This window comes from Castor canadensis, chromosome 11 (genome assembly GCF_047511655.1).
Source record: "Castor canadensis chromosome 11, mCasCan1.hap1v2, whole genome shotgun sequence".
NCBI classification, from domain to species: Eukaryota; Metazoa; Chordata; class Mammalia; order Rodentia; family Castoridae; genus Castor; species Castor canadensis.
In genome coordinates, this window is record NC_133396.1 from 114,429,385 (window position 1) to 114,573,563 (window position 144,179).

The 144,179-nt window shown below is 38.4% G+C and overlaps 3 protein-coding genes and 1 non-coding gene across 10 annotated transcripts in view; all 4 read left to right on the forward strand.

Annotated features, from left to right (window-relative positions):
* Positions 1-1,007: 1,007 nt before the first annotated feature.
* Positions 1,008-30,087, forward strand: Bpnt1 (3'(2'), 5'-bisphosphate nucleotidase 1). 4 transcript variants are annotated; one of them, XM_020157733.2, is made up of 10 exons: positions 1,008-1,150; positions 8,377-8,504; positions 11,757-11,861; positions 13,376-13,483; positions 14,774-14,822; positions 16,989-17,080; positions 18,063-18,107; positions 21,148-21,345; positions 24,647-24,752; positions 26,194-30,087. In XM_020157733.2, exons 2-10 carry the CDS (start codon positions 8,385-8,387, stop codon positions 26,340-26,342), a joined length of 972 nt encoding a protein of 323 aa, XP_020013322.1. In that variant the 5' UTR covers positions 1,008-1,150; positions 8,377-8,384; the 3' UTR covers positions 26,343-30,087. The 4 variants fall into 4 exon arrangements, with proteins under 4 accessions (XP_020013322.1, XP_020013324.1, XP_020013325.1 ...); XM_074048289.1 differs by lacking the exon at positions 1,008-1,150 and adding an exon at positions 3,478-4,158; XM_020157735.2 differs by lacking the exon at positions 18,063-18,107.
* Positions 24,217-24,323, forward strand: LOC141414291 (U6 spliceosomal RNA). The gene has a single exon (XR_012439352.1). It is a non-coding gene; the product is annotated as a U6 spliceosomal RNA (small nuclear RNA).
* Positions 30,088-35,928: 5,841 nt separating the features above from the next.
* Positions 35,929-103,349, forward strand: Eprs1 (glutamyl-prolyl-tRNA synthetase 1). Of its 3 annotated transcripts, XM_074048290.1 has the most exons (33): positions 35,929-36,101; positions 40,035-40,119; positions 43,397-43,496; positions 44,682-44,838; positions 45,052-45,191; positions 47,348-47,442; positions 51,387-51,513; positions 52,232-52,424; positions 54,634-54,805; positions 56,880-57,113; positions 58,309-58,393; positions 58,857-58,916; positions 59,199-59,219; positions 65,250-65,360; positions 67,758-67,894; positions 68,872-69,079; positions 70,299-70,411; positions 73,636-73,753; positions 78,064-78,420; positions 82,253-82,480; positions 83,700-83,962; positions 85,959-86,010; positions 87,214-87,423; positions 87,727-87,799; positions 89,029-89,108; positions 89,257-89,358; positions 90,280-90,435; positions 91,529-91,726; positions 92,180-92,353; positions 96,472-96,632; positions 98,232-98,310; positions 102,832-102,896; positions 102,997-103,349. In XM_074048290.1, exons 1-33 carry the CDS (start codon positions 36,056-36,058, stop codon positions 103,145-103,147), a joined length of 4,551 nt encoding a protein of 1,516 aa, XP_073904391.1. In that variant the 5' UTR covers positions 35,929-36,055; the 3' UTR covers positions 103,148-103,349. The 3 variants fall into 3 exon arrangements, with proteins under 3 accessions (XP_073904391.1, XP_073904393.1, XP_073904392.1); XM_074048292.1 differs by lacking the exon at positions 82,253-82,480; XM_074048291.1 differs by lacking the exon at positions 59,199-59,219 and having other exon boundaries at positions 35,930-36,101.
* A 30,258-nt stretch (positions 103,350-133,607) lies between these two features.
* Slc30a10 (solute carrier family 30 member 10) overlaps positions 133,608-144,179 on the forward strand; it is a 12,839-nt gene continuing 2,267 nt past the window's right edge. Inside the window, exons 1-3 of one of the 2 annotated variants that reach the window (XM_020157729.2) lie at positions 133,608-134,474; positions 135,110-135,187; positions 142,352-142,591. In XM_020157729.2, the coding sequence (XP_020013318.2) occupies positions 133,835-134,474; positions 135,110-135,187; positions 142,352-142,591 (958 nt within the window). In that variant the 5' untranslated portion in view covers positions 133,608-133,834. Of the gene's footprint in view, positions 134,475-135,071; positions 135,188-142,351; positions 142,592-144,179 lie in introns of both variants that reach the window. The other variant, XM_074048293.1, reaches the window with a different exon arrangement.

Here is a 144,179-nt window from a genome sequence, read left to right on the forward strand (position 1 = left end):
AGAGCTTGCTTATCAACCCCCAGAACGGAAACAAAACAACAAAAAAACAATAAACGTGAAAAGAGCTGGCGGAGTGATTCAAGTGGCGAGCGCCTGCCTAAGCATGAGGCCTTGAGTTCAAACACTTGTGCAGCCCCAAAAAATTAAAAGTAAAAAAGGTAAAAAGGTGTTCACCTTTCAACTTTAGGAGTCCCGAGGTCACAAGGACAGTCATCGAACAGATTGGAATAAAATGAAGTTTTATAACAGATGTTGGCAGTCTCTGACAGTGGACTCTGGTGGAAGTGTAAAATGCAACGTCCATCACCACTTAGAACTCCATCAGGGCACGCGGTTCCCCATCTGGGAAACTGTCTCACGACCAAAATCTCACAGGGCTCAAAAACATGTGCACATAAAATAACAATTTACTTTCTTTTTTTTTTTTTTTTTGCGGTACTGGTGCTTGAACTCAGGACCTTCACCTTGAGCCACTCCAGCAGCTCTTTTTTATGAAGGTTTTTTTTGAGTTGTGTAAAAGCTTCTTCAAGCTAGAGTTCTATGCATTGCTAACCATTTGTTGACACTGCTCCCTGATGAGTTTTTTTAAAAACTGCAATTATAGGTTGTTTCTAATTTCAAAAGTTTGGGAGTTGCAGAAGAGCACACAGAAACAAAAACTGCTCATTACCACCTCGCAAAATAACCAAAGAATTTTCAGGTTAAAGAAGTGTTGTTTTCAGAAAAACTAAGTTGGAAATGTCTAGTAAGGGCACTCATTAAAAACAAAAAACAAAACAAAACAAAACCTGCTGTTATTTTGTTATTTTGGATGGCACTAAACTACCCAAAGTAGGCTGCAAAACACCTGAAACGAGAACCACTGACAAAGCAGACACGCATTGGTTCTTACGTCCGGCAGCGAGCGCCTAGGGAAACGCGAATTAAAACACGGAGAAGCGGATTTTTCTGGCGGACCCGGAGTCTGCCGGGGAGCGGGAAGTGTCTTTGTGCGCTTGCGCAGAATCCCCCGCATGCTCAGTAGGTGGCATGCGCGCCCTCCGCCTGTAGATGACCTCTTGACTACGCGAAAACGCGGTACTGGACGCGGCGAGGGACCCAGGACTTCGTAACGCCGTTTTCCGTCTCCCGAAGTGTCTTTACAGTCACCGTAAGTTTCTTCCCCCACGACAGGACTTGGCCTTCTTCAGAGCTCCTAGTGTCTGGGTCCCTTAATTGCACCCCTTTGCACAGATAAGAGGAGATTCAAGGGATTTATGTTAAAAAAATTTTTTTAGATGAATTAGAATGACTCTCCAAATATTTGAATCTCGGACCTATAGTCTTTTTTAGTATTTTATTGGCGTATATTAATTATACAAAATATTTTCCTTTGACATATTATACATGAGTATAATACTGTGCTCCTAACACATTCATCCCCCTCTATCACCCTCTCCTGTCCCCCTCCTATTGGTCCCCTTCCTCCTCCCAGAAAGTCCCCTTCTACTTTCATGTCTTTTTTTTTTTTTTAAGTCTAAATCCCGCATATGAGAGAAAACTTGCCATTTGTCAGATCTAGAATCTTGACAACCTAAATCTTGAGGGTCAACATTTTGCTGGTGTACCTGGCGTTTTGTTTTCATGGCTTTTTGCTATACATCGTAGAAGCAACAGAACATAGTGCATGCAAATTTAGCCTAGTGCTAACTTTCATTATAATAGCAAATACACTTTTACTTGCTATTTCTATATATTTGCAGGCCTGTGTGATTTGCATTTCCCTGGAAAAACAATTGCTGGTTCAAAAGATGTATACAGTTTATTTTTATTAAGGTTCTCCAAACTCTGAAGAGGTTTCACCTTTGCATCCTTAGGAAGGGTGCTCAGGCATGTGTTCTCACATTCTGAAAACTGGGCAACTTTTTTCTTTATCTATGCCAACCTTAATCCTTTCTCGTTGTTTTAGTTTGCATTTCTTTCATAATCTGTAAGGCAGAGCATGTCACATATTTATTTAATGGCAGTGCTTTTCTTTTTCTAGGTATTGCCTGTGACTGTCTTCTTGGTTCATTTTCCTATTGGATTTTTTATCTTTTACATATTGACATATAAGAGCTCTTTATAAATGAGCTCATTTGTTTAGTATGTTATATTATGCTTTGGGGTTTTTTTTTTCCTCTCCCTTTTTATCAACCATTTACTTAGTTGTGTCATTTTGACTATTGCAGAAGTTTTAATTTCTGAGTAAATTTATCAGTACGTTGTTTATGAATTCTTTGCTTCAGCTTTAAAGGCTTTTATAAATTTATGAAACATCCCCATATTTTTATGGTTTCATGCTTTACTTTTAATTAAAAAACAATCATTGAACTGTAGGTGTGGCTCAAGAGGTAGTGTCTGCTTTGCAATCATAAAGCCCTGAGTTCAAATGCCAGTCCCACCAAATAAATAAATAAAAAACATTCATTGACCTGATGAAAATAATTCAAAAAGGATCATATATTTTGTTTGGTACTGGGGTTTGAATTCAGACTTGAGTTCCTACCTCTGAGTGCCCTACCACTTGAGCCATGCCCCCAGTCCAAGGATCCAATTTTTTTAAAGATTTTTGGTTTTTTTGGGGTTTTGTTTCCTGTTTTTTTTTTTTTTAAGATAAGCAGTTGCCCTGCCAGTTATGTAGAAGTAAAAAAAGTAAAAAGGTGTTCACCTTTCAACTTTAGGAGTCCCGTGGTCACAAGGACAGTCATCGAACAGATTGGAATAAAATGAAGTTTGATAACAGATGTTGGCAGTCTCTGACAGTGGACTCTGGTGGAAGTGTAAAATGCAACATCCATCACCACTTAGAACTCCATCAGGGCACGCGGTTCCCCATCTGGGAAACTGTCTCACGACCAAAATCTCACAGGGCTCAAAAACATGTGCACATAAAATAACAATTTACTTTTTTTTTTTTGCGGTACTGGTGCTTGAACTCAGGACCTTCACCTTGAGCCACTCCAGCAGCTCTTTTTTATGAAGGTTTTATTTTTTGGGGGCTGCACAAGTGTTTGAACTCAAGGCCTCATGCTTAGGCAGGCGCTCGCCACTTGAATCACTCCGCCAGCTCTTTTCACGTTTTTTTTTTTTGAGATGGGGGTCTCATGAACTATTTGCCCGGCTGGCTTGGAACTGCGATCCGCCTGATCTCTGCCTCCTAAGTAGCTAGGATTACAGGCTTAAACCACTGGCGCCCGGTTTAACAATTTACTGAGGTCAGCCATGCTGTGTTTTCTGTAAAACCTGTGAGAAGGCAGAATGAGCTGGGATGAAGGCTGCCCCAGCCGGCCTCCAGACTCCTCGCCGCATTTGCGGAGCTGTGTGCTAGTCTTTATTCATGGCAGCTGCACTTGCTATGCAAATACACAACGTAATAATAAAAACCAATGGGAGATTTTTAAAAACATATTTTATGTATACTTTGACACACAACACACAAAGGTATGAGAACTCAAAGTTGTGAAGCAAATGAAGTTGTGTAAAAGCTTCTTCAAGCTAGAGTTCTACGCATTGCTAACCATTTGTTGATTGCATTGAATATTAATACAACTTTTTTTCATATTTACTCTAAGCCCAGAATGTTATGAAAAAGAACTTGTCCTGTGATTTAGAATCATATTGGTTGTCATATTATAACCTGATGGTCAAAATAGTGTTCCAGAAGATACAGGAAATTTTTGTCCATAACTCTCTCCCATGTCCCTACTAGATGACTATAAATAAGAACAATTATTTTTATAGTATTATTTGATGCTTGTCCTCGGGGTCTAGTGCTTTACGTATGTTACTCATTTAATAATTGAAACAATCCTAAACTAATGGGTGCCCTTGTTGTCTCCATTCACAAGTTCCAACACAGAATTTAAGTGTCTTTCCCAAGGTCATGCAGTTAATGTGTGCCAGAGCCAGGACTTGAGCACAGGCAGTTGACACAAGAGTGGCTGCCCATAACCACTGTGCTGTTTTTGATTAAGCTCTTAGAAAGTCGTCCTCACAAAGGGTATTGTTTTAGGACCCAGGAGGTGTAAAACTGACAGAGAAGGAAGTAAGGGGTGTGTAATTTGAACTGTTCTAAGGAAGTTAACTTGCCTGTAGCTAGTTTGGGCCCAGCTCCTCATCAACCTGTAACATCAAAAGGTAATTGTCATTTGGGACCCTGGGGAAGGGGGAACACATTTAAAAAGGCTGAGAAGAATCTCTTCTACAGATTTTGTATTTGGATAATATGATTAACTACATTTTCTTTATACCAAGAACCAAACTTGTATACATTTGTTGAAAAAATATATAAGAAAACTATTTGAGGGGTGGGTAGAGGGTTGAAGGGGAGAGGTGATGGGGGTGATCTAACCAATGTACAATATAAGCCTAATCAGAATTGTCACTATGAATACCCCCATCATGAATATATCCTAATAAAAAATTATAATTAAAAAAGAAAGAATTATTCAGGATGGGGATAGGAATATTTTATAACTAATTTAGTTTGTATCAGAAAACTATATGCTTCAGAGAAAAATGGTAGAGATATTTCCTTATTTGTCAACTAATGTGATTTGTGGAATCTTTATAAATCATTGTCCTTTATGTCAAATATCATTTTTTCTGTTCTTATCTCTTATAAACTGATATTCTCTTCATAGTTGTAAGTGTAGTGTACATTTTTGTGAAGAAAATAGTACACAAAATCTGAAAATTTTTCCTTAGAAGAAAAAAGCACCATGTACTTGGCAAACATATGAGGAAGTATCTTATTCATACATGAAGCCCGACAAGGCTGAAATGATTCATTGGCTCAAAGGTAAATGATACCTGTGGAAAAATTATAACACCATGTAGTAAGGGAAGTTGATCTTCCTATCACAAAAGAAGTGAGCATACCAACACATTAAAATATCCTCAGTGGTTAAGACAACCACAAGGGATGGGGGTGTAGTCAGTGGTAGAGCACTTGCCTGTCATGCATGAGGCCCTAGAGGGAAAAAAAAGATCTGCAAATTTGTTTCCTGAAACTACTTTTCCAGTGCAAAATAAATCAGATATGTGGCTGGTCACGAATATAAAGGAGTAGAGGTAAGGCCACTGAAGTGTTTATTAAATTAATACTCCTGCTTTCTCTTTGTGGTGTTCCCGTCTTGGTAATGATCATAACTAGTTTATTCCATTTGTAACACCTAGTATGTCAAGACAATTAATCTAACCTTGGGTGCATAGCTCAAGTATTTGATGCATGCCTAACATGTGCAAGGCTCTGGGTTCAAGCCCCAATATCAAAGGAAAAAAGAAAGGAAATGAGTCTGATTATGACATAATAAGATAAACAGAATTCAAACACTACTTAGAATCCCATTTTAATTTCGTCTTAACTCCAGACAGCTGTTGATTCCAATATGGTATTCATTACCATACATCAGTTCAGTTCTATATTTTGAAGGGTTTCAAACACAGTTTTATTGTCTCAATTATGTTCTTAATTCCTATAAATAGAATATGAATGATATAGCAAGTGCAAGGCCCTGAGTTGAAACCCCAATACCACAAAAAGAAAAAATATGGATGATAGAAAAAGAGGTAAAGACGTATCAAATCGAATATTGAGTCAGAAATTGGTAGTAGAACAATGATATTGCTGAACTGAAGTTTATAATGTCCTTTATGTATAGGTAATAGTAATGTGATACCTTACTTGCAATGAAATAATGTTGACTTGATATAATTTAGCAAGTACTCAGCTACATTGTCAACCAGAGAGGGGTTCTTTCTTTTTTCTTTTCTCCTCCTCCTGCTTTGTTTTGGGACAGGGTTTCAGGCTGGCTTTCAGATACTCCTGGTTCAGCTTCCTATGTGTTGGGATTACGGGAATATGCTGCCACACCCACCTGGGGTTTTTGTTTTAGTTTGATTCCCCATAAGTACTCTAAGGCAGAGACATAGTACAAGAGGTTTATCAAGGGGTGTTCTTGAGATCAGTTGTAGGATGGAAGAGAAGGAAATAGGAGGGAGGATGCTGGGCAGACACACATTATTAGCTAAGACCTCATTTGATCCCACTGGACACTCACAAACTGATATGGCCCTTCAGTGTAGTGAGGATGGAGAATACCTTTAAACCTTCCTGTTGAAGCTAGGTATGGTTGTGCATGCTTGTAATCCGGCACTCAGGAGGCTGAGGCAGGAGCATTGTCAGTTCCAGACCAGCCTGAGCCACATAGCAAGTTTGATGCTAGCCAGGGCAATGTAATAAGATGATCTCAAACAAACAACAAAAACCTTCTTGTTGACAAGGTTCGGGTAAAGTGACTTCTCAGCAGATAAATTCCCAAAGATGACAGCTTGGGCCATCTTTTGGCAGCAGTCTTAGTAACTGGAAATCAGCCCTTCATCCCTAAAGGGAATCTGGTGTTACATTCTGGAGTGAGCTTTTTTTTCTCGCTCCTTTGTTGGAGGGAGCTTTCTGTCACTCCTGGTTATTATTGAACCTAACTGGGGCAACTGGAACTGCAGAAAGGACACAAAATAAACAGATGGACAGTGGGATCAGGTGTGTTGGGCACTGGGTGGAGATGTTCAACCCTCATTGATTTTTTTCTCTATCTTTATTCTTTAAGGCCTTACTCTTTTACAGTTCTTTAGAACCTTGCTTCTAAAGTTTTCTTTAAAACATTGCTTAGAACCTCTTTCCTTAGACTCACTGTGTCCCATGTTTCGTCTTAGCTTTTCTTTAACATAATCTCTTTTAAAGTCTTTGCCCCCAGACTTTCACTGTCTCTTTAGCTTTCTTAAAGTCTCAGCCCCCAGGTTTGCTAGCAACTCCCCTTTAGCCAATTCTTTTCAACAATATTTTCCCTTCAGAAGTTCTTTCCCTTCCAAAAGCCTCCCACATCAAAAAGCCCAAAGCAAAAAGCCCTAAAGCAAAAACTAAAAGCCTTAAACCAAAAGCCTGGTGTCCTCCTTCAGTGAATCTTTTATACCCAGTGGTAAACAGGGTAGAGCAGCGGTTCTTGGGGTGTGACATTATAACAGGAGAAACCTGCATTCCCGCTTCTCTAAACCTAAACAACTTACAAGCAGCTGTTCTACATTTCCCTCTTCTGTGGCCTGGGATGTGCCAATCTTGGTTTATAGATAATCTTAGGGAAAACAGCTGCATCTCACCTTGCTTATGTCCAGTTCTCATAGGCTTCTCATAATCCACTCTCCACAGCATTCCAACATCCAAAACAGCCCCTAAAATTGCAGGATTTGAAGCTATATGTGCAAGGAAGAAAATACTTGATCATATCAGGAGTGTTTTCATTTGTGAGAGCTGGCGCTCATTAACTTCAGATGATTGCTGCTCACTCTGGCTAGTTGTGATGTCCTCTTTGTTGAAGATTGGGGTAAACAAAACTAATGAAATTTTATTTAGTCTCTAAAAAAAATTCATTTTTTTTTTCAGGAAATAATTGTGATCGTATTCAGCCCCTCTTTTTGTTGTCATTTTAATTTTTTCAGTGCTCAGAATCAAACACAGAGTATTGTACATTTTAGGCAAGTGCTCCACCACTGAACAACACTCCCCGACCCCCTTCTCCTTTTTAGCTACCCCATGCTACATTTAAATCCCTCCTGCCATTTATTCCTCACTTGGTACTTAACAGTTTTGTTTTGAGACATTTCTTCCTGGTAGCCCTCGCTATCCTAAAACACACTCTGTAGCCTCAAACTCTCAATCCTCCTACCTCATCCTCGTATGTACTGGGATTACAGATTATGTACTTCTGCACCCAGCTGGCACTGACCAGTTTTATGTTACACCATTTTGCCTAGAACTTAGCAAAATATCAGTTCCTCAAAGGCAGATAATACAACTTATATTTTTAGCCCCTGAAGCGTCTTTCACAGCCTTTGCAAACTGCATACCTTACATCAGCCTGGACTGGTTCCCCCATACCTTAAAATTTCCTATCTGCAGAGAGAAAGAAGACTATAGGATATATTAAGAGTCAATCCTGAAATGGAGTTTTTCCAAGTCTCTTTTACTACATAAAAGTAAGTAACTCAATAATTATGTGTTGAATTGAATTCAAGTAAATAAAACTAATAATTTGCTTTTAAAGTAACAAAACAGCCTGGTTCATGCTTGTAATTCTCAATGCTTGGGAGGCTGAGATCAGGAGGATCAAAGTTCAAGGCCAGCCAGACAAATAGTTCTTGAGACCCTATCTCCAGATTAACCAGTGCAAAATGGACCTGGAGGTGTGGCCCAAGCGGTAGAGTGCCAACTTTGCAAGCACAAAGCCCTGAGTTCAAACCCCAATCCCACCAGGAAAAAAAAAAAAAAGTAACATAACATCTTTCTTGATTTCCTTTCAGGACTTATCATGGCTTCTAGTCATACCGTATTGATGCGGTTGGTAGCCTCAGCGTATTCTGTTGCTCAAAAGGCAGGAGTGATAGTCAGACACATTATTGCTGAAGGAGACCTGGGCATTGTGGAGAAGGTACTGCAAGTCTCATCTCATTTCATTGCAGGCTTGTTTTTGTTCTCTGGAGTTTAGTTGAAGGATGTCATAATTTGAACAAACTTGAACTGGTAGACTAATCGATGGTTCCCTTTTGGAGCTTGCAAGATCCTTAGTTCATATGGGCTCCACATCTGCTTTGAAAATGACTCCAGGACTGGAGGTGTGGCTCAAATGGTAGAGCACTCGCCCAGGAAGCTTGAGGCCCCTGAGTTCAAACCTCAATACCACCACAAGAAGGAAGAGAGGGAGGGAAGGGAGGAAGGAAGGGAGGGAGGAAGAAAAGAAAATTACTCTTTTATCTTTATGTGATGGGGTCCACTGACCAATGTCCAGTCCTAGGACAAATCCAAAAGTAATCCATTGCATGTAAAACCAGGCAATCCTTTGGGTACTTGAAGTTTGGTAAAAATCTGACATTTAAGTAAATATTCCTAATTCAAAACAATTAGAGCCAGACATGGTGGTTCATACCTGTGATCCTAGCTCTCAGGGAGCTGAGACAGGAGGATCTTAAATTCTAGGCTAGCCTGGGCTACATAGTGAAACCCTGCCTAAAAATAAAAAACATTCAAGATATTCATAATTGTGTGTATATGTATATACACAAATATATATATATATATATATATATATATGTACACACACGTATGTGTATACATTGATATAAATTCTCCCATTCTCCTCCTAAGCCACTGTTAGGTGTACTCACAATGACATGGATGATATTACCCAAAAATTTAATTCATATATCATTTTCAATTTGGAAAAAGATTCTTGCTGGCAAGAATCTGCTCCTGATTCTGTCCTGTCTCTTTAATCATTTCATTACCATCAGTTTAAAATTTTCATTGAATGTATCTTCTCCAAACTTTTGTGGAAGAGGATGATGTAGAAAACACACTGAACAAATTTGTCAATCAAGTGAACCTGGGAAGGCTGGTTAACATATTGGTTCCAATGTAAGTATTAAAGTAGTTGCAATATGTGAAAAAAGCTGGCCAAATCCAACCAGATTCTATAACAATAATAATGAAAAAGTCCTGTGTTCACATTCACATAATATGGGGTAAATCTGATTCAAATTTGTTTGAAAAAGAGCTTCCTGTTGACTATATACAATGTAATACAGTTGCTTTCACAAGGCTGCTAATCTTACTGCCTTGTTTTATTTGCAGTACTGGAGGTGGAACCCAGGCCTCATATATGCTAGGCAAGCTCTCCACCATTGAGCTACACCTCCAGCATTGTCTTTTCTTCTCATGTTTTCCTATTATGAAAAACAGGAAAAGGGGAAAAATATCAAGCAATAAATAGAAGTCATCCATCATATTACCATTGCTGCTACTTTGAATTATTTCCTTCCAGATATTTTTCCTTATCACTTATTTTGTGTAAATTGATTTTATATTCTACAACTTTGTAGCCAATAGTTACAGGTTAATAGAAATATATTGTCCAAATTAAACAAAAAAGTAATGTTTTCATTGTTCTTTGTATTGGTTAAAATAAATAATTGGTTAAAATAAATTACTACATTTATAGTAATTTATGTTCAGCATTGATACCTTATTTTAAAAAACAAAAAAACAGGGCAAGCTGGGCACTAGTGGCTCATGCCTGTAATCCTAGTTACACAAGAGAGAGAGATCAGGAGGATCATGGTTCAAGACTAACCCAGGCCAAAAAAAAAAAATGCAACACGGTCTCTCAAAAATACCCAACACACAGAAAAATAAGACTGCAGAGTGGCTCAAGTGGGACAGCACCTGCCTAGCAGGAGTGAGGCCCTGAGTTCAAACTCCGGTACCGCCAAAAATAATCAAATAAATAAATAAAAGAAACAGCAATATCAGATTTTCACAGAAGGTATCCAGAAAGAGGTCTAGCACTAGAGTTGGGATAGCTTTCCCTATATAAGTAATTGAATGAATTACTGTCAATGTGTGTTTTTTTATTAAGTTTGTGGTCTTCAAACTTAATAATTAACCTTCAACCTCAACATACTGTTTTAGTAGTTTTGTTCAACAGTTATTTGTGAAGTACCTACTGTGTGAGAGGCACAGTTCTTTCAAGAATAAAGCCCCTTTGTGAAATTTACTTTCTAGCAAAATAATGCTTTTCATTGAGATAACCAGCAAACTTTGATGTGGCATAAAAGAGTGGCTTTCAGCTCAATCCTTTTTTTTTTTTCCCTGTTTCATTTCTTATCTCATTCTAAGAATTTTATTTAAAATCTTGTAATCTGTAAATCCATCTAACCAGTCTTATATATTGCAGCATGTCATAATACTCTGAAAACAAGCAAAGGAGATTGTGGTATCATTTGCAAAATTTTCCTCTGTCCTTCACTAGCATGACTTTTGTTTGTTTGTTTTTGGCAGTACTGGGGTTTGAACTCAGGGCCTCAGGGTTGTTAGGCAGGCACTGTACCACTTGAACCATACCCCCAGCCCCTGTGACTTTCTGATACCTGGATTAAGTAGGGTGTGTTAGGTGGGTGGTATATTAAATATTACTGCAAGCCATTTGTATAGTTTTTTCCATTTTCCTAGTCCTACTTTAGGAATAGAAGTTGTATAAACTGATGAATTTTCCTGAGGACCTCTGAAATTATTAGGATAGTGAGAGGAAGCTATAAAAGGAACCAAATTAGAAATAACTTTCAAATACTAGTTATACAGTACTTAACTTGACTTTGAAAATTTATAAATTTCCTATCTCTTAACTCACTTAAGCCAAAGGTTGATATTTAGGATCTTATAAAAGATGTTTCTGAACTGAGAAAGAAATCTTCTAAATAATTTAGAAGCTCCTTTCCAATCTTTAACCATGATTGCCCTGGATTGAAGCCCTGTGTTAGAGCCCTTGTCTAGCATGTAAAAGGCTTTGGGTTTAATCTCCAGCAACACACACATAAACACACACACACTTTTTTTTTGGCAACAGTGGGGTTTGAACTCAGGGCCTCACACTTGCTAGGCAGGTGCTCTTATCACTTGACCCACTCCACCAGCCCACAAACATACTTTTTACTTCTAAATTTTAACCACTATTAATCCTATGAAAAAAAGAAACAGAACAGGAAACTAATTGGTTCATTTGATGTTAAGTTCTGTGAGTCTAAAAACTAACAGTGTAATGTAAATGACATAGACCCTTGGTCATTTAGGAATCAGAGGATTGCTTATTTCACATTAATTCTGCTAAAATGTACATTCTTACTTACAGACCTCTTCAATAGACCTGCAGACCAAAGCTGACCGATTGGTACAAATGAGCATATGCTCTTCACTGGCACGGAAATTCCCCAAACTGACAATTATAGGGGAAGAGGTAAGAGTCATCAGGACATTTTTTTTTTTAATTCCTGTTTACCGTATGGATTTATAACTGTCATTGGTTTATAAACCACTATTAACATTTAAGCAGTACATTTAGTATTTTAGCACCAAGTTAATCATTCTGTTCCCTGGAGGAAATGTATGATTTTGAAATATTTTGGTCCATTTTTAGATCAAAAGTTTGAATTTCTTAGCTATAGAAGATATGGATACTATTATAATTAATACTGAGCCTACAAACTATTAGATGAACAGATGGACTGGGGGTGAAGCTCAGTGGAAGAGATTTGCCTAGGATAGTTGAGGTCCTGTATTTGATCCCTAGCACTTCAAAAAAAAAAAAAAAGGCAGAATTTGGGGATAGGAGTGTAGTTTAGGAGTAAGAGCATGTAGTTCACGTTTATGAGGCCCCGGGTTCAAGTCCTAGTACCAGAAAATAAAGTGAAAAACATGGGGAGAGTTCTAGAATGTTGGACTAGAATAGAATGGGTTTTATTTGTTTCAAAATTAGACTTGCATACTTATAACAGAGAGCAGAATAAAGCCTTGTTGCTTTTTTTTTTTTTTATTTTATTTTTTAATGAGATTGGGTTTGAACTTGGCTTAGTTCTTGTCAAGCAGGAGCTCTGCCACTGGTGCCACACTCCCAATCCATTTTTCTCTGGTTATTTTGGAGATGGTGTCTGGCCTGAAACCTCAATCATTTCAATCTCATCCTCCCAAGTACCTAGGATTATAGGCATGAGCTACTGGTACCTGGCTGTAGATGTTTCTTTGTTTTAAGACAGGGTTTCCCTATATAGCCCAGGCTGCATGAGAACTGCAATCTTCCTGCCTCAGTCTTCTGAGTCGTAGAATTATAAGCGTGTGCTACCATGCTGGCTCTAGAAGTAGTCTGGGAGTTTTTGCTTTGTTTTGTTTTGAGTGCTGAGGATTGAACCCAGGGCTTCATGCATGCTAGGTAAGCACTCTACTACTGAGCTACATCTCCAGGCCTAGAATATGTTGTTCTGGTTTTCTTTAATCTTTTATTTATTTGTATTTAAAAAAAAATTTTTTTTTGGTGGTAGTGGGGTGTGAACTCAGGGCCTCACACTTGCTAAGCAGGTGCTCTACCACTTGAGCCATTCGCCAGCCCTTTTTTGTGTTGGATATTTTTAAGGCAGGGTTTCATGAACTCTTTGCCCAGGATTGTCTTCAAACCATGATCCTCCTAGTCTCTACCCCCAAGTAGCTAGGATTACAGACATGAGCCATAGGTATATGGCTTTTTCTTTTTTTTTAATCTGATAAACTTGAGGAATTTTTTAAACTCAAGTTGGGACCAGTTAGTCAACTCTAATGAGTCATATGTGGATGCTTTTGCGATTTTACTAGGTTTGCTCTGAAAGCTTTAAACGAGATTGATAAATAGGAAGGAGGAGTAAACATTGTGGTGCTGATTTCCTCTCCTACTGAGACTTAGCACTAACAGCTCAGTAACTGGTAGTGTTGTCTCTGCTTCAGGATCTGCCCTCAGAGGAAGTGGATCAAGAACTGATTGAAGATGGCCAGTGGGAGGAAATACTGAGGCAACCATGCCCGTCACAGTACAGTGCTATTAAAGAGGAAGACGTAAGGCCCATCTTTGTACTTTATGCTCTCTTTTCATCTCTGTTTCCTGCAATAGTAAAGGAAATAATATTTGAAACTACAATTGAACTTAGCCAAAAGGCTGAGAAGCAATAGGGAAATAAAATTTGAAAGATAAAAAGTTGGGTAGCTATAAAAATGGGCAGCCAAGAACTTGAAATCTTTCAGAGCCAGGCTACCACTTGGAATATTTGGTCTGTTAACTTAGAGTTCAACTTTCTCCTCCTATCGATTTCCTTTCCACTCTGAAACCATTATCAAAAATACTTTTAGAAAGTCTTATTTGTTGTTTAGTAGATCTGGTAGTAAAACATTTCATTCCTTACATTTTTAGAAGGTCATAATAAAAATCTCACTTAGTTTTTATGGTTGCTTAAGTTAGTCTGTGACTTCAGATTTAACCACACTTCTATATTTTTCTAATTTTAAATCTTTTAACATGCATTTATTGAATACTTACTGTGAGTAAAACACTTTGCTCTGTGGTATGGAGGATACAAAGAAAATGAGACATGGTATCATACATCAGAAATGCGCTCTCGGGGCTGAGTATGTAGCTTGATGGTTGCGTGTTTGCTTAGCTTGCAGGAGGCCCTCTGTTCAATCCCCAGTACCACACACACAAAAAAAGAAAACCAAAAATACTCTCTTGCTCACAAATTCACATTGTGTTATAATTTTAGTAGTATACTCTGAAGCATGTTAAAAGTCTTAGACAGAAGGGGTTTATTTTTAGTCAATTGCCAGTTTTGTAAACCATTCTTTCTTTATTTTTATATGAGCTGTATCCTTAAGATAATCAGACTTCTTTTAAAGTCACTTATTTATAAAAATGAGTGGCAACTACAAATTGTTCAAAACACTTTGCATGCCTCTTTGAAAGTTTTCAGTGTAGCACCAAAGTTTTCAGTGTGTTCATGGCACTGTGCTTAGTGTTCAAGTGACAGCAAAAATCTGGCAGTTAAATATTTCATACTACATTTTTTCTTTTGAGACAGGGTCTCACTATGTAGCCCAGGCTGTCCTGGAACTTGCTGTTCTCCTGCCTTGGCCTCCTTTTGAAAAATTTCAATGGACTTACACCATTATTATGAAACCGTAAGGTTTTTTTTTTTTTTCAGTTGTCATAAAACTGATAGCGTTGGCTTAACACATCCATAATATATTTTTTAAAATGAAAAAGCAAATAATCTTAATCTATTTAGATCTGCTTTTATAATTTTGTGTTCTTGATTTGGGCATTTCCTCCATTTTTTCATTTTTATTTTATAGCTTGTGGTTTGGGTTGATCCTCTGGATGGCACTAAGGAATACACTGAAGGTCAGTATCTCTTGTACTCAATTGCAGCAGTAAAACTAGGGTCTGGTGTTTAGTTGTAAACACTTGACATATCATATGTTGGATGAAAAGATGGTGTCATATTTTATATTTTCTCCTGAAGCTGTGTGCTCATGGTAAGTAACTGTTATCATACATCAGTAATAATTAATGCAGAAGGAAGCTGGGTATGGTGGTGCGTGTCTATAATATCAGCATGTGGAGCTGGGCACCAGTGGCTCATTCCTGTAATCCTAGCTACTCAGGAGACAGACATCAGGAGGATTGTGGTTTGAAGCCAGCCCAGGCAAATAGATCGAAAGACCCTATCTCAATAAACCCCTCACAAAAAATAGGGCTAGTGGAGTGGCTCAAGGTAAAGGCCCTGAATTCAAGCCCCAGTACCACAAAGAAGAAAAAAAAAAAATACCAGCACATGGGAAGCATGGCAGGAAAATCAAGAGTTTGAGGCTAGCCTGGGCTACATAGTGAAACCCTGTCTCAAAAAAAGCGGAGAGGGATAAGAAAGAGTAATAGGGGGATGAATTTGATCAAAGTACATGATATGCATGTGTGAACTATTAGAAGGAAATACCATTATACAATTAATATACACTAATTTAAAAAATAACCACTGGAGGGGGTGAGGGCAGGGGAGAGAAATGACCCAAGCATTGTATGCACATATGAATAATAAAAAAAAATTAAATAAATAAATAAAAATAACCACTGGGGGGAAAAAGACAGAAGGAGAAAGAAATCATCTCCTTCAAATGCCAGCTCCACAATTCTAAATGTCCCCCACATGAGAATACCAGGCATATTAAACCACTGTTACCAAAGGAGCTATGCTATACCCGCAGTTTTATTGGATAGAAAAACAATGACCAGCACAGCTGTGCTACCAGCCTATGCCCATCACTTACTCTCCTTTCATCTACAGTTATCAAAGATGAAAAAACTAGAAAGCAGCAAATTAAACTAAAATTGGGAACATAAAAGTAAAAAGGAACGTGCTTAGAACCGGAGTTTTAGGTTATAGAAGCTTAGACTTTATTTATTTATTTACTTATTTGGTGGTGCTGGGGGTTTGAACTCAGGGCCTCACACTTGCTAGGTAGGTGCTCTACCACTTGAGGCACTCCATCAGCCCTGTTGAGTATTTGCAAGATTGGGTCTTGTAAACTATTTGCCTGGGTTGGCTTCAAACTGCCATCCTTTTGATCTCTGCTTCCTGAGTAGCTAAGATTGCAGGCGTGAGCCACCAGTACCCAGCAAGCTTAGACTTACTTTTGAAATAAAGTTCTATGTAGGTTTTCTTTTATGAGTTCTCAGTTCCATGGCTTATGAAAAAAATTTTTTAAAAAAGGAAAATTTCTCATAATTACTAGAATAAACTTTCTCTGTTCTTGGATGAGACATATCTATAATGAATGACTCATAGAGTATGTGTGTGTATATGTGCATATGTACTGTGTGTATACTGAAAACATCTGTATAATCCATGGGGAAATAGGGACGCTGTAGATGGCTATAATGTGTATATTAGGGCTGGGGAGTGGCTCAAGTGTTGTTGCCCAGCAAACATAAGGCCCTGTGTTCAAACCTCAGTACTGCCAAAATAAATAAGTAAAGTTAAAAACTTGCATGGAACACAGAAAGTTTATTTAGGTCCTGACTCACGCCCCAAAGAGTTTGATTACTAACTCTGGGAAGTAGCCTGAGGTCTGTATTGTAACCTTTTCACTAGTCATTCTAACATTGCTTCATAGTCCCTTTTGAAAAACTGCTTTAGATGCTTGAAGTGCAAGTCTAGAGAGTAATTCAGGGGTCTAGAGTGATTCAGCAGGTAAGAGTAAATTGGATGGTAGCCAAAGGAACATAGAGATATCTAATAATAATGACTACAGGGTTATGTCTGCTTTGTTGATTGGTTTACAAATTGTATTAATGAGGCCATGGTTATCAATACAGCTAAGTGGCCATGAACCCTTTTTCTGTCTCTGGCCAGCTTTCTTACAATTTGTACATTTTGTCATAAGTAGAATTGGTCATGGATAAATCATTGCAAATTCAATATCTTTATCGCAAAAATAACTTGGAGCAAATTGATGCATTGATAGTGAGCCATAAAATGAGGGTTATATAATTGATGTTTCTTCTTTTTAGGTCTTCTTGACAATGTAACTGTTCTCATTGGAATTGCTTATGAAGGAAAAGCCATAGCAGGCATTATTAACCAGCCATATTACAATTACCAGGTATTACTATCAGTGATACAAAATTTTTAGATAAGTAGTTGTGGTGTGATATGATTCCAGATGTCATCTCATTCACTGGTTTATAGCTTGGTTGCACATACAGTCATCTAGGGATTTTCAGGTTATACTCTAGACTTATTGAATTAGAACTCCTGGGAGGTGCTGGTACCAGGAATGTGTAAATATGTATGTGTGTACATAAACACACTGTATGCAGTTTTTGTACTTATGATTCAAGTGCAAAAGTTTGGGAATTACTGATGTGATTCTTGGTTAGCTTGGTCATCAACACTTGAAGCACATTGAAGAAATGAATCATATCAACCAAGAAAAGATGCTAGCCATGTTGCTTTCCAGGTAATACCGAATAGTGCCTAAATTATACTCAGTATTAGTAACAAACTAAATATACCCTTGCACTCGTCTCTCTTACTTTGTCTCTTCTAACCTGCTTTGACATCTTATTATACTTCAAAGAAATTATCTTCCTTAGAAGCAAAAGACTAGTGTAATTTCAAAACAAGAATATACTATTAAATCACATTAAATTCTAAAGGAAACTATTGAAATCAAATACTTAAGGTATTTACATTAAGGTAACTTTGATAAAAGAATTATTACTTCTAAATTTCTGATTTAAGAACAGACTTAGTGTTCACTTCTAATATAAATTTGCTTTTTCCTGCAACTTATTGTTAATCATGTATTTCTTTGGACTTACCAAAATAGTTACACATTATTAGGAAAGTCTTTCTTATTGAATTGCTTAAGTCTACATTAATTCTTATGACTTTAATTATTTCTACAGCATTATATGCAGACATAAGTTTGTGATTTTTTTTTTATGTAAACTTTAAGTTAATACAATTTCATAGAGACATTGTGTTGCATGGCAACATTCCTCAAAGATCTAAGTGCTTAGGAATTTTTAATAATTTTCATCCCTTTCTGAGATCAGAAAAATTGTATTCATTTTCCACAGAACAATGAAAAGCAGAAGTTAAGGGAACACAGGAATGAAGCAAAGGTGAGAAAAGTAGCTAGGGCATGGCTCTGCCTCTCGGTAGAAAAGAGGCGGGTCCTCAGGGCACCCCAGGTAGTCATCATCCATCCCTGTCCCAGCTTGTTTCCTCACGTTCTGCTCCTTATTACTGCTCTTCTTGCCACATTCCCTTCTGTACACTCTTTAGCCTCTATTTTCCTTCTCTATTTTTATATTTGCTTATGCCTTAAATTTTGTTGCAGCAAATTGAAATAGAAAAGTTGCTTATTTGTGTTGGTATTCTAGTTTGAAGATTCCATTCCATAATCATCTTCATAATAATAACTAAAATTTGTCAGGAATTTAAGAGCTTACAATGTGTCGCCAAGCTCAAGGGGTACATGTGTTATCTCTTTAATACCCACTACAGCCCAGTAAGGAAACCATTACCCCCATTTTAAAGAAGAGGAAACTGAGGCAATTAATTTGCTAATGGCAGAGTTCAAAGTAGATCTAAGCCTCACTATTACTCTGTGATGAAAGACTGAAACAACAGACACATTTATTTTTGTTTCCAGTAGATACTAAAGCTTGTAGGTACTTAAAGGAAATAGCGTGGCATAGTGCAAAAACCTAAAATTTATGTCAGAACTAACTTTTCTTTTTTGGTGGTGCTGTGTTTGAACTCAGAGCCTCACATTTGCTAGGCAGGCTTTCCTAGTGCTTGAGCTACTCCACTACCCCTACCTTCTTTTTTTCTTTTTTTTTTTTTTAATTTAATTTTTATTTTTTATTTTTTGAGATAGGGCCAAGGCTGACCTTGAACTCATGATCCTCCTTCCTCAGCCTCCTGAGGCTTGAGATTATAAGTGTGAACCACCAAACCCCACTGTAGCTAGTCTCTGAACCATTATGAATCTTAATTAACTCATCCCTAAAATAAAATATCAACCTTAGTGAAAAGCCTTTGAAAGAAAGAGATAGTGAGAGAGACTGTGAGATCAGGAGCCCAGAGGAAGGTCAGCTGGCTGCATCATGGGTTGCATTTACCTACTAGAATGCCAGTTTCCTTGGAGGCATTCTCTTTGTCTTCATATTCATTCACAGTGGTAGTATGATTTCTTTTTTTTTTTTAATTGAGACAGGAGCTCACTTTGCAGCCCAGGCTGACTTCAAACTTGAGCTCTTCGTGCCTTGTGTCTGGTCTCCTCAGTGCTAGGATTACACTCGTGTACCACCACCACTCCCAGCAGTATGACTTTTTAGAGACCAGAATACTTGTATCCCCTGTTTAGTATACTTTCCTCTGTTTTTCACAATAACCCAGAGTTGAGTAGATTTCTTTGGAGCATGGAATCAGTCTCAGGAACCAAGCTTAAGCCTGATGAGCACCTAGAGCTGGTGCTGTAGACCATGTGTGCTTTCCAGACTGCAAGCCTCTCTTATAGTGTATAATCAAAAGGAAACTGAGGGAGGATGCTGACACACTGGTACTTGTGTTTGATCTCTTTGTTGCTCCACTGTAGAAAGCACTTGACGGTCAGCCCCTTCAACAGTCGCTTCACCAAGGTCACAGCCCTTCCCAGTGCAGTCCGTTTCCAATGCCAGTAATCACCCGAGTATAAAAGCCTGCTGTTTCATCCCAGGTTGGGCCGTTCTAGCTCTAGAGCTCTCCACATGGTCAGCTGCAGCTCTTGGGGACTGCATCCGGGCTCATTTTCCCCCTCTGCCCACACCTGCTTTTTTCTACAGACAGGTGTTGATTTCACAGCATTCTCCTTACCAGCCAATCTCCTGTCTCAGAGTCTGCTTCCCAGAGAGCCCAATCTGTAACAGGAGCTTATTTCACTCTCACAGAACCCAGTATGTTAAGAAAAATAAGATGATGTTTAAAAACATTTGACAAGTAAACTCAGGGAGCCTAATTTAGTGATGAAGAATAGCAGCTTTGATGGGCATGGTGGTACACACCTGTACTTACAGCTACTTGGGAGGCCAGCCTGGGCATCATAGTGAGACTTCTCTCTTTTTTTTTTTTTTTTTTTTTTTAGTGGTACTGGGGTTTGAACTCAGGACTTTGTGCTTGCTAGGCAGGCACTCTATCACTTGAGCCCCAAGACTCCATCCCCCCAAGACCTCATTTAAAAAAAAAGAATGACAGCTTTGAACGTAGATGAGCTGGGTTTGGTTATGAATTTCCGAGAGTCCTTGGTCAGTTTATTTAATAATTCCAAATCTCATTTTTCCCAGCTTTAAAATGAGGGTAATAATACCTACTTCCTGGGGTTGCTTTGAGGATTGAATGAGATAATACATGTAAAAAGCATTTAGTATGATGCCTGGTGCATGTTTGGGTGTTGAGTAAAATATATGCCTGACTTATAATGTCTATGTGTGCTACGTTAATATCATATTTTGAATACTTTGAGCTAATCGCTTTATTCATCAGTTTTACTTTACTTGAAATACAGGTTCTGTTGTTCTACATGGAATGTATAGCTTGATAGTATGGTTAAAAATTCTTTGAGCTCTGCAAAGGAAAATACAGATTCTAAGTTTGCATTAACCTGGCACTGGTGGCTCACACCTGGCTACTTGGAAGGCTAAGCTCAGAGGATTGCGATTCCAGGCCAGCCCAGGCAAAAAGTTCTTGAGATCCTATCTCCCATATAACCAGAGCAACAGAAAGTAGTAATCAGTACGTAGTGTTTCATATCCTAGACACTTCAGTGTCATTTGAAAATGGCTGTTTTTAAAATAACAAACAGATCATTGCATGATTCAGAACAAAACAGTAATCAGCATATGCTGTTTCCTTTGCTGAGGACTCAAGAGTTTTTTCACGCACCTTTGAAACTATTAACCAAAGCAATAATGAGAATAATCAGCTGATTCTATTAGGAAAAGTTCTTTGTCAATGATACTATTTTTATATTTTATCACATTATCATGCTTTTATTTTTATAAGTAAATATATTCAAAATACTCTGACTCAATATGACTGTTACTAAATATTCCATTTATGGCTCACATCTTTTTCACAGTGATTATAAGCTTTGTTATTTTGTCACTTGTTTTTACCTAGGCAGGACCAGAAGCCGTATTGGGAAGAACAATCTGGGGAGTTTTGGGTTTAGGTGCCTTTGGGTTTCAGCTGAAAGAAGCCCCTGCTGGGAAGCACATTATCACAACTACGAGATCCCATAGCAACAAGTTGGTCACAGACTGTATTTCTGCTATGAGCCCTGATGATGTGCTACGAGTGGGAGGAGCAGGAAATAAGGTATGAAGGTGGCCTGTCATCTGCTCTGAAATGTGACTGAGTCATTGAAGGAAATTCTGAACTTTTTAAAAACGCAAAATACGGCTGGGGGCATGGCTCAAGTGGTAGAGCACTAAAAAATGTGAATAAATATGAGAAGGAATTGAAGATTATAATTTATCACTAAAAGCACATTTCAGCAACATTTAAATTTTAAACAGAAATTTAAGGTCCAAGAGGTTGGGGGTGTAGCTTAGTTATAGAGGTGTGCTTAGCATGCCTGAGGCCCTGGATTTGAGCCCCAGCATGGCAAAAAGACAGTTTAAGATTCAAGTCTTTTCTAGCTGAGGTAACAGCCCCTGCTTCTTGCCAGTGACCGTAGTTCCCAAGAGCCCTCCTGGGTTATTTTCTAGACCCTTCTACAGATTCTCAGCATGGCCAGCCTGCACTCTTCTAGGCTGCTTCTCTCATTCTTTCATCCAGGCTTCCAGTCTCATGAGAGAATTGCGAAGTAGGACACATTTTGAACTACCCCCCTTCCCCTGACCTCTTCTCATCTGATTGTCCCCTGGGTGTCATCATGATGACATCCCTCAGGTATCTCAGATGCAGCATGTTTGATGTCAGCTCGTCCTCTCTCTACCCACCCCCAGATGTGTTCATCTCCCTGTTTGCTGAGTGGTTGATGTCACCACCATTTTCCTGATTGCTCCAGCCACACACCTGAAAGTCATCCCAGACTCCTTCCTTTCTCACACCCTATCAATGATCTGACCCTTATTCGTCTCTAATGTCTCCTGTTGTCCATCTTAACTCTGCCAGAACTGTAGTTGAGACTTGTCCTCATCCCCCACTTAGACTTCTACCTTAGCTTCCAAAGTTTCTCTATTCATTCCAGTCTTCACAAATGCCCCTAGATCAATTAAAAATGCAAAACTTCAGCCAGACATGGTGGCTCATGCCTATAATACTAGCTACTTGAGAGCCAGAGATGGGGAGGATCAAGGACTGAGGCCAGGCAGGGCAAATAGTTATCAAGACTTCATCTCTTCTTATAAGCTGCATAGGGTGACAAGCACCTGTCATCCCAGCTACATGGAAAGTGTAAATAGGAGGATCGTAGTCCAGGCCAGCCTGGGCATAAAAGTGAGACCCTATTCAAAAAATAACAAAGCAAAAAAGGCTGGCAGTGTGGCTAAAGTGGTAGAGTGCCTGCCTAGTAAGCTCAAGGCTCTGAGTTCAAACTCTAGCACTGAGTAGGGGCGGGGGGAAGAAAAAGAAGAAAAACTTCTCTGTCCCAAATCCTTGGATGACTCTCCATCCCAACAATTTAAAATCCAAGCCTGTTAGTGTAGAACATGAAGCTTCCTATAGCCTGGGCCCAAGCCTCATCTTCTACACCTCAACTCATTCTTCAGCTATGAACTGTGTGTAGTTTCTGGTACATGCTCACTTCACATTTGTGTGCCTAGCACAGGCAAGACAAATGATATTTATAGAACTGGATAAAATTCATTTCTTTCCATCCATGCTTTACAAGTGATACTAACATTTTTAGGTTGTTTTTTCTAAAGGCCTTTACTGGTAAAAATGAAAAATTGGTATAATTCTTCTGAAAAAAATCTAGAACAGATACTGGACATAGTGGTACATGCTTATATTTTCAGCAGTTGGGGGGCTTAGGTGGAAGAATTGCAAGTTTGAACCCAGCCTGAGCTACATACCAAATTCCAGGCCAGCCTGAACTACATTCCTATCTCAAAAAAAAATAGGACTGGGAACATACCCCAGTGGAAGAGTACTTTCCTAGCATGTACAAGGCTCTAGGTTCCATCGTTAGCACCACAAAAAAAAAAAAAAAAAAAAAGATAAAGTGAAAGGTAAAACTTTATTTCGCATCATTGTGTTTTTGTTTTGGTGGTTGAACTCAGGGCCTCGAGCCTGCTAGGCAGGTGCTTTGCCACTTGAGTCATTTTGACAGCCCCAGCAATACTGGAGTCTGAATTCAAGGCCTATGCAAGCACTCTACCACTTGAGCCACCACCATCACCCCCAACCAAAAAAAAGACATTTAAAAGTGAAATTATATTCCTGGCGTTCACTAAAATATAAATTGTGACAGGTGTGATTTCTCTTTGCCCCTACCTTTTGTAATCAGAAAAACCATCTCTTATTTCCAAGGGCACCATTCTCCTAAGAAATAGTAATTCCTTGTTTTGCAAACCTCCACTTTTCTCCTCTGAAATAAACCTGGCTGGGAAGTTCTTAACTTTTTACATTAAGACCCCCTTTGAGAACTTAATGGGATCTACAGCCCCTTTCCCATAAAAAAAAAATACCTGGCATTCTTCTTAATACTCAATATAAGACTGCCACATTTGTTTGATGAGAGAAAAACCTTTTACTCAAAAGCAAGCTTGAAATTCTGAAGGTATTCATTTAGTAGTACTGAAAGACATAATGGTTATTTTATGTTCACTGAGGTTTTCCTTATTCTCTTAGTCTGGACTCTTAATATTTGAAGTCTGAAGTTTTTAGTAATAATTATTTTACAGTATAACCTAAAAAAGGTCAATTGAGTAATGAAACTTGATAGCAACGTGCTATTTAGTCATTTAGGTTTTGTCAGTGACCTCAGTTGCATGTGCGTATTACAGGAAATACTAGGATGTCTACCTAAAAGTTCATATTTTGGCAGTGGAACCAGCAATAGATATGATTCTAAAGACTGATGAAAGAAAATGCTAGATTAGTCAGCATGGCACATCTGTTAGGAACTTGTATATTACTGTGCTGCTTGATATTTCTCTATCCTTTATTTAATAATGGTCGATGTTTTAGAAGTTTAAAAATCTGCATTGTTCTATATTAGTAAGAAATAAAAAAATACCCATGCTCTCTTCGGCAGCACCTACCCTAAAATTCAAACAATACAGAGAAGATTGGCATGGCTCCTACACAAGGATGACATGAAAATTTATGAAGCATTCCCTATTTTTATATTATACTTATTAAGTAGGGAATGTCCGTTTCGAAAACATAACTTTGAAAAAAGCTTTATTTTCTCTAACTCAGAATGTGAGGATGTTCAGATATCCTCATTGTTGATTATTTGATTTCTCTTTCCCCCTTCTGGTCACCATATGTTATTACGCATCTATTGTATTTCTTCATAATACTGGTCTCGTTTAACCTGCTAAAGGCTTTAAACTAAATCTGACAGAGAAATTTGTGAAATATCCTTGCTAGGAGCAATCAGTTTTTCTTATTTGTACTACATTCATTTCATGTTGAAGGATAATTATTATTTTTAATCTTACAGATTATTCAGCTGATTGAAGGCAAAGCCTCTGCTTATATATTTGCAAGTCCTGGATGTAAAAAATGGGATACTTGTGCCCCAGAAGTTATCTTACATGCTGTGGGAGGTTAGTTCATTTATTTTGGAGAATTGTAGCTTTTATATTATGCTAATACATCATATTTCAATACTCATTACCGAGATTCTTAGGACATAAAAGCTACAGGGATACTTAGAGTCCAGTCCAAACCCTTCATTTCACAGATGAGTAAGTAGATTTTCAGCTTATTTGTTTTTCTTTAGTTTATAGTCTCTTTTTGGAACTTTGGTCTGCATATGGTTAATTTAACCCTTTTAATTCTTTAAGAGTTTTGTTTCCTTGAAAGGTAAAATGTTTGCTATCACTGGTATCACCTTACTTACTCTCTTTTAAGCCATTACTGGTGAATCTCTCAGTACCAGTGCTGTAGATCATAGAATTATAAATGTTCGTAAAATCTGGCTGAAAATGTATTACAGATATGTACATAGTAAGGATTTTTTTCAGATTCAAATAGACACCACTATATACCCACTCTTAGTAAGAAGTGCCTTTTAAAAATCCCTGTTGGAGACTGGAGGTGTAGCTCAGTGTAGCACTTGCCTAACACATGCAAGCATTCAGTATCTAACATGGAAGGAAGGAAGAGTGGGAGGAAGGGAGGAAGGAGCGGGGAACCCTATCAAATGTTTTTAAATCCCATACTGGGGTTTGAATTCAGGACCTTGTGCTTGCTAGGCAAGTGCTATATCACTTGAGCCATGCCCCAGCCAGACTTTTTTAAATGGCAATAAATAAGATTTTTCCCTATCATTTGTCCTTCAGTAGCTTATTAACCTGCTACATGATAAGGAGGTTGAACTGTACTTCATCATGATTGATCCTTATTAGGACATGAAATAAAACTACAGTTGAATACTTTCATAAACATCCTTTACTTAAACACATATAAAACTGTTACTATTAAATAGTAAGCTGAGGAAAACATTGAAAATGTGAATAGGGTGATGGAGTGTAATAATAAGAAAAATAATCACCTTAGTAGAAAAATTAATTGATACTAAGAAATACAACTTGAGCTCCATGGTAGGACTTGTGCTTAGCATGCATGAGGCCCTGGGCTCGATCCTCAACACCAAGATAAAAGAAAGAAGTGCACATTGAAAATGCAAATGAAATTAATTTTAATCAGAAAAAAATAATTTTTGTCCTTTGAGTTAAAATTGCTCTTTTTTTCATGATACTGGGGTAAAATTGCTCTTATAGTCTTAAATTTCAAGTGAATTAAAACTTTACTTTCATGGTCACTTACTATTTTATCCAGGATTTATTGGCTACTATTAGGGAAGCAAAAGTCATTTTAAAATAACTGAATGGACTTGGGGTGGTAACTTGGAGCTAGAACATGTGCTTAGAATTTGCCAGGTCCTAGGTTCAATCCCCGTACCCTCACTCCCAAAAAAATGTCCAATAAAAATATGATGATCCAATGATCCGCTAACCTTTTTTTTGGCTATTTTTCCTGTAGGCAAGTTAACAGATATCCATGGGAATGCCCTTAGGTACAATAAGGAAGTGAAGCATATGAACTCTGCGGGCGTCCTGGCTACACTGAGGAATTACGACTACTATGCAAGCCGAGTTCCGGAGTCTGTTAAAAATGCACTTGTTCCTTAAAGGAAAGCCAGCAGGACCTGGTTCTCAAAATAATACATTTAAAAACTGATTGGGTGGAATTAGAGCACTACGTTCATTCATTGTTGATCAGGATTTGTATTAATTACTGAAAAATAGAGAGTAGCATAAAGAATTTAGCTTACTCATGCCTTGGGCATGTAATAAATTTTGTGTTCTTTTTCCTGTTTTAAAAAAAAAAAAAAGGGAGGGGGTTGCTGGGCCTGGTGGCACACACCTGTGATCCCAGCTACGAGAGAGGTAGGAGGATCATGAGTTCCAACCAGCCGGGGCTGTTCAGGGCGATTCTGTCTCAGGAAAAAGAATTTAATCTTAGACCAGTTTTGACATCTGGAGAATTTATAAACTCAGTTTTTTTTATATTTCTTTTCTTATTTTATGTGAAGAAATGGAAAAAAGAAAAAAGGTTTGGTTCTGTCTACAAAATTTATGTAATCAACATTCCCATCTTTAAACCAGATTTTTTTAGGGCACAGAATCTTAAGTTGTTCCAGAATTTCACTCTTGTTTTTCACAGAAATTTTTAAAGTGCTCCGACTCCAATTATGAAGGCATATAATGTTATTGTGTGTGTTGATACATTTATGGGAAAAGTTTCTTTAAATTACTTAATCTTAGCTCTTTGGGTTATTTACTAGGTTTTTTTAAAGTATGGGAGTTAACTTATTCTAATGGTGTTATCATAAGGCTCACCTGGAAAGTTGGATAACCACCTTTAATTCCTTCTAGGGAGAGAGTATAGCATGTCCTTCCACACTCTGGGATTAGGCCTAGATTTTTACTTTTTGGGGTCTCTATCCATTCCTTTAGTTAAATTTCTGGTTTTAGGATCAACCAAATGGTTTATGTTCATCGTTCCCAAGCCCACTGAGGGAAAAGGTCAGTGATAGAACATGTGCTTAACATGTATGAGGGCCTGGATTTAATCCTCCCCTGACACAAACGTCAAAAGGAAAAAGTAGTTCCCAAATCCAACTGCACAGCACAATCACCTGGGAAGAGTTTTCTAAATGTAGACTCACAGGATCTGTCCTAGCAAGTCTGATTCTGTAGGTTTTAAGATTACTCTAGCTGGGTGTGGTGGAACACATGTGTTATCCCAGCTACTCTGGAGACTAAGGCAAGAGAAGCCAGAGATTGAAGCAAGCCTGAGCTACACAGCAAAATAAATAAATAAATAAAAATAGTGTAGGGCTTACTTGATAGGGTAACATGGTTTTATTTTACAGGGTTGTGATAGTTAGCAAGAACAGGTATCTGTCTTTGACATTGTTGACCGCTCCCTCTTGTAACTCTCCTCTGTCCTGATTTTCTTTTTCTCCTTTCTAGCTGCTCCTCCTCAGTCCTTTTTCTTGTTTTCTCTTTGTTTTATTTTCCTCAAATTGTCACTCTTCACCAAGATTCTGTTCTAAGCCCCCTGTTTTTCACCAGATTATCTAATCTATCCCTATGGCTTCATGTAAAGCCTTTTGGCCAGAATTCCAAAATGCATGTCTATGTTAGGACTCTCAAACTCTAGATCTCTATACCCCAAAGCCTAGCTTTGTTTGTTTGTAGGACTGGGTTTGAATTTAGGCAGGGCTACACATTTGCAAAGCAGGCTCTACTGCTTGAGCCACAGCTCTAGTTCATTTTACTCTGATTATTTTTGGGGATATGGTCTTGAGAAGTAATTGCCTGAGCTAGCCTTTATATGAGATCTTCCTGATCTCATCCTCCCATGTAGCTAGGTTTGCAGGCATGAGCCACTGGCACATGGCACAAAAGTCTATTCTGATGCCTTACAGATATTTTTGTATTATTATTATTCCTACTACTACTACTATTTTGCAATAGTAGGGCTTCATGCTTGTTAGGCAGGCACTCTACCACTCAAACCATGCCTCCAGACCTGAATTATTTCTAAACAGTCCTTCAATATCACCCACACTGCCTGAAATTATTTTACATAACTGGGAATTGGTGAAGTTTGGAAATCACTACTTCCTTCCTTCCAGAAATGGGGTTCTCTATGAACAGTGGAATAAATCTAATTTTTAAAACATCTATCCACACAGGGCATCATGGTGCATGCCTATTATCCCAGCTATTCGAAGCAGAAAAAGGAGGATCAAGAATTTGAGGCCATCCCAGGCAAAAGTCACAGTGTGGCTTAAAAACAAAAGGGCTGAGGGCATAGCTCAAGTGGTAGAATGCTTGTCTAGCATGCACAAGGCCCCGGGCTCAATATCCAGTACTGAAAAAAGTTAGGTGTGGTGGCATATGCCTGTGATCCCAGCCCTCAGGAGGCTGAGGCAGGAGAATTGTGAATTTGAGACTAGCCTAAACTACATACTAAGACCTTGTCTTTTAAAAAGCAAAAAACAAAATTTTCCTCTAATGGGATTTGAACTCAGTCTTGTGCACCAAAAAACTTTAAAATAACTTAAAAGATATTTTTACCAGGTGCTGGTGGCTCACGCCTATAATTCTAGCTAATCAGAAAGCAGAGCTAGAGATCAGAAGGATCATAGTTCAAAGCTAGCCCGGGAAGATAGTTCACAAGACCCTATCTCGAAAACACCCATCACAAGAAAAGGTCTGGCAGCACAGCTCAAGGTGTAGGCTGAGTTCAAACCTCAGTACCGCCAAAAAAAGATCTTTTCTGCAAGCTTCTTTATGAAAACCAGACTTATTCAAGTGAGATATCTGGGAGTCTATATCCTCTCTCCATTCCTCTTGCCTCTATGTTCATTTACACCTTCATGCTCCATTATTGCTTCCTTAGGTCACTGCAGGGTCTCCCTCACTAATCTCTACCTGCACTGTAATTCCTCTGCACATCTTCACATTGTGTCCAGAGATTTTTTTAAATCATATCTCCCTTACTGAAGATCTTTTGTAGCTTGCTTTCACCTTCACAAAAGTTCCATATGATGGTATATGAGGCTGTTAATGTCATAGCTTCTTCTTCAGCACTGACTTCGATTACTGTCTGCAGCTGTGCTCAGCCATTTGCAGTTCCCCTAGAACATTATGTCTTTTCTCACCTTGGCCTCCATTCATTCGTTCACAAATGTTTATTGAGCACCTGCTATATGTTAGGCACTGAATACAGATGTTGACCATTCAACAGTGGATGTAACACTGACCATAAGTCTGTTCTTTTATTGACTTCATGTTCTTGTGAAGCAAGACAGACAATAAATTAGTAACTTATTTCAGATTGCAGTAAGTCCTCCAAAGAAAATCAATTAAGAAGATGAGCTAGAAAGCTACTGGGGTGGAGTTGGATTGCCGAAGAGGATTTCCTTTGGATAAACTAGGAATGTCTTCTCTGCAGAGGTGATGTCTGAGCTAAAAACAGAAAGAAAAGAGTTGGGCTAACCTCATGCTAGAGCTGTTTCCAGTAAAACAGTGAGCATATCTCTGAGAAAAGAAAAAACAGAAAGGAAGCCATAGTGGCTGAAGTCAAATGAACAAGAAAAAGTATTGCAAAGTTGGGGTGAGCTAACTCTTCTTTAAAAAAATCTCTATAATTAAAAAAATAATAACAATAAAATGATATTGGGGAGGAAGGGAACACCCAGTTCTCTATAGCCTTAAACTATTGTAAGGGTTGGGATGGTTAAGTCAGTGGTAAAGTACTTGCCTAGTATGGGAAAAGCCCTAGGTTTGAACCCTAGCACCACAAAATAAATGAATGAATGAATGAATAAATGAATAAATAAATAAACGTTAAAGTTAATGGAAATTGGTGCAGAGTTTCTTTTGGAGGTAATAAAATGTCCTAAAATTGATTGTGATGATTGAACAACTCTGAATTGTATACATTAAATAGGTATATTGTATGGTGTATGGATTATATCTCAATGAAGCTGTTAGGAAAAAAATTTAAATGAGGTAGGTGTGGTGGCACAAGCCTGTAGTGCCAGCTACTTAGGAGGATGAGGCAGGAGGATCACTTGAGCCCAGGAGTTTGTGTCTAGCCTAAGAAACATAGCTTGATCTCTGTCTCAAAAAAATTTTTTAACTCCCACATGTAATTAGTATCTACTGTATTGTACAGCACAGCCCTATATCCTCTCTTGGTTTTTGTTACCAGTTTTAACAACCACTCACACCTTCAGCAAGCCATCTCACCTGACTTTGTGCATCCAGTACAGGAGATTTTCACCTAGATATAAGCATCTCAAAAAGTCAGTCTGGCATCAAACCTGTTTTCCTTCTTGTCTTTCCCTTGTAGATAATGGCATAAGCATCCTCCCACTCACTCAACCTGAAATCGAACAAGCCTTGGCGTGCTTGTTCTCACTGTTTCCTCCCCAGCATCTATTGTCACTACTGATTTCACCTTCCAAGTGTGTCCTGAAACCATTCTCTTTTCTCAATGCTTATTCCACTGCCTTGGCTTTTATCTTCTCTCAGTTTGACCTACCAGCAGTTTTGCCCACTCCAAGCCATCCTCTATACTACTGCCAAAGTGATTTTTGTAAGATTCAGTTGTAAGCATACTCCTCACTGCTTAAAACCCTTCACTGACTTGATAGCAGTGCAGGCAGAAAGCATGCTTATACTTTCAATGTGAGAGTATAGCAAAGTGTAAACAACAGACTCACTAAGTTATTTTGGACAAGGAAAACTAGGATGTGCAGTGATGAATTGGGGATTACTTTGTCTCCCAGTCTTTCTCTTACTCTTTTATGTACTTTTGCCTACCTTTTCCTAGTCCTTTCCCAAATCTTTTCTAAAGAGAAAGACCCCTCCTAGCCTGGGGACTCACACACACACATACCAAATTGTTTCACTCTAACCTTATGTCACATAAACTATCTTCTTAGCACTCTCTGAGCCCTCCAGGATGGAGATTTGAGGCAGACAGCTCACCTGCATTTTCCTCGGGCTGGCCTTGAATAACCCTGTTTCTTCAACTAACCCCTGTCTTTGGGATTTTGGTAGAGCAGTGAGAAGTACCAAATCTTGAGCAGTACAAATGTTAAATTTTTATCCCAGAATAAAATCTAGCTCCTTACATCTCTGCCTTCCTTCCATCCTTTTTTGCTCAGTCTTTTTTTTTTTAAAGCGAACAATTCAGTGGCAGTTTCCAGCCTTTTAATCTCTCATTTCCAAAATGCTTTATATTCTAGCAATAATGATTGATCAGTTTCCTAAATGCATCTTCATGACTCCGGAAATTAGCTCACATTCTTCTTTGGCCACTTTTTTCCAGCCCCTAAAACTGCCACCTCTTATCAGAAGCTCTCCTGCTACCACTTTCTTCTCCCATCTCCCACTCACCACGGATGCATCTGCTGAGTTACCTTTGTGCTTTCTACACACTTCCGTTATTTTTACTCTCACTTTCAAAATGGCCTTAAGATGAGTTGATTTCTGTTGCTGCATCATATATCTCACTACAGATCAATTTTTTTCAGGGTTGGAGATTAAACCTAGAGCTTTGTGTATGCTAAGCAAGTGTTGTACCACTGAGCTATATCCCCAGTCTTCAGAGCAACTGTAACTTATCTGTCTCTTTTACCTACAAGATTGTAGGCTCTTAAGGGCAGAGACTTTGTCTTTCACCCCTGTATCTCCTGTTTATGTATGTAATAATAAGGATTAAATATGTTGTCTGAATCTCAAAAGAAATTCTAACACCCATTCTTGATTGTTTTTCATTCTTGTCTTTTAATAAAATTCTGTTTTAAAAAAATCCTATAAACTTAAGAATAGAACAATTTTCCTGAAATGTGTAGTGATTATCTCTAAGAAACCAGCAGCAAACATTATTTTTTTCTTTTTTAGTTTCATGCCCGTATTTGAATATTGTTGATTATAGAATAGTCATTGAAGATAAATAGGTTCTTGGTCTTGTCAAAGAAGTCAGGGGTAGACATACAGAGAGATTTTAATAGAGCAAGATTTATTATAGAGAAAGCAAGAGTACAAAGCAAATTATACCCTCAAAGGAAACTCAGGGTGAGCTGCTCGACCAAGCAGTCAAGTACCAATGCACAAGCAAAAGTACATCCTGCAGACAGGATGAGGGCAGGCAACTGAGCCTAACAACAGAGTATATGGTGGCCTCAAAGCAGCTTCCTTTGTAAGATGGAACCGGAAGACAGAACAAGAGGAAAATAACTGATTATCATCAGGTTATTTCAAGTTACTTTCTTTGTGTGAAAATTAAACTGAAGAACACTGGGCATGGTGGCACATACCTGAAATCCTAGCACTGAAGCAGGAGGATTGTAAATTGGAGGTCAGCCTGAACTACTATCAAGATCATGTCTGAAAAAAAAAAAGGAATTAAAACAGGGAACTTTACTAGCATATCAATTGAAAAGTGACCTGTTTGGGAAACTTGGCTACTAAATAATTCTGATTTCTCAGATGGTCAGATAAACTGCTTAATTTCACCTTGTAATATGCAGCTTCTGCATAAGTGACTCCATTTTGATTTTTAGCCTTATCTATTTTGGGCTCCTGTAATTTTTATTTAGTAAGTCCCTCCTTTGGTCAGATTTTCATCTAAACTTAGGGTATCAGTGTGTTGGGCCCCAACTAGGAAAAAAATAACAGATGTGGGGCCCCGTTTAAAAAATAACAGGGACATCGTCATTTCAGGCTCAGGCTCCTTTGTTCCTTAGCACTGACCTGAGCACAACCACTCTCCTGGAATGCACCATAACCCAGGCATGAACCCTCCTCTGGAATGCACCACCTCAGCCCTGATCCAATCATAATTGAGCAAAGCAGGCCTTTGCCCAAGGTGACCAAAAAAAGGAATAACTCTGGCCACACTCCTGATGACCAAGACACAATGGAGTAAAAACCAATTCCAATATGCCAAGACCCCCTTACTTGAATAACATCCAATCTGTTTACCCCTAGAATGAGAAGTCCTGCCTCCTGCCCTTCCCCAATAAAAACCCTGCCGGGGTGAGGCTCGGGGCTCTCTGTGCATATCCGCTGTGTCGGTGATGTCGGAGAGCCCGAGCTTAAGCCGGAATAAAGGCTCTTTGTTTTTGCATGCGACTTCGGACTCCTGAGCGGTCTTTTGGGGTCTCGCCATCTGGGTACAAGTGCTACTCTCAGTTACCATTTCTTTGAGTTTTTATCTTTATAGCCAAAGGAGACCATATAATGCTCAATAGATAGCTGTATGCAAACATTTAAAGCTGTTTTAGAGAAGATAGCACACCAAGAAGACTACTCTTATAACCATGAGCCAGTTAATACCAAGAGTTTGGAGTATGCCCTCAGTCAGGCTCTCCCCACCCCATAAACCAAATCAGCTACAATCAAGATCAAAGAGCCAGATGAGGAGCCATCTTAACCAAAAAGTCAGTACTCATTTTTGCAACTGAATTTCTATACCCAATATATTTTTCTGTGTGCAACAAGAAGTGTCAGCAACTGCACGTTTCCTCCCTGTTAGATAGTAGGTAGCAATTCTGTAATCTACCATCCTAGTTCAGAAGCTCAGTCGGAAACAATGTCTTCCAATAAATTTTATTTAATAGTATAGTCCCCTCTCCTAAAAATGAGAGGGCCCTGTGACTCACTGGTAACCAGTGGAGTTGATGAAGTAATGCTGTATGACTTCCAGTACCAGCTCAGGAGATACCTTGAAGTTTCCATTCACAGAGAAGCCAGCCAGCAGGTAAGTCTACCTTACTGGAGAGAACAAAGGGAAAGGCCCCAAGAAAACATGAAGGGGGAGGGGCCCAGCTGAGCCCAGGCTTCCATTAGCCCCACCCGAGGCACCAGCTGAGTGAAGTCTTTTTGTACCTTAAACAACCTTGGCCTTCAGTTAAAAAGCACCAAGATATTGTTGGTGTTATTAGTTTGATGCCACATGGGGCATATATTGGTTACCCAGCCAAGGATCACACAAATACCTAGCCCACAAAAACATGAGATATAAAAAATAGTTGTTGCATTTAGGCTACTAAATTTAGGGTGGTTTGTTAACAGCAATAGACATGAAACGACTTAATTTGAATTTCTATTTTCCTACTGAAAACAAATCACCTATTGAAATAAGGAGACCAATAATAATAATAATATATAAACTTAATCGCAAAGAACCAATTGTGTGTGTGGTGCTTGGGTGATTGAACCCAGAGCCTTGCACATGCTAGGCATCATGCACTACCACTGAGCTACATCACTAGCCCTGAAGATTTTTTTTTTCAGACAGGCTCTCGCTATGGAGTATGGCTCAAGTGTTTGCAACTTGCTCAGCAAGCGTGAGGTCCTGAGTTCAAATTCCCCCAGAAGAAAAAAAAATGAAAGAAAAAAGACAAAAAACACAGGCTGGAAGAGTTGCTCAAGAGGTAGAGTGCCTACTTTGCAAGTGTGAAGCCCTGAGTTCAAACCCCAGTCCCACCAGAAAACACATACACACTTGCAAACACAAGACAGCTTTCCTGTCTCTACAACTGTATGCATGTGTTGCATGTTACCATGTAACCATATTCATACCTAATGTCACCTAATACTGACACGGTGTATTAAAAGCTGGCTAATTGTTGCCATGCATGTAAAAACTACATAAAAACACAAAACTGGTAGTGTGCTCCTGATTTTAAATATTTGTTACAGTTCAGGTGTTGTGTGAATTTCCTGGGGAGGCCTGAAGAGTCATGTGCCTTAAACTGGGATGATTGTAGACAGCCAAAAATTGACTCAAGTCCAGCTTGAATGAGTACAGACAAGTTTCAGTAAGGGTTATTTACAGAGAAGTGGGTGACTGAATACTGGGACTCTACCTTGCCTGGTTCCTAACTCACGAAGAGCTGTCACCTGAACTCTCCCAAACCCCTAGAAGTCACCAATCCCTGTCTACCAAGCTCTTCTTTTATATGGCTCTAAGTCTATAGCAGAAATCTGGACTAGAGCATCACACAAGGTCAAAAGTAGCAAAAGTAACTACAGGCTCAAAAAGACACAGATCCTGGCAAAGTTACACGTTTATGTGTTCTCCATCCATGCTCTTACTAGGGATCCTGCTGACCTCAGTAGATGCTATGTAACCATAAGAAGGAGGACCAGTTGTATACTTTGAGTCTACGGAGAATCAAGATGGGCAATGCCACAGGCAGGACCGCCTGCAGCGTCCCCTGCTGTCCACGGCCGTCCGACTCTGGTGAGGACAACTGAGTGTAGAAACAAATGTTCATGACGTCCTCACTCACACCCCAGCTTCTGTATCGTGGCAACTGCCACTCTTATGCTAACAGCCCTCATGGCCAGCTTATAAATGGGCATTTCAACATTTGATCACCACTTCACTTTTGTCACCCAAATAGGAGCACCATTCTATTCAGAGCATAGACTGCGTGGATTATTTCCGTGTAATTTGTATGCTTCTAGTTCATGCTGCTGGCATGTGAGGTATGTCTATAAAAAATAGTATTTTTTTTAACTGAGCAAAAAAACCACACAAGACTCTTTCCGACAGCAGCGGTGGAACGTCACCTAAGTCCACATCCCAGAGGGCTAAGGGGCGTGTCCGAGGCCCGACGGAGACGGCGCGCCGTGATGACGCATTACATCGTGCGCGGCGACGCCAGTGGTCGCGGTACGGGAGGCGGGGCGGAGGCTGCGGTGGCGTCGGGCACGCGCACACGTTGCATTTTCTTTCGTCGGTCACCGTGGTTAGTGTGCGGGGCAGGAGGCACGACAGGTAGCTCTGCAGAGCAGTGGACATGGCGGCGCTCTGTCTCACCGTGAATTCAGGAGACCCTCCGCTGGGTAAGGGGGCGCCGAGGCCGCCGACCTGTGTGGGTTGCATCAGCCGGTGGGGTGGAGTGGGGAGGGGGGGTGCGGGGTAGGGAATGTCGCTGAGCCGGTGCTTGCCGCATTGGCGGTCGCGGTCTGGTGGATCGGGTCTGGCCTTTCGGGGGATCGTTCCCGAGGTCGGTTTTCCCGGGCGCGGAGGAGGCGCGGGGCGAGCCCGGCTGGAAGACACGAGGCTTAGCCGACCTGCTTGGCTCGGCGGGATGACTCTCCGCCAGTTTTCCTCGGCGTTTTTGAAGTGGTTTCCTCCGGAGACGGAGAGCTACCTTTAGAAATAATATTTAAAAACTTAAAATACCATTATTGTCGCTCCCCACCCCCCACCATTTTACCATTTTTTTCCTACCAGCTCTCTTTATCTTATCTCCCTTCCCGTTCCTATCTCTCAGAAGAGATCCTGAATTCACTTGACCCTACTTTTCCTTAACGTTTCGTCGAGTTCGTAGGGAGAAAGGTAGATGGTCATATTAACATTACAAATTTTAACTGAGGTTGCACTGATTTTTAATTAAAGGTGGTGGAGTAATTGCGGGAACCTTGATGGGGTTGATTTACTACACACGCTGTGGATGTAGCAAGTGGCAGAGTCAGCGTCACATCTGCCACCTTCCTGATACGTCTTATTCCTTTTGGAATCGCTTTTGCAAAGTGGATAGATAGCTTAGAATTTTTACTTTTTTATTACTTTGGGAAATTGCACAAAAAAATTTAAGTACTTTATTGATCGCGTATTTGCTAATACATATGTGCTTTGTAATGTTCAAGAAGCCCAGACCCTAAAATACAAGTGGCCTTGTGGGATTGATAAAATTACTCATTATGTTCTCAACTTTGGTGGTCAGAATCTGTTTTAAACAAACAGCACTTTGGTTTGTGGTTTTTTTGGTGATGCTGATACAGAACCCACGTCCTTGTGCGTGCTGGACAGGCACCCTGCCACTGAGCTACACCCTCAGCGCTGAAAACACAATAGCCATTTGAAATGTTCAAAAGTGATAACATTTTAGCATATTGGTTCCAGTAATAATGGGTTAAACTCACAATGAATCAGTGAACTTTAAAAGAAATGGATTTGATTCTTGGGCCGGAAAGGCGCTAAATGATGTGGCCTCATGGTTGAGAGCAATGACATTTGGTTCTAGGAAGCCTGAGCTCAGTTTGGCTGCTAATTATTAGTTGTGGAACTTTGACAAGTTCCTTGTTGTTTCACAGTTTCCTTGCTCAGGAAAGGTGGAATTTGGGGGGGGTGGGGTGTGACTCTGGTACAACACTTGCCTAGCATGCACTACGCCCTGCCTGCATTTGAGTCCTAGCACCATACACACAGGGAAAGGTGGAATAATATCTTCCATATAGTGTTGTTGTTTGTTTTTTATTTTTGTGGTACTGGGGTTTGAACTCAGGGCTTCACCTTTGCTAGGCAGGTACTCTACCACTTGAGCGATTCTGCTAGCAATATCTTTCATATAGTGTTGATTACTAGAATAAGACATGTTCCTGACACATGTTAGATGTTCAACAAATTGCTGTAGTTTTCACTTAAGTTACTTAGAAAATCACTCTGAAGGTAATAGATCTGTTTCCATAATAAATTATAGCCTACAGAACCACATTTTACCAGTATCCTGGAAGAGTCTTAAAGAAATTTGTCATTTTGAACTATAGGCCATTTTAGAGTATGTTACTTTTCTGGCTGCTCCTCCCCCTCCTTTTGGATTTTTAATTTTTTTCAGTTTCTCAAATCAGGTACATTTTAAATAATAAAATTAGATAAAATATTTAGAAAAAATGGGTTGCATTTCTGCAACTTCCCTACATTATGTACATGAGTATGTAATTTTTAAATGTTAAAAGTAATTTTAGACTCAAAAAATGATGCAAGAATGGAGAACTCCCCCCACTACCTGAGAGCATACTGCAGATATGATGCTTCAGCACCCCAGAATACGTCCATGTAACCTTTCCCACGAGCAAGCAGTCTCTGTACCTGATCTCACACAACCATCAAAATAGGATGCACATTTTTAACACCTAATACACAGACCCAGTTATTCTTCTGTTTGTCCCCACCATAGGCAGGGACCAGAGTCTACGACCATTTTTTGCATGTCATTGTCACATTTCCTTAGTTTCTTTCAATCTGAAATGGTTTATTAGTCTTCCCTTGACTTTCATTGCTTTGACCTCTGAGGATTATGAGCCTCTTACTTGAAGAATCTCCTTTAATCAGGTTGTCTGATATTTCCGTGTGGCTAAATACAGGCTATTGTGTCTTTGGCAGGAATAACATGGAGAGTCTATATATTTCAGATGTGGTTCCTCATTCTTCATTGTGGCCTATCAATTGATGCATGAGTTTAGCTTTCCCGTTGCTAATGATTCTGATCTTGATTGCTCAGGGTGGTATCTGCTAGCTTTTTCTGTCTGCTGAAGAGTTTTTCCTTTCAATTAACAGGTAGTTTAATAGAACGTTGGGACCATGCAAACATTCTCTTTTCATCAACCCTTTACCCATTGGTTTCAGTATCCATTGGTGCTTCCTGCTTAACTCCATTATAATAATGGTTGTCAAATGGTGACCTTCCAAATCTACAATTTCTTTGACGTGTGTCATTTTGCCTTTTACCGTGAGAAGAGCTTTCTCTTTTTCCCACTTAAAAATTCATAGCAAACTATATTCAATATGTTGTATCATTTTCCATTTAAAATTTTGTTTTTTTAAAGTAGTTTTGACTTAAAACTTGCATGTAATCTGAGTTCACCAATTTTAAGTGTACAAACTGAATGACAAATATAAAGAGAGTTATATATGTATATATAGTGTGTAAACCACCACAATAAAAGTCAGAATATCTGAATTACTTCAGAAAAATTCCTTTATGTCCCTTTGTAGTCATTCCTCTGCCTGTCGTGGCACCTGGTAGCCCCTGGTCTGTTTCTTATCACCTTGTTTTGCTCTTTCTAGGATTTCATATACAGTGAATCATCTTATAAATATCCTTTTCTACCTAGCATAGTGCTTTGGAGAGTCATCCATCTTGAGTATCTATTCCTTTTATTTGCTGGATGGAATTCTGCTCTGTGGCTATGCTGAATTTTATCTCATTTACCTTGATAGCCAAATTTGCAATTTCTTGGATTATTTTGTACTTTACCTGACAGGGCCTGTTTTTAATGGAGCGTAGTGCATAGAAATGAATATCAGAGTCCTGATTGTCCTTACCCAAATTATGGGACAAAGGATTAGTGAATCAATTTAGTAAACTTTATTATATATTGAGAAGTACATATTATGTATTTACATGGTGTTTTAGAATCCAAGGTCTAGACCACCTTAAACCTTCACTCAAATACTGACTGCCCTGTATTTTAGCCAAGGATATTAGGCTGACTATTTTACCTCTCCAGGCCTGAGTTTCTTCTTTGTAAATGGAAATAAAGGAATCTACCTCTTAAGGTTACTACTACAGAGATTAAAACTTGTAGTAACTGTAAAGCATTTACCATAGTACCTACCACATAGTATTCAGTCAGATACTGTTGGCTTTTATACAAGACACTATTCTAATTTCTTCCTGTCTTCTGAGGTAGGAAAGAATTTTATGTCACTAACTGGAAGCTGAGTATGTTCAGAAACAGTTGGACTGGCTCCTCCACACCACAAAAGCAGTTGGACTATGCTAATGATGGATTCTGATTTGGTATTTCTGTATGACAAAACACTAGACTTTCTGTAGAATTATAGGCTACAGACTATTGGGAAAAAAGTTCAATCCTTGCAGTACTTATTACTTGTTTGTTGACTCATCCTTACTGCTTTATGATTCAAGTTATAAATGCTACATTGTTTTTAAAGAGAAATCAATCTTTTCATCCTTTCATTTTTAGAAGCTTTGCTGGCAGTAGAACATGTGAAAGGTGATGTCAGCATTTCTGTTGAAGAAGGGAAGGAGAATCTTCTTCGTGTTTCTGAGTAAGTGTTTTTATATCTGTTTTCAGTACTGAGCAACATTTAAAAAATATTCATCATTAAATATTGTGTACTTACTTTACTTGCTAATTTGGTAGATTGTTCCTAGAATGAAAAATGCTGCATCATCATTCTAAAAGAACAGAACCCAGAGATTTATGTTTATTTCCTAGCTATCTGGTTCTATTCATGATTCTTAGAATGCAGTTGGAAATGTACAGAAAGATTTATTTATGTATTTATTTTTGAGAAAAGGTCTTATTATGTCACCCAAGCAGGTCTAAAACTCAGGATCCTCCTGCCTCAGCCTCCTGAGTGCTGGTATTACAGGATACATCACCACACCCAGCTCTTAAGTAAGGCTTTTACGATTTTAACAGTTACAGAATGATTATACAATAATTCTGCAGTGATTATTCTGATGGAAAATTAGAAATATTTAAATGAACAATAATGGAAATAAATATGTCCATATCATAGAATGTTGGCATTATGAAAAAAAGAGACTTAATGAAGAATTTCTGATAATATATTTAAGAATATAAATATAATTTAAAAACAGAAGTAATCTTTCCTTAGGATTCAGTACTCTGAAAATCCACAATGATATACTTTAGTCTGATTTTACTTTTAATATGTTCTATTGGGCATTTGATTGTTTCTTTCAAGGTAGATTATTGGAAATCCTTCTGGTTTGGAAAATCATTTTTTCCTTGATTTGAAAAAACTTTTCTTGCAGTGCTGGGGATAGAACCAAGGGTCTACCACTGAGCTACCTCCCACAACCTTAATTTGAAAATTTTTACTTGTCCATTCTCTGTGTTTTATGAGGATGTTCACATAAGTCCTTTTATTTTCTTAAATTGTTACCTCCATTTTCTTTATCTTCTAGAGATTTTTCTCAACTGTATCATCTTATTTTTCTAATTAAAATTTTCATTTCTGCTGTTATGTATTTAGTATTTGAGACTTTATTTTTTTAGACGGGGTATCATTATACAGCCCAGGATAGCCTTGAACTAATCATTCTCATGCCTTTGAGAGTTTTGTTTTAAATTCTGAGTACTCTTACGATACCCTGTTCTTTTCTTTTTTGGTGGGACTAGAGTTTGAACTCTGGGCTTCATGATTGCAAAGCAGTTGCTTTACTCCTTGAGCCATGCCTCTAGTCTGTTTTCCTCTGGTTATTTTGGGAGATGGAGTATTGCAAACTGTTTGCCCAGACTGACCTTGAACTGTGATCCTCCTGCTTTCAGCCTCCCAAATAGTGTGCACCACTGATGCCCAGCTGAAAAAATTTTTAATGATGCTAGAGATTGAACCCAGGGCCTCAGGTTTGCATATGCCACTACTGAGCTATACTTCTAGCCCTGTTTGCAATTTTGGCCACTGTCTTTACCTTTTTTTTGGTGATGCTGGTGTCAGAATTCAGAGCTTCACATTTGCTAGGCAGGCATTCTACTACTTGAGCCATGCCCCCAGACCCTGGTCTCTGTGTTTAAAGTTAAAGGCTTTCTTCAAATACCAGGTGGCCCTTGAAGTTTTTTTTGGATTTGGATTTAAAGGAGGAGACTAAAGTTAATGACAATTTCTGAACTCAGGGTTTCTGACCAACTCTGAATTTTCTAGCCAAGCTGTTCATTTGGGGATACTGAAGTATCCCCAAATGCTTCAGTATTCTTAGTGTTTTCCTCTATGGGCTAATGAGATTATCCAGAGAAGACCCTGTATTTTACTCTTTAGAGAATAAACTTCCAGTTTTTGCCAGGGTTGGATAAGAGGGATTGACTAGTAGAATAGGGTTTGAGAGTATTTGTATTTGTTAATGGTTCTGAAACCTACTTTAAACCAATCCCCAGTTTCTTCTGGCATTCAGAGATACCTGGTTCCATTTCTAAAATTTAAATTGGATCAGTTTACAACTTGTCCATTTAAGATTCCATGTTTTTCAGGTCTGCTGACTTCCAGTTGTTTTAAAGCTTCTGAGATCTTATTGTTACTATCTTTCTTTTTTGGGGGGGAGGGAGATGGTACTTGGGTTTGAGCTCAGGACTTTATACTTTTTGGCAGGCATTCTACCTCTTGAGCCATGTCTCCAGCCATATTATCTCTTTTTTTAAATCCTCTTTTTCTTTATGGTTTTGTGTTTTTCAAAAAGTTACCTATTTATTTATTTATTTAGAGACAGGGTGCCCCTCTGTTGTAGCTCAGGCTGACCTTGAACTTAAGATCCTCCTGTCTCAGCCTCCCAAGTACTAGAATTATAAGCAGGCACCACCATGCCTGGCTATAACAAACAATAATTTTTACCAAACAAATGTGATGGGGTTTTTTTGTTTGTTTTCTTTTTCTTTTTTTTCGAGACGAGATTTGGCTGTGTTGCCCAAGTTGGCCTTGAACTCCTGAACACAAGCATTCCTCTTGCCTCAGCCTGCAGAGTAGCTGAGCATGCCACTGCACCTGGCTGAGAAGGGGTTTTGGTCTACCTTGTTTACTGGAAAATTGGTAAAACCAGCTTCCTTATGACAGCATATCCTTGGCTTCTTTGCCTTTATTTTAAATCACTGCTTTTCTCCATATCCCAATTATATTTTCAATACTGAACAGACATATTAAAGGCTAAAGTTAAAAAGGTGAAGCTGTTGCCAGTGGCTCACACCTGTAATCCTAGCTGTTAGTGAAGCAGAGATCAGAAGGATTGCAGTTTGAAGCCAACCCCCCCAAAATTGTTCCAAAGAACCTATCTCAAAAATACCCAACCCAAAAATGGGCTGTCGGAGTGGCTCACTGGTGGAGCACCTGCCCAGCAAGCTTGATGCCCTGAGTGCAGGCATAGTACTGCCAAAAAAAACAGTGACGAAAAGGGTGAGGCATCATACAGAACGACTGCTCTGAAGTGTAGTGGATTGGATTTAACTGGATATTTCTAAACAAATTAGCAGATCTGTTTTGAACTGTAGTAGAAAAGAACATGGCAAATACATTAGGTTTTCCATTTCGCATTTCTTTTGCTGTACAGAGACTTGAACTCATGGCCTTCACTTTGAGCCACTCCACCATCCCTATTTTTTTGTGAAGGGTTTTTTTGAGACAGGGTCTCTTGAACTATTTGCCCAGGCTGGCTTCAAACATCGATCCTCCTGATCTCTGCCTCCTGAGTAGCTAGGATTACAAGCATGAGCCACTGATGCCTGGCTCCATTTTCCATTTCTTTATGAGTCTTGTGTCTTACAGATTTGCTAGAGCAAATGTAATATTTTACCTCATGCTTGTATTCTAGAAATGTGGTATTTGCAGATATAAATTCCATACTTCGCTACTTGGCTAGAGTTGCAACTACAGCTGAGCTGTATGGCGCTAACCTGATGGAACATACTGAGGTAAACAATGACCATTTATTCCCTTGTGCATGTTTTGTTTGGTGTTTTGGTTTGGTTTATGCTTCTCGTCTTTTGGGAACCATAGTAAGAGAGTGTTAATTATAGACTAAGTTAAGGAATGTTTGTTGTGTTTTTATTTTCAGAAAAAAATTCTCAGAGCTGAGAGTTTTGCTCAGTGGTAGAACACTTTTCTAGCATGTTCAAGACCTGGGTTCAATCCCCAGCAGTGCCAGAAAACCAAAAAATTCTTCTTTTTCTTTAATAGCAGTTAAATTTAGGTGTTTATTTTCAAACCAGCTGTACTTTTGGGGCATCTTAGTGCTATCTTCATTTTCCTAAATTCCTAGAATTTCATAGTTGGATGGGACTGTATAGATCATTTCATCCAACTTTTATACTTTATAGACAAGGCAGCAGACCTAGAAACATTAAGAAATTTGCCTAGGATAGCATGGTTTACATTTTTTTTTTTGGTACTGGGGTTTGAACTCAGGGTCTCACACTTGCTAGGCAGGCGCTCTACCACTAGAGCCATTCCACCAGCCCCAGGGTAGGCTATAGTTTGGATCTCATTTTCTTTTCAGTATAAATACTTGATTTAATTAATCACAACAATAATAGATAGACTGGCCTTGAATTCTTGATTCTTCTGCAGTAAGCCGCCTAAATGCTGGGATTACAGGTCCACAACATCATTTCCAGTTTAGTAGATAAACTTTATATAGGTGCTGTTTTTTCTCCTGTTTGTATTCTGCTTCAGTTTTTGCAAGTCTCATAAAATTGAAAATACATTGAATGTTTTTAAACGAATTACTTTTAAATTTTCTTCAAGTGGGTTAATCTTTTTGACTTGGTTCTACCTTTTTGGTTAGTTGAGGTTGGTTATGTCTGCTATCTATCAATTCTCAAGTATTTATTTTTCTATTCTTTCCTAAGTGCCCCTTCATGTACTTACAAAAAAGAGAGAAAAAGCTTAGGAAAATAACAACCAAGTATGGCATGTGTTTAAGTGCCATTTTAGACAGGCAACCAGAATCGAATCCACATGTGATACATTCTGTGACTTGAGATAGAAGAATGAGCCTAGCTGAGGAAACCAAGAGTGTGTTGTTTCTAGTTAACTAGCATTTTTCTAACTGTCTAAATACTGGAATTCATTTCTTTCCTATCTGTGTGTGTTCACAGGTTGATCACTGGTTGGAGTTCAGTGCCACAAAATTGTCTTCATGTAATTTGTTTACTTCTGCAATCAACGAGCTTAATCATTGCCTGTCTCTGAGAACATATTTAGTTGGAAATTCCTTGACCATAGCTGATTTATGTGTTTGGGCCGCCCTAAAAGGTATCAACAACTCCTCTTAAAATATATTGAGTTTTTAGCTGCTTTTCTTTTTTCTTTTCTTTTTTTTTATTGTGATGGGATCTTACGTGAGATATGTTAATGTATTAGCAACAACTTTAAGCTAATCTTGTTTATTCAAATTAGCCATTACTGGAACTTTGATTTTTGATATGCAGATTTGTTGAATGGCTTTAAAATTATGTTTGCTAATAGGAAATGCTGCATGGCAGGAACAATTGAAACAGAATAAAATTCCAGTTCATGTAAAACGCTGGTTTGGCTTTCTTGAAGCCCAGCAGGCCTTGCAATCAGTAGTTACCAAGTGGGATGTTTCAATAAACAAAACTAAAGTGGTAAGTCTTTCTTCTTTTTTTAAAAAAAGATTTGTTTAGTAACGTTTTATAGTTGTTGAGTGGGATCCTTGTGACATTTACATATGTGCTTACAATATATCTTAATTAGATTCATACCCTCTACCTTTCACCTTCATCGCTCTCTTCTTCATAGAACAGATTGAACAGGTTTCATATGTGAATACAAATACACCCACCATGTTCACCGTCTTTCATTTTTTTTAAAATGTTGACATTTCAGTGTATCTGTGAACTCTAGGTCAGAAAAGAAAATTGTTATTACTCATAAAGTTTATTTTTTGGAGCTGGGAGTATAGCTCAGTGGCAGAGTGCTTGCCTAGCTTGGCATGAGCAAGGCCCTGGGTTTGATCCCCAGCATGACACACACACACACACACACACACACACACACACACACACACACACACACACACACACACACACACACGGTCCTGGCTTTGATCCCCAGCATGACAGACACACACACACACACACACACACACACACACACACGGTCCTGGGTTTGATCCCCAGCATGACAGACACACACATACACACACACACACACACACGGTCCTGGGTTTGATCCCCAGCATGACAGACATACACACACACACACACACACACACACACACACACACACACACACACACGGTCCTGGGTTTGATCCCCAGCATGACACACACACACACACACACACACACACACAGAGTCCTGGCTTTGATCCCCAGCATGACACACACACACACGGTCCTGGGTTTGATCCCCAGTCCTGGGTTTGATCCCCAGCATGACACACACACACATGGACACACACACACATGGACACACGGTCCTGGGTTTGATCCCCAACACTACACACATACACACACACACATACACACACACACACACAGCTTTTCACAAATGAAAAAGGATCTTCTTAGAACAATCTACTGTTAAGTATTAGTTTGACTTTTAACTGTTTGACTGTATAAAGCCCTAGTTTTAATACGTCTGAAAGATTATCTTCTGTATGTTCCTTAGGCTTAGGCAATACAAACTCCATATAACTAAATTCTCAGGTTTGTTTTCAGTGCTGAGTATTGAACCCAGTTCCTTATGCATGCACATGTTCTACCACTGAGCTACACTCCCATCCCCTGTTATCATTATTTTACAACTGTACTGATTTTTTTCCTCCTGCATCTTTTATGATGTTCAAACCATTCATTGAATCCTGGTATTCTGCAGAGCCTTTTTGTTGATTCTGTAGCAAAATGTGGTACAAAAAGTAGTAGTAGCAAAGGTGCTCTTCCCTAGAGTCTTTCTAGTTTGATCTGTTTTACGTATTAGGCATGTGTAGTAAAGTTTCTGTTTAATGAAGATTTATCTTATGCAATAAAATTGAAGACTATTGCCTGCTTGGATAAAGGGGCCATAGTCAATTTGGTTGTTTGGCTAAAAGTCTTTACTCATCTGTCACCATTTTTTCCCCATCTGACTCATCAGGAAGTCCCGTTATTACTTTTCCTATCTAGAGGTTGGCTTTCTGTCCTGCTCTACTGCTGTTGCTTTTATTGAGGCCCCATTAACTCCTGTTTTGTTAAATACCATAATCTCATAACTGATCTTTCTTTACTTGGTCTCATCTTTCTCTGTTTCTGCCTGTGCGCTGTCCTGGGTGTTGTTTTAGAACATACAAATAAATTACTTCACTATTCCTGAGGACTTTCCATTGCCTAAAGCATAAAAGCCGAGATTTAACATTCCTTGACGTTTTGGACCTAATCCATTTCAGCGTCTTTGGATGTGTACCCATCATAGACATTGCATTGCTCTTCCTGCCTTTGTTCTTACTTTTAAATATCCTATACTCTTTCCATCTCATCCATTTCTACTTACTGTTCAAGATCCAGCTTGGTTCTTCCAACTTTCAGGCTTTTCCAGGTAGTCTAGGTACTGTTGATTAACTTTGAGCACTTTAATAACACTGTAAATATCTATTAACTGGTGTGTGGTTTCATTTCCTTCATCAGATTTTGAGTCCTCAAGTGCAAGGATGATGTTCTGGTCATAATTTTGCCTGTAACCAGTGTGGTGCTTGGCACATAATAGACATTAAGTATGGTTCAATGAATATATTCTTAAACATTGTTGTGGATGTTGTTTTTCAGGCACCTGAGAAAAAACAGGATGTTGGGAAATTTATTGAGCTTCCAGGTGCAGAGATGGGAAAGGTTACTGTCAGATTTCCTCCAGAGGCTAGTGGGTAAGAAAATACCACTCATATTTAGTGGAAAAGCTTTAGAAGTCATTAAATGCTTATAATTTTAACAGGTTATTATAGAAGGGCATAAGTTAAGATTTTGATGTTGGAAATTAAAATTCTAATCTTGTAGTTTAATTATTGAGAGCTAATGTTAGTTAACTTGTAGTCTTAGTTCATTAAGGTAATAGAAAAGACAACATTTAAATTTTATCCCAAAATTTTACAAATAAGAAAATGTCCATAAATAGAAAGGTTTAAATTTTATTTATATTTTGAGATTTGAGTGCTTTTATTCAGTAAGGATTTGTGTTTATACCCTGAGCAATATTTTCTATTAATAGAAGTTATGGTAACATTATATTTTTCCCAAATAAAGGAAGGAGAATGCTGAAAAGCCCATTTCTACTTAGTTCTTTCCATTATCAACAGGTTTCAAGCCCATTAATTCTTGGCACAAATAGGGAATAATTATCTAATAACTTACTAGGAAAAACAATACTGTTGTTTGTTGGCCATAGGCTGGGGCTGTCTCAGGCCTTATCAGGATTCCTAAGGATGAGGGGAATCTCTGCCTTTACACATCTGTCTTAGTATGTGAAGTAAAATAGTCAAGCTGTGTTGTAATAGAGTTCTTCGAATGCTGTTAATATAATAATGATGTTAATATAATAAATGATGCAATCCTCACATAAGCACTGAGCACTGGATTATACTTTGATAAATAAGATGATTACTTTTCCAACTTTTTAGATTTCGTGTTCAGTAGCCAAATTCTTACCTTTCTGTGATAAATAGAATATGTAGACAATAGACATTTGTGGATAGATAACTTTCTTTTAACTGTGTTTTATAGTTCTTGGCAAATGATCTCATAATAAAATCAGTTGTAGAATTCCACATTTTCTTTCTAATTTTTCTAAGTTGGCTGATTCAGACATTAAACTGGACAGTAGAAAGAAATGAAAGAAATAATGACCCTGAAAAATTCACAGACTTGGTCAATGAATGATTGATAATTGACTAAGTGGAATTATAACACTTATTTACATGGCTTCATTCCCAAAGGCATCTTGAGTCCTTCCTGTCCAATAGGCTGTTTCTGTGCATTTAGTATAAGAGGGTCATACTTGTCCTGTTGAGTAGTAACCTTAATAATTGGATAAAAACTGCTTTCAAAAATAGTAGCTCAAAATATGAAGTCCTGAGTTCAAACCCTAGTCCCACAAAAAAAAAAAGTATTAGCTGTTTATAGTGACCATTTATCCTTTTTTGAGTCCTTTTACATTTTTGTAACTGTCATTTCTTAGAATAGTGAGTTCCTTGTGTTTACATATTTACAGTTTGAAATACATTTATCTGTTCTAAATTATGTGAATTTCAGAGATGATGCTCTAATAGAGGTAGGAATTTGGAATATAAATCAATATTCAGTTTTTCTTAACATTCATAATTTTGGTCATAATCCCATATACTGCTAAAGAGTTCCTTAATTAACTTTTTCTTTTCTGTGTACATGAAAGCCAAAAGGCTTAACTCTGTCTTTTTTTTTTTTTCCTTATTCTTAATGGGTTATTTAGCGCCTATTATATGCAGACACTACCAAGCCCTGTGAGGAAGGCATTATTTATTTCAGTCAGTTTTAGAAACTGACTGATACAATGTATTAATAACTGGCCGAATTTATATCTTCCATCTGGCTCTCGAATTACAAGCTAAAATTTGTACTGTGTGTCTCTGTTGTGCATGTCAGAAGCCTAATTCAGCACCACTGGCAACTAAAGTATCATGACTCTTACTTTCCTTAGCTATTCCAATATACATTATCTCTTGAGATGATTGTTTTATTTGCCTTATGAATATTTAATAGTTCATGTTCTCTTGAGTCTTGGCTTTCTTAGAATGGCACACATTATTTTGGTTTCAGACATCATATCTTTATTGTTACCTTTTTTTAATCTTCCTTCCTTCCCTCCCCCTCTCCCCCCTCCCCTGCCTGAGCTATATCCCAACCTTCACCACCCTTCTTAAGTTGATTCTGTATGTAAAGCTAAGCACATTAACTGTCAAATAGTACACAGTCACTGGTCAGTACTGTTTTATTTTTAATTTTTCTTTTTTGACAATGGTTATACCACGTACTGATTAAAACACACACATACATACAGTGTGCACATGAAAACTGCACATAGTGTTTCTGTTTCTTTTTGAGAATTCATAGCCTTTTATTATATTAAACTTTTTTATTTTTGGAGCGTTATATTTACAGAGTGTTAAAAAAATAGTACAGCTTCCTATATACATTGCTTCTAGTTTTCCTAAGGTTAACATCTTACATTAATATGGTACATTTGTTACAACTAATGAACAAGTATGATAGATATTATCATTTACCAAACTCCATACTTTTCTGGGATTTCATTAGGTTTTTTTTTTTCTGTTCTGAGACTTCATTTGGGATACATAGACACAGTTGTTTGTTTTATGTAGGAAGTCTTGAATAACCTAAGTGCATTGCATTGTACTGTTTGTATTAACTTGTATAGGTAAGCCCTTCTTACAGGTAAACCACTGATGCAGACTGCTGTGTAAATTTCTAAAACATAGATTGATTTAGGACTGGGAATGTACAACTCAGTGACAGAGTGCTTGCTTAGCATGCATAAGGCCATAAGTTGGAGCCCCAGCACTGTAGAAAAAGTTTACTAATTGATTTTAAGAATGACATAAAGACATAAAGGATAGTATTTTCCCTCCCATATTGATAAAAATTGAGATCAAAGGTGTGCTGTGAAATTAAGTGACTGTCTTAAAACAGGGTAACTGCTGCTACCATTAGCAATTAAAACTTAAATTGGTGAGAGCTATTCAAACTTGCTATATAACTTGTGTTTTCTGTTCAGCCAAATGTGTTTTCAACAATAATGATATAGGATATTGTTTTTTCTTTTTGGAGACGGGGCCTTTCTACATAGCCCAGACTGACCTCAACTCATGATCCTTCAGCCTTAACCTCCCAAGTGCTAGGATTATAGGTGTATGCCACCACACCCCACTCAGGATATTGCTTTTTACCCACTGTTATTGCTATTATCAGCAATGCCTGTCATAATTACTTTATCCCTTAATCATCAACTGCCCATAAGAACAGAAGTTTTTTTCATAGACTGATTCATGGAGTTTGCTGCTAGATGAGACCTTGGAGATCCTTCAGTTAAAATCTTTTTATTGGCATTTGAAAAAACTGAAGACAAGAGCTGTAAAATAGAAGAAAAGTCAAGAGGTTTTTTTTTTTTTTAAGACAGGGTCTTACTTTGTAGCCTGGAACTTGCTATCTTCCTGCCTCAGTGTCCCTAGTGCTGGGATTATAGGCATCCACCACCTTACCTGACTTCTTTGGCTTCATAATTCTCATGTGCTCTCTGATTTAGCCATCACAGTGACAATGACAGTCTCAGAGGTACTTCTCTCTAGTGTTAGCTTGTTTTCCAGTTCCGAGTAATCATGTCTTTTTTTTTGTGGTACTGGGGTTTAAACTCAGGGCTTCATGCTTGCAAAGCAGGCTCTCTACCACTTTGGCCACACTCCAGCCCCCAGTAGTCAAGCCTTATTAATAACACATAGCACTAGAAGTAGTTTCAGAAGCAGCTTTCCTCTAACTAAATGACCATTTCTCTTGAAAAAAAGAAAAAGTTTATAATATTTTATAGATACCTTGCTCCTTTGTAAGGTTTTGAAGTTGTTTCTTAATATTATATACTATATTATAAATGTTCTAGTCTTTTGTTTCAGAGACAGATGTTCTATCATAGTACTTGTTGGAAAGTAAAATATGACTGGAGTACCAGTTAGAAAGTTGTTTAGTTATCATCTTTTCAAAAAGGTTAAGTTTATGTATTTAGTTAAGACATGTTAATAAGTTTCTTTGTGAAATGTTTTTGTTTCAGTTACTTACACATTGGGCATGCAAAAGCTGCACTTCTGAACCAGCACTACCAGGTGAACTTTAAAGGGAAACTCATCATGAGATTTGATGACACAAATCCCGAAAAAGAAAAGGAAGATTTTGAGAAGGTAATTTAAAGTGTAGTGATAACTTTTTTTTTTAAGAAAAGTTAAGTAAGGCTGACAATGTGGCTCAAACAGTAGAGCTCCTGCCTAGCAAGTGTGAGGCCCTGAGTTCAAACCTCAGTACCACAAAAAAAGAAAAGTTAATTAATAGAGGATGATGTGATCTGATATCTTCATGGTATAAAATAAACTTTATTTCATAGCTGCTTCTTTCCCCTCACCTATATATTCTGTATCTGAGACTTAGGCCAAGAAGTACTGAACTCCCATACCAAAGAAAATTTGTTTTTGTAGATGTAGAATTTACTGTATTTTCCATGAGTAACAATTTCCCTGGAAGCAGGCTTTGCTTTCATCGTACAGTCTTAGTAGGTATTGGCAAATGTGGTTTTCAAGCCTCTTGTCACCTCTATTCAGAAGCACAGCAGTGTGTTCAGAGGGGCAAATGACTATCAGCATGGCCAACAGTAACAGCTTTTCCAGAGTAAACGGAAAGCTTCACCACGAGGTCAGCCTTCGCAGCTGGAATTTGGAAGCTCATATAATGAATATCCCTTTTTTTCTTTTCTGATCTATCATACAACATCCACAGCCATTTTCACACACTTTATTAAGACGGATAGTGTTTTGTTACATTTGCTCAAAATTCAGTATCAAGGATTGAGAATGTACAAGAAAATGCAAATGATGCACTGATGATTGTTTTGATTTCTTATTGCAGGTTATCTTGGAAGATGTTGCCATGTTGCATATCAAACCAGACCAGTTTACTTACACTTCAGATCATTTTGAGATTATAATGAAATATGCAGAGAAACTAATTCAGGAAGGGAAGGCTTACGTGGATGATACTCCTGCTGAGCAGATGAAAGCGGAGCGTGAACAGAGGATAGAGTCTAAACACAGAAAGAACTGTAAGACACATTTACTGTCTGATATTCTAATTGATACTTTTGTGTTATGCTTCCTTAGTACATAATTTCTTTATTTTGAAAGATGCTGTGTGAAGCATAGTTGACGTTGTGATTTCTACATTAATTCACCTCTTAGAAATCATTTTTCTTTGTCTGTCATGTTTACCTTCTTACCGCTTTAGCACCATCACAATTGGATGTGTAGTGTCCATGCCTTCAGAATCTTACTTGTTATACGAAGTCTTGCGTATGTTTTGATTTGAAGGGTTCTTTCTGCAATATTTTACAGGTTTTTTTTTTTCTTGCAGTGCTGAGGCTGGAACCCAGGGCCTTGTGCATGTTAGGCTAGTGCTATACTGCTGGACTGCATCCCCAAGCACTTTAGGTTCTTTCAGTATAAATGCTTAATATTTCTAAAATGTTTGATGGTAATGCTATTAGCATTCATGTCCTCCTTTCAGCATGTGGGTACATATAAATCTAATATACAAGCTCGGTTCTACCCTGTTTCTTTGAAATATCACCTGACTAAAGAGCATACCTTTTTTTTTTTCTTTTAGACAGGGTCCCACTGTAGCCCAGGCTGGCCTTGAGCTTGTTTCCTCCTGCTTCAACCTCCCGAGTACTAGGATTACAGGCATGCACCACCATGCCCAGCATAAGAGCATACCTTTCTTATTTATGACTTGTCTCCTAAGCTCCCAAGTCAGGCTGTTTTAATTCCATAGTTATGGTGCCAGAACTTCCACACTATATTTAAGTCTCGAGTGTCATATTCGGAAAGTATAGTAAACTGAAATTGCTGTAGTAAGCCTTTCTTTTTTATTTACATTTTCAAAGATAATTAACAACTGGACCTTTCCACCTGTCTTGATTCTTTGAATGCAGGTGAAATGTCCATTGTATCTTTAGAAGTTTGCACAAAAATGTACTGTTCAGTAGTTCTTCCTATTCCTAGAAGAACTGGCTTTAATATTCTGACATAGGTGGAACCATGGCTATAGACTCCTTGTCTCTGGAATTAAATTCTTTTCTGTCTTCTCTCACTATTTTCTGTACTCTTTTTTTTCTAATGTGGTAGCTGGGTTTGAACTCAGGGTCTTAACACTTGTTCTTGCTAGGCAACCAGTCTACCAGTTGTACCACACCTTTAGCCCTTCACTGTCTTTTTTTGTCACCTCGTTTTTTTCCATCCAAGGGTTTCCTGTCCCCACTGAGATGGCTAAAGGGACTTTCAGGTTGTTCACAAGCTTGAACTGAGTTCTTTAGACAGGCACAGGCTACATTGCCAGTGCCTGTGGGCCTTGAGGGCTAGGCAAAACTGCTCTGTCCCCTGGGCATGAAGTGACAAAGAAGGAGAATGCTTCTGCTTTAAAGATACAATCTTAAACTTGTGCAGGGGAGAAGAGAAAGGCTGACTAGTTGTGCCATGATGGGAAAATGGTACACATCAGATAAGAAGAACCTTCAAGACTGTATACTTCTCTTGGACCCTTAATTTAATTTGACCTTTCTAAAACATATTGATAGAGTGTTTGTCTAGATATATTGTTGTTTGTTTGTTTGGTTGGTTAGTTTTTAGTTTTTTTGCTTTTTTTTGAGACAGGGTCTCAATATGTAGCCTAAGCTAGCCTTGTACTTGTAATCCTCCTGCTTCTGTGTCCTAAGCACTGCAGTTTCCTAAATGTTTTGTGAGACTTCTTTCATAAAAAAAAATTCATTTGCTCTCAATGTCTGATATTGGATCTATAGCAGTGTTTTGTTTTGTTTCATGTTTTGTTTAGTGATTCTGGGGTTTGGACTTAGGGCCTTGTGGTTGCTAGGTAAGTACTCTGCCACTTGAGCTACATCCCAACCCTTTTTTGCTTTAGTTATTTTTCAGATAGGTCTCACACTTTTTGACCTTAGCTAGCCTCAGACTAATCCTCCTATCTGTGCCTCCACATAATTGGAATTATAGTTATGATCCACTACACTTGGCTTATTTGTTGAGATGGGGTCTTACTAACAACACACACACACACACACACACACCACACACACACACACACACACACACACACACACACACACCACCACCACCACCCCCCCCCCCCAGTCTTCACCTTCCCAATAGTTAGGACTGTGAAAATTTGTGTCAAATTATGAGACTTTTAAAGTTCAACCACATTAGTAATATATGAGCTGTAATATAATTCTCATTTTGTAGCTGTTGAGAAGAATCTACAAATGTGGGAAGAAATGAAGAAAGGGAGCCAGTTTGGTCAGTCCTGTTGTTTGCGAGCAAAAATTGACATGAGTAGTAACAATGGGTGCCTGAGGGACCCAACCCTTTACCGCTGCAAGATTCAACCTCATCCAAGAACTGGAAATAAATACAAGTAAGTGTATTGTTTTCAGTATGCTAGCTGCTTTCTGTGCTTTTAAACATGGAGTAGAGGCAGCATAGAGGGATACCTGAATCTTTGTGCTTATTGCAGATTAACTGTCCAGTTGGCCTTCTGGGAAGTCATGTAGCCTTTCAGGGGTTGCTTACTCATCAGTTAAGGTTATAGTAGTAGGTTATTTCCAAGGTCACTTTTGTTAGAAATAGCCATGGAAAAGGCAGAGAGATGGCTCAAACACCAGCACAGGGTTTATTGTTCAGGCAGGAGCCCTGTGGATGGAGACCCCAGCAAGAGAGCTAGAGCCCATTGCCATACACAGGCTTGGGCTAGATACAGGGGGCTAGTGGAAAAGTACCAGGAAGGTCACTAAGGGGTACTGTTGATGGGCAATCAAGAAAGATAAGCTGTGGTTAGGTTACTATCTGCTCACCTGTTCTTGGCACCCATTTGGAGAGATAAAGGTTAACACCTGTCCCTTTGTTATTCTTTGGGGTTGGTGGGGAGTTTCAAGTAAACCACCTGCAAGGTGTGGGGGAGGGGGTCTGTTCCTAACATGACTGTTCTCACTGTTAACCCCAACAACTTTCATCTGTAAAAACCCTTGAATCTTCCTAAATTTGCTTTCTGTGTATTGGTTAGACATTGTGGTGTATATCTTTAGACGAAGATACTTTTCTTCATGTATTAGTAAACTGATTTTTCTGGATATGCTCATAACAGTGATAGTATAAAAATTTACAGAAATAGAAACAATATAAGAAAGTAACTTGACGTTTTTCAAGTTTTGATTAGTTTTCTGTGTGGATTTTCAAGTTTTAACACATCATTTTTTTTTCTTCTTTCTTTTCTTTTTGATGGAGGTAGTGTTTGAACTCAGGGCTTTGCCCTTGCAAAGCAGGCATTCTACCACACCTCCAGTCCATTTTGCTCTGGTTCTTGTGGAGATGGGATCTCAAGAACTATTTCCCCTGGCTGGCCTGGAACTTCTATCCTTCTGATTTCAGTCTTGCAAGAAGCTAGGATTACAGGCATGAGCCACTGGTGTCTGTTCATTCTTTCCCTTTTTGTGGTGCTAGGTCTTGAACTCAGGGCCTCACACATGCTAGACAAGTGCTCTACCACTGAACTGCATTCCTGACTCCAAAATTTTTTCTTGAAAAGGAAGCCCCTTCTAAAAAGGACCTTATTTTATACAGTAAGCAATAGAATACATTTTTCTTACACTTTTTTTTTTTTTTTTTTTTTTTTTGGTGGGGCTGGGGTTTGAACTCAGGCACTCTACTGCTGAGTCACATCTCTAGTCCCTGTCAGCGTATTTTTGTTTGTTTGCTTGTTTTGCAGAAATTGGTTTGAACTTAGAGCTTTGTGTTTGCTATACAGGCACTCTACCACTTGAGTCATCTCTAGCCCTTTTTGCTTTGGTTTTGGAGATTAGGGTATCACTTTTTGCCCAGATCAGCATGCACCACAGTTCTTGGTGTTTTAGGCTTCCCACCATTATTGGGGTGACATGTGCACATTACCACCCCCAGCTTTTTATTGAGATGGGGTCTTGAAAGCAATTTGGTTGGTTTTGTTTGGCTGACTTAGAACCACAGTCCTTCTGATCTCAGCTTCTGCATAGCCTGGAATGACAGGTGCATGCCACTACACCTACCTATTGATTGAGATGGAGGTCTTTTGAACTTTTTGCCTGGACAGACCTCAAACTGAGATGCTCCCAATCTCAGCCTCCCAAGTAGCTAGGATTACAGGTGAGAACTACCAGCGCCTGGCACATGCTTTTCAAATAGCTTACTTGTTTTCAAAAACTGGTAAGTTTTTTTTGTTTGTTTTGTTTTTTGGTGATACTGGGGTTTGAACCTGTTGGCTTTTAAACTGTAAACTTCTAAAGAATTATATATATTTTTTAATTCATTTATTCATATGTACATACATTGTTCGGGCCATTTCTCCCCCCTACCTCCAAGAATTATATTTTAAATTAGTATTGCTACTTATAAATGTTTAATCTGATAGAAGGATAAAATAATTACTGTTGATTTTCAAAAACATTTTTTTTTCCTAGTATTTATCCAACATACGATTTTGCCTGCCCGATAGTTGACAGCATCGAAGGTGTTACGCATGCCTTGAGAACAACAGAATACCATGACAGAGATGAGCAATTTTACTGGATCATTGAAGCTTTAGGCATAAGAAAACCGTATATCTGGGAATACAGTCGCCTCAATCTCAACAACACAGTGCTGTCCAAAAGAAAGCTCACGTGGTTTGTCAACGAGGGATTGGTAGATGGATGGTATGTTTGGCATATGTAGAACTGACAGATTAAGGAAGTGGTATTCCCAAGATTTTTAAACTATTTGGAGGTGGGAGGTATGATTGGGAGGTAGTGCAGTGTGTAGGCCAGTAGGATTCCTGGTTCATACTTTCATTTTAACAAGTACCTAGGGTCCCCCCCACTACCACCACCCTTGTTTAGTGCTGTAAACATGGAGTACTCACATGGTACTTAAGAATGGAAAACAGTATGAGGTTACATCCTTTGCACATCTCAGCATTTAGCAGACTCTGGTCTCTCATAGTTCTGGTAACTACTCTCCACACTCCACTGTGGCTTTGAGATTTTCTTTCAGCTGGGTCTTAGGAAGGCTAAAATATCCCTGAGTTGAGGTGAACATTTAAGTGGTCTTTGCCTTGGTGTTGAGGGCTCTAGTTTGTGGACTTCTTGCCTAATACATTCAGTCTCTAAGAAGAGTTTGAAAATTTCTGTAGCATGCCTGTATGAGATTTTTTGGGGTTTTTTTTTTTTTTTTTTTTACCGTGCCAGAGTTTAACCTCGGCCTCATGCTTGCTGGGCAGGTACTCTACCATTTGGGCCACTCCCACCAGCCCTTTTATGGGTATTGTTGAGATAGGGTCTCTTGAACTACTTGCCCTAGCTGGCTTCGAACTGTAATCCTCCTGATCTCTGCCTCCCACGTAGCTAGGATTACAAGCATGAGCCACTGGTGCTCAGCATTCTGTGAGATTTTTATAAGAAAGATAAGTATATAAATGAAAGTGATCTTGGAGCTGTGTATCTGTATAAATGAAACCTGTTCATGTGGATTATACTTAAGTCTAAGTCTAAGAAAACTGTTTTTATCTGAATTAACAGCAATTCATTATTTTAAATTGTTTACATTCTTGTCAACATAATAGTAACCAAGAACTTGTACCCATAGTCCCATCACTTGGTGGCTGAGGCATGAGGGTCCTGAATTCACAGTGTATTCATTTTAGTGCCATGTGTAACTAGAAAACAGTTCTTAGCCCAAATGTAAAATAAGATAAATATTTAATAAACTGAATATAATTTATTACCCATTAGGTTTCTTTGCATAGCATGCATAAGGCTTTGAGTTCTGTCCCCAGTCCCACCAAAAAAAAAAAAAAAATTAAAAATGAAATAAAAAATCTCCTTGGCATTTAGCAGTCTGCATATTTCCTAGGGATGACCCCCGGTTTCCTACTGTTCGTGGTGTTCTGAGAAGAGGGATGACGGTTGAAGGACTGAAGCAGTTTATTGCTGCTCAGGTGAGTTGCGATTTCTGTTCTGGCTTCTCTGTTGGAATTTTCAAGTATTTCTATCAGTATCCCTTTAGTTATTAATATTATACCTGTTCTTCCTATTTCTTGTTGGTCCCTTGTGACTCGGGAGTAGAGATTTATTAAAGGAGTAAGTTTGACACTATTTAAAATAGTGGAAAATTAGGAATGTCTTAAATTCCTAACACAGGGTTGTGAAAAGAAGCAGAAGTATTTTTACTCAGTAAAATGTATAACTCTTGATTCTGACTAGTCTGCAAACTAAGCTTAATAATAAAATTATTAAAGGTTAGCAAATTAGTTCGTACATGCCAAGTTTCAAATTTTGTTGGAAATAAATTTGCAAGTATTTGTTGGATTTATTTTTTTCTAAACATGCCTGGCTTGGAATAAAGTTTTCTTAATACTTCTTAAGCTTAAAATGGTTTTGTTTGTTGTTACTGTTTTCTAGGGCTCTTCACGTTCTGTTGTGAACATGGAATGGGACAAAATCTGGGCATTTAACAAAAAGGTACATATGTAGCTCAGTACTCTCTTTCTTTGCTTGACTTTTGAATAATACACATATGGAAATCATCACTGTGCTTATGACAGAAAAATTTCTGAAGGATATAATCATTTTGCAGTCTTTCAGGAAAATGGAATGTTTTCCATTTAAAAATAGATAAAAGGCATTAACCATCCAATAAGTAGCAGTAATTGAAGCAAACAAACTTGGATTTATGGGAAATGGTAATAATTCTTTCCTTAAATCTTTCATGAACATTCTGCATTTCATTTTTCTGCTTTCAAGCTGCGAGTTCTCTGTAAGAAGGTATCACTTAATGCTTTTATTTGCCTTACTTAAATATAGCTTTTAGCATATTCAATGTTACAACTAAGATGTTAAACAGCTTTGAAGCACAATCACATTTATTTAAAAAACTTGCTCATGCAAACAAGTTGAACATACATTTCTAGTTTTATAAAGTATGTCCTCTGTTTTTGGTGGCAAAGGGAAGACTTGGCTACCTTCATTTTGCTGTTCCCTTGTGTGCTGAGAGGACATAGAGCAATAAAATTATGTATTTCATTGAGTCGTGTGACGGTTCACTAACTATAATTCCTGTGTTTCATTGAATCCAGCTTTCTAAAACAAACAAACAAAAAACTGAAAATCAAATGAGGAATATTGGAAATTGAATTGTTAATTACTAATTGGAAGCGGATGCTTGGACACTATAATAAGGCAAATCATTAACAGTGCCATGCTTTAAACCTGGTTTCTGTGATTGTGTGCTGTCATTCTTTATTGGGATTGCTGCTTGATTGTGTGATGTCTTGCCTCAAGAAATAATTGCTTGTTTCGTATGTGTCTTGAATTTATTTATTTTTAGTTTTTTGTGTTTAGTCAGTTTTTTGAAACATAAAGGAATTATTAACTGGTTCTTTTTGTTGCTGCAGTTATTACTAATAAATATGCTTAGAACTTACAGTCAGGGTAACATTGGTGTACCTTTTAGTAATCCAGTTTATAGATTTAAGTTTTAATAAATTTATGACATGAAGTGTCTTTTACTGTGGCCAAACAATTGTGTAGAATCTGTTGAAGAGGAACAGCAGTATTCCCCTATCTTCTTCCATTTTTCAATCTTTGGAGAAATTTTGCCTTTTAGATAATTCTTTTGGTATTCATTGCCTATAACTCTAAATGAAAATGTCTGTTGCTACTTTAGTTTTTAATTTTAGATGTCATCAATTGTCTTTCCATGATTGGAGATGAGGTCTTTTTTCTTACAACTTTTTGATTTCCTTGTGGTTGCTTTGTTTTACCCCTCATTTCCTTTTCTAATTTTTTTATTATTATTATTATTATTATTATTATTATTTTTTTTGGTGGTACTGAAGTTTGAATTCATCAGTTTGTCCTTGCAAAGCAGGCACTATACTGCTTGAGCAACATCTCCAGTCTATTTTGCTCTGATTATTTTGGAGATTGAACCCTCTCAAACTGTTTGCAAACTGTTTTCCCTGGTGGCCTCAAACTGTGATCCTCCAGATCTCAGCTTCCCAAGTAGCTAGGATTATAGGCTTCAGCTACTGGTGCCTGCCTGTTTTGCTTTGTTTTGTTTTAGGCAGGTGTTTTTCTGTGTTGTTTGTGCTGCTTGGAGTTCGAGATATCCTCCTGCTTCAGACTCCTGAGTGTGGGACTGCAAGTGCCCAATATCATGCCAGCTGTTCCTTCTTTCTGGCTGTTCTCTTGCTTTGTTATACTGTACTGTGGTAGCTCCCTCAGTAGGGACTAAAATAAAGAGGAACTTTATGAACTTATATACGACCCTTTTTTTTTTGTTTGATTGGTTTTGGTTTTGATTATGTTTTTGAGAGAAGTTCTCACTATGTTGCCAAGGCTTGTCTTGAACTTGTGGAGGGCAAAGTGCCTCAGCCTCCTGAGTAGTGGCTGGGTCTATAGGTATGTACCATTCCACTCAGCTTATGATCTTAGCTGCACGTGTATATGTGTTTTCCTGAGACAGGGTCTTGCTGTGTAGCTCCAGCCATCCTCAAACTAGCAGTCCTCCTGCCTCAGCCTCAAAAGTGCTAGAATTATAAGCATTTGCCACCGTGCCTGGCTATGACCTATTGTTGTTTTTTTTTTTTTTAACTTTGAAATTTCAGTATGCTTTGGTTTGGGTCTATTTTCATGCATATTCATTGAAAGAGTATGACGGTTTCAGTCTGGAAATTCATTCCTTCAGTTTTGGGAAATATTCTTGAATTCTTTCTATTTCTTTGCTGTATTTTCTTCTCTCCCTCCTTTCCACCTCCTGCATGCAAAACATGTGGTCTTCCACTGAGGTACAACCCCAGCCTGTCTCTTATATATGTTCTTTTTTTCTCTGAAACTCTTACACAGATATTGGGCCTACTGAACTGGTCTTCTAATTTTGTTTTCTCTCTTATTTTATACCTTGTCTTTTGGCTCTATTTTTCTGTAGATCTGCTCAACTTCACTTTCCTGCCCTACTGATGAGCTTTTCATTTATGCTATCATATTTCCAAGATTTCTCTACATTTTCAAAATAGCTTCCTGTTCATGTTTCATGGTTATAATATCAATGATAGGTTTTTTTCTTTTCTGTTCTAGTGTCTCTTTCCCCAGGTGGTTTATTGTGGTTTCTTTCTTTCATATTAAAGGCCATTCTCATTCTCAGTGTCTGGTTAGCTTTGGTTATCTGCTGGTTTCATATCAGAGACTATAAGAGTGTTGGGAAGCTCTAAGAGCAAGAGTCGATCGTCACTGTGAGATGAGCTGACTGGGCTGGTTGAAGAGCCTCCATGTCACTAACTTGAACATTTCTTTCTTGGAGCAGTTTTCGCAAGGGGAGTTTCTTTCAGTCACCTCCCTAAAGTATGAAGGACTGGCTTCCAGGGCTTTGGAGCAAAATGGAGGAAGGCTACTAAGGGCCTTCACTGGGTATCGTTCATTCACTTGTTTTCACTGCAGTACTTTCCCCTTCTCCTTTTGATGACTACCAGAATCTAGACACCCTCTTGTTCATGAACATCAACTCTTTGTTTAGGTAGAAAAGAGGCAGTGACCTGGTTGTATGGAGTGGATAGGGGATGCTTCCATATGTTTTTCTGTTTCTAGAATTTGGTTTTGGCTTCTCCTATTCTGCTAATCCTTTTGGTCTTTTTCTTTAAACCAAAACAAAACCTCCCATGTCTTTTTGTGGGAGTCTGTGTGATCTTTAATCCTTAAACATCATCTTAAAAATAGGAATTTTTTTTTTTTTTTTTTTTTGGCAGTGCTGGGTCTTAAACTCAGAGCTTCGTGCATTGACAAGCACTGTACCCCTGAGCTACATCCCCAATGAAAGTTTTAAATTTTGACTAGTATTAAAAATTTTGATAATGTACTTTTTCCCCCCTATTGTTAGGCCTTTGTGACATCTTCCTGTATTGATAGCCTTTCCTTCCAACCCTTGGCTTACTGATCTTTTTCTTCCTTCCTGGCCCATTTTTTTTTTTTTTTTCCTGATCTCTTATTGAGAGTTCATGTCACTTTCAATCTTGATTACTGCTTTGTTACTTTCTAGCTTAGTCTTTCTTTCCAATGTCTGTATATGAAATTTAACTGAAGTATCAATAAGATAAATTTAGTGCAATGGCATTGAGAAGTGTTAAGGGTCAAAACTAAATCATCGATCTTTGAATCCTGCTTTTTTTTTTAAATATTTTTAAAAGTAGCCTCTGTTTAAAAATGACCTGTAGTTCTTTACATGCTCTATTGGAGAAAGAACTTTATAACATGAATTGCACATGCTAAGGAAAAGAAAGGAGAAATGGATGTGTAGTCTAGGAAATAGTAAAACATGAGTGATTGGTAATCTCAGTATCCCTTGGAAATTACTGTGATTCTTGTTTTCATAGCCCAACTTCATCTCGACAGGAAACTACATAATTTTGCTGTTTAAAAAATTTTTTTTCAGTCTGCAGTTTTTTATAGTTCCACAAAAGCCATGTTTACTTTGATACTGATAGACATTTCAAGTGCTTACTTTACATTAAACTTGCTAATTTTCTTCTTGGTTTACTTTTCAGTCTAGGTAGAAGAGTCACAGCTTTAAGGTGTTCATTTCAGAGCTGTTTATTTGTCTCTGTCAAACTTTTATTTACTGCTTTAATTTTAAACTTATGTTGATATTTCAGTAGTAAGATAACAGTTTTCCCCAACTCTGCATCTGCTCCCAGCTAGTAAATTATAGTGAGTAGAAGTAAGCAAGTCTTCCAGTGAAAAAATTTTGAGTAAACCCTAACAAACAAAACAAAAGTGAAGCTGTTGTGGTTGAAGTATGTTAAAGAGATCTGCTCTCTTCAGCCCCATTCCTGACCTTCCCCTCCATTTGGTGTCTATCAGGGCCCCCATTATAGTTCTTTGGAATAATTTGAAAACCACAGATTCAGAGTCTTTCAGAACTACATAATTTTAGAACTGAGGAAGACTTATTTAATGGGGCCTCTCTATGTTGCCCAGTCTGGTCTCAAACTCTTGGAACTCAAGCAATTCACTTGCCTCAGTCTCCACAGTAACTAAAACTATAGGCGTATGCCACCATCCAGCTATGGTTTTTAATCCAAGGTTTCCCATACTTGCCTGCTATTAACTGTCCTGTGTAATGCTTGTTAAAAATAAATTTCCAGACTTTACATTAGACCATTAGAATCATAATTCTTTTTTTTTTTTTTTCGTGGTACTTGTTTGAACTCAGGGCCTCATACTTGCTAGGCAGATGCTCTACCACTTGAGCCACTCCACCAGCCCTGGAATCATAATTCTTTAGAGTTAAGTGACCTGAGAGTCTGCAGTAACTAACAGTTGCCCCAAGTGATTAGTCACCTGTGGAAAACAATCTTCCACTATTGTTTATCAGCTGATGAAATTGATCTGCAATAAAATGAATTAAGTTTCTCAGATAGGAATATCTCGTTTTAGTTTCTTTAAGGAAATTTTATCTTACTGGCTTAAAAACTAAACTGCGTAGTCACAAATTAAATCTTTGATCAGTCTAGCCCAGTAGAAACTGAAAGAAGCAACCTTGAACTAGGAAGAATGATCCTTAAGCTTCAAGGAAAGAATTAAACAGTAAACTTACAGAAGCTGAGTATTGATTGCATATGGGGATGAAATTTAAGCAGATGGGTAGTAGCATACAAGGGGAAATTAAATAGCTTTTCCAACTTTGTATGAATGACCTTCTGAGAATGACTTCTGAGTTTATTCAGGATTTGTAAAATACCACTTTTCAGAAGCCAAAAATTATCCTCAAAGTGAACAAGAAAAGTCAATCCACTAATAACAACAAAAGTATAAAACAAACATAGCCAGGTTTGATTATCCTGCCACTGTTTTCCTGCACCCTTCTAAGTGGGAAGAAATAACTGCTACTTGGCTATTTGACCCTACATTTGCTTTCGTCCACATTTTTCTCCCAGATGCTTTATATACTAGTGTTGACATAAAATATTTGGTCATTGTGGATAATTTTAATTTGAACAGTGAATTGAGAGGAGTATATTGTCAGGAGGAGATGCTGCTACTATTTTGGAGATAGAAGAAGTTATAGCATAATTGTACAATGATTCATTCAGTTAATCTGCAGATACTTCTTACCTGTATGAGCCAGCCCCTTGCTAAGTACTAAGAATACTGTGGTTCTTCTATATGTATACACATTGAGTATCCTTTATCCAAAATGCTTGGAACTGAAAGTGTTTTAGGTTTTGGGCTTTCACATTAAGGATGCTCTACATGTGTATGACATGTAGACCAACATAATTATTTTGTTCATACTTTTAATTTATAGAGTTGCCTTATTATTGTGACCTAATGCTATGCTGCTTTTGATGGTAATGTGTTGCCTAACTCATTATAGAAAATGATACCAGACACTAATATCTATATTCCCTTAAAATGGATTTCTCTGACGTTACAAAATTGAATATCACATTTACCTATAGGGAGTAATATATAACCCCACAGGATTTCTTCTCCATTCAGATACCAGATTTAAAAATTATTTCATAATATTTCTGACATACTTTAATGGACTTCTTTTCAACTACCAGTAGTTATTCTTGGGAAGGAGTTTTAAATCCTTCACATCATCTTGGTTTATAAATATTTTTCTTTTTTTCTACTTGGTAGCTGAATATTAGATAAGAGGTAGCAGATAAACCAAAAAATTAGTGAATGCAGTAACAAAGAAAGCCAGTTAGTATTCCTGTGCTGTTATTTTTTACTTTATTTATGATGGTTTACAAAACATTTCAGTGTTTTGACATGAGGATTTTGTTGCAGGTTATTGATCCAGTGGCCCCACGATACGTTGCATTGCTGCAGAAAGAAGTGGTCCCAGTACATGTCCCTGAAACACGGGAGGAGATGAAAGAAGTAGCCAAACACCCAAAGGTCACCCTACAGTTTCACCAGTGTTTCTTCTCTTTGTTAAAACAAGGATCATAGTTTGGGGATAATTTTCTATTCAATATTACTAGTCAGGATTTGATGCTAATTGAAGCAAATCCTTTTGTGGATTTCTTGCTGAAGAAATTTGTTCTGTGAATGTTGCACAACAGCACACCACACAGGACTGCTGCATTCTGTTGGTGCTCATTGTTATTCTGTAGAGATATCATACTAGTGTATAAAAAGAATTTCTGTCTTCCTGGAGTCATTCTGCAAGATGGGATATTCTAATTCATATTCTTATCTTTATGTGGAGGCTGAGATACACTGTTTATTATCTGAGTTACTTATTACACCTTTGTTTTTAAACGGAAACATTAGTCCTACTAATACACACCCCACACCCACCTCCTTGGGCCTCCATGAGTGGTTGGCCAAGTGCTTTACCACTGAGTTTATACTTTTAGCCCATAGACCTGCCAGTATTGGTTCACAGCTTGACTTCAGAGTTTGTCATACTTCTCTTTCCTCTATTTTGGAAAATACCTGTGAACTAAAAATGGTATCTATTAAATTCTGAATATATATCTTAAATGTAGGTAGCTGAGAGTTTCTCTTAAGCCATTTTTGTCATTTTGGATAGTTGCACCTACTAGATGACAATCTTTTCTTTTTATTTGATAATCTTTTTTGTTTTGTTCTGTTTGTGTTTTTTCTTGTGGTGCTGGGGATCAAACCTAGGCCTTGCGCAGGCTAGGCAAGTACTCTATCACTGAGCTACTTCCCTAGCATGGATGACAATCTTAAAGTAAAAATAAGATCTGTAAAAAATTTTGTTATTTGCTAAGATTATGTTCATAGGCTACCTTACTCATTTGCTAATAGACTAGCTCATAGCCAAGTTATTTTTATAGACTAATGCATATATAAAATAATATACATTGTGAAAACCTTTAAACGTCTAAATTGTAGCCACATATGATTGTCTTTCTATGTATGACAGTTATTTTTTAATTTTAAAGATTTGAATACTAATAAAATTTGGAACGTGTGTGTGTGTGTGTGTGTGTGTGTGTGTGTGTGTGTGTGTAAAAGAGATTTGGCTTTGCCTTTATCTCACATCAGTTGGTTTTTTAGTTTGACCAGATGAGTGGTGGCATCTGATATATTACTTACTTCATCATTAACATAAGTGTGAATCTCACTGGAAGTTTTATAGTTTGAATGATGAGACTAGAACTTTTTAAGAGTGCTTATTTGTTTAAATGATGGCTTAAATTACTAAGTACTACTCATTACTAACTTGATTGGGAAGCACACTCTTGAGTTGTGACTGGATTACTAAAATGGTCTGTTGGAGATTCTGTTACCATCTCCCTCATAAAGTGTTCTATTATTATTATATATTATATAATATATAATATAAATACTATTATATTATTTATTATTATTATTATAAAGTGTTCTAGGCTATTTTGAGCCTAGTTATAATTTCAGTTTTTATGCCATACTGATTTTTCTCAAATATATAATTAAACACATGCTCATCAACATTTTATTTTTATTTGTTTATGGTTTTTTGAGATAGGGTCTCACTATGCAACCCAGGCTGGCCTCAAACTTGAAATTGCTCTGCTTCAGCCTCCCAAGTGCTAGAATTAGGCATGCACCACCACAGCTGGTTAACATTTATTTTAAAGGTTTTTTTTGTTCCTTTTTTTTTTCGTTGTGAATTCTGCCACACAACAACTGAAACTTAACAAAGACAGCAAGCTTTTTACTCATCTCTTTTTCTTCTCCACACTGGAAAGAGAAAATTTTGTCTATCTTTGTACCTATGTGATGCTCTCTTCCAAATTTGTTTTTTAAAATTGGAAAGGTCCATAATTTCCTACCAGCATTACATCTGTTGTGTTACAGTGTTCTATAGCCACTGCTCAGGAATGACTTTACTTTCTCCTTTGGTACAAAAGCAATGAGACCATGAGGCTAACAAAGCAGATAACCAGAATCTGTTATTATTCAGAGCTAAATAATTCTCTTAGCTCTGAAATCAATGAGTGATTGCTTTAGGCTAGAAGTAATCTTCTATCTCCAGTATAGTGATCAGCTTCATTGTCAGCTGGGATTCTAGCTAAGGATTTTCTATGTGATGACAGTGCGACTTTATATAGTGGGAACTGGGGAGATAACCTACATATGTGGCAAAAAGTAAAGCATTTTCTTCCTAATATAGCAGTAGACTTTTAATAGTATACTAGTATAGATAATTTTGTTTGGTTAAAGAATATAATGAATGGATAAATGAATAGATTTGCCTGCTGGGTTTGGGATTCAATAAAGTTGCTTCATTTAACATCCTCTCTTGCTCTCTTTCTCTCTCTCTTTTTGGTCATTCAGAATCCTGATGTTGGCCTGAAGCCTGTGTGGTACAGTCCTAAAGTTTTCATAGAAGGTGCCGATGCAGAGACTTTTTCAGAGGGTGAGATGGTTACATTTATAAATTGGGGGAACATCAACATTACGAAAATACACAAGTAAGAACTTTTGTTTGTTTTCAAATACTTGTGGGAGAAATATCTTTTACATTTATGTGTTTATTAAATATTACTTAGGGCTGGAGGCATAAGCTCAAGCAGTAGAGCACCTGCCTAGCAAGCAGGAAGCATGGAGTACTGCCAAAAAAAAAAAGAAAAAAAGCATTATCTAATTCATACCCTGACTGAATGTTCTAGTATTCCTGTTGTTGACTAGTAAATTTGCCCAGATACAGATACTGCAAATTCTAGACCAAATTAATTTTTTAAAATATATATTCCAGTTTACTAATAGGTTATCAGGATGTCTTCTATTTGTGATGTTGAAAATTACTACGTCTAGATACAGAAAAAAAATTGTTTTCATTCTTTAGAGTTCCGTTTTATTGTCTTGTTATCTTGTTACATAGTTGCTTGGTAAGAGGGTCCTTTCGGCAGGATTTATGTATGTAACTTAATTTTCATCGTAAAATGATTGGATAATGTTAATAATGAATTTTACCTTCTAATTAATATGGGCTACATTTACTAATTTGATTTTCAGATTATTTAAATGGAACATAATATGCTTAAGATTTATTTGAATAAACTCTGAAATCTTAACTGTGTAGCCTTTACATATGACTATAGTGGTTAAACATTTTTAAATGTAGTGTTTCAGATTTTGTAATGTTTAGCACAGGTGACTTTAAATTCATAAATGTGTTCGTATTTTTTGTCAGATGTATTTGGGTCTGTTGTCCAGCAGATTATTAGTATCTTGACAGCAGAGACATTTTATTCACCTAATACATGCCTTAATTTTAGAAATTTAAATACACGTTTAATTTGAAATTTTTCCAAAGAAAATTTCTTGTCCATTTGTTATTAAGAAATAGTAAATTACTTTGTAGTAATTTGAAATATTACAGAACAACATAATGCATTCATAGCAGCTGTGCTTAATTTCTTTGTATATTTTTCAATCTTGTATCTAGAAATACAGATGGAAAAATTGTATCTCTTGATGCAAAACTAAATTTAGAGAACAAAGACTACAAGAAAACGACTAAGATCACTTGGCTTGCTGAGACTTCACAGGCTCTTCCTATTCCAGCAATCTGTGTCACTTATGAGCACCTGATCACAAAACCAGTGCTGGGAAAAGATGAGGACTTTAAGCAATATGTCAACAAGAACAGTAAGGTAATCTTATGAAAAGAGACCAAATTTCATCTTTTTTCCAACTTTTCTTTAGCATTTAAAAGTTAAGTTTAAATATTTGTTTTCTCAAGGAAAATGGAAAAAAAATTGTAGAATTTTATATTTATATAGAAGGTAAAGAACAGTGATGGTAAGCAGGATGCTTTACAACAAGTAGTAAATATAGAGCTACATTCAAACCAATGCATCCTCGCTCTAGAGCCCTGCACTTGAATGTTAGGCTAATATGTTTTTCAGCTGAGTTTATTGTGTGTTTCTTCCATTGCATTTCATATATATATATTTGTGTGTGTGTATGTGTGGTACTGAGGTTTGAACTCAGGGCCTTATGCTTGCTAGGCAGGTACTCTGCTGTTTGAACCACACCTCCAGCCCTTTTTTGTGTTGAGTATTTTTGAGCTAGGGTCTCAACCACCATTTTGCCCAGGCCCATTTTCGAACCATGATCCCCCTGATCTTTGCTTCCTCACTAGCTAGGATTATAGGAGTGAGCCACAGGTGCCAGGCGCATTTCATATTTATGATGGAGAAATTATTTCCACAGGACTGCCTGAAGCCAGTCAGTTTATAAATGTTAACTAAAATTGTGAAGCACTCAAAGCATGCATCATTGTGGCACATGCTTGTAATGGCAGGAAATTTGCAAGTTTGAGACCAGTCTGTGCTACACAGTGAGATTCTGTCTTTAAAAAATGAATAAAAGGAATATTTCTGGATAGCTGTCCTTAACTCAGCTAGCAAAAACACTTTGCCTTCATTATTATACTTGCCTCTTTTCTTCAACAAAACTAGTGATAAAGGCAGAACAGGACCTGCCTGGAACTGAGGGGGGAAGGAGGGAGAAGGTGGTATGCACATGTGAATAAATGAATAAAAAAATGATAAATGAAATAGTCCTTTTATGTCTGTATTTAGTTATTTAATTTTGAGACTGAGTCTTCTGTGTTGCTGGTCTTGAATTCTTGGGCTCAACCTGTCCTCCCATCTCTGCATCCCACATGCTGTGATTATAGGACATGCAGGCCTGGTTTTCACTGTTTTTAACATGTTACTGTTTCACTGTGTATGGTTAAGTAGTAAAGTTTTTAACATACCTGGAAAATGAGAATATTTCAGCAACTGGAAAAATGGCTTGTGTTTTAGAATTATCTAGTGTTCTGATTTGAAAAAAGTATATTTTACTTTTATATCATCTTTATAGCACGAAGAACTAATGCTAGGGGATCCTTGCCTTAAGGATTTAAAAAAAGGGGACATTATACAGCTCCAGAGAAGAGGATTCTTCATATGTGATCAGCCTTATGAACCCATTAGGTAAATATTGGTATCCTTTTTCTGTGTGTGGTGTTGGGGATCAAGCCCAGGACATCATGTATGAAAGGCAAAGACTCTCATTGAGCTACATCCCCAGCTCCAACAGTTCATTCTTTTTGCATGGAAACAGTATAGCCAGTGCCTGGTACTTACTGAGCCCTTTTAAGTATTTAATAATGGTGGTCTTAGCCACTATCTAGAATAACAGTAGGTTTTCAGTTTATTTTCAAAAAGGCATTAAACTTTTAAACAACTAATGCTAGAACAACTGAATAGCCACATATAAAAGAGTGAAGTTGGGCCCTACTTCTTACCATATACAAAAATTAGCTCAAAATGTGTTAAATACCTAAATGTAAGAGCTAAAGTTAAACAGTGTCGAAAGAAAACATAAGTAACCATGGCAGTTCTTTCTTGGATATAACACCTAAACTCTAAGTAATAAAAAAAAGAAACAGACATATGGACTTGAAAAATTTTTAAAAATTTGTTTTAAGGGCACCATCAAGAAGAAAAGACAACCAATGGAATGGGAGAAGATATCTGAATACATACCTAATGAAGGACTTGTATCCAGAGTAAATAAAGAATTCTTGCAATTCAACATTAAAAAAATAAATAACCCAATTAAAAATGAAAAAAGGATTTGAATAGACATTTCTCCAAAGGAGATAGAAAAATGGTTAATATACACATGAAACGATGCTCAATATTATTTGTTACTAGGGAAGTACAGATTAAGCCCACAGTGAAATAGAACTTCATATCAACTGGGTTGACTGATAGGAAGTTGGAGAGGATGTGGAGAAATTGGAGTTCTCCATATATTGCTGTTAGGATTATAAAATGGTACGGCCAGTTTAGAAAATATTTAGGAGGAACTGCTAAAATGTTTTCTAAAATAGTCATATTTTATAGTCAGTTCCACTCCTACACATATACCCAGGAAAAATAAGAACATGTCACAAAAAAGTTGTACATAAATGTTCATAGCTGTATTATTCATAATTACCCAATTATGAGCTGGTGAGGGCATAAACAAAATGCATTATATCCACGCAACAAAAGTAGTAGTCAGCTGTAAAAGGAAAAAGGAATTGAATACTGATTCATGCCACCACACGGATGAATGTTATAAATATGGTGAGTGGAAGAAGCCAGTCATAACAAATCACATTATTCCATTTATGTAAAATGTCCAGAATTGACAAATCCATAAAAACAAAGTAGAGCTAGGCACTGATGGCTCATGCATATAATCCTAGCTGCTTGGGAGGCTGAGATCCAGAGGAACTCAGTTCAAGGCCAGGTGGGCCAAATAAGGTGGGTAGCTAGCACACAAGGCAAGATAGTGGACACTTCTGCCACCCTGTAGTTTCCTCTGGGGTGTCCCTTTTCTTAATTATTCACCATTCAATGTCTTGGAAAGGGAGAGAGATAAAATGTGATATATAGATTTGTCTGCTCTTACTATGTTGACACTGATTGGTAATGTAAATTTCTGTTTAATTGTTTTAAAATGATCCTTTTGCTGGGCACTGGTGGCTCATGCCTGTAATCCTGACTACTTGGGAAGCTGAGTTCAGGAGGATTGCAGTTCAAGGCTAGCCCAAGCAAATAGTTCACAGGACCCATCTCCAATATAACTAGACTAAAATGGAGTGGAGGCATGGCTCAAGCAATAGAGCACCTGCTTTACCAGTATACAACCCAGATTTCAAACCCAAGTCTAGCCAAAAAAAGACAGTAGATCAGTGATTGCCAAGTACTAGAGAAATGTAGTTTTGTTCTTTTAAATTAGTATATGATAGTTATACAGGAGGTTTCATTGTGATGTTTCTATACACACACATACATATATTTCTATATATATGTGTGTATATATATAATATGTATAATACCTGTTTGGCTCATCACCTCCATTAATCTACCTTTTTTTCCACTTCCCTTCTTAAAATAACTTCAACAGGTTTCAGTGTTCCATATTCATACATGTGTAGAAAGTACCTCAGCCATATTCACCCTCCTTTACACTAATCATTTGCCCTTCCTTTCCCACTAAAACCCTCATTTAATGTACCTGTATTACATTCCTGTCCTTCATTGTTTCAGTATCTGTTCATTGTTAGTGGGGTTTTGTGTTTTACATATAACATATTGTACTTTAGTTAGCAAACCCCCCGCTATTACTAGAAGGTTTCTTTTTGGCATAGTGTAAATGTTCTAAAATCACACAGTGATAGTTGCACATTTTATAGAGCCATTTGAATGCTACATTAAAGTGATTTTGTATTTGGGGGGATGGTATTGGGGCTTGAACTCAGGGCCTTTCACCTTGAGCCACTCCACCAGCCCTTTTTTGTGATGGGTTTTTTCAAGATAGGGTCTTGCAAATTATTTGCCTGGGCTGGCTTTGAACCTTGAGCCTCCTGAGTAGCTAGAATTATAGGGTGAGCCACTGGCACCTAGCTTAAAAGTGATTATTTTCAGGTGTAAATTATCTCAATAAACCTATTAAAAGTGTTGCAGCAATAGGATCCAGTTGTTACTAAATGACTTCTCTTTCTACTTTAGCTTTTACTGCAGAATTTGTAGAACTCTTTCACTTATGAATAGTCTGAGTCAGTGGATTACTGCTAATTACTGTGCCCATAAGGACATAAAATGTTTTTACAGAAATTCTTTTAAGCAGATTAGGTGTGGCAGGTAAATTTCCTATATGTCGAGGGATACCCATAACATCCACTAATGTCCTCTTTTTTTTTCTTTTCCCCTGTTTTAAGGCAGTGTCTCAGATTATAGCTCAGTCCTGCTTTAGCCTCCCAGGTGCTAGGATTATAGGCCAACGCCACCATGCCCGGCTTCACTCACTTTGTTTCTGGTGGCAGGCAGGTTGGATGCACTTTTGCCCCGAGACTAGCTCATTCATATCTATGAGAATGTTCATAAATTGCAGTAGAACCTGTACTTCGTAGATTTGGTCTTTTCATGGGTAAAGTGGTAAGCTGTATGATACTCTCTTTTTAAAAATTTTACCATTTTTCTTTGTAGAAAAATTTTTATTAGCATATATTAATTATACAAAGAGGTTTTGTTGTGGTATTTCCATACTTGCATATGATGTACTTTGATCAGATTCCCTCTCTTCCAGGAATTCAGTTTTAATTGCTGTTTTTGGATAATTTTGCTCAAATAAACTTTCTGGCCTTTCCTTTTCTTTTTAGCCCCTATAGTTGCAAAGAAGCTCCATGCATTTTGATACACATTCCTGATGGACATACAAAGGAAATGCCAACCTCTGGGTCAAAGGAAAAGACCAAAGTAGAAGCTACAAAAAATGAGGTAAATACTGACTTATAGGTAATGTCTGAAGTCAGTGGTCCATCTATCCTAGAGCTTGGAGTATATCTCTTTACAAATGGTTATCCTTTTTAAAAAATTTTGTTGTCATTATCATTCTTTTAGGTAAGATTTTAAAGCATCTTTCTTTCTCTTTCTCCCAGCTCCTTTCTTTCCTCCCACCTTCTGTTGTTTTGAGACATGGTCTTGCTATGTAGCCCAGGCTAGCCTTAAACCTACTATATAGTCCAGACTGGACTCAAACTCAAGATCCTGCCTCAGTCTCCCACTTGCTAGGATTACACGCCATAAATCATTACTACCATCATTAATAGGTAGTCTAGTCCAGGTACCCATGGATCATGCCTGTAATCCTAGCTACTCATGAAGCAGAGATCAGGAAAATTGTGGCTCAAGGTAGCTCAGGCAAATAGTTCAAGAGACCCTATCTCAAAAATACCCAACACAAAAAAGGGCTGGCAGAGTGGCTTAAGTACCAGAGTGCCTGCCAAGCAAGCATGAGGGCCTGAGTTCAAGCCCCTTGGTTCATAGAACCTTTAGCTTCTCAGTTTTTCCTGGTACCCCTATGCTAAATAAATTCCCCAAATTCTCATTATTAAGTAGTTAAGTTCAAACTACTAGATAAATATCTATCATTAATTTTTGTAGCTATTTAGAAAAACAAAACACATGAAGAGATATTTTAAATTTCACTCTGGCCAAGCGCTGCGCTGGTGGTTCATGCCCGTAATCCTAGCTGCTCAGGAGGCTGAGATTAAGAGGATCATGGTTTGAAGCCAGCCCAGCAATAGTTTGAGAGACCCTATCTCAAAAAAAAAGTCACAAAAAAGGGCTGGTAGAGTGGCTCAAGGTGTAGGCCCTGAGTTCAAATTCCAGTACCTTAAAAAATTTCTGAAAATAATTTTGTTCTTAAATATTGAGTATGTTAATTTCTATTTCATTCTAAAAATGATACACAAATTGAAAGAAAAAATTACTGTTATTTCTTGAAACTTGGACTCAATTGGATACTACCACGATTATTTCCTGTCCACATTGACTTTTGTATGGTATTTGGTTTTTAAAATAGCTGTGGAAAATGCAAAGATAGCACCATGAGAAGGAATGTAACATACTCGTGTTAAAACTGACTTGAGCTAGCACCACACACAGTGTCACAGTGTGCTACAGTGTAGGACATACACAGTTGAAGTATATTGCTCTGCTTCTCTTGAACATTAAAATAGCTCTGCTGTGAACTTCTTTGACCCTCTGGAGCATCGTGGTATGTAGTTTGCCATCCGTGGATGTTGGGAAGGGACTAGTTACTGAAGATTTGAGAGCAGTGTAAAGATAATTTGAAGGGTAGATTGGATATGTGATTAGAAGGCTCTATCAGTGGTCAGAGGCTAGAACATTGGGGGACATAAAGTAGTGGATGGATTCAGGAAGTAGAATTGGTAAGACAGTAACTTCTAGTTTGATTTTGTTGTCTGGGTAAATAATTGTTGAATAACCTGAGCCAGGGCAGATGAACACGTAAGTTATTAGGAGTTTGGAACTATATAAGGTGGTAATGGTATAATTTGAGATTTAATTTCTATAAATTAAAATCTTTAAATTCAGATAAAAGAAAAAATTAAAGAGAAGTAACAATGTAAATAAGGTGGTATCCTTGTTCTAGTTTTGAAAGTTTTTTATTAGCATATATTAGTTGGGCAAAGGGGTTTCATTGTGATCTTTCCATGTATGCATAAAATGTACTTTGATCAAATTTACCCCTTCTATTCTTTCTTATCCCTCTTCCCCCCACTTTTGGTTTTGCAGTTTTTAATGAGTGTCATTATTCTGTTTTCATGCAGGGTATAAAGTACTGTGCTTATATTCACACCCTCATAACCCTCTCCTTTCTCCCTCACTTTTGCTGGTTTCATGCTGCTTCCAATAGAGACTGATACTGTCAAAATTGAAGTCTAACCGGGTGCCAGTGGCTCACATCTGCAATCCTAACTGAGATCAGAAGGATTAAGGTTCAAGGCCAGCCATAGCAAATAGTTCTCAAGATTCCATCTCCAAAAATAACCAGAGGAAAATGGACTGGAGATGTGGCTCAAGCAGTAGAGTGTCTGCAAGTGCAAAGCCCTGAATTCAAACCCCAGTCCTGCCCCCTCCCCGCCCCCCCACCCCCAAAATGACGTCTAATCCAGGGTGTACACTACTTCATTGGTTTTTGTTTTGGGTTTTTTTTGGGGGGGGGAGGATTATCTTTTGTACTTAAGTCTTTTGTGCTTTAGTACAGGAGGCTATGTTGTTGAAGCCTCCTTCATCTGCACTTGAACCTTTTATCAGATAGCTTCATGGTACAGAAAACAGTGTTTTCCAAGCACCACCTACATTAATGGAGGGCACTTATGCGGGTTTCAGGTTTTTCTTAAAATTATCAGATATTTCTAAAGCTGTTTCTTTAATTTTGAGAAAGCTTTTTCCTGAACGCTTCTTGGTTTGACATAAAACTTGACTAGCTGGGCACCAATAGCTCACACTTAACAATCCTAGCTACTCGGGAGGCAGAGATCAGGAGGACTGTGGTTTGAGGCCAGCCCAGACAAATAGTTTTCAAGACCCTATACTAAAATATCCAACACAAAAAAGGACTCATGTGGTGGCTCAAGTGGTAGAGCACCTGCTTAACAAGTGTGAGGCCCTGTGTTCATATCCCAGTATGCAAAAAAAAAAAAAAAAAAAACCCTTAAAACATGTTTATAACCTCATTGTAACCTATGAATGATTTATAGAATTTTGCATAAGTTATTTTGAGCATATGTACATTTGTTTTTACTTATTGACTTTGGAACCTAACTGTCATGTAAAGTCCATTCTGATGTAGCTGGAGGTACATTTATCTAGGTATAGAAGTCTCGAAAACCATTCAGAGTGCTGGGTCTTGGGTCAGAATAGTGTTCTAAATAGAGCTGAAAATTTTTGGAGTTTAGTACACATGACTGCATGAACTTGGATGAGATTATTCTAAAAAGCTACGTAGAAGACCATAAAAGTCACTCAGCTGAGTTGAAAGTTGGAGGGGTTTTCAGTCGGAAGGAAAGTATGTAAAAGAAAACATGATATGGGAATATCATGCTTACCACCCAGATATGATTGCAGGGAGTATATGTCTAGATGTTTTGCATATGCTTATGTAGAAACATTTATCTGCAAATGTTTAATTTTATACAAATAGAACTATTCTACAATGATGAGTGTTAAGTAAACCACAGTGTTTCATGGAGCTCTTTCCTGATTATTAAATATAATCTTTCTCATCTTTTAAAAAATACCATCTTATTTTTCAGACTGTCAAAAAGGGCTTGACTGATTGATTTCTTTCTGTATTCCCATCAACTTGATGGGTTAAACATACTTATCTTTTTTTCCTTACTGATTTTTTATTAGTATATATTAATTTTACAAAATAATGGGCTTTGTTATGATATTTTAATACATGTATATCAGGTATGTTGATCATATTTACTTCCCCTTACCCGCACTTCTCTCTGCATTCTTCCCATTGGTCCCTTTCTATTCCTTAATAATCCTCCTTCTACTTTGAGATCTTTTTAAAAAAAACAGAAACAACTTACTTTGTTACAGCATGAGGTTGCACAATTAGTATGTGTTACAGCAGCGAGACTTGATGAATGTATCGTAGTTTCTTTAACTGTTCCTAAAGATAAAGATCTAGGTTTGTTTCCAGTTTTTACTATGATCCAATGATTATCTGTATACCTCTGATCTTTTTCTTTTTTGGGGGGAGGGCAGTATTGGGGTATGAACTCATGGCTTCATGCCTGCTACCACTTGAGCCATGCCCCCAGCCCTTTCTTTCTTTAGATAATTTTCATATAGGGTCTCACATTTTTGCCCTGGGTGGACTTGACTGAGATCCTCCTACCTGTGCCTCCCAACAGAAAACCTATGGGATTATAGATTTACACCACCATGCCCAGCTCTTTTGTTGAGATGGGGGTCTTGCTAACTTTCTGCCTGGACTGGCCTTGTACCACTATCCTCCTAATCTTCGCCTCTCAAGTACCTGAAATAACATGTGTGCACCACTACACCCAGTTTGTCTGTGTTTACGTCTGGCATTTTTTGTTAGGATAAATTTTTAGGAATAAGATTATTCATTTAAACTTTTGAAGAGATTGAAGTTTAAAATTTTGTAAAACATTGTAAAATAATCAATTTGATATAATTTTGTGGGAAGGCATTTAACATGGATTAATTATTTTATTTTTGGTTTTCTACATCCATAGATAACTTCTCTCAAGGAAAGACCAACTCCTTGTCTGAATTATACTTGTGCTACACCTGAGGATTCTTTGGTGCTTTACAACCGAGTGGCTGTTCAAGGGGATGCAGTGCGTGAATTGAAAGCCAAGAAAGCAGCAAAGGAAGATGTAGATGCAGCCATAAAACAGCTTCTGGCTTTGAAAGCTGAGTACAAAGAGAAAACTGGCCAGGAATACAAACCTGGAAGTCCTCCTGCTGCAGTGGTACAGAATATTTCTTCTAAATTGCCAGCAAGCATTCTGGAAAGTAAATCCCTCTATGATAAGGTTGCTGCGCAAGGGGAGGTGGTTCGAAGGCTGAAAGCTGAAAAAGCCCCTAAGGTCAGTATGCTGGAGTGAGTCAAGACCACATTGAAAGTAAGCATATAAACTAGTCTGGGTGGTGCAAGCCTGTAATCCAGGCCACTTGTAAGGCTGAGATTGGGAGGATCGTGGCTCAGGCAAAGCCTGAGTAAAAAATTTGTGAGACTCCCCTGTCAACCAGTAAAACGCTGGGTGTGGTAGTGTGTGCCTGTCATCCCAGTTATGGCAGGGAGTATAAAATAGAAGGATGGTAGTCCAGGCCAGCCTGGGCAAAAAGTGTAAGACCCTATCTCAAAATAACCAGAGTGAAAAAGGACAAGAGGTGTGGTTTAAGTGGTAGAGCACCTGCATAGGGCAAAGCCCTGAGTTCAAATTACAGTGCCACCAAAAAATAAAAGAAAGTGTGCATATGAATTCAAACTGCTTAGGATGGTCTCATCTTATAAAATGGATTGTTTGTATTGCGTGGACTGTGTGCTTGAATATTTTGACCTAACAGTTAGTATTTATTGATTAACCTTCTTTGTGCTGAGCACTGAAAATATCAAGATACAATGGGGAGTTGGGGTTGCAACGGAAGAAGCATATAAATTCACCATAACCTTATGTGATGTGACTAATCCTATGTGACATGTATGAATTGATACAAAAAGTATTTGTAGTCAAGTGTCAAGGAAAGAGGAAACAATTCATAAAGGATATTTAAGTATTCATGTGGGCTAGGCTGTAGCTAGGTGTAGCTAGGCCCAGGGATCATGCTTTGAGAATGACTGCTGTAAAAACTAGCACTAGTAAAGGTGCCATGAATTGAGAAAAAATGAGTCGGTTGGTGAGAGGTTTTGACTGGTGCTTATTCAGACTGTTCATAGGGGAACCTTCAAATAATACCAAATTTTGACTGAAGTATAAATTTCACTGTTTCCAGTATGTTCGTAGGGGAAACAGCCTAGTGTGTTGTAGCACTTTCATGTGGGAATGGGTTTACAAGGGGAATAGCACCTGTGATAGAGGAAGGTCCTGTTCAAAAAGGAAGATAGATAGTTGTACTCAAAACAGCAGCACAGGAAATTCCTCACTTCGTTTAGCGAGTTTGTAGGCATCTGACTGGGAACCTTGCCACCTAAATACTTTCATTCATGAGATTGTTTTTTTGTGTTTCCATTGTGAAATATAAGAAGTCTTCTATCTTTAGTGAGCTTTTGGAAGTCCTGCAGAGTCATGGTTATCTAAAAATACAGCTTTGCTTTAAGAAATAAAGGCTGTTAGATGTATAGGTTTAGAATATAAATCCTTGATATTTCCTACTGTGTGGTGAGGTTGGGAGCTTTTGTTCTTTGTATAACGTGGACACTGACTTGGACCCTGTTTAGCTGTAATTTGAGGGAAAGGGCTTTGATCTTCAAATTAATTCATTCTGTTGCTGGAATTACAAGTATGCATCACCACACCCGAGTTCTTAGGAGTCTTAGGGATAGCATCAGTATTTCCCCACCTTTTGCTGGAAGGATTACCATTTCCCTCTCAGCCTGTCAAGTGAGAGCCTCTGCTTGGGGGAGTCATTCATTACTGATGTGTGTAAGTGTAGTTCTCTCAGATGTGCTAACAGGGAGCAAAGGTGACTTTTTTTTTTTAATTTCCATTGAGAATTTGGTTGTGCAGACCTTGTTTTAGTTTGAACTAGGACCTCACACTTGCTAGGCATCTGCTCTAGCACTGAGCCACTCCACCAGACCATTATTTTTAAAAGTTCTGTGTCGTAAGGAACTAGCTAGGCTCAAGTCGTAGAGAGTCTGCCAAGCAGCTGTTAGGTCCTGAGCTCAAACTCCAGTACCACCAAATAAAAAAGGATAACAAAATTTATAAGAAACTAGATTTTCTTGTTAAAGGTCTCCTCACCCTTTTCATTCTGTGTGTAACCATATGAGTTCTCTTAGTAAATTTTCTTCATTTTTTTTCACCTCCCAACTGGGAATTATAATTTTAGGATCACTTTTACTTATCTGAATCTTTTACTTTACTTTTCTAATCTGAATCCTTTACTAAGTCTTTTGTGTATGTAATCTCCTTTCTCACTAATCTACATCAACAGTTATTTATCAAAAACTTGGTGTGTGTATAGTGGCATATGTTACATAAGTTTAAAGCAGTCCATCAGGAACTTAAAATCTATTAGCAAGTGCTCTTTAAGCTTCTGCTAGCTATACATTATCATGCTAAGTAGTGCACCGTACAGTTTCCCCATGAGAATTGTGTGGTATACTATCAAAGTGATACCCAGATCTCTTTCAGAAAGCAGTTTTGTGGCATGTTGTCAGGATTAAAAGCACATTTAGATCCTTGTCTCAGATCTCCAGTAATGCTGTGAAAACTGTAGTGGTCGAGATCACGTCAAGCAAGTCTTGAATAAGATACTTAATCTTTCTAAGCTTTGCTTCTGTAAAGTGAGGATAAGGATTGTTTTGAGAATTAGGTACTATAATCCATATAAAAATTTAGCAGTGTATTTGGCACAGAATAAATATGCCATGAAATGATAGTAGGGTTTTTTTTAATATTGCTAATTCTAATTCTCTCAAGAATCTTTAGGTACTTTCTTAGTGGTTAGTATAATTTTTTTCTTTGAAAACACACATCATCTCTTTCTCTAAAGTAAAGTCAAATAGAGCATTTCATTCAGTAATAAAGTGCTTTGCTCACCTAAATTTTCTCCTTTATAATATTTCAAATTATAATCTTGTTAAATAAGGGGTGTTGTCTGTGTGAAAAGTTTACCTTTTGACTTCAAAATCTAGTAAATGCTCACCTCCTTCCTTCCCTTGCCTAGTACTTCTTTTTCTAAGCTCAAAATTTGCATGGATGTTCTGTAATTCATTTGTTTACTAATGTAAAGTGAAAAATTACAGTGTTGTATGTTTGTAAATTAACTTTTCTTTAGTTTTATCTTGCTTTAGGCTGATGAAATAACATGGTCTCCCTGATTAATTTACAGTAGTACAGTCATGCCTCATAGCTGTGGAAATTGGTTCCAGGATCCCCTTAGATGCCCAAATCTGAGCATGCTTAAGTCCTTATATGCAGTAGCATAATGCTTGCACAGAACTTACTCACGTCCTTCTGTGTACTTGTCTACTTAAGGTCATCTCTAGGTGTTAGAATTCTTAATGCAGTGTAAACATTATAATGCAATGTAAATAGTTGTACTGTTTAGGAATGATACAAAAAAAAAGTCTGTACATGTGCATAAGGATGCAGTATTTTTTTCTCCATGGAACTTTTGGTATAGCAGGTATGCTTTATTCAAACTGGTTATTTGAAAGGTTTTACAAACAAATTATCAGTTCAAGTTGTCTCTTATTTGGTATATTAAGATGCATTTTTTTTCTTTTTACAGTACTGGAGTTTGATCTCAGGACCTTGTCCTTGCTTGGCAGATAGTCTGCCACTTGGTGTATGCCCCCAGTCCTTTTTGCTTTGGTTATTTTTTGGTTAGAATTTCAGGTTTTTGCCTAGAGTTGGCCTCAGACTGATAACTCCCTATTTATGCCTATCTTGTAGCTGGGATTACAATTGTGAACCACTACACCTGGTTTATTGGTTGAGGTGAGGTTCTTGCTAATATTTTTTGTCTGGGCTGATCCTCCCAATCTCTGCCTCTCAAGTAGTTGGGATTATAGCCATGTACCACCACACCTGGCCCAAGATTCTATTTTTTTAAAAAATGTTTTTGATACTTGGTTGGTTGAATCTATAGAGGACTAACTGTACTTTGGTGATAATTAAAGATTTTTGCATGGCATTAAAATTTTCAAAAACTTCAGGAAGTATTACTTCTTTTCCTCTTTTATCTTAGGCCAAAGTAAATGAAGCTGTAGAAAGCTTATTGTCCCTTAAAGCTGAGTATAAAGAAAAAACTGGGAAGGAGTACATACCTGGTCAGCCCCCATCATCTCAAAGATCAGATTCAAGTCCTGGACCAGCAGGAGCAGGTCCAGAAACACCAGAAGCCAAAGTACTTTTTGACAAAATAGCTTGTCAAGGAGAAGTAGTTAGAAAACTTAAAATGGAAAAGGCCTCTAAGGTTAGTGTGCTGTGTTCATTGTATGTTTTTGTTTTTTATGTTTTATGCTATTTTCTTTGCCTAGAGTAAATCTGGCTGACTTCTACCTGTGTTTCAGTTCTCATCTCTCTTGTGTTGCCTTTCAGAGAAACTTTTGTTGATTTTTCCTTCCCCCAACTAGATGTGACTGGGTGTTCTCATATGATGTAACTCTTCCCCGACATAGTCCTTAAAGATAGTGTATTTTATTTGTTTTGTTAAGTTTTCTGTTTCCCTCTGTCTGTAAGATACTAGAGTATAGTGTACTGCTTAGCACATTGTAGACCCTCTATACGTGTTTGATTTGGTCTCCTTAAACTGTCAGTCTTAAAATAGCAGCTCTTATTTTGAGCTGTGGTGTAGTTTGTGTTAATTGTATTATTTTTATTGTCTAGGATTTTAGGGAGTAGGGCATTGAGACAGTGTCTTCCTATGGGACCCAAGCTGACCTCAGACTTGTTGTGTAGCCTGTATTGTCCTTAAACTCATGATTCTCCTACATGCTGAGACTATAGGCATGTACCACCATACCTGGCAGGATTAGGACTTTTTGTATAGATTTACATGTATAGAAGACAGTAAGTTGTCATAGATTTTGAAGTTTAGCCAGTAACATAGAAACTTGATTATTGCCTTCTTTATAATTGTGAAATGTTCAGTTTAACTATCATAGATTCCCATGGAATATATGCTATTTATTGCTTTCTAATAGAACTTTTTGCTTTTTTTTTTTTTGGTACTGGGTTTGAACTCCTGGCCTCATGCTTGCTAGGCAGGCTCTTTACCAATTGAGCTATGCCACTTGCTCTGGAACTTTCTGCTTTGATGGACATATGCTGTAACAAGACTGTCCAGTGCTGTAGTCATTAACCACATGTGCCATTGAACACCTGAAATGGGGCCATTGTGACTGAGGAACTGAATTTTAATTTTATGTAATTTAAATTTAAATGTAAATAGCCAGTGTGACTAGTGATTACTGTTTGGACAGTGCAGTTATAGACTCTACTGTTATCCAGTACTCTTCATAGTTCTGTCCCTTTTAATAGTATATTTTACTATTTTCCAACTCCACCCTAGAGCCCCCATGTCTAATTGTGTTTGCAAGCCTTATAGAGCTTTAGATATTGTATTTGTTTGAATGTGTTAAGATAGTTATTTGAATTAAATACTATTTTCTCTTTTTCCTCTTTTGTTAAAGGATCAAGTAGATTCAGCTGTAGAAGAACTCCTTCAGCTAAAGGCACAGTACAAGTCTCTGACAGGAGTAGAATATAAGCCTGTGTCTGCCACTGGGGTTGAGGACAAAGATAAGAAGAAGAAAGAAAAAGAAAATAATTCTGAAAAGCAGAATAAGCCTCAGAAACAAAATGATGGCCAACGGAAAGACACTTCTAAAGGCCAAGGGAGTGGGCTATCATCAAGTGGAGCAGGGGAAGGGCAGGGGCCTAGAAAGCAGACCAGGTAAGAAAACATGGGAACTTCATTTGAAGAGAAGCAGAATTTTGAATGAATTCAATTCTTAATTTTTTAAAACATATTTTGGTTAATTTCACTATCAGATTGAGTCAGAGAATGCTAGCACACTGTAATGGCAGCAGATAACTTCTGTTATGTTTTAGTTTATTTAACTTTTAAAATAGGTAACTCATTCATTTGCTTGGCTTTAAGAATCTCAGAATATAAGAAGTTCCTATGCTTGTTTCCCATTTTTTCCAGTTTCCTATGTTACTGAAATAAATTGATAATTACCGTTACCAGCTAAGAACTCTTAATCTAAAAATATGATTAGGATGCTCAGCTAGTAAAGTCTGTGCAAATATTCTAGAATTCAAAAAACTGAAATCTGAAGCACTTTTGGTCTCAGTCAATTTGGATAAGGGTACTTAGTCTGTATGTTCGGTGTTTGTTCTCCTGTCTATAAAGCTGCATTCCAAAATTAAAGTGAATTTTGTGACAGGTTTCTTTTAATGGCTTGATAAGAAGAAAATGCTGTTTTTGAGATAGTTTAGTCTTAGATTTTTCTAAGCTGAATTTCAGATTCTGCTGCCTTTCATCTCACATCATAATATATGTCTCCTTGAGAGAACACAGCAATTCTTTATTTTACTTATTGACTCAGTGATCAATAAGATTTATAGAATAGTGGAAGAGAGAACTTCTCATGCTTTACCTTCTGATTGCTTGTGAAATGCCAGGTTTCATGTAGTTATTTTCTGGATATGTGTCAAAATAAAAGAGAAAGCATATGCAAATACACTGACATTTTAAACCAATAAAACCTAGTTTACAAACTATAAAGATGTGTTTTTTATAAAACACATATAAAAGGTAGATCTTTCTGTGTGGATCACAAGACTAAAGTTCCCTGAATAATTGTTGATATTTCAAGAAAAGAATTATAGTCTGGAATAGTTGGGGGGAATTTTTTATTTTTTTCTTTGGTGCTGGGGATTGACTCTAGGGCCTTGCACATGCTAGGCAAGGGCTCTACCACTGAGCTACACCCTGAACCTTGGAATAGTTTTTATTTTTGATATGGTTTATTTAACAAAAATCTGTCCTACAATTTTTATTTACTAGAGTTAGAAGAAAAATGCGTAGAATAGAAGTACATATATACCTATGTATTACATGTATATATTCACATATGTGTTGTGTATGGATAGCTGTTGGTTTTGTTACTTTTTACATCTTTCAGTGAGACACCAATTTAGTTACTAACTAATTTTACCTAGGTTCAGATCAATAAAGATTCTTTTTTTTGTATGGAGAATGTATGTGAATGTAGGCTCTGTCTTTAACAAAGACGTTAACCAAAAAAGAACTTTGTAAAGGAGTGGCTCGCATTAAAATCATAGCTTTTGACTTTGGTAGTTTTTAGTGGACGATATCACATCATCTTTTAAGAGATGTTTGAGCAGTTTTCCAGCTTAAAAATATTGAGGAAATGAACATCGGGAAGATACAAAATATAGAAATAACTAATACTGAAAAAATAACCTATTTTGAACTTGAGGAGTTTATTTTCAGTTCAACCTGCTATGGTTTGGGTATGTCTCCCCAAAGTACATGTGTTGAGAATTTAACCCCCAAACTCATGTATTAATGTTATTGAAGCTGCTGCCTTTAGGTGTAGTTAGGACTGGCTGAGGTCGAAATGGGGCCCTCAAGATGGCATTAGTGGCCTTAGAAGAAGAAGAGACACCTGAACTGGCAACTATGCTGTGTCTCTCCATGTGACACCCCTGCCATGTGATGCTCAGAAGGCCCTTGCCAGGTGTCAAGCAGAAGCTGGTACCATACTGTTGAACTTCCTGGCTTTCCAGCACTGTGAGCCAAATATTCTATATTGGCTATTTGGTCTCATATATTTTGTTGTAGTAAAGAAGATGTGCTAAGATGCAACCAAAAATAATTGCTGATTAAAGTGATTTAAATTTCTTTTTCATATCTTCAGGTTGGGTCTTGAAGCAAAGAAAGAAGAAAATCTTGCTGATTGGTACTCTCAAGTGAGTGTGCACTTAGTTATGTTTAGATTCTAAAGTGCAGGTACAAAGTTAATAGTAATTCAGAAGACCCTTGGTATCTACAGGTTTGTGGTTCCAAGGAGACCACCTTCGAAGAAAAACTATGCACACTCAGGATGCATAGCGTTCAGTGCTGTACTGCAGATGCTTGATTCATTTTTCCCATAATGCCACCCAACTTCTGCTAAAGAAATGCCGCCTTTCAATAAATCTCAAATTTTTACTTTATCACTCAAACACATTAACTTTTGAGCACCATTTGGTTTTTTGGGAGACATATTTTCTCAAAATTTAGGGCAGGAAAACACTCAGCAGATTTAAACACAACTAACGATAGCATGGGACTGAGAGCTTCTCCACCTCAGCTCAGCTGCAAATGTGCATGCAGAAATTTAAGTTTTGTTTTTGAATTTTCTTTAGCTTATTTATTTTGACTGTGTTTGGTCAAAACTGCATGTAATTAATTCATGAGTAAGCAGGCTTACTATAATCTGTAATGCTTTTTATAATACATAGTCTGCTCTTCTAGCATCATAGTTTTCAAAGCATAATCACATAAATTACCAAATCAAAAAGTAGTCCTATGAGGTAGTCATGTTTGCTTGTTCTGTTTTATTTATGGTGAGGTGAAGGGATTAGTTTAAAGTCCCAAAGGTAGTAAATAAATAGCAGAAGTAGGATTGTCATTAAAGTCTTAAGAGTACAGAGCCCTGTGATATGTTGCTTCTCAGTATAGGAAAGTCTGTTTTATTTCCAGTCAGATTTTCTGTGTTACAAGGATGGATCAACAGTGGAATCCTCCAGACTTTTTGTTGTTTAGTTGGTTGGTTGGTTGGTTGTATTGAAACAGGGTGTTGTATTACAGGCTGACCTGGAATTTGCCATGTTGCCCAGACTGGCCTGGAACCTGGGGTCCTCCTGCCTCAGCCTCCTGAGTTGCTGGGATTATAGACATGGGACACCACACCTGGCCCAGATTGGAATTTTGATTATCTTTTTTTTTTCTTTTGTTTTTTTTTTTGCAGAACTGGGTGTTGAACTCAGGGCCTTGCACTTGATAGGCAAGATATTCTACCACTTGAGCCATTCCTGCAGCCCAGTTATCATATAATCTTGCAATTTGTACTACAGTTTTTCTTTATAGCAAAAATTAAGGTTTGTGGACTGTATTTTTGTCTTAAAAAGGTCATCACAAAGTCAGAAATGATTGAATACTATGATGTAAGTGGCTGCTATATTCTTCGTCCCTGGGCATATTCCATTTGGGAATCCATCATGAACTTTTTTGATGCTGAGATCAAGAAACTTGGTGTTGAAAACTGCTATTTCCCCATGTTTGTGTCTCAAGCTGCCTTAGAGAAAGAGAAGGCTCATGTTGCTGGCTTTGCCCCTGAGGTAAGTTAGCTTGCTTTTTAAAGTTTTTGCAGTTTTATGAACCTAAAACACATTTTCAGCAGTGTAGAACAACCAGTTTGAAAAAATGTAAGGTCGTTTTAATTTAAAAGTTCATTCCTAATTTTATGACAAGTTGTGATTCTGTTTGTAACATTAGCTAATTCCTCACGGTAACAGCAGTAACTTTTAACTCGCCTTAATTGGTATTGAGAGAACTGAACTAGAGAAAACAAAGTTTTCTTACATTTCTACTATTGTTTGAGTTGCCATTATCCATGTATGAAAATGATTTTATTTTACTAGGTTGCTTGGGTTACAAGATCTGGCAAAACAGAGTTGGCAGAACCAATTGCCATTCGTCCTACCAGTGAAACAGGTGAGAACAGGCCTTGGACACAGGAGCTCATTGAAACACTAGAGGCAACTTATAGAGTTGATTCTCAGCTTTTCTTTTGTGGTATTTATAAACCTTGTCCTTGTTGACAGCATAAAGTTTAATGAGTGGTGATAAAAATTGTATACAAACTTAAGTTGTACAAAATTCTTTAAACAGTATTCATTGCAGAGCTCTTTATCATTAGGATGTAGGGGTTTTTTCTTTTAAACATTTTTAAAATTTTTTGCTATAACTTTTCAGAGCTTTTCAAGGAATCTTATTTGGATAATCATGGTATTGTTTAAAAATTACAAACACTAATACTTCATGTCATATTTACTTACAAATTCTGTTGCTCATTTAATACATTTTCCATTCATGTAGGGTTTTCACTTAGTGCTTTCACTTAGGTCGTTTTTTATTCTCACAATAAAGCTATGAAGAAGTTAGAGGCAACTGCTGTCATCTCCGTTTTGCAGGCATAGAAAGGTCTCTGAAAGTGTCATTTTTCTAAAATTGTGTATGGTAAAAGGGAGTACCACTGAAAATTTTGAGCTTTTTGGCTAGGTACTACCTTCTAAAGTGATTACTCTCTTTTGATATAGGAATGCTTGCTCTTCATTTGATGCCTCTAGTGATACTCTGGTATATATACATTATTAAAATTATGATACCAGCTTTTTTCTCATAACAGATTGGCGGAGTTTTGTTTGTTTTTCTAATCATAGACTATGGATAGGTTATAATTCATAGCAAGAGGTTTCATATTCTGAGTAGATGCATCAATAGATTTAACTAAAATTCCAATTCTAATATATTACCACTGCATTCAGGAAGTTATTTAATTTCACATCTTTAAAATTGATAATGATACCTACTTTATGGGCTAAAGTGAGAATTGAACAGAATGATGAATGCAGAAAACTTAACATAGAACTAGCGTTTTCAAAAACAAAACATGAAAGCAGTCAAAGTAAATTAATGGTAAGTATAAATCTCAGGGAGAGTATCACATAAAATTAAGTTAGGTGGACTTACATCCTTGAATAATATGCTTTATGAAACAGATAATAATCCATTCACTTAGCCATTACAAATATTAGAAATATGTCTACACAGGAACACACCTTTTCATTCCTGTTAATTAAATTGTAATTTTAACTCTTACGAGCCTTAAAAGAGAAATAAAGCTTTAAATGACTGAGTGTCTGTTTTCCTGTGTCTTTCAGTGATGTATCCTGCATATGCAAAGTGGGTGCAGTCACACAGGGACCTGCCCATCAGGCTCAATCAGTGGTGCAGTGTGGTGGTAAGTCCATACTCCTTATGATTCTCTTATCATTATTTTTATTCGCTTTATTATTTTTTTTAAAAAACATTCTTTGTTTCCCCTTATTTTTATATTCAAAGGATTGGGAGTATTTATAATGACCAAATTGCCCTCTTGTCTCCTCCAGCGCTGGGAGTTCAAGCACCCTCAACCTTTCCTCCGGACTCGGGAATTCCTTTGGCAAGAAGGGCATAGTACTTTTGCTACCTTTGAGGAAACAACAGAAGAGGTATTAAAAGTTGCCTTTCATATTATTTATCTCCCTTTTCTTTGTACAGGCTCTGCTCTTTGATTTTGTTACTTAAAATTTATGTAACACCTGTTAAAAGTAAAACAAAAAAATAGGCTGTTAGAGTGGCACAAATAGCAGAGTGCCTGCCTAGCAAGTGCAAGGCCCTGAGTTCAAACCTCAATACCACCAACAAAAGTAAGATAAAATTAATTCAAATGTACATAGGTTTATGAAACTAATTATTGACATTGTATTGATAGGTGAAATATGCATTTTTAAATTTTCAGTTGAAAATATTTTTGGACTTCAGTGCATAAAAAAATTAGTCACATGGTTGAAATTGACAGTTTTTCAGAAAAATTTCATTTGGATTGCTATCACTTTCTCAAAGCAGCTTTCTCTTATATTCCAAATTTATACACATTTTTTCCCCCTTGGTTGAACTGGGGTTTGAACTCTGCTTCACACTTAAACAAAACAGGTGGACTATGCTGGAGCCATCCCTCCAGTCCATTTTGTTTATTTTGGAGCTGGCATCTCAAAAACTATCTGCCTGGACTGGCCTCAAACTGAAATCCTCCTGAGATGAGCCTCCCAAGTAGCTAGTATTATAAGTGTGAGCCCAGCTAAATTTATATACATTTTTTAAAAAGCTGTTCAGCCTCACACTGCTTTGTTGGGTATCTTCCTTAATCTCGCATTGGCTGTTTTAACCTTTTTATTAAGAAGTTTATTGTTTTGAAGGGCTTATCCCAACCTAATTAGTTTTAAATAGTTTAAATATATATATCTGTATACACACACACACACACACACACACACACACACACACACACACACACACAATGAAAATATACCCTAAGTTTTCAAATTTAAGCATTTTAAAATTTGCAAACACTTATGTTTAAATTGTTACAGGTGATGCAGATGCTTGAGTTGTATGCTCGAGTATATGAAGAGCTCCTGGCAATTCCTGTTGTGAGAGGAAGAAAGACTGAAAAGGAGAAATTTGCAGGAGGAGAATATACAACAACAATAGAAGCATTTATATCTGCAAGTGGAAGAGCTATTCAGGTATCAAACTGCTCTGCTTAGCATCCATAGGTGACTATAAGCACAGTCCATGGGCAGATTCAACAACAACTTCTGTCATTAGAGGCTCCTATTCTTTGTTGTTTTTGAAGCAGGGTCTTGCTATATAGCCCAGACTGGCCTTGAAGTTGCAATCCTCCTACCTCAGCCTCCCAAGTCCTGGGATTACAGGTACAAATCACCATATTCAACCACATTAGAACTTCTTGCTCCCATATAACTATAACCTAGTACCCACTGATCAACCTTTCTCCATCTCTCACTTTCCACCATTCTGGTAACCACCACTGTATTCTGACCTTTCATCAGATCAACTTTTGAAGAATCCACAGATAAGTGAGATCATGCGGTACTTGTCTTTTTGTGCCTGGTTTATTTCATTAACATGAAAACAAATTCTAGTGTGCCAATGTATAGGAGGGTAAGTGTAGATGACAAGAATAATGTACTATACATTTCAAAAAACTAAAAGAACAAATTTGATAATTTTTACATAAGAAAATGATGAGTGCTTAAGGAAACAGGTTTAACCTGATTTAAATGTTACACACTAACTGTATATTGAAATGTTACATTGTATCATTAATATGTTCAATTTTTAAGTTTTTATTTACCAGTTGAAAAGTGAAGCTGGGCATGGTTGAACATTTCTGTAACCCCAGGTACTCTGAAGGTGAAGGTAGGATGGCAGTCCAAGGCCAGCACAAGCAAAAAACTTGAGAAATAAACTAAAGGCAAAAAGGGCGTGGCTATGGAGTTCAGTACCTGGTACTGGGAAAAAGAATAAATACATATGTCCAAGGTCAACTAGGTCATGACTTATATTCTGAATTATAAAAGTTTAGTCTCCTTTTTTTAAACTTCATACTTAACTCCTGTTGAAAGGGGCTGCCCAGAACAAAACACTTGTATTTTGTTACTAATCCTGGTCTCTTGTTACATGAGTTATATTTTAAAACCTTATTTAATGTTAAAAATTGGAAATAAAATAGATGTAGTGCCATCTTAAAACATAGTAATCATTTTCAAAGGCATAAAAGGTAATTAAAATTAAAGCTTATGTTTTTCTTTTTAGGGAGCGACATCACATTATTTAGGCCAGAATTTTTCCAAAATGTGTGAAATTACTTTTGAAGATCCAAAGATACCAGGAGAGAAGCAACTTGCTTATCAGTGTTCCTGGGGCCTGACAACGCGAACCATTGGTGTTATGATCATGGTTCATGGGGACAACATGGGCTTAATATTACCACCCCGTGTGGCTTCTGTGCAGGTAGGGAAGATACTTCTGCTCATTGTTTCTTTTATAAAATATAAGCCATGTTTACTAAAGGAAATTTGAAAGGTTGACTTTCTGAATACAATTCAGCTAGATTTCTCTGATAATAGAAACAACAGAGTCTATAGCCCAGGCCACTGCATTGTATGAGTATATATAGCATTTGCATTATTTATTATTTATACTTCCTTAATTTTTGAAGCTAACATGAATAGAACTTTAGAAATCATTTTTTTAAATGAATAGGTTAAATGAAATATAGTTGGTCCATTGAAAGTGCATTTATATAGATAAGTGATACATAACTAATTAGTGTATGTACCATGTAGAATAGAAATCACAAATTGATTTAAGATCTATAGTCATGGGTAGGTTTTAATTCCTGGATAGCATGTAGTTATAGCACTTCATTGCTTCTATATGTTCTTTCTTTTTGCTGGATTATAGGTGGTGATTATTCCTTGTGGTATTACCAATGCACTTTCTGAAGAAGACAAAGAAGCACTGATGGCAAAATGTAATGATTACCGAAAGCGGTTACTCAGTGCTAACATTCGAGTCAGAGCCGATTTGCGAGATAACTATTCTCCAGGTTGGAAATTCAATCATTGGGAGCTCAAGGTACATCCCTCAGGCGTATCTCTTATCCTGACTCTGCAGCTTAGATTTAGATTTTCTCTACATTTACTTTTATAAAACTTAAGGCCTTTTTATTACTTTCCCTTATTTTGATAGCTGTGAGTTCTTTTCTTCACTTCAACTACTATTTTAAGTAGTAGTGATATCTAAAGTTGAAATATTGCCAAACTTAAAATAGTTTTGGGGGGGGTCTAAGGATGTAACTCCATAGTAGAATGCTTGCCTAGCAAATGCAAGGCCAGGGGTTTGATCTACAGTGCTGCACCTCCCCTCCCACCCCACTAAAAACTTTTTTCATGGAAGTCTTTTATTTTGTTAGAATAAAGATGATTTTTGAAGGTTTTGTTTATAATAAATGAACTTCATGTGGTTGGTATATTAAAATGTTTATGCCAGCAATTCATGTAATAAATTATTTGAACAGTAATATAGAACATTAGAATAATGATGCATGTACATTACGTAGCTATCATTGTAACAGTAGTAAAGCATCAGAGGGTAATTTCATTCTTGAATTATTATACGTTTTATATCAGTTTGATTTTTATTTTATATATACAAAGCCCATCTAATTCTAACTTCATTTATCACACAGTGTTATTAGATGATCTATGTTCTTCCATATTCTAGGATTTAACATTTTTTTCTTTAATTAAGACAGAAAATTTTTTTTTTTTTTTTTGAGTTAGAGTTTCACTGTGAAGCCCAGACTAACCTCAGACTCTCGTCAGCCTCTTGAGTGCTGGGATTACAGATGTGTTGTGACACTACACCTGGCTCAGAGAATCTTAATTGGATCTAGAAATTAGGGCTTAAGAATGTATAAACTCACATTAAATATAGGAAGTGGGATAGCAAAATGTAGTGAGTTTGTAGTGCTAAGCTTGGCAATATTGGGATTATTCAGTATTAATACATGGAGCAATCCCATAGTTGCCGGTATTTATCATCTTTTTTTTTTTTAAATGGCCCTGCGGTAAAGTTTCTGTTCTGAATAACAAATATACTTGTATTGCTTCCCTGTTGTGTACTATACTTTCTCCTTTACATGCTCTCATACCTTCAGTGAAGACTTTAACATGAGTGTTTTCTCTGTAATTTTTCCTTTAATTGCAGTTTTTTTGCCTACTAGGAATAACTGTTAGGTGATATACAGCATCTTCTCTAAACCAGTTTTTGCCTGCCTAGATACCAAATGTTAAAGGAGAAATGTAGTGTTGCTACTGGTTTAAAAAGAAAGAAAAAAATGTCTCCATGTTCATTTCTGAGGCTCTCTTCCTCCCCTTTCTCTCTTACTCACCCTTTCTTATAAGACCAATGTGTCTTTGACTCTGTCACTCTTTTTTGTTGGTGGGACTGGGGTTTGAACACAGTGTGTACTTGCAAAGCAGGTGCTCTGTTACTTGAACCATAATCCCAGTTCATTTTGCTCTGGTTATTTTTTGGAGATGAGGGGTCTTGTGAAATATTTGCCTGGGCTGACCTTGAACCGTGATCCTCCCAAGTAGCAAGGAGCCACTGGTACCCAGCTCTGTCACTCTTCTTTTTAGTCACCTAGCAAGCCTATACTATGTGGGGGGGAGATGTTGTTAGTGTGAGATAGGTCTCCTACAGCTTCCTTGTCTTCATTCCTCAGAATATAAAGCCCCTAAGTTTTTTACTTGATGCCTAAAATTAAAGATCATGAGAAAGAGAGTTTGATCAGATAATGAAAAGTACTGTTACAAATTGAGTTTCAATCACACTTCAAAAATTCAGAATTTGGAGTATTTCAGATTTTTGGATTAGAAATGTTTAAACAGTATATTCTATGTAATTATTTCAGAATCTGAAAAACTGAAATCTGAAACACTTTTGGTCTCAAGCATTGTAGATAAAAGGATACTTATCCTGTAGCTTTTTGTTATTGTTGTTTTGTGGTGCTAGGGATCAAACCCAGGGCCTCATGCATGCTAAGCAAGCATTCTGTCACTGAGTTACAGCTCCTCCTCCCCTCCCCCCATAATACTTAATACAATTTTGGTTTCATTTAGTTCAGGAATTCTTGGTAACAGAAGACATTTGGGGAACCTTGACTCATTTCATTTGGAGTGATTAACTTGTAAAGTATGTGTGTGAGCAATTTATATGTATTTTGAGACTCATTCAGATGAATACAAGAAGTATAAGATGTTTTTGATTTCCAGACTAAAACCCAGCTTATAATCTTCTTCAGTACCCCTAGAAAGAGGGAAATAATATGAATGAATTAATCATTTCTTTTTAAAACTAGGTTGAGTGATTAAAATAGTTTTGTGTTTCTGTGGAAAAGAAGAACAAAACTTAATTCTTTTTTAGAAGTATATTTGTAACTACTTAGAAAAAAACTACCAACAAAATATTCACCTTATTATTTGACTTCAGATCACCTTTCCAACTTTTACTTTTCATTTTCCCCTTTCACATATCTTCTTTCTTCTTCACGGACAGTCTCTGTTGTCCTACCTCTATGTTGTTGCGTCTTCTGTTTTTTGACCTGGATTGTAAAATGTTTTATCATGTAACAATCACAAACGTACACTAAAACAAACAGAGTGCAAAGAATTCATTTTTCCTTCTTGAACCATTTGAAAATAAGATGTTAGCCCAAGGTCTTCTTATCTTACAAGATGATGGTTATCGTGTCTCTTAGCCTGTTCTCAGTTTCTCTTAGGTTATTGTTATCTTGACACATTCTCAGTAGCCTTTCTATTAATTATACATTTTTATAGATCTATGATTCTGATATTATTCAATGGGCTATGATCTGTTACTACTATTGTTGTTGGTTTTGATGTACAAAGTAAGTCTGATCTGAATAGGATTCCTTAAAGCTAGATTTTGTGTCCTTTTGTGATTGCCCATCATTCTTCGAGCAAATCCTTGCTTTTTGGCACAAGGTATTATGGGCTTGTCTTGTACTCCTACCCTATCCCTGGAATTAGCTGTATCTCTAAGATCTGGCATTTTTTAGTGGAGAATGCTATTTACTTCTGACTGTGCTCTTTGCTTTTAACTTATCACTTCTTCAGTTTGTAAAATATAAGTCTTCTCTGAGGGTTAGGACTTCTAGGGTAACATTTAAAAATCTTCCTATGACTTTGATTTGGGGTATTACTCAGCAGCTGAATTGTATATAGAAGCACCTGACATAAAGTGAAAATCCTCAGTTTTAAAGGAGCATTCACTAAAAAAATAATTTAAGACCTGTTGTTTTTCAGGTAAGGTCTGAACCCTAAAAATAAAAGTTCTCCTTAAACCTTAAGGTTTTAGACCCCCTGGTGAAACAAATTCATAAGGATTGAATATTCACAAGTCTCAAACTTGCATGTAGTCAGTCCTTAAGTTCTTTTGTGAAATCCTTAGGGTATTGTAGTTCTTGGAGTGCAGTAGCAGGACTAGCAGTCTCAGCATCACATAGGAGCTTATTAGAAATATAAATTCTCAGGCCCATCCTTAATACTGTAACAAGAAACTAGTAGTTAAACCCTCCAGGTGATTCTAATGCATGCTACAGCTCTGTCCAGAGCCAAGTATTCCCAGCCAAAGTGCACCGTTAAGCCATGAATGAGTTAAGAATATGCAAATCCTCTCAATGGCTTGGGGTATCTTTGGCCTCAAGAAGCCTCTGTTTACCTCCATGTACCATGTGCTATTTATGAGAAAAGTTGGAAATGCCTATCTCAGTAACTACCTTTTCTCCATTAAGAGATTTCTCAGCTGGGTGGGGGTGTGGCTCAAGTGGTAGAACACCTGCCTGGCAAGCAGGAGGAAGAGGTCTTGAGTTCAAACCTCAGTATCTCCCCCCACCCCTCCTGTGTTCAATCCCCAATACTGCCCAAAACAAACAACAAAAAACCTGAAGAACTTTCTTAGCTCAAAACCACTCAGACAGCAGATATTTTCCTTTGTTATTGGAATGGGTTTCTGTAATACCTCAGGAATATTACCTGCTTTTTTCTTGTTTGGTTATATTTTTGCTTTTTGGATTGTTTATGATTTGCAGCAGATAAGTCCTTGAAATTAGACTGTGTATTCATTGGAGATATGGATGTGCCATTCTGCCTTTTTTTGTCTTATAGGGAGTTCCGATTAGACTTGAAGTTGGGCCTCGTGATATGAAAAGCTGTCAGTTTGTAGCTGTCCGACGAGATACTGGAGAAAAGTTGACAATTGCTGAAAATGAGGCTGAAGCTACACTTCAAGCTACTTTGGAAGATATCCAAGTTAACCTTTTTACAAGGTAGTTTCTGAGCATTGCTTATGTCTCTTCAAATCCTAACCAACCTCTGAGCTCAAATCCAAGGTATTTTGGGGTTGCTCCAACTGAAAGTAATCTTTCCTTCTCACCTCCCAGGCCACTACTTAATTTTGCTGCTCTCTCTTTTTGACTTGCATTGTGGTTATTTTTCTAAATTCCTCCTGTTCCCTATTATGTTTGTCTGTTTTCTGGACTGATTTGGATTAACTTTAGATCCAGGCTTTTCTAAAGGGATTAAGGCATTAATTCTCACGTGCAGGTTGGTAGCACCTGGGAAGCTTTAATAAGTACCAGTGCCTTAATAAGTACCAGTACTCAGTTCCCTCAGATACTAACTTAATTGGTCTAGGATGGGTCTGGCAACTATAGTTAAAAAGCTCCCCAGTTACACTGTGGCCAAGACTAGGAGCCTCTTGATTGGGTTTAAGAGTAGGGAATGGCTAGGCCCTGGCCTGAGTTACATCCCTAGCTCCTATAATGTTGGTTTTTTTTTTTAATAGTTTTTTTGGTTGTTGTTGTTGTTGAGGAAGTTCTGTGTGAGTGAAGTAGACTAAGCAGTTACAACCAAGAGAGGACAAAGTTGAGCTTTTCTTTCATGGAACAGTCTGAAGTCAGTGTTGTGGTCAGAGGTGGTGTCCTGCTTCCCCTGGTTATTCAGAAGCCTTGAATTATTTCCATTTTACTGATTCTGCCATCCTCTAGGGCCTACTGTCAATTTACATGCTCAAAACCAGATTACAGTCATGTCCAGGCAGTACTGGTTGGAGAGTGCAGAAGCCATGCGCCCACTGCTTTAAGCTTCAGCCTGCATTTAACTTTCCCCATTTCATTGGCTATAGTTTAGTTGCACAGGCCCATCTCAACAAAAAAGTGACAAAAGGGGAGAAGAGGAAATGGATTTGGTGGACAGCTAGCAGTCACTGGCACAAAGTTCATACGATCTTAGCCATGAGATTCAGAAAAAAACAAGTTTGTCTTTTTTTTCCTTTTTTTCCACTATCCATGAGTAGCTTAACTAGTATAGCTTTGAATGTGGAAGAGAATATTTACTTGGAGCATTGCTAAAACCTGAGGCTCTTAGAAGAATTACATGGTATATGAAAAATATCTTGAAAAATACGTATTTGTGTACTGTTTAAAAATATCTTTATAGAGTATTACTTACTATTACAGAATTACTACGTTTCCTATTTTGTGGAAAAGAAAACTAAGAACAGAGAGGTTTAAAAAGATAACTAGGCTCCCACAAGCAATAAGTGGTATAGCCAAGAATACAGTGGTAATCAACAGATTTAGCAGCAAGAGCAAAGTAATTAATAGCTGCCTAGTATGTGCTTGGCAAATTTCCCACACATTTAGGTTCACAGTAATGCAGTGATAACAGTGATAAGGTGACTGATTTTCTGAAGGTCATTGCTAATGAGAGAGTTAATATGTAAATTGAGTTCTTCTGACTTGCAGGTTTTCTTTTTTTTTTTTTTTTTGCAGTGCTGGGGATTTTTCATTAAATGTTGCTTATCTCATTAGATAAGCGTGTCATATTTGTAAAGAAAATTATACCTTTTCTAATATTTATGGTAGGGCCTCTGAAGACCTTAAGACGCACATGGTGGTGTCTAATACATTGGAAGACTTTCAGAAGGTTCTGGATTCTGGAAAGGTAAGAGACATCTAAAAAGGTGGATTTCTTTTTTCATTTTTCTCCTGCAGTTCTGGGGATTGAACCCAAAGTCTTGCTTGTGCTAGGTAAGTACTCTACCACTGAACTATATCCCTAGCCCTGAAAACTTTTGAATATAAAGTCACTTTTTTGTTTTGTTTTAGTGGTACTGGGTTTGAACTTGGCATTGAGCTTCCTAGGCAGACCCTCTACCACTTGAGCCACACCTCCAGCCCAGTAAATCACATGACTCATTGAACTTATACATGGTATTCATTATTTTTGTCAAGCCAGTCACTTAAAAGAATTGTATATTCAGCATTGTATACTGTTTCCCTTGGCTTTCCAGCATTCTCTTATTTTTAGCTAACATCTCTGAACTGATTGTGTAAAAGCTTTTTCTCATGCTTGATAGTTCTGAATAAAGAACATTTATTCTTTATGACTCCTAATATCTTCATTATTGAAAATTGTCATTTGGTTATTTCAGTTTGATATAAGTTCCTAAAGTATGCAGTGTTCCAGATTTAGAAATGTAACATGTAGATTCCTAAAATAAACTAAAACGTTTTCCACAGTTCCCTGACCATACATACATACTTACATACTTACTTGGTTGAACTTTCTGAGTAATGTAGGGGAAAGTGTTGCTCAGATTTAAGGCTCCTTTTTGGAATGAGTGGCTACATAGAGTTTTTGACTTTGGTAATTAATAGCTCTTTAAGGTTTCATTAGTTTTATGTATTGTGTATATGCACCTGTTCTTAGTTGAAACTTTAAACTTTCATAAGAAATTTTGATTTGCAAAGTTATTTATTATTGGTATGAATCATTTATGGACTTTAGTATTCTATGTTTGAATATGCAAACAGTCCTGTGTCCCTGGGTTACAGATGAGAAAACCATGGGCCAGAGTCTAAATGGATTAATCCAAGCAACAAGGAACTAGAACTAGGCCTGGTGCTAGAAGTTATCCCAAGTAGATAGACTTATAGGCATGAGCCTCTAGTACCTGGTTCTGGCTCAATTTAATGTACTTGCCTTTGTATCTTTTTTTTTTTTTTAACTCATGCTGAAAATATAAGGCAAAGATTGCTTTTATGTCCATTAGTATGGCTCTTATTGCTCAAGTTGGGAATATGAATCTCTGTGGGTCTCAGTTTCAAGATAGATAATCTCAAAATCCCCTTTAGATTCATGATTCTTTGGTATTTAGCCTTCTACTATTGGCTTATGTCTTTACAATCTTTCACCTTTCTGGGTTCCATAATTTTTACCTTGACGTATAGTTGTAATAGGAAGCTTTTCATACTTGTGTGTTTTTCCTTTCTTTACAATTTGTTGATTATTTTCCTTTTGCTAATTTATATTTTCCTAACTTCTGAGTTTAAAATTTTCCCTTACTGTAGAAATATGGTAGTCACTTTTTTAGCACAGTGTATTAGAGAAATTATGTAAGAGTTAATAAATCAATAGGGTAGCTATCAGTTAATCCATTGATTTAAAAAAAATGAATCTCACAAGGTATTTAATGAGTTATATCTTGTATTTTAATATTAGATAAATTACTGCAGAGATTTCAACTTCTGTTCTAAAGTAGGACATTAGGTAGGTCATTGGTATGTTCAGAGAGCACATAGGACCTAAAGAAAACTTGTGTTTTACTCCCACCTCATGTGGGGTCAGCTTAGTTGTGTCGAGGCTGTTGTAAATAAAAATAAATGTACCAGGAGGGGAAGAATAGGAAAGGATCTTTGGAACTTGAATGTAGGTGAAGGCTTGTTTTTTTTTTCTACTCTTGTCTATTGGTAAAAGTGAGAATTACTGTTGCCACATATTTGTAGTCTATTTTGCTGATCACTGATTTTTGAATATTGCTATTTCTCAACATTAACATTTTCTTCTAAAAAAATTTTCCCCTTACTATGGGTTAAATTGAGGGCTGAGCAGCTGTACCACTTGAGCCACGTGTATTTTGAAGTAGAGTCTCACTAATTTTGCCTTTGCTAGGGGCTGGCCTTGAATTGAGGATCCTCCTGCCTTACAAGCACATGTGCCTCCATGCCCAGCTTCTTCTAAAATTAAGACATTACATACTGCAAAAAAATATTTTTAAACAAAGCTATAGAACTGATTAAAATACAATTTAAAACCTTTTAGTGGCTGAGTAAATAGCCTAAACATGAATATTGCCCTTTTTTTATATTTATGAATGCCAAGCATAAATAGCTGGATATTTCAAATCTTATCATCTAAACCTTACTTTGAAACCAGAAAGAATTAAAATATAGTTTTTACAAAATTATCATTTGAGTTCGAATACAACTTCCTTTGAATTTGTTCATATGGTGCAATCATTTTAAATTTAAATTATTTCAAAAGTATAGAACCACCTCGAGGCTTAGTACTTTTTTCCTTAGAGAAAAAGAAAATACAACTTTGCTGTAAAAATTGTTAGTTATTAAAAGTATAGCTATAAAAATTTTATATTAGTAGAAGCCAAAGTTTCAGAGAAACCAGATTTAAATTTACTCCTCAAAGACATTCTTTATGATTAGGTCTTAATAGTTTATCATTACATAGTTAAAGGAGTAATTAAGATTGTCTTTTGTTACAAGTTTTGTCATCTGTTGTCTGTATCATAGGGCTGCGGATGAATCCAAGGGCTTTGATCATGCTAGTGAAGCTCTCATACTGAGCTGCATCCCTAGCCCTGTCATGAATTTTAAACAATATTTTATGAATGTACATTTTTTTCATGCTTTTTGTTTATAAGTGCTAATGATTTACAACTCTCAATACAGGAAGTCACTGTGTTATTTCAGCTGATATCTACGGGTTTATTTTTGCTTCAGTTTTCATTCTACAAAGAATTCAGTGTTAAAACTTCTCCAGATGTTTAACTGTTTCCAATCTCTGCTACTTTTGTTCCATTTTGCCCCAGCCCCCTCAAGGACTTACCTTTTATCACCTTTTTGTCATTTTAGGGCAGCTTATCAGAATAACAGTTCATGAACTTTGTTGTTTTGTGATACTGGGGTCTGAACTCAAGACTTTGTGCTTGCTAGGCAGGCGCTGGCTAAGTAGGTCTCTACCACTTGAGCCACTCTCCCGGTCCATGTAGACTAACACATTTTACTGAATAAAAAGAGACACTTACATAGCTAATCCTTTGCCATCTCCTGCATTAACATTTTCCTGGGAAGTGCTTGTTTTTCTATAATTTCCTTTTGAAACATGTTTAATCAAGTACAAGGAAGAGTTTGCAGAGGAACTTTTTTTTTTTTTTCCTGTTTTTGTGTGTGTGTTTTGAGACATGGGCTCACTTATACAGCCCATGCTAGCCTCAACTCATGATCCTCCTGCCTTACTTCCTGAGTGTTCCTCTGTATACAGAGGAGAGCTTAATTTGAGTGTGGAACATGTGGCTGGGATTAATTGATGAAAAGTTGGAGGGGAAGCTGGAAACATTGCTATTACTTTTAGTGTCTCTTGGGTCTCCCTTTCCAAGAGCTCTAGATTGCCTTCAGCTGCTTTTAAATTGGTATTTCTGGTTTGTTTACAATGCACGTCCCATCATTAATTAGTATTACTCTCCAGGAGGTTTTTTAGGGCTGTTATGTAATTGTTATTTCAGGAAAATCTCATTTTGAAGAAGACATACTATGAAAAAATTAACATTCATAAATGGAGACAAGTCTTATTGCTGGTAGTCAAGCCTTTACATTTTATTAAAAGAAAACTCAGGACTGGAGGTTTTTAAACAGGTAGTAAATTTCGAAATTAGGATGAAATCCTATGTCTCCTGATTCTAAGAAAAATAGGTTGTTTTTTGATACAAAATGATAACTGATTTTCACAAGCTCTTGGACCTTAAAAAGTATTCACTTACCCATAACATACTAGATACATTATGATATAAAATAAAGTTTGCCTGATTGTTAGTTGTTATTAACATCAGTTTAAAAATCAGTCTACCACTGGGAGCTGGTGGTTCACGCCTGTAATCCTAGCTACTCAGGAGGCAGAGATCAGGAGGATCGTGGTTCAAAGCTAGCCTGGGCAGATCAGTCTCGAGACCCTATCTCAAAAATACCCAATACAAAAAAGGCTAGTGGAGTGGCTCAAGGTGTAGCTCCAGTACCACAAAAAAAAAAAAAAAAAAAAAAAAACCAGTCTACCATTTACCATCTCTAATAACCATTCAGGAATGGAGAGCAGTCAGTTGTTCACATTTGAAATGGGAGCATGCAATCTCAGTTTACTATGGGACATATTAGTGTGTTACAAAGTTGCCTTCATCGTGCCTTGTTCTATGAGTTTGGGTTTTTGATAGTGCAAGAACATTCTTTACTGTCTCATATACCTCTAGCAGTTTCTGATATGTTTGCAAAGGTACCATGGCCTGAAACAGGCTGGGACACCTACCCTGTTTGCTTGTAAGTTATATAGAGAACTCAAATAATAGACTAGAGTAGAGCAGGGGCTGTTAATACTGAATACATTTCCTTTTCTTATTAGATTGCTCAGATTCCATTCTGCGGGGAAATTGACTGTGAAGACTGGATCAAAAAGACCACTGCCAGGTAAATACAATCAACCGACATACTTGTGAGGCTTTGCACTAGGAAGGAATGGAAATATGCAACAGGAATGAGGGGAATTCTTATTTGTTCTTATTTTCAGGGATCAGGATCTTGTACCTGGTGCTCCATCCATGGGAGCTAAAAGCCTTTGTATCCCTTTCAAACCACTCTGTGAGCTGCAGCCTGGAGCTAAGTGCATCTGTGGCAAGAACCCTGCCAAGTTCTACACCTTGTTTGGCCGGAGTTACTAAAGGACAAAACAAAATCCTCTCTTCAATCTTCCTCAATTTTTAAGAAATTGGTACTGATATCTTCTCAGATACAGTTTTTTGATTCTTTTTTTAAAATAAAAGTTCTAACAGCTATTAGATGAACAACTATTCTTATGCCTAAATTAAAAGTAGAAAAAAGACTTTTCTGTAAACAACCCCATTAATAAATACTATGTACTAATACTGTTCTATGTGTTCAATTCTTTCTGAAATATCCAAATTACATACACAATTAAATTCTTACAAGAGACGCAGGTCATTGAAAGCTAGGTAAGATCTAAATACACCTCATGATGGTTAGACCTGGTCCCAGAAATTGTCCCGTCTTAACATCTTGTAGCACTTCTTTTCCATAAACTACAAATGGAAAAAAAAATAATAAAGCTTTCCCTTAAGCTTCTTTCCCTCTAGTTACAATTGGGTATTCAAAAACGTCTTAATTTTGGAAGAAACCATCAACCCTTCTCATTTCTATGTCGCCCTTTGCAGTTTTTCTCACCATAGCAGTTCTTAGTGAGATCACTGAGGACACTTCTAACAAAAGCTAATATTTGCTGCTTATTCTTCTTAACCATATCACTGTGCTACATATGATACTAACATTGCTCCTATAACCTGCCCTCCTACCTCTCTTGACTTTTTTCTTAGTGTGAGTCTTCACTGGCTTTTTTTTCTTGACCTGCTTCTTAGACACTGGTATACTAAACTTCCATACTTGGCCTTCTTATACTGCCTCATCAAGCAGCATTAATAATCTAATGATTCCAACATTTGTATTTCTCGGTTCAAGCGCTAGACCTACTCCAACTGCACACTGCATTCTCCTCTGGTTCATTACATACCAACTCAGCATGACCCCGCCCCCGGCAAGATCTCATGTCACCCTCTGCCCCCAGACCTCTTCTTCCTGTAGTAGGCCTCTCTAGAAGGTTAACTCTTACAAAATGTTACCCTGTAACTCAAACCAGAAATTTGAGTCATTCTAAGTAGCCCTTCCAACATACTGTCATCATATTTGTTTGGCTAGAAAAATAGTTTTCAGTTACTTTTAATGTTTTTTAGGTCTTGCCATTTCAAAGATTTAATGACCTCCAGTCTCCTCTCCAACGTCAATCTGCATTTCCACGGGAGTGTTTATTTTTGTCTTTTTTGTAACATGGTTTATTATGTTTTTCTACCCCTTGAACTCCTGTGTTTTTGCCTCATCATCATTTGCAAGAAGAATGTAAACACTTAGCCTCATCTGGCTTACATTAACCGTTCAGTGTCCTCTTCAATCCAACAAAGTCCTTTGCAACCTAACCTATTTCATGCCTGTCTCTTTGCCTAGAATGTCTTTCACCACTCACTTCTAGTCTGTTTGGTAAATTTCTTATTTCAGAACTCCATTCATTTGGTGGTGATACATAACACCAGTAAAGAGAATCAGCTTCGAGAAGGATTTGAATCCTGAGTAGTTTAAAGGATGAGTAGAATTTCAATATAAACAGAGGAGGAAGGACGTTTCTGGCAGAGAGAGGATGATGTAAAGGCAGGAAAGTACATGCTATATAATGAAAAACAAAGGAACTGTTCCTTTTGTTGATAGGAAATTGTCTACTGGAAAGATTAAATATAGCATGTTATCAGGGCTAGTGTCTTGAGGATGTGGATTCATAGGCCTTTTTTAATGAGGTCAGCTGAAATATCTGAGCTGCATCTTTCTACTCTGATAACATGCTATATTCAACAATTTGTTGCTGATTTTCGGCAGTTTAGAATGCTTTATCTTACTCTTCCATCCTTAGTAATCAATATACATTGGCTGTTTCTTAAACTGAAAAAATGGGAAGAATCTAGTAAGTATCTCAGAGTTCCTCTACCTCATAGAGTAAGGTAGTTAAAACAACACCTAATGTTAAACAATAGTTACTGTTTTGACAGTTACATAGTTAAGGAAGGGCCACTTCACCTAAATTATACCTCTTATACATTGGCTTTTTTTTTTTTTTTTTTTGGTAATTTTCAAGCGGGTGCGTGAACCTAAATACAGTATAATCTAAAAAAATGAATATTCTTTTACTTGCAAGTGACAGCTATAAACTGGACACAGTCTAGTTTGGAAGCTATAGGGAATTGGTTCCAGGATCCCTCCATGGATATCAAAATCTTCTGGTGCTCAAGTCCTTGTATAAAATGGTAAAGTATTTGCATATAGTCTGCACAAGTCCTCCTACCTAAATCATTTCTAGATCACTTATAATACCTAATACAATAGAAGTGCTATGTAAACATACCATACTATTTAGTGGATAATGACCAGTATAAAAAAAGATGCAACCTTTGTTTTCAATTATTTTCAATCTGCAGTTGGTTGAATCTGCAGGTCTGGAACTCATGAATTTAGAGGTGGACTCTACATGATAGTCACAAAAGTAATTACATGCCTGGTGCTCACCGCAGTAAAAGAAGAACAAGGTGTTTCTGCTACTGGCTGTGATCACAGGGACCAATATATCTATGCTATCTTAACAATTTCTAGCCCCTCCTTGGGTCAGTCCTCTCCTATGTGTTGTCAGATTTTCTTTCTCTACCGGATCTTTACATCAGCTTGGAAATATGCTGCTATTTTTCACAATCCCCAAATAGCCTTCTTAAGGGGAGCGGTGCTGGGGTTTGAACTCAGGGTCTTGTACTTGCTAGGCAGGCACTCTACCACTTGAGCTACTCCACCAGCCTGTTTTGCTTTGGTTATTTTTGAGATAGGGTCTCACTTTATGCCAGGGCTAGCCTAGACCACAATCCTCCTATTTGTGCTTCCCTGTGTAGCAGGATGACAGGAATGTACAGCCCCATCCAGCCATTGGTTGAGATGGTGTCTTGCAAACCTTTTGTTGGCATGGGACTGTAATCCTCCAGATCTCCTCTTCCCAAGTAGCTAGAGTAACAGGCTTGAGCCACTGTACCTGGCTAAAAATATCTTTTCTCAACTCTACATCTCCTTCACAATGAGTAAAGTTGATTGAAATGATTATTTGTATTTGTATCTTTAATTTCTTTTCTGGCCCCCATCTCATGTTTGCCCTCACCACTCCCCTGAAGCCACTCTTATTAAGGTCAGGAAGGAGGAGTTCCTTTCTTGTTACTATTAAGTAGGCCTTTGACTGATTGAATGAGGTCTGCCCACATTCTGAAGGGCATTCTTACTTTATTCAGCCTGTGGGTTTAAATACTCATCTCATCCAGAAACATACTCACAGACCCATCCAGAATGTCTTGGATGTCATCTCTGAAATAGCAAACCAAGGGGGCACATAAAAGTAATCATTAGCCAGTCATAGTGGTTCAAGCCTATAGTCTAGCTACTTGGGAGGCAGTGATTGTGAGGATTGCTGTTTGAGACCAGCCAGGTGGAAAGTTCACGAGACCCCTATCCTCAACCAATGGCTGAATGTGGTTGCATCCACCTGTCATCCCAGCTATGCAGTGATACACAAATAGAATCACAGTCCAGGCCACCCAGGACATAAAGCAAAACCCTGTCTCAAAAATAACCAAAAGTAAAAAAGACTAGCAGAGTGGCTCAAGTGGTAGATGCCTGCCTAGCAAGTAGAGGCCCTTGAGTTAAAAAAAAAAAAAGTAATCATCACAGTCAGACTTTAAATTCAGAAAAGAATCTGTATAGCAATACCAGCCTGTGTTTCTTTAAAAGATTGGTGGTAGGCAGGCTACTTAAAACAATATGGGCCACTACTGTTTTAGATACTCAGCAAGTGGTAAGCCTCTAAGAGCTACAAGTGCCTGACAGATGATAAGATTTTAATAAAAACCAAAACCAAAACTTCCTTCCATCAATCAAATCATTACTTGGCTTTTTTCCTGAAACTACATGGGATTATGTCTTCACCTCCTCTAGTTTAAAAATGTTTGCCTTTGCTGAAAATGAGGAATGTTTTTCTTGTCTTATTTACAAAGACTGGAAGTAGGGTGGCTTTTTATTCCAGGTCAGTAGGCAAAGCTGTAGAAATACCACCCTACCTTTAGCTTTGGCTTTCACTTACTGGATTAGTGACCCTAGAATATTCCCTACTTCACACAGTAGATGGCATTCAAAAACCATTTACGCACCAGATAGATAAGACATGGTTGTGGATGTCAAATGTCTTCACTAGAGCCACTGCTGCATGCATAGAGTGGAAGAAGCTGGAAAGGCCACAGCCACCAATGAGCATCTACATAATTGAAAGGCGCTCTGATTAAACACAAACAAGTGTCTCAAGTCCATATTGGAAGCTAGTGTCTTCCATTTCCATAAATCCTTGTTCACGTGACATCTCTTGCTTAATTGCCCTTTAAACTATTTTATGGCTTTATAGCAGCCGTATAAAAGGTCATTTCCAAATATGACAGGCGCTGAAAGGCTGAAGGGAAGAATTATCTAGGACCTGTAATTACTAAATCTGTAGTGCCTGCTCCCCTACGAGCTCAACCTGCCTGAGGAAAGGAGAGAAACTGCCAGAGCACTGAGCTGCCATGGGGCGCTACTCGGGAAGAAGTTTCCGTCTGATCCTCATGTGTGTGGTCACCATTCTCCTTTTTGTGATGGAGTTAGTGATTGCCCACATAGGCAACTCTCTCTCTTTGGCCTCTGATGCCTTTGCTGTTCTTTCCCACTTTTTGTCCATGATCATAGGACTTTTCGGTGTCAGAGCCAGCAATATAAAACAGCACAAAAAGAACACATATGGCTTTCTTCGAGCAGATGTTGTGGGAGCATTTGGCAATACCGTTTTTGCTGTGGCCCTGATGTTCAGCATCCTGGTTGAAGCCATCAAGAGGTACATCAGTCCCCAGAAGACTGAGGCACCCCTGCTGGTACTTGGTGCTGGACTCGTCGGGCTGTTCTTCAATGTTCTTAACTATGTCATCTTCTTGGACTGCTGTTTCTGTACAGCACCCAAGCCAGAGAGACACACTGATACAGGTAAATAGCTCCTCAGATGGTGGCAGAACATTTGCAGAGTCCTGATAGGTGCTATCTTGGGGGCCACTGATGCTGCTATCTGGAGAGGCCCTATTCACTGGGTGGGCCTTTTGTGCCTGTGACCTTATAATAGGCCTTTCTCAGGAGAGTTGCCTTCAATCTGAAGTTCCTTTTGAACAAAGTGGCAGCAGGCCACTTTCGTGTTTGGGAGGTATTCTTTAATTTCTACTCAGAGAGAATGAAAAACTTTGTTCAAGTGGGTAGATAGGAATCGAAGGTGCTACCTGTAGCCCTAGATGGTGCAATTGAAAAAAAAGTGGATGTGGGTTGAAAACAGTCTTGACACTTTTGTTTACTCAGATGCAGCATGGCTGTGTTTGAATTTCAAAAAAATATTGTGAAATATTCCATCAAATATGTTAAAAAATGTGGACTACTTAATCAACTCACATAGACCAAAGTATCAGACAGCTGGCTAGGCCGAGACATTCTTGGGAGCATATTTAAGGAATATTACATAAAATAGGGAGAGAAAAGAATAAAAGTAAGATGGTCTAGTAAAGTTTGCTGTTGTTTGTTCTTTTGGACTGGAAATATTTGCAGTTACTTTATGCATTTGCTCTATGTGAGTAAAAGGAAAACAATGTACCTGTGAATCTTCAAGGGGGACTTAAAGAGTGGGAAACTAAGTTACTGGGTCATCTAACACAAGACTGAATTAAATCTTGGAAGAAGATATATCTTAAAAATGCCTTTTTTTCTTTCTTTCTTTTTGGTGTTATGGGGTTTGAACTCAGGGCCTCATGCTTACTAGGCAGGTGCTCTACACCTGAGCCACTATACCAGCCCTAAAAAAATGCTTCTTTATCAGATGGAATCATCTTCCTTTCATTTATTACCACAAAAATGGATTTTAAAATTATATGTATATTATATATATATATCTCAAAAGTTTGTTTCAGAAAAGAAATTTCCAGTGCTTCTCTTAGAAGGAGTTCAAACAGTCATGGCTTTAACACAGGACAGAAGGCAAGTTAGCTCACTCACCTGTTTTGCCATACAGGTAGTAAGAACTAAATAAAATGCTAAGTGTTTAGCACCTGACAGACACTTGATAAATGTTAATTTTTTAGAATCACAATGCAAACCTTTAAATTATAAGATAATCCAGTATCATTTCATTCTAATTACTCATCAGGGCTTTAAGAAATTTCAAGGTTTCCCTTATTCACTGCTGATCATGTTTTTTCTCACTAGTAGGAGCATATATAACCAAGTGTGGGGAACCTCATAGTTTAAGTTTGCATTCTTCCTTGAAGCACTTCTGACTTTGCATAGATTGTGTCAGTGGATCCAGTCTTAATTTCCCTATTAGAAGAACGTATCTGACAAGAGCACCTATATTGTGAGTAACTATAAAGGGAACGAGGGTCTAATCTTTATTCAATTTAACAAATAAAGTTAGTTAAGGCATCATCTTGGCAAAAGGCAATTGTTAGTTAACTCGAGATCCTACATTTTGGTTACACCAATCATTAAAATTCACATATGTATATATTGCATATCAGCTCTATGTAATTATTGTTAGGTGTAAATTTAAGGCATAGAGAATTATTTCAAATGGTTAGTGTTGACAGTGGGAGTGTCTCACTGAGCTTACAGTCATGTCTTCAGTTGCCTGTACTCTTGATACATCATATCTACCTGCATTTAAGAAAAGCAGTTTAGGCCAAGAGTCTGACGCTGACCCACATGGGAACTGACACACAACCATAGTTCTAGTTTATAAACTGAATTATTATCTGATAGCGCTTAGTTCAGCTCTTGTCTGGGAAACAGTACTTTTCAATCTTTATGTCCAGGCTAAGATAACAGTAAGAAACTTAAGAAAAATACTTCATTCACCCTGGCCACATGGGTTTCTATTGGTTTAATTCCAGAGTATCTACCTTCTTTTGAGATATCTGATGCTGTTGCATACTCCACTCTAATAACTAAGTATAGTGGTGGGCATTCTACACATATAATTATTGCTTTAAGATCTGTGCTCTATGTTACCATTATTATTTTGACAGCTTTTGGTCTTGCTGAATTTTTCAATTAGAAATTTCAGAGTGCTTAAACCCAAGTAGTTTTAGGATGACTACCTGACTTGTTACCATTTGTGTCGCAAGTTATGTAGTTATCATTTGTTCTAAACTACATTTTGATGTCCTTTTGATCAACTAAATGAATTTAAGAGTACATATTTAGGTCAGATAAATATGTACACAGTTGGCATTAGTCAAATTGGCTTACGTCTCAATAAGAAATAAAATTAATCCATCAATATTAACTTAGAACAGGAGGTATAAACTATAAGGGAGAAAAAGATTATTTTATTTATTTATTGTTGAGATAGGGTCTCACTAACTGGCTGACCTAGAACTCATGATCCTCCTGCCACAGTCTACAGAGTGCTGGAGTTTCAGGAATATTCCACCATGTCAGATGAGGGGAGAAAGATTTTTTTTTTTTTTTTTGGTGGCACTGGGACTTGAGCTCAGACCTTCACACTTGCTAGGCAGGTGCTTTTACCACTTAAGCCACTCCACCAATCCAAGAAAAAGAATCTTGATTACAAAATATTCAACCTAAATTTAAGAGAAGGAATTTCTACATGTGTAGAACCCCTGTTTGTAGCACTTTGAGGTACCTATGGACTAAAAAGCTGCTAGTACCCCCTGGTTCAGTGATCAGAATCCAATAATCAATCATCATTGTGGAATCTGTAGCCGGAGAGAGCTTTTACTTAGCAAGCCTTCCATCTCCCCTGGTTCTATGGATCTTTTACTTGTTTTTGCTTTATCTATGTGCTGTAACTTTAAATTAAATACTAACAAAACTGACTGTATACAGTTAAGACTTTCAACATTTCTGGGATTCATGGAGTAAGTTATGCTGGAGAATCAGACATATAGAGCCAGCCCTGAGTTCAAACCCCAGTGCCATTAAAAAACAAAAACAAACAAAAAGAAGCAGACATATAGAGCCAACCAGCAATATTTTTAAAACCTGGGAGAAAAGAATGTGTGGGAGTCAAGTTATGTGCATACCTATATTACCAGTACTCAGGAAGATTACGACTTGGAGTCTAGCTTATAGCAAGTTCCAGGCCAGCCTGGGCTACATAGTGAGACCCTTCTCAAAAAAACAAAACAAAACAAAAAACAACAAAGGAAGGAAGGAGGTAGGTTGGGAGGGAAGGGAGGGAGAGAGGAAAAGAAAGATGTAGTTGGGATGGGGCACATGGAAGATGGGACTGATACAAAGCCATCCATGACACAAAAGAGCACGAAAGAGTTTAGGAGAAGGTGGAGCTTTTATTTTTGGCTAAAATGAAAGGCACAGTGAAAGATACAAGCAGTAAGGAAAATACAAACAAAATAGGTTTAAAGTTCCAAAATGTTGATGGCTATATGTGTATGTTTGGGGGAAGGGAGTGGGGAAAAGGGTAAAGAGGTAAAAACAACATAAAGATCTAGATCTTAGGAAAAATGTATACCCACTAGCTTGCCTGCCTTCCTTCCTTCCTTCCTCTCTCTCACTTTCTTTCTTTTCCTTTTTTCCTTTCTCTTTCTCTCTCCCCCCTTCATTCCTCCCCACTCCCTTTCCCCTCCTTTTATTTCTTTCTTTCTTTGAGACAAGGTCTTGCTATATAGCCCAGGCTGGCCTAGAAGTCACTATATCCTGCTTCAGCTCCCAATACTGGGATTACAGGCCTGTGCCACCTTACCCAGCTAACTAGTTACTTTCTTTAGGCTGAAGGACTAAATTTGCTTTGCTTGTTTTTTAGTTAGGGTCTTACTTTGTAACCCAGAGTGATCTTGAAGTCCTGGTCCTCTTGTCTCAGCCACCCTAGTACTGGGATTACAGATGTGTACCACTATGTCTGGCTTGTTGATTTTTTTTTTCTATTCCTTATTTACTTTGATTTTCCTTTGACTTTTACATTATCTTTTATGTTCAAATTTTTTTAAAAATTATTTTTCAGACCCAAATTGTCTTTAAAATTTAACTACCAGAACTTTCTATGCCCTTGACTTGTACTAGAACAGATAACCTTGCTGTACATTGGCCTGTATTTTAAGCTAAAGATAATTTTGTGCAGCTCACTTTTCTAATTCAGTGGCTTTTGTTCTATTTTTACATCTTTGTCTGTCTAGGATAGATCAGGCTTGCCATTTGTATCACTTAAATGATGAATTTATATCTGAAACATCTGTATATTACTTTTAATTATTTGGAAAATGCCTTTCTTTGATATTTAATTTTGTTTTGATTCCAAATTGTGCCCTCTTACCCCTCCCTCCCACTGACATCATCTTCTTAGACTTGCTAGGGGTGGTGACAGCACACAAGGCAGGCAAGGTGGTTATTGCAGAAAGTTTTAACACAGTGCTGGTTAGCACAAACTTCTAGATCAAACCCAGTTCTGTAGTGGGGCAGTACTGTAGACACTGAGAGCAAGTTAGAATTCTCTTATTTTGGAGGAAATTTTATCTGGAGACAAGTAAAGTAGGCAAAGCTCTGAGGGTTCTAGGAGAGGTAAGGAAAATTTGCTGCTTCTCCTTCAGGGGCAAATACCATGAAGTAAATAAGACATAAGAAACTATGCAAGCTGGGTGTGGGGTGCACTGTGGTCATCCCAGCATTCAGGAGGCTGAGGCCGCAGGGGCTCAGGGTGTGGGGAGCAGGGAGAGGGAGAAACTGCACAGAAGAATGTACTCTTGAACTGAAAAGAGAAGACTTCCTAGGCATGCATTACATTACCAGCATTCTCTCTAGTTCAGAGGCAGGATTGGAATGACTGGGAATGTGCAATTAATATTAAATAATTTTAAGAGGACTGGGAGTGTCGCTCAGTGTAATTGCCTAGCGTGTCGAAAGGCGCTAGGTTCAATCCCTAGCACTGCAAAAAAAAAAAAATGTTCTGTTAACTAAGTACCACTCTGTAATTTCAAAAACAAGCAAGCAATTTTAAGAAACATGATGCTTAATTCCCAGTATTCCTTTGCAGTGTTCTTTATTTGACACCAACTACTGCTTTCTGAGCACTGTCACAGGTTTTGATTAATCAACTCCCACATGAAGATTCTGTGATAAGAACACATGCGCATTGCAGACCACAGTACCAGTCTCACAGGAGTTGTTAATAAATCCCTGCATCTCTCTGAAGATCAGCCTGGGCACAGAGCAAGACCCTGGCTGTAAAAAAAAGTGGGGATTATGATGATATGAATGAAGCCCATGTGATAGATTCATATTTCTAAGTTATAGATGAAGAAACTGAAAGTACTAAGTGTTTTATGGCTAACCCAAAGTTGGTGTTAGAATATTCCAGGAAGGTGGGGGGGAAAGTAATTATTTTGACCATCTTGGTGGTCAGATGTTTACAGGATGTAGAGAATGTGGTTCTTTGTTTTTTTGCTTTCTTGAATTGTTCTGCCTCTCTCTCTCTCTCTCTCTCACTCTCTCTCTCTCTCTCTCTCTCTTTCTCTCTCTCTCTCTCTTTCTCTCTCTGTATTGGAATTTGAATTGAGGGCCTGGCACTAACTAAGCAGGTGTTCTACTACTTGAATCACATGCCCAGCCCTTGTGTTAGTTATTTTGGGGATAGGATCTTGTGTTTATGCCTAGACTGGCCTGGACCTCAGTTCTTCTATTTATGCTTCCCATGTAGGTGGAATGGCCCACATGTGCTGCTGTGCCTAGTTAGTGGTTAAAATTGGGTCTTATAAACTTTTTGCTCTGGCTTGCCTCGAACCTCCAGCCTCCTCTGGATCACCACCTTCTGAGTAACTGGGATTACAGACATGAGCTTCCATGCCTGGTTTTTCTTTAGTAATCATTGTGGTTTTTAAAAAACGTGAGTATAACTGTGATGATTTTGACATACACCAGTTTTGCCACCATTCTTTATGGGAGGCAATAATATCCAGTGACCCCACTTCCTTAAATGTTTCCAAAGTCCATGTCCTGTTATTTATTGTCTATCTTGAGAGAACCTCGAGGAAGTAATTTTTGATAAAGTATATCTGTATGCTTGTTTTTTATTTGCTGTGACATCTCTAAAAATGTATCGTTCCATTAGTACACAGGAAGAAAGGTGACTCTTACCCAAGGGTAATGAGAAGTGGGAGTCAGTTCCTTACAGAGCAGCAGGGATGTCAGGCTGAAGGAGGAACTAACTGGACAGGCCATCTGTTTTTTGTAGATAATTTTTTTTTAGTCTAGGCGGGCCTTGAACTTGCCATCCTCCTACCTCAGCCTCCCAAGTGCTGGGATTCCGAATGTGCACCAACATGCCTGGTTTGTAGATTTCTTTACTTGAAGGAACTGTCCTTTGAGATTATACAGGACAAGGAAGAGGGAACAGGCCACTAGGTATCCATATGCTGACAGTGTCACATGACAACATGGTTGGGACTAAGCAACTTTCATGCATGAGGCTAGAGTAAGTGAGTAAGTAAGAAATAAAGGATAAAAGACAGACAGTGATAAAAATAGTAGCTTAGTTTTTAATAAAAACTGTATTGGAGAATGTATATTGGAGGTCCCAATGGGCTTCATAATACTTACCTCAGGATTAAGCTTATCTGTCCTCCTACAGGCAGACTCAGTAACAGATGGAGCAAAGATGGGTCCAGGAATAGTTTGAAGGGGAGTGATTGAGCTAGACCTATTCCAGTTCTTCAACAAACTCACCAGTGAGAGAAAACCCTCCTCTCCCAAGACTGACGTCATTTGTGAGGTCTGGGGAGGTAAAAAAGGCTGTCAGAAAAAAGGCTACACTGCTCATGGTCTCCTCAGGCCAGCACAAGATATAGGAGTGTCCTCCCCTTCAGCTTAAGTTCTCTTCACTCCTGGCTCCCTTTGAAGTATATGTGTAGTTTATCAGAGCAATATTGCTCCATTTCCATAAGGATTGTGCTCTCAATATGAACCTCTGCTTCTCTAAAATTAGTGTTTGGCAATGTAGATACTCCTCTGTGACTGGTGTGGGTTAGAACAGTAAGGATGTTAGTTATCTCTGTAGCCCTACACAGGTTCAGTCTTGCTCACCAGAGATTACAGAATGACAAGAAATGAATGATAACATCAAGATGTTCAAAAGCTGGGCTTGGTGGCCCACACCTGTAGTCCCACCACTCAAGAGCCAAGGCAAGATGGTGAGTTTGAGGCCAGTCTGGGCTACATAGTGAGTTCCAGACCATGCTGGACTGTATAGTGACCCTGTCTCAAAAAGCCACATGTATATGTATATATTCTAATAATGCAGGACTGGGAGTGTAGTTTAGAGGTAGGGTGCATATTTAGCATGCTTAGGGCAATGTCCAGCAGCCAGGAAAAAAAAGGATATATCCTAATAATTCAATGTCAGCAATATAAAAAATGCCCCAAATTTAAATCACATAAATTAAATAACTTTGATCATATGGTGAAAGAAATACCCAAATAAATCAAAATTCTTAATTCTTTAAGGCTAGACCAAAACAAAGTCAAAACAAAACCACAGGGCTGGGGTGGTGGGGGCTCAGTGTAGAGTGCTTGCTTAGCGTGTACAAAGCCTTGGGTTTCATCTCTAGCACTGCACAAGCAAAAGCAAAACAACAAACAAAAACCCATAAAACCCCAAATATTCCTCATGTGGAGCACAGTTAGTATCAGTACACTCTCATGCAAGGCCAAGTCACGGTTCATTCTTTCCAACCCAGTTGGAAAGGATTGTTTTCCATGGAGTAGATGTCATTCCTTCAGGACGTCTAAAGTTGCATAAGTTTAGCACAAAGATTTCCATATTCTCCACCTAGTAAAGATCTTTTCTTTGTCTTGATGTTCTTTAGTTGTGTTACAGTATTTCCATATGTGAATTTCTTTTCATTTACCGCCCCCACCCCAGAAACCATTGTGTTTCTCAAATCTAAGCACTGATATCTTTTATAAATTTGAGAGAATTTCTTAGATATTATCTGTTCCATTCTTACTATCTTCTTTTGCAATGTGAATTAGGTAATGCTAGATCTTGTTATATACACTATACTTTGTAATTTCTTCTTTTGTATTTTCCATTTAGGAAAATATGTTACATCCTAGGTAGTTATTGAGATTTACTTTTATTTATTCCTTTTCTTTTTTAACTTTGGTGCTCATTAACTTTTCCATTAGGTTTTTTAAGCTTTATATTGAAATGACTTTAGGTTTACAGTAAGTTGCAAAGCTAATATCAAGAGTCCCATGTACCCTTTGTCTACTTTGCCTCAATAAAACCATAGTATGATATGAAAACCAAGAAACTGACATTTGTAGTGTATGTGTGTATAGTTCTATGCCATTTTATCACATGTAGTTTTGCATAACCACTATCAAAACCCAAGGTACAGAACTATTCCGTAACCACAAAGATATTCCTCATGCTGCCCTTTTACAGCCACACCCACTGTTTCTACCCTCACTCCCCAGCTGTATGCCCTAGGAGCCATTAATCAGCTTTCCATCTTTGTAATCTCATTTCAGGAAGGTTGTGTAAGTGGAATATACATATTTGTGACCTTTGAAACTGCTTTTTCTCTTTTAGCACAATACTCTTAAGATCCACTGACATTGTGACATGTATCAGTAATTGGTTTCTTTTTATTGCATGGTATGAATCTAAGTTGAGTATTTTTTTATCCATTCTGCTCATTTTAATCCGTGTATTAGACCACTTACATTTAATGCAGTTATTGGAGATTAGGGCTTAAGTCTGATATTTTATTTTCCATTTGCTCCTTCTGGTTTTATTGTTTCTGTTTTCCTTTTCCTTGAATATATTTTTGGAATTTCATTTTGATTTTCCTGTTTCATTCTTGAGTATATCTTGATAAGCCTTGTTAGTAGTTGCTCTAGGTATTGTATTACACATACATAATCATATCACAGGCTACTGTGTCAATATTTTACCAGATTGAGTGATTTTCTCTTCCCCCATTTATAACTGTTATGACCATACAGATCCATGAGGTGCTGTGCCCTCCCTCCTCCCTCCCTCCCTTCATTCTTTCCTTCCTTCCTTCTCTCTCTCTCTCTCTCTCTCTCTATTTTATGTTGTTCAGCTAAGGTTATTGCTATTGCTACTATTTTATCTTCAAGTTCACTGATTCTTTCCCGTCTTCTCTATTTGCTATTGAGCATATTCCCTCAGTTTTTATTTGAGTTATTATCTTTCTCAGTTTTAAAATTCCCATTTCACTTTTATACCTTCTAAGTTTTAGAAGGCTCAGTTTTGGGCTTTTTAATGGCTTAATGGTTTAATCAAGTCCTTAAGTTGGTCCCTTTCCTTGTCTACCACATGTAGGGCTAGTGTTTTTGTTGGACAGTCTTCCTTGTACTTGTTCATTGCTTTCTGGGTCAGACATTTATTTTTCAAACATAGATTTTTTTCTTATCACATTGAGAGAAATTAAGTCAACGTTTTAATGCTTTGCCAAAAGCAACTGTTATCCAAATAAATCTGGTCAATTCTCCACCCCTCTGAATTGGATAATCTCACTCAAAAGGCATTTTCAAATTAAACCAAATATCTACCCTAGACTTGACTCAAATTGTTATTATTCAGTTCACAACCCCTACAGTATGTCTTGTCTTCCTTCCACCTGTACTAAGACTCCTAACTTAATTTCTTTATGTTGTGCTTTATTTTGAAGACTGAGTCTTGCTATGCAGCCAGGACTGGTCTTGAACTCACTATGTAGCCCAGGCTGCCCTCAAACTTGAGTACCTCCTACTCCTCCTGAGTGCTGGAATTAGAGGGATGTGCCCACTATACCGGGGCTATTTCTTTATTTTACTTTCATTTAGTTTGGTTTTTAGAGATGAAATCTCACTACATTGCCTGGCTGGCCTTGAACTCTTGGGCTCAACTGTCCTCCTGCCTCAATCTTCTGTGTTTTGGGAACTACAGGCAAGCAGCTCTAGCTCAATTTCTTTACTTGTTTGCTCAGGATATGAGAAAGCTTTGCCCCACAATAACTGCTTTGCTTTGAAGCTCTTCTAATATTACCTTAAATATTTTATGCTAATCTCCTGGGCTTTTTTCCCAAATATTTTCAGTTGTATGACTGTACCAATGTCCAATGTCCACACTGTGGTTCTCTCCTCCACTTACTGCCTAACAAACACCCTAAATTTAGTGACACCCCAAATTTATACTCAGGGATTCTGTGAGCCAGGATTTGGAAAAGATACAATGGGAACAGCCCCACTCCTTCCAGGATGTCTGAGGCCTTAGCTGGAAAGACACAGAGGCTGGGGTATCTTGGTGGATGGAGATGACTGGGTGGCTGGTGGCTATAGTCACTGGGGGGTCACTTATTCATATGTCAAGTACCTGGGCTGGAAGGCCTTTAAAAAATTTTATGAGCATGTAATAGTTATGTAGGGGGATACATTGTGATATTTACATATGTGCTTACAATATATCTTAGTTAGATTTACCCCCTCCATCATTCTCCTTCTTCCCCTCCCCCTCTTCTTAGAACAATTTCAACAGGTTTCATTCTTCTATTTTCATATATGAATACAAAATATGTCCACCATACTCACCCTCATTCACCCTTTCCTTATGCCCATCCACCTCCCACTGGTACCCACCCTGCTAATAGGTCTTGATGTGTGGGACCGTTGACCAGATTACCTACATATAACCTCTCTGCATGGCAACCTCATACACCTCTCACTAGAGCTGCCTCAGGACACGGCATGTATGTAGTGACTCAGGGTTCCAAGAGTGAGTGAGTGCTCCATCAAACAAGGCAGAAGCATTATTGCCTTTCCACCCAAACTAACTCTGGATTACAAACTAGTGACAAGAGAGGAGTGTGGAACCCAGAGACACCACATCTGGATGGAGGGAGTATCAAGGTCACACTGTGGACTTGTGGAATAGGAGATATGGTTTTAGCCATCATCAGAAAAAAATTGCTGCACAATTTTCCCTCCGGTTACAATTCATTTCACCTCACAGGCAACATGCACTCACCCCTCCCCAAGATTCCTAAAATCTCATCTGATGTGACATCAGCTCCAAGTTCAGGATCTTGTTGTCTTAAATGGGTCCAGGATGAATGAGGCATCCCAGGCACAGGTCCTCAGATGCAGCACCTTGAGTGTCTTCCCTTGATTTAAAGACCTGGGAGCTAAAAAAACTCAGCTAAAAAAACTTAGCACGCAGTGATGGGACAGACATAGAATAACGGGAGTATGGCCCAGTTGTGTTTATTTTTTAGACAGCAGTCACAGGTTTAGGAGGAAAACCGTTAATATTTTCCTATGGAGGTGTAGGGGAGGGGAACTGCATTACAGATCCCCGTAGGCGTTCTGAAATCTTGCCTTTCTGCCTCTGAAAGATTTCTGTGTTTCCCAGTCCCTAATCTAATCAAGCCTAATGCCCCTGTTAAGAGTGTTTAAATATGGGTGCATTTTCTTTTCTTTTTTGCAACTTTCTAGACTCATGAAAGCTCTCTCTTCCTCTAACTCAATTTATCTGTTGTTTCTGGAAGCCAATCTCCCTTTCATTTCCTTTTAAGACTGAAGTACGTAAGGAACACTTACGTGGTCTTAGACACTCATGCACACTAGGCCTGTTAAAATAGCAATTCTTCTGTGTGCAGTAAGCTGCTGAGACTGCCGAGGTCAAAATATTGAGTGGCTCACCCTCACTGGGGCATTTGAACCTGACAGGTCCTGTCCTGGTCTCACTGGCAGCTCATTCCTCATATGGGTTCTTTGGCTTCTAGATGATTATCTTTAGCTTACTCAAGCTTTCTGAGGACTCACCACTAGGCTAGGGCTTTGGGACTCATAAACAACACCTCTTTCTTACACTCCGAAGTTCAGAAGCAATTGCTAGATCTGATCTGACTGATAGTCAAACATAAAATATCAACTTCGTTACGGATGCTGAAGGACATGGCCTGGGTAAATAGTGGCAAAGAGCTTCATCATAATGCATCTCTGAATTAACTCATCCCTCCAGTCCTAGACCTCCTGCTCAAGGGCAGAACCTGCCTCAGTTAGTCTCCCTCATGGATCAGGAGGGCAGGTGTGAAGGAAGGCAAATCTGGAAAAGAAATTCCAGAAGAGGTGAACTGAGCATGCTTCACCCTGCCATCATGCTTAGCATTCAGAGAAGTGGTCCTGCCTCTGGGAAGGTTCAAGGGAATGGTGAAAAAAGGCCAAGAGTGATTCCTCTTTGGAGGTACCCTTGTGGAAAGGTGAAACTTGGGGAGCTGAGGGTTCCTTACCACAGTGAAAAGCTGTGAATTGGGAGACTTCAATTTGGACCCTGTAGAGCATCTCCCAGTGTGATCTAGTAATCTCTGTGGGAAGAAGCATGTTTGGTAAGGCAGTTCTGAGACAACAGATCCAATTTGAAGGCACCAGATACAAATAGCTCGGCTCACTCCCTCCACACTTTCCCATACTATCAGTCTTAGCTACATGTGCCCCACTCAGAGAGCCATAATAAACAACAAAGATCCAACATAAGAATCATATGGAGATATTACAAAAAAAGTTTTAAAAGGAATTAGTGAAAATGCAAATGAAAACATACATGGAAGAATATTAGTGACCTCAGAAGAAATTTTTAGATAAAGCAGTTGATATGAGTCATCAGAGTTGGGGGGAAATTTTCTAAATTTCTAAAATGAAACTTCTATGGGAAGCAGTGAGACATAGACTAAGCATTACAAAAAACCATCAATGATATGGAAGACAGAAACTGACCAAGGAACTTGAAAAGCTAGAAGAAAGATACTGAATATAAGCCACAGACAGTAGACCTAGAGTGTATACATCCTAGGTGTTTCCTGACATGGAAAACAGACAAATTTGCCAGAAAAAAGTATTCAAAGGTACAGTAGAAGAATCAAATGAAGATTAATATTTGTATATGAAGATAAAAAATCAATATGAAACAACACATACATTCTGGAGAAGTTTCTTTAAGGTATAAAGAAAGAATCCTATAAGCATTCAGAATCCCCCACCAAAAAAAAAAAAAAAGGCCTGAGCTACTGAGGAGCATGTACCAGGCTAGATTCTGATTTTTCCATAGCAATATACAATGCCAAGATACAGTGAACAGATGTCTGTGCAGTCCTCAGATGAAACACAAACCTAAGGATTTTATATATCAAACATAAGTTTTTTCATCTAAATTTGGCAACAGAATGACTATATATATATATATATATATATATATATACTATATATATAGTCTATATATAGACTATATATATATATATATATATATATATATATATATATATCCCAAAACTCTTCTTGGAAGAAAAAAAAAACACTAGATAAAATCCAATCAACTAGATTATGAATTGTAATGAGCTCCAAAATGGGAAAGCAATGCTGTGAAAGGACTGTTGGTGAGTACCAAACAAATGTGAATCTAGAATGGCTACCTGACTTTTATATTTATGGGTACAGAACATAAATCAAATATTTCAGACACCAGTGAGAAGACTTATCCGAAAGAATAATTGAATAAAGTTGAATCATTCCTCCCTACCAAAAATGTCTTTCAGAACTCAAGCTAGTGATGGCAAATGGTCCATGAAAATGGAGTTCTCATACATTTTTTTTAAACAAAAGAGAGAAATAAAATTGTCTTATTTGCAAAGATATAATTGCCTACCTAGAAAATGCCAGGAAACCTATGAAGCAATAGTGAATTTAGTAAGGCAAAAGAATAGGTTACTATAAAAAAAATCAGTTATTTTCTTATACCCTAGCAATAAATAAGCAGAAAATGAAAGGAAGGTACTCTTATGGACTTTTGATAGGAGTATAAATTTGTGTGATATTTTTGGATGACAATTGGGCCACAGCTATCTACAATTTTAAATGCCCATATTATGACTCAATATGCTCGTATCTCCTATTCCATCACCTCAACTAAGGCTGGCCTTGAACTCACAACCTCCTGTCTCAGCCTCCTATGTGCTGTGATTACAGGCATGCTCCCCACCCTGGCTTTGTTTTCTTTTATGTCTTTAGTGATGGTGCTGAGCATCATTCTCTGTTTCTTAACATTCAAAAACTGTCCTCAGTGAAGAGGTAGAACATCAGGTTCACTCATTTTTTTTAGTTTTTCTTTCATCCATTCCCTAAATATTGAACCATGAAAGAGTCTAGCTCAGTTCCAGAAGCTGAGAATATAAGATAGGGAAAATAATCAGGGAGGCACAGTATTGTTGATAGGAAGGGTTGATAGGAAGTGCATTTGGGTTCAGTGGGCAGGAAGGCTTCCCAGAGGAGAGTCACTGGAGCCAAGGCCTGAGTGACAAGAAGGAGTCAGTCACATGGGCAGAGAAGAACATGTCAAGCCAAGGGTATAGCAAAAGCAGTGGGCTATGTTTTGAAACTGGAATGTCTGAGGGACAGAAAGAAGAGCCATGTGGCCGGCAGGTGCTGAAGCAGAGGGAGGGTGAGAGAGGTGAGATGGAGAGGCTGGCGGGGGGCACTTGTTCCTTGTGGGCCAGTTGTGTCAGGCTTTGACTCATCTGCATGTGGCTAACTCCCTTGAATAACAGTGCTTTAACCACGACAGAAAGTTACTTCTTTTTTTGTGTGAAATACATCTGGAGGGGCGGCTTTCCTGGCTGGGATATGGCTTCAAGATCATTAGGAATCCTGGACCTCCCCCTGAACCTCCACTCTGAACTGCTTTTCCTTTCCTAAGGCCCTACTCTTATGGCCTAGTGTTCCTTCCAGAGCTTCAGCCATCACACTCACTTCCCAGGGAGCAGAATGGAGAAAATGGCAACGGAAAGCAGGCCTCCTCTTTCACTTAAGGAGATTTCTGAAACTCCCATATGATATTTCCATTTGTAGTTTCTAGGCCCGAAGCTTAGTTGCATGGTCGCAGCTAGCTGCAAGAAGAGACAGAAACTGTAGTCTTCAGTTTGCAAAAATCCAGTGAGGAGAGCGCTTAGTAATATGCCAAGGTCAACGTTCAGTATCTAAAGGGAAGTGGATACAAGAGTAGATAACTAGTTATCCGTGGTAACCAGGAAACAGGTCTGGGTTTTGTCTGAAGGAATCCGGAGGGTTTAAGCAGAGGAGGTGTACAATCAGATACACAATTTTCTGTGATCACTCTGATTGCTGGGTAAGAATGTCGTGGATGAAACATTGGGTGGAGATTATTGTCATAGCACTGGTGAGAAGCGATGGAGGCAGTGAGATGAAGCTATGATGAACTGTGGTATATTTCACAAGTAGAGTGAACTTGACTTGGTGGTGGTTTGAGCTAAGGATTGAGCGAAAGGCCCTCTGGTTTTTGGCCAGAACCACAGGGGTGCTGATGGTGTCCCTTGCTGTGCTGGGGAAGATGAGGAAATATGTTTGTAATGGCTGTTGGATATCCAAGTGGAGACGCACACCCAGAAGAAGACACCAACTTGGAGTTTGACAGAGTCCAACTGGAGAGATATACTTGGAAGTCCACCTGCATATAAATTCGAAGCCATGGGGCTGCATGAGATTACCAAAGGAATGATCATAGACCGAGAGAAGTGAGGCTTGGACTGTGTCCTGAGAGAAGCCAATATTTATAAATGTAACAGAGGAGGAGGACTGTCCATGAGTTCTAAAAAACACTAAGAGAGTGCAGTGTTCAGAAGCCAAAGGAAGGGAGTGTTTTCAGAAGAAAAGGGCATCAGCAGACTGAAGCAAGAGTATCATAATGAGTTGGAGGACAACCTGAGCTGCATAGCAAGACCCAGTTTCACAGAGCAGGTGTTGGGGCATAGCTCAAGTGGTGGTGTACCTGTCTAGCACTGAGTTCAAATCCCAGTACTGCTGGGGGCAGATAGGGGACAGGAAGAAGGACAGGGAGATCAAAGTCTTCAGTGACAAATGCTGAGAATTGCAGAAGGATGAGGACAGAAAAACATTGGAGTTGGCAAGGCCAAGGTCATGGATGACATTGGCCAAGCCCCTTCAGTGTTATGGTGGAGATGGAGGTGGGAGAGGAACAGGTGGGGAGAAAGTGAAATGTGAAGAAGTAGACCGTGACAACTTTTCCATAAGTTTTTTCTCTAGAGGGAGCAGAGAAATGGAACAGGAATAGCAGGAATAATTCACTGATGAGGAATTTTAGGGTGTTTTTTTGTGGTACTGGCGATTGAACTTAGGGTCCTACAAGTGCTCCACCAATTGAGTCATGTTCCTGTTCCTTTTTGCTTTTAGTTTGGTTTTCAGCTAAGGTCTCCTCCTTTCTGCCCAGGTTGGCCTTGGACAACAATCCTCCTACCTCCACCTCCAGAGTAAGTAGGATTACGGGCATGTGCCACCATGCCCAGCCAATTAAATGTCTTTTTTAATTGGCCAGTTATTATTTTTAAGGATTAATTTTATATTTCTCATGAGTCTTGAATGTGAAGAGGAGAAAACCATTCTTAGCACTTCATAATAGACATAAGTCCTTAACCAAATACTGATTAAAAGTGTCTGGTTGTATGTGACAAAAATTCAACTTATATTTGCTTATGCAAAAAGGGAAAAATTATTGTTCATATAATTAAATGGAACCAGAGATTTGAATTTCATTGGAGATTCTCTTTCACCGACTCTCTTCTCTCTTCACTCAGTATTTCTTCTCCTACTGCAGATGAATGGTGTTGGGAAGGAGGTGGGGAAGACATGATTACCAGGAACTTTGAGTCACATCCATATCATCTTAGTGACAAGACCAGAAATGGAGCCTTCTTTCTTTCCCACATCCATTTTGAAAATTTCAGAAGAACTCTGGCCTGTCTTGAGAGCTTGTTTGGAGGTTCTAGCAGGGGAGCACGGCTACTCATATACCCTTGATCGAAGAACGGTCCTCCTCTATCGGGGATGGTCGTCCTCTTCGACTGAGCACTCAGCTTCGGGAGGGATGCCCATGGAGTGGTGAGGGAGGAAGGGGACACCCGCCTAGCCAGCCAGATCAGCTGAATCAACCCTGGCGATCAATGGGGTGACAGATGTCGCAGCCAGATTGCTATCACATCCCTGGCCTGTCTTGAGTCAAGTGCCCATCTTTTGAACCAAGCACCGTGCTAGGGGATAAAGAACAATGGTTGGTTCACCCTAATTTACATTCCCATCTGTGCTGGTCAGCTTTCCAACACTGTGGCAGAATACCTGAGATAAACAACTTTTTAGGAAGAAGGGTTTATTTTGGCTCATGTTTTCACAGGTTTTACTTCATGGTCACTTGGCCCTGTTGTTTTTGGGCCTGTGGTGTCGCAGTCCATCATGGCAGGTGTGTAGGGACCTCATGGTGATTGAGAAGCAGAGGTAGTCCAGAAGGGGCTGAGGTCCTGATAGCCCCTTCAATTACCTAACTTCCTCCCACTATGCCCCACCATGTTTTTTGTTGAGGTAAGGTCGTGTTGTATTCCTTGCCAGGCTGGTCTCGAACTCATTCTTTAACTTGGGCTAGACTTGAACTCGTGATCCTCCTATCTCAGCCTCCCAAGTGCTGGGATTATAGGCAAGAAGCACCAAACCTGACTTTAGCCCCACCTCTTAAATGTTCCACCACCTCCTAATAGCCCCATGGGTTGAGAACCAAGCCTTAAACTTAGGGGCCTTTGGGAGACATTTCATATCCAAACCATTGTACCATCTCTGAATCCAAGGGAACAGGATAATTTCCCAGAATGAAGCCAGAATGACCTCCAGGCAATCTAAAGTTTTTGCTTATCCATTTAAACTGCTGGTGGCTACAAACACTGGCTTGCTTTCTAGAACTTGTGTAGATTATAAGTCCATGGCTTCATAGTTATAACTATGGGAAGAGCTTTTATCTGCTTGTTTTTTGTAACTTCATTATCTTTTCCTACATTTTTCTTAGTGCATATTAATTGCACAACATGAGGAGTTCATTGTGTATTTCCATGCATGCATATAATATACTTTTATCATAGTCACCCCTCTATTATTCTTCCTTATCCCCTTCCTGCAACTCCCTGTACCTTCATTATCTTTTTTGACATTCTAAGTGGTATGAAGTTCTTATTTGTACTTTATGAAATGGGAAAGTAAGACTCAGAAATTTGGTTGCTGGTACAAGTTGTACAATAGCTTCATGTCGCTGACCAAGAAACTGCCTTCTCTAGACTTCATTCAATATTCAACATTGCCTCTCAATTGTAAGGATAGTGAGGTTACGTCTTCCAGCCAGATACCCCAACCTCTCTACTCTTCTGCCATGTGACCAACAGATGATAAAGGACAATGCACAGAGAAGTAGAGCACTGATAAATGAAAGATTTGGAGATGAAATCTGTAAAAGAATTTACTTAAGTCTCTTTATATTTGTAAAATATTGTGTTAGTCAATAGTGAATTAGTTCTACGTTAATTAAACTAAACAGTCTATTTGGATCAAGGGGAAATAGAGGATTTTGTGAAAAATAGGATGCTTAATAACTGTGAAGGAGATTTTACAGTGCTTCTTACTTCTTACAATAGTTTTGGGGAACCCAGATTAGTTCTGCACCCAAAATGGTGTCAGTAAGCAATGGTAGTCAGAAGTTAATGGAAGGAACCACCTGCAGATGAGTCACCAAATGTATCATGCAAGGCCCTGTGCAGGTGCTATTTCTTGGTTCTTGCAACCACCATGGGAGAGAGTGATACCCTTTCTCTAGACTACCAACAAGAACATCAAGACTCAGAAAAGGGATTTGCCTACTTGCTAATAGCTGGTAAGTAGCCCAGATTGGATCCTAGATTTGCTTGGTTCCAAAACCTATGTCCTTCTACAACACCACCCCAAATATTTAACCAGTACTTCAGCAGATATAGTCAAAATAATTTTTAATAGGTTTTATTTTTAAATGCAATTATTTTCACAATCGCTTGAACACATAACCCTTTCCATTTTCATATACTTTAAAATTTAAGGTGGCTCTAGAAGTAAAGAAAGTTGCTGTTTTTGTGATTGTTTCTGATGGCATCAAATAACACATGTGAAAACTTTTTGTAAATAATTAATAATATAACTAGGCGTGTTGGTGCACACCTGCAATCCCAGCACTTGAAAGGATGAGGAGAATCACAAGTTTGAGGGCAATCTGGGTTAAATAGTAACACACAGTTCAAAAACCATATATATATACATATATATATGTATATATATATATATATTATAAATGTTACTTACGGCTATAACTATTATTAGGTTTAGAATCAACATCAAGGGAGAGTTTTCCTCCATTTTGTAAATAACTTTTAGTCCTTTTTGCTTGTTTGAATGGGAAAAAGTCTAAAAGCTGATTTTTTCCCTCTCCTTTCATCCATCAGGAGGAATCAGACCCAAAATGGTATCAGTAAGCAATGACAAACTTTGTAAAGAAGTGTTCCTTAAATTCCCATTCTGCCCCTAACCCTTTCCCTCATTCTTCTTAATAGACATATCACATTTATTCATCATCCCCAAACCTCAAGCACAGGAATTCCCCATGTGTGAGTCTCTGGGACTTCCCTGGTGACCTGGAGGAGGGAAGTGACCCACAGGCCAAAACCATAGCATCATGACCACAAGTGGATCCCAGGTAGCCCAGCCTCTTTGCTCTCAATTGTATCAGATAGACCAAAGGAGTATTTCTGCTTTACCAACAACTGAAAGCAGTATTTTAACTTTCTTCACATGTGCCTAGTTTTTATCTTTGTTCACATCTCATGCCTCTGTCATGAAAAAGTGTGGTCACCTCCAGTCAAGAATCTCTCAAATGTAATGTATTCCAAAATACTCTGTGTGTGTGTGGGGGGGAATCCACCACATCATTCATGATGTTATATAAAAATTGATGCCATAGTTCACACATGGTGGTGCATATCTGTGATCCCAGCTACTTAGGAGGCAGAGGTAGGAGGATAACCAGCTAGGGCCAGCCAGGCAAAAGTATGAAACCTATGTGAAAAGAAAACTGAAAACAAAAATATTGGGGGCAAGGCTCAAGTGATAGAGCACCTGCTTAACAAGCAGAAGACTCTGAGTTCAAATACCAGTACCGACCCCCCTCAAAACTGATGTCTTCCTTTTACAACTGTGCCTCTACCATACACTCTCTTGTATATGAGGATGGATTGTCATTCTAGTTATTCTTCCTCTCTAGCTGCAGGAATTTAAAAGTGTCTTATCTTATGTTTGCGCACATTTCTCTGCCCCTCTGATGAAGTTGTAATCAAATCTTTAAATGGTAGTTTCTCTAGAGGCCACCCTTAGATGAATCCTTTTGTGAAGGGTAATAGTCACCCCTCCCTACCTGACTTCAAAACTCAAAGAGAGTTATCAGTGACACTCATTGAGCCTTGCTTATGGCTCTTTTTTTTTTTTTTCTTAAAGTGTAAAGCAGGAGAGTTTACTGAGATAGAAGAGAGTAAAGTGGGAGAGTAGAGCCCCCAGAGTTGGGGGGGTTTCCAGGAGAGGGTGCCCTTTCTTTTGACTCTTGCATGCCACCAAGACAGTCACATGCATTTCCTCTGTTAAGTCTCATGACGACCTTGGGAGGGAGATGCTGTCATACAGGAGTTGCACAGATGAGGAAAAAGAAGCCGTAAGGAACCTTCCCCATGTAGCAAGAGAGGAGCAGAGCTGGGATTTAGTTCTAAGTCTGCCTGAGTCTAACGTTCGAATGATTCATGTATTTTTAAAATTAAATTTAAGTGCTACTAAAAACATACATACTAATGGGGTGGGGTAACATGATCTTCAATACTGTGTCATTGCATAATGTTTGTACATATCTACCTCCTCAAACATTTATCATTTCTTTATAGTTAAAAGTTTCCAAAATCCTTTCTTCTGGCTTTTAAAAAGGTACAGATTATTACATCATTCACAATCACCATACTTTACCATTGCACTCCAGCACCTCTTGCTCCTCTCTGTGACTTTGTACTCATTGATCAACCTGCCCCCATCCCTCCCCGTCACACTCTCCCCAGTCTCTGCTAACCACAATTCTAACCCTCAACTTCTGAGATCAACTCTTTCAGATTCCACATCTGAAGTAGATAATGCAGTACTTGCTTTCTGGGCCTGACTTATTCTAGCATGTAAAATATCTGTGTTATTGTAAATGGCAAAGTTGAAACTATTAACTGTGGTATTACTGTGCCTTTGAAGTTTTTTTTCTTTGCTTTTTCTTTTTTTTGGTACTGGGGTTTGAACTCAAGGCCTCACACTTGCTAGGCAGGCGCTCTACTGCTTGAGCTGTTCTGCCAGCCCCTTGTTCTTTAAGACAGGGTTCCTTATGTAGACCAGGCTGGCCTCAAACTTGCAAGGATCCTGCCTCACCTCCTTAGTGCTGGGATTACAGGCATGAGCCCTAGGTCCAGCCTAAGTTTTCTTAAAGTGAATGTAAAATTAGAATTATCCAGAGCCTGATATTTTCTCTGTACGCAGGCTGCATTATTTGATGTCATGGTAGGGCCTGTATTCTTACCAGTTCCTGGGCTGGTGCTAAGTGCAGACAGTCTTTCACTGCAAGAACCAGGGGCACGTGGAGACACTACAGAGGTGCCTTTTAAGTAAAGAAGCTGGTAAGCTGCTGGGCACTAATTCTAAATTCATGGTGGAGCTGCCTCCTTCTAGGTACTGTTCTCCTTCATCAACAGCCCACTTAAAATGGTGTTGACCTCTACCTAGGGATTGTATTTTTCATATCTCATGTTTCGATCATTAAAAAAGAAAGAAAAAAGATTGTTGAACTGAGACTCTCTTAAGTGTGATAGATTTTGAAAATCTTTGAGACTCATTGCACCCTTTGGGGTACATTAAGTGCCTTTTGCGGTGCATGAACTGACTTTGTACACAAGATCCTTCAGCTATGTAGAGAGAGGCTTTCCTTTTGAAAAATCATCTTATTATTCACACTGTGCACATTTGGAAGTGGGCTTATGGTGAGGAACCTCCATCCTTTGCTGATGTTTTTAAAATCTGGTGGCTGTTGCTATGGGGAAAGAGCTTCCTTTTCTAAATAAGAATTTGGTACTTTATTTATTTTATTTTATTTTATTATTCATATGTGCATACAAGACTTGGGTCATTTCTCCCCCCTGCCCCCATCCTCTCCCTTACCACCCACTCCACCCCCTCCCTTACCACCCACTCCGCCCCCTCCCTCTCCCCCCTACCCCCTCAATACCCAGCAGAAACTATTTTGCCCTTATTTCTAATTTTGTTGAAGAGAGAGTATAAGCCATAATAGGCAGGAACAAGGGTTTTTGCTGGTCGAGATAAGGATAGCTATACGGGGAGAATTTGGTACTTTAAACACCATATTCATTCTCTTACCTAAAGGGAATGTTATCTCTTTAAAAAAATTTATTAGTGTGAATTAGTTGCACAATTGTGCATATAATGTACTTGATCAAATTTGTCCCTCTATTACTCTTTCTTAACCCTGCCCCCTTTTTAAGACAATTTTAATGGGTTTTGTTTCTTGTCTTTTCATACGTGCATATGAAGTACTTGGATCTATTCATGCCTTTCACCCTTTCCTTCTGCCCTCCCATTGAGGAACAGCATCTCTTATCACTAGAATCCCAAAAATGAAAACAAAACACTGCCTTTTCAATTTCTAAAGCTAAATTATTATGGTTTGTTAATTTCTGGCTTAAATGCCAATGTAGAAATAAATTTTAGTGTCAGAATTTATGCATCAAGTATTGCACTAGCAAAATGAACTTTAAAAAAAACTATTTTTTAGAGCAAAGCATTAAAAATGTCCAAATTCATATAAGGTAATGGGGGAAGAATTTAAGTTCTCCAGCTTGATGTTAGATCAGATCTCACCTCTGTCATTTACAGATTGTATGATCTCACCCAAGTTACTTAAAATATCTGGACTTTAGGTTCTTCATCTATAAAATAGTTTATAACAAAATATTATATAATATGAATTAAAATATTTTATGAGGCTATCATAAGAATGAAATGAGCTAATGCCTGTAAATTGCTTAGCACCAGACTGGGCCAAATAAGCATTCAATAAACAAGAACTTTACTCATAATTTACTGTAAAGTATAAAGTGCAGCCTAAATTTCTGTCAGTTAACTTAGATCATATATAGTATAATGTAATATAATATAATATAGTACAATGTAATATAACATAACATAAATTAGTCAAAACATTATTCCATATTGCATTTTATTGACAGTGTGTGGCCACACTTACCCTTTTGTAACGTCAGACACTGGGCCCTGGGCAGGGAGCATCAGACACTGACAGTCCCCTTCTGTTCTTCCTCGGCCTCTGGCTTCTTAGCTCCATCAACTGCAGTGGGGCAGTGACCTAATTCTTGTTATCTGCCTTTGGCTGGGAGAACGACTGGGCAAGAGGCATGGCTGATATGTTTCTGCTGAGTACAGGTTTTTCTTTCAGTTATGAATGACCAAGAAATTCAGTTAGCAAGAAACACTTCAGCCTTGCCAGAAAAGTTATAGAAGCCTTCACTGTACTGTGCTGACTTTTGTGCTTGTGTCATATGCTAAATATTTTAGAGGTTCCACAGTTTGAAGACAGATTAAGGTAGAAAAGAGGAAGGATGCAGTATTGGGGTCTATCTCTTTTGTTATTAGAGTGTGGTTCTGTTACACATGTACTGTGGGAGGAACACTGATACTAGGGTAGAAACAGTAGCTCGAGTTTCCTGAGTGCTTACTATGTATGGCACTATTGCAAACATGTTATATATATGAAGTCATTTAATCCTCACCATACTATTATTATTCACCTGTTGAAAACAGGCGCAGATGATTAAGGAACTCCTCAAGGCTACAGAACTTCAAAAACTTTCATCAGTCTATAGTTTCATGCTGCTTCTACCTTACTGACCATTTTATATCCAATTTTAAATATGACTTTAAAATAATCAATTCCCTCAAGTTCTCAGCTAGGGATATTTTCCTGGAGAAGGAAAAAAGGTCCCCAAGTTTAGAGGCTCATCTAGGGCCCTTGGATCATGAGAAGACAAGGTTGTAGTTTACATGACAGAGACAGTGAACAGGGCTAGAAGGAAGAATGTTCTGCTAATGGAGTGATAGATTCTGTGGCTTTTTTTTTTTTCTTCTTTGTTTTTTGAAATAGGATCTTTGTGACCCAGGCTGGCCTTAAACTCCTGGGCTCAAGCTGCTCCTCCTACCTCAGCCTCCTGAGTAACTGAGATTACAGGCCCTACCTCCACACCTGACTTGAGGCTTTTTTGGAATGAAACATTTTGTATTCATTTCCAAAATCAGAGTAAAACAGCATTTTTAGGAATGGTTAAAGTTCAGAGATTGGGATGGGAGAGAGGGAGAATAGAGATGACCAGACTTCACCTTCAGAGTCTTTGTGAAATGAGGTAAAACAAATAAATACCAAATACACATCCTGCAGGGCTTCCCTCACCAGCTCCCTATACTGACCAACACCAAGCACCCTTCTTGGAGAGTCTGTTCTACCCCTCCCAGAGCACATAAGAGTTTCTTTCATGACAACTCTTACTTGGAATGGAGCCTGCTGTCCACAGGAGAACCTTTATTTAGAGAAGCCATGTAAGGCAGTCGATTGAACTAAGAGTATCAGAGACCATGGGGTGAGTAGAATATTCCCTCCAGTGGAGAATGACACAAATACACAGAGGCAGCCAGCCCTGGCTTCTTTGTGGCCAAGGGGCTTTTGTCTACCGCAGAGTAGACCAGCCTTTGAGGGCTGGGTGGAAGCTCTGAGCTTACAAGAGTGTACACCTGCGCTCTCCCAAGGAGGACCTGTCATGAATATCCCAACGGGGGGGGGGGGGGCAGGAGGATACCGTGCTATGAGGGGGTGACAATAAGGGACCCTACACCCTTTATGAAGGCTTGAGGAAGTAGAGAGGATCCAATGGCTTTACACAGGTGGTAGTGGAAATGAAGGCCCTGAGTGAGCGCCGAGGTCCCATTTTACAAAAACGAGAAGCAGGAAGTGCCCTTAAGGGCAGGTTGACCCAACTTCGTGCTCCTGGGCGTTACAAGGGGTTAATAGGGAATCTATACGGCAGCCAGCATCTGGGCACGTATGCAAAGGTGACAACGTTCACCACAGTGAACACACCCACGACAGTCATGGTCCTGATCACCAAGATTCAGCAGAACACTGGCGGGAGGGAAGAAGGGAGGGCCTGGAGAAATCGGCCATTGGAGCATCTCATCTTTGCTTAGAGGGCTGTGAACACAGACATCCAGACACGCCCCCTCCTCTTGGCAGCTCCCTCTGCACCATGCTGTCCTAGAAGGACAGACACTGGCCGGTGGCCACCTGCCAAGTCAGGCCTGGCCAGGAGGCGAGGGAGGAGGGCGTAGGGGCCGTGGGAGGAGGTGGCTTAAGGGTTTTTCAGATACTGCCGCTGCCGCCACTCCTGTAGACTCTGGACTGCGGAAACTGGGAGCGCTCTGCTTCTGCCTTATAAAAAGCGCCTGGGCAGGGCGGGCCCGGTAGCCCCTGAGGCGGGTACCAGACCCGGGCCGAGTCCCGGCCTCCGCACCGCGCTGCCCCACCTCCACCTGTTGCGGAGACCGCGGCTGCGCTGGTTGGGGATACCGTGGGCTGGGCGATCGATCGCTGCTGGGCTGCAGAGATGGGCCGCTACTCCGGCAAGACATGCCGGCTGATCTTCATGCTGGTGCTCACCGTGGTCTTCTTCGTGGCCGAGCTGGTGTCTGGCTACCTGGGCAACTCCATCGCGCTGCTGTCCGACTCCTTCAACATGCTGTCGGACCTGATCTCGCTGTGCGTGGGCCTGAGCTCGGGTTACATCGCGCGGCGCCCCACTAGGGGCTTAGGGGCCACCTATGGCTACGCGCGCGCCGAGGTGGTGGGCGCGCTCAGCAACGCCGTCTTCCTCACAGCGCTCTGCTTCACCATCTTCGTGGAGGCCGTGCTGCGCCTGGCCAGGCCCGAGCGCATCGATGACCCCGAGCTGGTGCTCATCGTCGGCACCCTGGGGCTGGCAGTCAACGTGGTGGGGCTGCTCATCTTCCAGGATTGCGCCTCCTGGTTCTCCTGCTGCATCCCGGGCCGCCGCCGCCGCCCCCTGCAGCAGCCGCAGCCGCTGGACCAGGGCCCCACTCGTGGCGCTTTTGGGGGAACCCAGGGCGCGGAGGGCCAGCAGTACATTGCAACCCCCGTAACCCTCGGCTTGGACTCAGCTGTGACCCTGCGGGGGTCCTCGGTGGAAAGAAAGCAGAAGGGGGCCACCGTATTCTCAAATGTAGCAGGTGCCTTTCGGTTGCATCCTTTGGACCGCTTTGCCCTTCCCTTTTCCTCCTCCTCCCTCCTCCCTCTGGTCCCTTTCTCCTTATCCCACGCCCTTTTTTTCTTTATATTTTAAATCTCCTTTGCAGTCTGCTTTACTTCTAACAATATATTCCCCATAATTTTTCTGTTTTCTTTTTCCCCCTGCCTCTGGATGCATGTGCCCTTATCCTCTTTTCTTTCCCTTCATTCTCTGAGTGGAAGTATCGATTTTCTTGGAAATCAGTTATTATTATTGGGCAATAGACAGCATTCCCCATGTCCCCTCCTGCATCGATTGCTGTCTGAACTTTGTTTCTCTCCTCCCCCTTTGCCATCCTCTGTCCCTTGGTGCTATGGGTTTTGGGGTGGGGGTGGGCTCCCACTGTTCTCCTCCCCCCTTTTTTTTTAATATGAGAGGAAGTGTGAATGAAGTCCAAAGGTGGATCCCAAGGCTCCTTTAGGGCCAAAATGTAGTCTTGTGGGCTGTGTGTGTGGAAAGAAGTAGGGCTACCATATATTAGTAGGAATTTAAAATAACAGAACTTTATTTTGAGTACCTTGGTTCTTTTTGTTTGTAGAACTTATACACAACACAAGGTTTCTTCTTTGAATGCAGGTGACTCCCTGACCACCCAGAATGAGCCTGAAGAGACTACAAAAAAGGAGAAAAAGTCTGAAGCCCTGAATATCAGAGGTAGGATTGACTGGGCCAACCTCAAATCCTAGTGATACATGTGGACTGTGCTGGGCTTTCTATTTCTGTTTGACTTTGACTTTGAGTAAAGCAAAGGTGTCTTTCAAAGTAAGCCAGCTACCCACACAGACTATGACCCTAATGTCTTGCCTAATCACTGCATTGATTCTGAGGGAGAAGCCAGTCTCTAATGATTTATCTTTGCTCTAATTACACCCATTAGAATACCCCCTGCTCCCACCTTCCACATGATAGTACCATCTTACTACTTTACCCGGTTTTGTCCATTCGTGGATCTTGCTAATCTACAATGCTGGGATGACAGGTGCGGGGCACCACTGTACCAGCTCATTGATTGAGATGGGGGGGGTCTCACTAACTTTTGGCCTGGGCTGGCCTCCAACTGAGATTCTACCAATCCCCTCCTTCTGAGTAGCTGGGATTACAAGCATAAGCCATGGAATTTGACCATCTTTCCAAATTCTTGGGCACAGATATTTGCTTTAGAGTGGTTCCAACAGGGTTTACTTTCCAATCTTGACTTTAAGAATTTTAACAAAAGTTATTACCTTCATATAGTTTGGGGGAAGCCTGGAGTGAGGCTTATATGGAAATAATGTAATGAAAACCTAATAATCCAGGAGATGCTTTCTACTTTGAGAGTCTCACATCTGATTTATAAAGTAATTATCAGAATGAATTCAGAGGGAAAATCCAGAAAACAACAACATATGAGCTCCTGAAAACATTCTAAATAAATTAAACATTTTTATTAGCATACATTAAAATACAAGGGGGTTTCACTGCATAAATAAATTAAAAATTTAAAAGTAAATTCGGTGGGGGGAGTTTGGTCTTCTGAAGAGCATGGTGGGAAATCTTTTCGAGAGAATCTGTAATGAAAATATAGATTTTATTTAATTTATCTTTCTTTTTTCTTGATATTTTACCTTTTATTTATTTTTTTGGTGGGACTGGGATTTGAACTCAAGGCTTCGGGTTTACAATCAGGAACTCTATTGCTTAAGCCACTCCTCCTCTTTATCTTTCTTTTTAAAGGTCCAGTTTAAATACACACACACACACACACACACACACACACACACACACACATTAGATTGTTAAGGTTAAGTTCACTATCAGAGCCCTTTAACTTTTCAAAGCACATGCTGAAAATTACCTTCATTTTGTGTCTGAAAATTTAGAAAAAGAACAGGTAGGTAAAAAGAAGCAAAGAGTGACGAGTCAATCGATAGACTTTGTGACTTTGTTTGAGAAATTTGTATGGCCTTGCTAATTTGGGGGAGGATGTACAGGGGATGGGACCCAGGCCCTGGTGCATGCTCCAAGTGATCTACCCCTGAACTACCTGCCCCTCCCCCCAGCCTGCCTCAATCTAAATAATGGTCACTCCAAAGCTATTGGAGATCCTGGGTAGAAAAAAGTCAGTGGAAAGAAGTGTTTCTGTACCTGCTGAGCCTTTGGTCCGCAGGTATTTGCAAAGTGCACCTAGAGCTTCTGACAGAGGTGAGAGTACAGTGACCAAAAATTTGGGATTTGGCTTCAAGCTGTTCAAGTGTGAGTTCTGGCTCTGCCACTTAAGAACCAAAGGACTTAGGGTGAATGATTGAATCTCCTTAGGCCTCCAGGTCCTTCATGTTACAAATGAGGAGCATGAAGGCTAGAGGTGTGACTCAGTGGTAAAGCCCTAGTCTAGTGTGTGTGAGGACCTGGGTTCAATTCCCAGCACTGCAAAAATAAAAACACAGTAATAAAATAAAAGAGAATAGTCACAATACCATCCCATGGGCTCACAGTGAGGGAAAATGTGTACAGTGCTTAGGTTTATGGTGGGAAAATGAGCTAAGGCTTTCATTGAGTGACTACTTTGTGCCAGGCACCATTCATGAATGAGTCACTTAGTGTTGGCAACAACCTTCCTGGGTGGATACTGTTGCCATGCAGGGAGTGGAATTGCTGTTGTCAGGCAGGGAGTGAGTGAAATTGCTGCTCTAGTAAGGGTCAGCTCAGATCATCCCTACTGCTTCTCCTGAGTACCCTTGCTGTGCTCTCTGGAGCCTTTCTGTATCTGAAGCTAAGCATGAGTCTGTTGTCACCTTAAGCCCTGAGGCTTCTTGGTGCCACGATTCAGGGAGGGAATTTGGAATGTAAAAGCTGAAAAGACCTTAGAGCAAATGCATTTCCACCCTCCTGCTTTACAGATGAAAAAAACAGGGTCTACAGAATTTGATTACTTCTCCAAGTCCCCTAGGCTAGCAGCAGAGGTGCGCTGGAATCCGGGGCTCATCCTTCATTTTCTAGCTCTTTCCATGGTCACCCACTGCCTCTGGCCTCCAGAGGTGGCTTGCTTCTCCAGTGTACATATCTGGCAAATCATCTGAGCAATTTCTTGAGAAGGCAGGGTTGCTAATTGTTTTTTATGTACCACACACACAAAATTTACGTATGTAGTTACCAACACATACATACCTTGCCAATTTTTTTAAATTAAAAAAATGTTGACATTTATAGAGATGGTAAAGTTCTGGGGACTTTTCTACTCCAGGAGTTCTCAACAGTGTTACAATCACTGGAAAGAATGAGAGTAGAGCTATATATTGTACTGGGACTTGAATATAAGCTATTGTTTCATGTTCTATCCTTCAATAAAAATTTAGTTATGCCACCTTCAACAAAAAAAGCAGGGGTTGCCTCCTCCCACCCCAGGTCTACTAAGTGGTGATCTTTGTCTCTAGGTAATCTGTCAGATGGGTCTTTCTGAATCATAGGTATGATCACATCAGGGTTTGCCCAGAAAACTTTACTGCATTCAATAAAAGTCTGAACTCTGCTGGCATTCCGAGGTTTTCTGTGCCTTGCCAACACTCCTTTCTAAAACATTTCTGCCCTTTTCTTTACCCCTTTAATTGCCTCCCCTCCCCTCACTACCTCTTGCCTTTTCAACACTTACTGCTCAGTAGACGGAGGTGAGAAGTGCCTGACTTCCAGGTCAGGCAGATTTGCTTTGCATTCTGCCTCTGACTTTTCCTAGTGTGTAACCTAGGGCAAGCAACTTCTCTTGAGCTTCAGATGATAGTGGTTCAAATATCACTGTGTTGTGATGAGAAATTCATTTGTGCTTGGAACAGCATGGAGGACTGACTCAACAAATTACAATGGTATATCTCTGGAGAAGCAAGATTCTCAGGTTTTTCATCACAGATGGCCTTCTTCCTCCTCACAAGGTCACTGATGCTCTTATTGTTCACTATGATGACTACAAATAGCAGTAATGAAGTACACATTTCAAAAAAACTAGAAGAAGGGGTTTTCGGTATTTTATCATAAAGATAAAGGCTTGAAGCGATAAATATGTTTACTCTGATTTAGATATTATACAATGTATACGTTTCAAAACATCACATGGTGCCCCCAAAACATGCACAATTTTTCCAAAAAGCAGAATAATGTCTGTGCACTGTGGATCTCAGAGGGTAATGACCACATCCTCTTCGTATTTATATGGGAGTCCAGAAAACCTACTGCATCATTGCGTTTCAAGATTTTCAGGGGCTAGAGATGTAGCTTAATAGTAGAGTGCTTGCCTAGCAGGTGCAAGGCCCTAAATTTGACCTCCAGCCCCAAATAATAATAATAATAATAATAATAATAATAATAATGATAATAAGAAGGAAGAACTAAATGCACTGATGCTTTCAATAGGCTATTTTTATTTTTTATTTATTATTATTATTTTTGGTGGCACTGGGGTTTGAATTCAGAGCCTTTCACTTGCTAGCCAGTGCTCTACCTCTTGAGCCACTCCGCCAGCCCTGTCAGGCTGTTATTTTGTTTGTTTGTCTTTGGGGGGTTGTTTGGTGCTGGGAATAGAACCCAGGGCCTCATAATTGCTAAGCATATGCTCTGTCACTGAGCTATATCCGGAGCCCTCCACAGTTTTTCAAACTGAAGGTCAAGACAGTTTGTGTCTTAAAGTTCACTTACTCGAATATGATTAGCATTTGGAACAGTAATTAGAGTTAAATGAAATAAAATAGAAAAATATTAATAAATCATACATAAGGGGAGGTTTTTTTTTTTGCTTTCTCATGAATTATTTTCTTCACTTTGTGTCTTTCTGTGTGCTAGGATGTAAAATAAAATTCTTAGTGTGAATTGTGGGAAGAATGAGTTTGAAACCTATTATTTTAAATGTGCTTGAAAGCTGCTGTTTTTTGTAACTCTTAGCGGCCAGTGGTGGCACTTCTCAGAAGGAAGACCTGAAGTTGGAATTTAGAACTTACTGGAGACAGGAAGCATGGTGGTCCACTAGTCAGACTTCCTAGGCTTAGATCCCCTGTAACAATTTCTAGCTGTATGATCTTGGATGAGTTGCTGAGCTACTCTGTGCCTCAGTTTCCTCATTTGTGACAAGACAGAAACCACGTCAGAGAGTCCTTCAGAAGACTTAATGTATAAATAAGCTTAAAGCAATGCTTGGTGCATACATGTTGGTTAGCATTATAACGAAGGCAGGAGTTAGTCTATGTCATAGGAGTTATGATTTACCAACCAGAAAATGTTATTTTATAAGTGCCTACTTTGTTCACTTCTTTAATATAAAGAAGGAAATGCTGGTAAGACCCTGATCCTCACGTTACTTATGGTCTTATGGAGGAAATGAGGCTAACATGCATGAGACAGAGAATAAAAGACTGTCTTAGGTTGTGACAGTGATGCCAAGTGTGTATAGGAAATATTAGGTCATCCTATTTATGTGGTAGCATTTTGTTCTGTCCTGAAGAAAGCTAAAACTTCAATCCTTAGCTCCTGCTAGAGGAATAGGTGGGCAGAACAACTCCTGGGAAAGTTTTGACTTTATGTCAAAACTTTTCTGTGCCTCAGGACATGGACTATAAAGGAAGAAGAACCTGTGGGAAAAGGTGGAAAAGGGAGGCACAGGATTACAAAATGAGAACGTTTCATGTGTATATTAAATCAGGACTTCATTATCATAAGTAATCACTCAGCCAAAAGGAAACATGGTGATTCTTTTATATTCCTGCATTTTTTTGAGGGGTAGTTTACAAATTACATTTAGTCTGTTTATAAAATAGTTTTTCCATGATATTACTCAGAATCCTGGAAGTAGTGCCAACCAGAGCAATTAACCCAATTAAAACGCCTTCAACTGAGTGTGGTGGCCCATACCTATAATCCCAGCACTTGGGAGGCTGAGGTAGAACGAGTGTGGGTTTGAGGCCAGCCTGGGCTGCATAGAAAGACCCTGCCTTAAAACAAACAAACGAACGAACAAACAAAATAAAATGCCTTCCAAGGGAGAATGTTTAGTTTCTGTCGTGAGTGGGTAGTCAATACTTTAGATTATTATTAACTCTACTGAGTGAATCTGTGGGAGATACATACAAAGACAAAGCAGCCCCACAGTTTGGCCTGGTGACAGGTACCAATTCTACCACTGTCACACCAGAATGGAACATGGTGTGACTATAAAATGGCAACTTTCAGATATTTGGTGGTTTTCAGATATGTATACCCTTGATGGCCTGGACAGGTTGTCTGGACTGGACAGGTGGCTTTTTTTTTTTTGTGGTACTGGGGTTTGAACCCAGGGCCTGCACCTTGAGCCATTCCACCAGCCCTTTTTTGTGATTTTTTTTTCAATATAGAGTCTTGCAAACTATTTACTTAGGCTGACTTTGAATCATGATCCTCCTAATCTCTGTCTCCTGAGTAGTGTGAGCCACCTGCATCTGATTGGCTTTTTTTTTTTTTAAGCTGTCTTTGTACATAGCCTGTGCTGGCCTTGAACTCCTAATCTCCCTGTCTTAACCTCCTAAGTGCTGGGATTACAGATGTGTACCATTTCATCTGGCCACAGGAAGTAAACATAAAAATTAAACCCTCCTTTTTTTTTTTTTTTGGATGGTACTGGGGTTTGAACTCAGAGAGATGCTGTACCACTTGAGCCATGCCTCTAGCCCTGAACCTACCGACTGGCATGATTTCATGGGATTTTCTAGACTGAGTGAAAAGCAAGAAGCCATTTTCAGGTCATGCCAGGATGCCTGCAGGCGTGTAAGACTGTTCCTAACAGCATCTTCTGGACGCTTATGCTATGTGTTTAACATTGATTCTGGCGTTACCCTCTGTGAACAAATACTTTGTGTCCATATTTCATAATCCCTCTCACCAGATTCCCACCACATTTACCAAATTCCAACCTAAGCTGAACAATTAATTGGGTACCCAGATCATTGCTGTGGGTTGCATATTTTCTGTATATAATTGATACCGTCAGAAAGAGTTCCCTTAATTAAAGATATCCACAATTTTTATTTTTTCCTTTCTTTTCATTTATTTGCAGTGCTTGGGATCAAGTACTTGTGCATGGTGGACAAGCACTGTGCCACCAAGTTACATCCCCAGTTCCACACTTTTTATTCTTATCTGTAGAACTTCAATTTTATTTTATTGTGATAAATGGCTCTATGTGCAATTTTACTAGAGTTCCCGTTCTTGAGACCTTCTTAAACCAAATTCCATTGAAATGACCAAGGCTGAGAAAAAGTAGGCAAATGCTTATAGGGAAGGGGGAGAATGGATCAAGGTAGAGGGAAGACAGAATAAAACAAGCCACTCTTTTAGCTGGCCAAGGGGCTCAAGTGATAAGAGTACCTTAGCAAGTGTGAGGCCCTGAGTTCAAACTCTAGTACCACCAAAAAAAAAAACCAGAAAAAAAAAAGAACCGCTCTTTCAATTTAGCTTAGTTCTATCTCCTCTTAAAAGTGTTTAAAATAATTTAAAGTATAGGTACTTGTCTGAAACAAATCAGTCAGGTAGCTTCTGTTTTTCCAGCGTGGTATCCTCTGATGGGTGGCAATAGGAGATAGCACAGTCATTCTTCCTTCAGGTGACAGCTATCCAGGCTGGTCCTCTTTCTGGGCTCTCTGGTTCCTAGGATGGTGGCCTGCGGTTTTGTTTTCTGAGAAGTTGTTGCCATTATTTTTTCATTCTGATCCATCCTGGTGTGGAAAACAGATAGTAAGAGGTATTCGTGTGCTTGGAAGTCCTACTGGCTAAGTGTCAGAGAGTTCCCACACTTGGTTCTGTGCTTTATCGGTGTGTCTTTCTTCTCGGCAGGTGTTCTTTTACATGTGATGGGAGATGCTTTGGGGTCTGTGATTGTGGTCATCACGGCCATCATATTCTATGTGCGTCCCCTGAAAGATGAAGACCCATGTAACTGGCAGTGTTATATTGACCCCAGCCTGACTGTTGTCATGGTCATCATTATTTTGTCATCTGCCTTTCCACTCATCAAGGAGACTGCTACCATTCTGCTGCAGATGGTCCCCAAGGGAGTCAACATGGAAGAGCTGAGTAAGTGGACTACATTCTGATATAGAACCACTGTCCATTTAATGTTACTTAAGGTACAGGGCCAGCACTAGTGTGGAGCAGTGTTTGGCTTATGCATTTAGAAATACCTGAAATCACTGTGTGAAGGTGACATCCATTGTGTGATTGGCAGCCTGATAAGAAGATTTCCAGGTCCAAGAACCAAACGCCCTTGGTAACCCATGATTCTCTGACCCAATTGCACACTTTTGAGAAAGTGTTGCTGGGCTATTTGCCCTCATACCAAAGATTTATTTTACTTCTCCTTGATTTTCACTCTGTGTTTTTCTGAAAATGGGAATCACTCATGTTCTAGATTCTGCCTTCAAAGGGCATGCAAGTCTTCCTGACTCTCATACTACTGTAGAAAGGGCAGCAGTCGAAATTCAGATCCTTCTTCATTAATGAAATCTGTCTCTTCACTTTGCTCAAACAGAAGTCAAACTCTCACTTTAGTGCATCTGAAGGTAAAAATTTTAGAGACTTTGTAGAATTTCTAAATGAAGACTGTTTAGATGTTGGTGAGAAACTGAATATAATTTGTTTCTGGTGTTTCTAAATGGAGATTTTACTTTTATAGAACAAAACTATTTCCTGCATATATGTCATTGTTTTATTTACATTGCTTCATCAGTTAGCCAGTAGGGATGAAATAGAAGATCAAAGGCCTATTTCATGACTCATACCTGATATTCAGTTCAAATGGATCATAATATGTTGTATGGCTGTGGTTAGACTGCCCTCTGATAGAGGGGTAGTTTGTAATGTGACTTCTTCTTCTTCTTCTTCTTTTTTTTTTTAATGCTGGGGTTTGAATCCAGGGCCTCTCATATGCTAAACACATGATCTCCCTCTGGGCTACAACTCCAGCCCCAGTGTTGCTTTTTAGTTTTGAAGCTTACAGCCCTGTGGGTGCTGTATTTACTAGCTCTCATTGGTGCTAGTCTGAGGAGTCATTGCCAACAGCTGCATCTCCTAAGGTCCTTTCTCCTGGATGTTCTATTGCCTTGTTTGGCCCCTATTCTGGGAACATTGTCTCTAAGAGTCACTGAGGTGTGGTCAGTGCTCTGGTTGCTTTAAAATAACCAACCTCCATTTCCTGAGCACCCGCTAGCTGCCCAGTGCTGTAGGCAGAGGAGGTGGTAGGAGGTGAGGGAGATGGAGGGAAGCAGATAGGGGGCTTCACCTTTGCCTTCTCAGGATCTGACTTGCCTCCCAGTTGAGGAAACTGAGGCACAGAGGGGGTGAGGTCAATTGCCTGAGTCATGCTGGTTGTCAGTGACTGCACTGGGATTCCAACTCCAGATGGCTACAGGGTCTTTGCTCATAAACCTGTTCTAATCATCTCACCAAATACAGTCATTTCAGAAAGTGTGGAAAATGAAATGCAGAGAAACCAAAATAAGAAAGGAGAAGTCTCTAATAATTCCACCATGGAAATTGGCACCCTTAATATTTTCTACATACACTGTATGAAAAATTTTAAAAAGATCATATATGTAGTTTGGCTATTTGCTTTTTCACCTCAAAATATTTATGTACATTTTCTCATATTCTTATATATGTAAGT

Bases quoted from the DNA above. Each gene is read 5' to 3' on its own strand.
- Bpnt1 (XM_020157733.2), top strand. From the start codon at position 8,385: ATGGCTTCTAGTCATACCGTATTGATGCGGTTGGTAGCCTCAGCGTAT. The intron at 11,862-13,375 runs GTAAGAGTCATC...TCTCTGCTTCAG, and splicing joins TGACAATTATAGGGGAAGAG to GATCTGCCCTCAGAGGAAGT. The intron at 13,484-14,773 runs GTAAGGCCCATC...TTTATTTTATAG, and splicing joins GTGCTATTAAAGAGGAAGAC to CTTGTGGTTTGGGTTGATCC.
- Eprs1 (XM_074048290.1), top strand. From the start codon at position 36,056: ATGGCGGCGCTCTGTCTCACCGTGAATTCAGGAGACCCTCCGCTGG. The intron at 40,120-43,396 runs GTAAGTGTTTTT...CTTGTATTCTAG, and splicing joins AATCTTCTTCGTGTTTCTGA to AAATGTGGTATTTGCAGATA. The intron at 65,361-67,757 runs GTCACCCTACAG...TTGGTCATTCAG, and splicing joins AAGTAGCCAAACACCCAAAG to AATCCTGATGTTGGCCTGAA.